Source organism: Megalops cyprinoides, chromosome 6 (assembly GCF_013368585.1).
Source record: "Megalops cyprinoides isolate fMegCyp1 chromosome 6, fMegCyp1.pri, whole genome shotgun sequence".
In the NCBI taxonomy this organism is placed as follows: domain Eukaryota; kingdom Metazoa; phylum Chordata; class Actinopteri; order Elopiformes; family Megalopidae; genus Megalops; species Megalops cyprinoides.
Genome location: NC_050588.1, coordinates 36,460,913 through 36,595,024, shown reverse-complemented (window position 1 = coordinate 36,595,024; position 134,112 = coordinate 36,460,913). Strand labels below are relative to the sequence as shown.

Below are 134,112 nucleotides of genomic sequence, written 5' to 3'. Positions count from 1 at the left end.
ATCACTTGTTTGGACAAAGGCATAGATTCTGCTTTAATGCCACATAGGTGTTTATAATAATTCACACTTCAGTGTCCACCAGCTATGTTTGTTTAGTGCTTTGTTTACTAGTTGTTAACTAGTTGTTTGTGGTTGCTTTTACTAGGGAAAGTTTTTGACTGCTTTGCTTTCTTTTCTTGAATAATTAAAAACACAGTTTTGACGTCCCAACATTCTAAGTGGATTTTGTATGAGAATGAAGCAACTACAGGACAATGGCGAGGCCTTTGTTTTACTCCTGTGATTCATGTCTGTGGCATTATATGTACCACTTCAGAGGAAAGGTCTTAGCTGATTACAATGTATGTCTATGGCTGTCTTTAAGAAAGCCATCTTTCCTACAAAGTTTTCTTTGATTATATTTACCGTAGAAATTTGATTGGAGGAATATTTTTTTGAAGTCACATGTTGGTCAGGATGACCAGTGAACTGTCATAGAGCCAACTCGATTAGACCATTCCACGCAAACAATTAGAATGTTCTACGCAAACACCGACTTGCAGTTGGTCATGGTGCTTATTGATCAGGTGAGAAAGTGTGGCCTGTGGTTTGAGAATGTCATTTTTTGACAGATTCATCTCGGCCATGGCTCCTAATCAGTGTGATTGAAACTGACTGCACACTGTCACAAACAGAAGAGGTCAATCTGGAAGACGCACACTAATCATATCAGATGGTGAGAACACAGCTTGATATATTTTTAATTGGCATGAAAGAAGGTCAATGGTCATGTTCATGACCATGGTCATGAACATTTTTTGTCGAAATTATTCATTTGTAAGAATTAAGACTATTTAAATCTGGATTTTTTTTTTTTTTAAAAAGGAGCAGATAAATGGGTTGTGAGTTTACCCCTCGCTCCATCTTAAATGGAAAAAATTTACATATCTCTCTTTTATTTTGAAATACATCTCAGCAACCTGTAAATTCTTTCCAGAAGATGCCTTCATTGTGTGTTGCTAGGTGATCGCAAGGACTCGGTACTGTAAGAGTTGAGGAGACTGCTGTTGTTAAGAAGGATGCTGCAAGCGTTTTCTTTTCTTCACTGTATCTGAGAAAGCTTTAGAGTCGTCCAGTCATATTTACTCCATGCTATGCTTTGATGAATCCATCCATAGTGTAGAAAGATCCAGTGGAGACGGTCTTCTATATATGCATAACTGATATGAGAGCTTTCGCATAGAGAATTTGTAAAACCGCACAAAGAGAATCCTTTATCAGATGAATAATCATAAAAAACACTAAGTAAATATAAATATAATATAATTTAATATAATTTAAGGCTGATTACCTTGATAGCTGAGTGTAAGAGATCTGTGAATAATATGAATATTACAGCATCTTGATGAACATAAATACATCTGCTGTCTTAGCAGAGGTGAGAAGACAGCCTTTGTAGTTTATTAGTGGAAAAATGCAATGTCATGAGGGTCCAGTAGATGGCAGACTTGCTATTTCAGAGCTGTGATTGAACTTATTTATGTGTGGAGTTTCATTCAGGTTGAGCAAGGTCCCACCCAAAACAATAGCTATGCGTACACTTCAGACATGCCTGTGCTTCAAGTTTGATCTGAGATGAAAATATACAATATATGGACTCTGAGTTTCCAGGTACTTTTTGTACAGATACGTAAAAATCTTGTTATTCTATGTTTCTATATAAATTAACACTGTTCTATCCAGTTCCATACAAAATAAATGGATGTAAGGTATGCTTTAAACACAAACGGGCAATATATTAACCCTTTCACTAACTCTATGCCTCTATAGGAGCCTGTCTCTCATAAAAAGACCCTCACTGTGCTACATGATCCTCATTTTAAATATTATGAATTCACCTTAATTGTCATTCTACATCCCAGAGTTCCTATAATCAGATGTAATCAAGAATTACAGGCCAATATCTAAACTCTCTTTCCTATTAAATAATCTGTAGAAAGTCACAGCTCAACATCTTGTGACTTTACCTAAACTCAGATATTGTATTTGAGGTCTTTCATTCAGGTCAGAAACCTGGTCCCAAAAAGCAGTAGGATTCAACTCCGGTGACTATAACGGTTAACTCACCCAACCTCAGTTTCTTCCTCCACAAACCTTAATACTGCATGCAACGTAAGGAGCATTACTGTGCATCATGTTATTGTATAAGTCTAAATTTTCTCCCTAAAGTACAGTCTTCAAATTAATTTAGCAGTTGATGTTACAAAGCATTGCATATTGTAGGCATGCATTGTCTATTTGTGATGAGTAAGCCTTTTTGAATGCCACTGTAGAACACCTCAATTAAGCACCTCCCATTTTCACAAGTGTGAAAGTTTTGGATGGAAAACACTCTCTGGCCTGTGTTTCTCTCAACTGTTTTGATATAATTTTATTACCTCTTACATTATCCAAAAGACTAATTTAATTCCCAAGAAGATTCAGGAGGGTAATTTTCAGAAAGCCCCTACACAGTTAACAAACGAGTCCCATCCAATAAGCATAAAAAAAACTGCTCACCACTTCCTTTCTGTGTCAGCTGTTGACAGCATCCCTCCTCCACCCCATCTCCCCCACTTTCTTTTCTTAGTTTATGATGTCCAAACTGGAGGTCAATAACCTCAGTCTGTGGTAAAGTGCAATCCCTCCTCTGGACTCCAAGCCAAAGAGCAGTATCCCTATACCCTAATCACCAGCAAAGTTTGCGTTTTCATTGTATGAAATGCATGTATTTTAATACGATTCCCAACTTTCACTGTGAGGGATACTTCACTTGCTTGTGCCTTGGGCCTTGGGCATTGCCTGCGTCTGGCCACAATTTAAAGTGCACCCTTATTTCAGGACACCATAGGCAGCATACTGGAGCAGGGAACTGCAGTAATACATGGCAGAGCGACCCCATTTGATGTGGATATTTGGATATTTCCGCCTTGCCCATAAATTGTCTCTATCAGTCTTCATTGGAAAGAGAATATTTCCTAAATTTCCTTCCTGCAGACCATTACTAAAATGGCTCTCTGTCATGAAGACAGAATGATGGGTTTCTTTGAGAGGACCACAGTGGCGTTTCGCAGGCATTCAGAAGGTGTTTAGCTCTGCTGGATTCAGGGTCCAATCACCTCATCCTCATGATGTGATGTGCGTGACCAAAATAGATATTCTCTCTTATGAAAAAAAAAAAAAAAAACACACAGTCATATTGCATACACAGGCTCCAAAGTTTCATATCATCAACAAGAGATGGGCTTACAGGAACAAATAAAACTGAGGGAATGGAGGAGGCTGTTTTCCATGCTAAACCATAATTGATCTTAATAAGTAATAATGGATGATTCATTTGCCGCCCGTGCATCATGATAATGAAAGCATAATTCAAGTGCTTTCTTAAATAGATCTACAAAATGACTAGACCGTAGGAGGGCAAGAAGGGAGGATTACATACACAGTCTCTGTCAGGATCCAAACAATCTTCCCTCAGTCGGCAGAGGAGTCAGAGGACTGGACATACAAACGGAAGGTTGCATATTTCAGTGTTTGGGTGGGGCAGTGTTATTGCAAAGTACTTCACCATTATTTAGAAAGTAAATATGTTGCTCTATAAATGGAAATTATGTAAGATGTACGTGTCCATGGGCAAGGGCATCTGTTGAGCAAAGATTTGACGGAATAATAATGGAGCAGTTCAGCAGTTAGACTGTTTGGTCCCAAAAGACATGAATCAAAAACATTTCCAGTTACAGAACATACCAAAATCCACATGATAGCACAAAGGGTTTATTAGATAAAAAATTGTTTGATTAATAAAAAAATAAGCAAACAAGCAAAGAGCTAGGAATGTTTCTGGTACAAATGCAGTCATATCACATAAACCAGTGTTCCCTAAATAATAAGAAGGAAAACAAGAAAGACATCATTTTGCCATGGGCAATAATTATTTTCTAGTTGTAAACTCTGTGGGACTACGATATAACACTGCTTTTATTTCACAAGCTTCCACAGAAGAGAAAGTAAACAAGTAGTTAGCATCTGTATACAGCACCAGCTGAATCAAAGTGCCTGTCCTGAGGGGATTTGCATGGACGTATCAGAATGTCCTATATAAACTCTCAACTGGCTCAGCGCTTGGTTAATGCACATTTTACTGCTACATTTCGGCAAATTATTCACTGCTTGCAAGCTGTTTAGCGTTTGCTGAAGATGCTTTTAAAATATTTATTTTCCACCGAGGATCAGAAGAGAAAACCCAATTAGTTTTAATTGTCTGGCAGGCAGCAGCTGCCGGGACGACACTCCGAACATGAGTGATCTGTGCGGATTCCTATAGAATATCTTCTCTAGTTTGAAGAAGAAAGGCATGGAAACACAGGGATGATGGCAGAGCAAGACTATGCTGAAATATTTACTTCTCTACTCGTTTGAAATGTCTGATTAGCTGCAGATGCTTTATGCATTGATAACTTGTGCATTATTGTTTTTTTTTTCAATATTAATCACAAAGGCCATCCAGCTTATGATGCGCTACACTGCAAACTTTAGGGTATTCTGCACAGAACATGCCGTGTGAGCCAAAAAACTGCCCTACTTTTTTTTATGGAGCATTAACTGAACGCCGTGGTGTTTATTCGAAAGTGATAGCCTCAGATTTGCATCCACATCCGACAGTTCTCAGAGAGACACTGCACTTTCGGGACGTGGAAATGCCCCAATGGCTGAATCCTGGCAGGGGGCTCTGGCATGGGGCACACACCTGCTTTAGAGGGAGAGCCATCAGGGGCCAGTTGATGTGGAATACTTTATTCCTCTCTGCTGCTTAATGCCTTGTTCCCGCTTAAGACACAGGTACAGAGGGGAGGGATGCATGTTTATTGAGGATATGAACAGACGGCCATCCTCTGCCAGCTCTCCCTTTGTTTTATAGCCTCAGCTACAGCACCCACTTGTTATCCAGGTCATCTCGGCCTTGTGATTTTATTCATATAAATCCTCTCATTTATTTAGTCTAATAAATATTGGGTTTTCTTGTTTTCGGCAGAGAAAGAAGAAGATGGTGTATATTTAGATATTTGGGTCCATTTTAATGAAAGAGATGACCTACAAAATAAAAAGAAACATGTCTTAGAACATAAAATAAGAGAGGATTAGGTTCACTCCAGATTTTGGGTTTACTTTTAACGAGCAGCGGTCCCACACAGCGGCTCTTTGCCTAGGGGGATGACCGCACAGGTTTTCGGCTTTCGGCAGGGCTTTCACTCAGCGGTGGAGGGAATTCTTTCATCTGCTGATCAGACGGAGAGGCTGAGCCATATTCACGCTGGTTTCCCTGGAGTATGTGAGTGGAAGCATTCCTTTCCACACTCTTTAAAATCTTCCTGTTGTGCTCACTCAATCACTGCCCTTATTCCAGGCAGGCTGATCATACTTGCCTATTTCATGCTATCCAACCGTATGAGACATGTAAGATCAAGTGCCTTGTTCAAGAGCACAGCGAACAGTCCTCTGCCCTGGGATTCAAACTTGCATCCCTGTGGTTAACTACTGTTAACGCTGTTACAAACGTGACAGTGTTACCTGCATTTTACATTAAACGCAATCGCATGTCATTAGTGGTCCAGTTAGATTTGCATTAGACACATTGAGGGGTATGGTTTTTCCATGTAATAAAAGCTTAATTGAGTCTCTAAGTGTCTGCTTTGCCGCATGGATTGACTCTCCATTTTCATGATTCAGTCTTTTCTTGAAAATTCATTTTACGCAGCACTGTCAGATATAACAACAGTTGATGCTTTCTAATTTTCAGATGTAGACAATAGGCAAAGGAGAGAGTAGCATTTAACATTAACAAAGCCATTTCTGGTGAAAAGAATCAAACAAAGGGTTGTGAATCATATAATTTCTCATTCCTGAACACTACCTCTATATAATTACAGCAGGAAATGATTTTTTTTTTTCTCTGAGGAGTGTTGTTCTGCCTGTGACTAAACATCTTCTGGTGACAGCTCCTACAGCTTCTTATTAAAATTCTGGAAATGGAAAGTGGACGCAGTGACAATAAAATCCATAACTTGAGTTGCCATGGGAATGCAATTTTTTTTCTGACAAAGAACAGATGTTTATAGTTCTGCGCTAACACGGCAAGTATTTGTCACAGATGCAATAATATTGTCTTAAACTGTAATGAAGTACTTCACAGTACAGAGGAATGGGGGTACTGAAGAGCAAATGTCTGGAGGAAGGGGTTTGTCAATGAGGTGCTGAACTGAAACATGACACACTTGAGGAGTAGCATGTTTGCAATTTGGGAGTACTTGTTTTCATATATTATATATATATATATATATATATATATATATATAAATGCACACAACACATACAAAATACTGTAAAAATAATTTCAAAAATAATAACACATTGACACACAACTCAGATGATTTAAACACTCTCTACTTTCTATAATACCTCAAAGAAGCATGCTGTGTCTGTCAACGGCTTACGCCGGCTGTAAATAAAAGCAGCGGCGTGCTTCGCAGTGCATAAATTACAAGACATTTCTCCTGTGTGCATTCATAAATCATATAGCTCTAACAAGTGCTTCAGCGCGAGGAAGCAGAAGCGGGGTATTCATCAGCGGGGGAACTATTCTCTCGAGTCCTTTAGGTCACAGCCAACTTTTCTGTAAATGTTGCTTGTAAACCCCACAGCGAGTGGTATTGCAGTAACCCCATTCCTCTGCCACCGGCACTGCAAAAAGAGAAACGGAAATCGCAAACATGTTTAATACAGCTCCGGTTTTCCAAAAATCCCCTGTTGTGTCTTTCGGGCTAATTAATAACATCCACAGAGGAGCGGTAATGCATTCCAGCCTCACGTCTGGCAAATGATCCTGCTCTTCGGTGCATACTCTCTATTCACTTCATTCACGGCTCCGCTTGTGACCAGCACTTTGCTGCTCTTGTGTGTGCACGCACAGCTAGACATGCAGGACACCTTAGCTCCTCCACCTGTGCATCTTGGTTACCTCCAGTTGCAATGCATCACATGAATTAGTTCAAAGTACCCATGAACTTCCCTCAGGGGTTAGGACAGCAGAATCACTGGCCATTTCACAACGCAGACTGAAGACCCACCTCTTCAGACTGCATCTCAGTTCCACCTCAACCCCTACCTCCTAACACCTGCTACTTGTATTACTTGCTGCTTATTTTATAGTGCGGTATCACGATATGTTATGGATACTGTGATGTAGCAACTATATGGTGTACTGTAGCGTATGTACTTGACCTCCCTTAGTTTCTAGGCTGTCAAATTTCAGGTTAGCACAGGTTAACCTGTGGTAGTGCTTGAACAGTGTTGTGCTCACACAACTTGCTCTGGCTAAAAGGGTCTGCTAAATGAATGTAATATAATGTAATGTAAAAGTCAACCTCACATCTCTTGTGATGGATATTGGACATGTTCTCATTTTTGGTTTGTGTTTACTAAACACAATCCTTTACAAAGACGCCTTCAGGTCATATCTGTACATTTGCCATGATATGGGCTAAACAGTGCTTTGTCTTGTATAAATTGATCTGATTTGTAATCCCAAAGGATGAAAGAAGTCGTGCTATTCACACTCAAAATATGCCTCTGATCACCTGCATGAAGAGCTCAACCCAGCAGGGCCCATGAGGTCTCAGGAAAAAAAAAAAAAGAAGTGGGGGGAAAAAGTAATATCGTCAGTGAAGAAAAATGTAATGAAATCACATTTTGGATTTATTTCCGAGAGGTCGTCGGGTTCCCCGTGCTGGAGTGATGCGCCGACATCTCCTCTCTCCAGTAGGGCCCCAGGACCTCCAATTCAGCGGCGAGACTGAGCCGTTAATGGCGTTACTCTTCAATAAAGCCGCGGTGCCTGTCGCTGTCATCTCATTTGCGGTGCATTACGGATGATTGGGAGCCAATAAAACAAATGAATTCCTGGATGTGTGGCAGCTCTTTGTCGCAGTTGGCCTGCATGATATACACACGGTGCTGCTGTAGCGGGTGTAGACTGCGTTGTGTTTTTGCATGATGTTACGTGGGTCAGCGAGTGAGCGAGTTTCAAAGTTCTTACTGCTCATCACTAACCCGTTATGGCCAGCATCATTACCAGTTGAGCTAAAGGAAATTTGCCCCTAACTCTGTCGGCAGCAACGCTAGCTAACCAAGTCTCAGGGAGTGACGTAACCGCTCTAATTGCTCGGCTACCTGCTAACCGCTACCCCACAGGGTTTAGGCGGGACTCACACGAGCTAACTGCTCGGCTACCTGCTAACCGCTACCCCACAGGGTTTAGGCGGGACTCACACGAGCTAACTGCTCGGCTACCTGCTACCCGCTACCCCACAGGCTTTACGCCGGGCTCACACGAGCTAACTGCTCGGCTACAAGCTACCCGCTACCCCACAGGCTTTACGCCGGGCTCACACGAGCTAACTGCTCGGCTATATGCTACCCGCTACCCCACAGGCTTTACGCCGGGCTCACATGAGCTAACTGCTCGGCTACCTGCTACCCGCTACCCCACAGGCTTTACGCCGGGCTCACACGAGTTACTCACTTCAGCTCTGCTACACTGCAGTGCGGGGCGGCAGTTTCCAAACATCAGCCCTGGAGATTTGGGGGGGCCTCTGTGAAGCTGGCAGAAGTAAGAGTCCAGTCAGCACAGGCGCACAGCTCAGCCTCACAGAGCAATCACTGGATGGGTTACATGCCTTACTAAGCATCAGGATATGAGCTTGGCTCTGTCAAATAGTGGTGCATTTTAGATGACGAACGACTCCTTATTTTCCCAAACCCAGACATCAGATCAATGAGGTTATGATGTGAACTGCCCGCAATGCTGATAGGGCTATTCTCTGTCATAATAGAGAAGGATCTTTTATATTAAGTCAGGGATGTAGCTGCTGCTTCCCAGGTTGACCACCAGATGGCCACATAACGTCCTGTGTTCTAGGTCTCATTTAGTTAATGTCTTTCACCTGTGTTAATTAGTTATTGATTACACCTGTCATTTAAGCCCTGCCCTTTGTTCATGTCTTTGCTCAGCTCAGTGGCCACGCCTAGTGTTTGTGTACTGTTTTGGTTCTCCCACACGTCCAATAAAGATAATCATTTTCTTTGAACCGAACCTCTTGTGTCCTGAGTCTCTGCATTTGGATTCTCTGTGCTCCTTTTCACGTCATGGTTCCATGGCTGCCATACATCACAACCAGAATTGGTTGCATTTTGGCATAATGCTGTCAAAATATGAAAAACAAATCATCTGTATCAAAAAATTACATGTGAAGATGAAAATAAGAGTATGATTGACAAACTATGCACTGCCCAGGTTGAATGCACAATCAATGTTCCTTGGTGTCCATAATCCTGAACATAAACACCATGGACAATGTGTTCAGGACAGGCTACATTTCAGCATTAAATGCATGAGTTAGTGGCACAGTGTCAAACGAAGAGATGCCCAAAGTAATTGCACTGCCAACACACAATGCTGTTTAAAATCTGAATATTCATTTCTTTGATGTAAACTGTGCTCCCTGCTTTCTTTTTAGACAAGATTTCCTTAGGATATTAACGAGCATCTAAAGAATACAATTCAAATTTATTTTTGACAGGTCTTCACAATATATTGACATACAGAATAATTGCCACTCACTCGCGCTTTTCTTCAAACAAAAATAAGAGATGAAATGATTTCTGATGTAGGGAAGGCTATAAGAAGAAAACACGGAAAAAATGAATAAACAACATGAAAAAGTAAGCCATGGGTAAATGTTTGATCAGTATGGGAACCCGTATCATTAGCGTTAAAAAAGTAATCATGTCCTTGAAGGCGACCCTTTTTACACAACGTTACACGTTTTCAGGTTTATCTTGCTCGCTAACTTCCATACAAAACAAAAATGGTGGTCATCAACCATATTAGCGAGACAGGATTATTGGCCGGGGTACTGGCAACGATGTAAGTTTCATTTGAACATTGGTTGATGGGGTTGGTTGGGGGAGACCAAAAACAGTAAATCATCTTTATGGTGACACTACGAATCAGTCTCAAAATAGAGGTAACCAAACCGATACGTTAATTCGGCGCGCTAAGCGTACTGATTCTCAAACTTTTTTGGTGGCGGACCACGTAACCGTTGGAAACTTTTACAGCAGTTCTGGAGATAAATTAACATCGGGACTATCTTACAGTTCAGATAAACTTTATTCAAAAAGATATCGTATACTTCACTTAAGTAGTAGAGCCAACTTTTTCCAAGTGAGAACGTAGGCTTACTTAGCTAAAGTATCTTTAGCTGTAGCTAGCAGAAAATTTATTAACTGGCATGTAGCTAGCGACTATCTTTATGGTTGTTGCAAAACACATCTCTAGCCATTTTGTACAATTTGTTGTAAATATTGCGTATTTATAATTGCTGTGTGCTGCATGTCATTAAAAGTTGTAGAAACACACACAACTAAGACGTAGCTAATGTTATATGTGGTGGTGCTTGGCGCATTCAAAATCCTTCGCAACATAACCAAGGAAGTCATTCCGTTAGATCTAGCTTATAACATACGGTATATGTAGTTATGTATCTTCCTACCTAGCAATTAGAATAGATGTGAAGATTTACTGAATTTCAGATTAGGCATTGTATGTTAAAATTGTGTTTCAAGCGGTGCAAATAACTAGTTCGTTAGCTAGCCAGCTACGTAGCTAATGATTTATGTAGGCTACCTGCCTTTATTGTTACACATAGCCACCTAGCTGGGGAGTTAAACTGCAGACCGTTTTGTCAGTATTAACTAACCAGTGTTATGCAGTGCTGTGCCCCTATCAAGTTGCCTGCTTTAGCAACCCATTAATGTAGCTTTTCTATATGAATATAGCCTATAAATAAACTCCACACGACTACTGTCTAAAGGCGATGAAAAATAGCCAAATAGACACATTACCTCTGAGACGTAAAAATAAACTATAGGCTACATAACTCGCAAAAACCATCCAGTCATAATTTCTAAGAGCTTTCAAATTGAAAAGAATTTTATTTAAAATGATCAATAAACGATTTCCAGAGATACCAAAGGTTGTCAGATACTGTAGTGTTGTAATGGCTCACTTCCATTAACCACTGTCAACAGCTTGATGGCCCCTTCAGACACGACTCCAAAACGTGAATCTAAAAAATCTTTCATTTTTTATCAATCAGATTATTTTTACATCTATATAATTAAATGTTATAGCACTTTAAAAAAAAAAAAAACAACTAAACTGATTCGGTGTGCTGAAAATAATGTTTTCCAGAGGGAATCAAAAAACCAGAAAACCCAGACCTAATTGGGAAAAACTGGAAAATTATTCCCTGACCCCAGGAAAACGCGGTCGAGATACTTCTGGAAAACAGTTGAAATGGAGCCAAAATGTGGGATGGTAGCCCATTCAGTTTAGTGAAGGACATGCATGAGTTCAGTACAGTGATTTATTAGTTTACTGGAAGGATAACTATGGTAGACTCAGGTAGGCCAGAGGGGGACCTTCCATCCAACAGTAGCCAGGGCAGGGGCAGGGACATCATGGGTGATCTGATGCAGTGATGGTCCAGGCATCTTGTCCACTGAGGCAGGGTAAACGCTGATCAACGGTGGGTGAGGCTGCAGGAATGCTTGTTGCTCAGACGGAACGAGGGACAGAGAGATAGGGAGGGAAAGGGTAGCAGTTAGCACACGTGAGTGAGGCAATTTGAGTGCAGACAATAGGCCGCTACATCAAGACCTAAACCTAGCCTAACTGTACCTGGAGCTACACATTTCAACCCCATCTCAACTATAACTGCAACAATACAGAAAGCAGATACAGCATTAAAACATTTCCACATTCAAATGCATCTGGACACAGATTATTGGAAACAGCCAGTTGCAGTATCAGTTATTTTTAAGGGGTCACTACTGCAATACATGTAAAGAGCTGCATAGGGAACTATGATTCACTAAATTCATTATTTTGATATACTTTCTCAAAATTATTATTTAGAGTAAGTGAAATTAACAAAATGTTTAACTAGTATAGTAATTTTTATCATAGTTTTGTCATAAAAAACACTTTTAATATTATTGTAATTTTGATTTATCATTAATGTGTGTGTATTAAGTACTAATTATGATAAAGTCATGTTTACTGTATGACATAGAAATGCCTTTCTCCATGTGAGAATTTGGCTGGCGATACCTTTTAAGACCTCCGACTACTTCACGAGTAATGCTCGGATTACCGCAAGCTAAAAGTACAGCACATTATTTTGAACACTAGAGGGCAATTGTTCTCAATCTCTCACACACTGTGTGTCACTCAATCTCTCATGCCACCGATGTAGCTTATTTCGCTGGACTTGAGTGCTGCTTTTGACACTACCGACCGTAGTATATTGATTCATGGCCTAGAAAAAGGGTTGGTCTCCCTGTTCTAAACTTGTTTTACACCTGCGTAACAGCCCGATTCTCTGTGCTGCAGGATGCTAAGTAGTGGACACATGCCTTTCTTTTTGGTTGCCGGGACTACTGTAATGCAGTTTTTACTGGGTCGCCAATGAAGGCCACCGACATTTGCAATTTGTCTAGAATACTGTTATTATACTGTTATATTAATATTTTTCAGCTTAGATCCTAAAATGCTGTGCTAGTTAGTACCCCAAAGGTATTGAGGTAGCTTTCTGTTTTTATGCAATGTTTTTTTGGCATTTTATTATGTTTTTTATTCTTTAATTTTATTTTATTCTTCATTTTATCTTCCTTTTATTCATGAAATATCTTTTGAAATATCTTTTAATTACTTAATCATGTTTTTTTTTTTTTTTTTTTACATTTTATTAGAACTGTATCATTTTATTTTTTTATATATATTTTGTAATTTTATCTTCCTTATATCCATCATTTCATGTTAAATATTATTTAATTTTAAATTGTTATGGTTGCATTTATTATGCATATATACATGTATTTTCCCTGTGTACTATTCTGTGCTGCCTACATTTTTTTATGTATTATTATTTGTTTTTATTTCTAAAGAGCTTTGAGATATGTTTGAAATAAAATATTATTATTCTTAAGAATGATTCTCTTCCTAATAATTTATTTAAATCTAAAACTATGTACAACTTAAGACCCTGACAGCTCCTGCACAGTAACTGCATGGGCCTTTACACGGTTACTGTCTGGGAAGGCACGTGGTGGTTTGGGGGTTTGGGGGGGGGGGGGGGTCGGGTTTAGGGGTCCCTGTGTGTCTCCGTGGAATTCTTGTCCTCTTCTCCCTCGCTCGTGGTCACCGCCGATCAGCAGGGTGGCTGCGACAGACACCAGCACAGAACCATACAGCACGTGAGACCGCCATCTCCGATAGGTGAGCTCTTACCTGTAGACGTAGAAGAGCAGGTATGTGCTCTTCTCCCTCAGCTGCAGCACGTTCTCCCGGGAGGACCTCCTGACCGTGCGGTCATCGAACGTCAGCCAGCTGTCTCCGTCCGCGCTGTCACTGACGTAATGACCTGTGCGGTTACAGACGTGTGAATCCATCTGAATCCATATCTGCCTGTGAATTCCTTATTTTTTGTATTATTTTGTCATTACACTGATATTAGTGCATGTATGTGTTTGAATATGTGTGTGGATGTATCTCTACGTGTCTTACCGCAAGTCGTGCTCTGGCCAAGGTGGGACAGGATGCTCTTAACTGTGTAACGACGGTCCTGTGGAGCAGAGCAAAACAGCTACAATCAGAAAGGGTACAGTTACACCCTCCCTTTCTTTTCTTTCCCACTCTCCCTCTCCTTTCCACTCTTTCTCCCTTCCTCTCTTTCTCTCTCTCCCTCTCCATCTCCTCACCTGAGCTCCTGTTTTCTCTCCCTGTCCCATACGGCCCTGATCTTGTACTGCTTCAGGGTAAAGCACAAAACATAATCAGGACTCGTCTCTTCACTTTGACTTACTTTTCACTTTTCCACTAGTCAGCTGTCCTGTCATGTTCTGAACATGACCTGCTTGATGCTCATTGGCTGTGCTATTTGTTTCACTGGTTGCTGCATTTCACCAGTATTTCATAAGCATGCTGGAACTGAAAGACTTATCGTTACCTGGAGGAGGGGCGGAGCCCTTCAAGCTGAGCTCAGTGGCCAGCTTTATCTGCTCCTCCTTGCTAAGGCCGTCTAGAGGTCCAATGCTGTCACTGTAGACAAAAAGGCAGGCAGTGACCAACACGGGGGAAGGAGGAGGGGTTGTCCTCAATTGGTTAGTGAATGGTGACAGTACCGTAGTTGTAGGGATGTGAATATTTGTGAGAACATGGGCAAAGGGTATAATTCATTTGTCTAGGTGTGTGTGTGTGTGTGCGAGCTGTTAAGCAAAGGCTCACCCTGCTGTTCTGTCCACCCCACATGGAGCCTCGATATTCTGCACACAGTGCAGATTTAGGGCAAGCTCCTGGGGGATTTGCGTTCTGTTTTCCAGCTTCCTTAAGTTCCAGCTGCTGTCAATGCTGAAACGTTTGAGCTGTATCACCAGTACGCTGTGCAGAAACATGAAAGTGAGTTTAGCACTAGTAACAAATGGCTCCACTCATAAGCGATGCTCTTATGCTGGATCTTTCAGACATGCTGAAAGTGAGGGGATGAGGTGGTGCTTACCGAGGGAGGGACAAGAGCTTCATACTGAGAGGCCTGTTGCCCAGGACACCTTTCGCAACGGCACTCCACCTGCGTCGGCTTTAGGGCACAAATCACAGCACAACATCAGCACATTGCTCAGAGGGAGTGGCCAGTGTAGAATGAACAAGTGAACGATGGTGCTAGCATACTGTGTGTGTGTGAAGGGGGGGCTGACCTTGAAATAGTGTCTCAGGCTGTCATGGAGTGTGCCCTGGGGCACTATGTCCAGGGACAGGTGGCTGTAGACTTCTGTCCTGAACACCTGTGCCCCACACCTGACGGAGACAGAGGGAGAACCACAGTGAAACATACATTAACACTTACAAAGCAAACACTGATAGTTTTACCTTACACAATGACATCAACTGAACAAGACCACAGCTAAGACGTGAGTAATACTGCACTCCAGTGGGGGGTGCTTACCTGCAGCAGGTTCTTGTAACCTGCAAGCGGAAATCAAAATTTGATTCCACAGGGCAGGCATGGGCATCCAGGGCACCTCTCCTCTTCAGGGACTCCCACTCTTCTTTCAGCTGGGACAGAAGCACACTTAAAAATTCGTGTGCATCCTGCAGGCCAAGAAATATAGATACCGTGAGGGATTGAGCACACGTTAGGCAGGGAGCAGTGAACTCATAGGGTGTGCGTGAGTGCATGTGCGTGTGTGTCTCATCTCCAACCTGCTGCTCGTCCCCGCTGAAATCTCCAAAGCCATTCGCCACAGCCATCTTGAAGGTCCTCAGCAGTTCTGCCTTGTGGTGCATATTAGCACTGGCCCTTGCTGAGTGCACATCTGAAAGAGACCTGCAGGGGGAGATAGAGGGACATCTCCATACTTAAAAAGGTGGCTCCCAAGCTCCGGCCTCCCAGCACCTGGCCTCCTGATCTCATCGATGAAATGGTGGAGGCCAAACAGACACTGCAGCGTTGCATTCATGTAGCAAGTGCTGCCGATGTTTGGCAACCTGTAGCAGAAAAGAAGACATGGATTTTAGTCTTCACTTCTTGAGTACTTTAGACTTCCATCTGAGGACAGAGTGGTCTTTATCTCTTTAACTTCTGCTGACATGGTCCGCACACTGATTTCATCAAAACCAGAAGTGAATTTGCCAAATGGGGATAAAATTCAAAACTCTGAGACAAGAATTGGAGGGTAAAGATGTGAAGTAGCTAACACTTAGTATTACACTTGTATTACAATTTCTCACACAACGCCTTAAGCTGTGAAAGAGATCTTCACATTCTTACCCCAACTGAGTGTCGTCCCTTCGACACCTGTTCCAGGCCTGGCCTCTGATAGCATCTGGGCGGTGCAGGGAACCAGATGTGCCGTGGTGAGAACTTGCTGGGACGTTTGGAGACTTTGGTGTCCTTTCTCTAGGGACGTCCCAGATGAATTCTCCAGCGATGGCTGTTGCTGATCTGTAACAGGGCAAAATCTCATTTTGAGTGATGGCAGCAACAGTTAAACTGCTCTCACACAGGTACATAGCCTCACATGTCTGCCTCTCTGTGTGCTCTTCAATTCTGATTACTGATAAAGTTCAGTTTTCTGTTGGAAAGTGTTACTAAGGATTACTATCTACAGCAATACAATTTAGATAACATGTACTGTGGAAAAGGTTAACCAATTACCTTTCCTTCGGCGCTGACTTCAGCGTGTTGGTGGTGAGAGTGGGAGATGGGGACACAGGGAGAGGGTTTTTGTGCCCAAGCGTTGTAGGCTGTGGGCTGCAGGGAGGGAGATGGTTTTGGGGGAATGGGTGTAGATGTATTAGAGGGCAGCTGGGTGGGGGTGGGTTTAGGGGGGAGGGGAGAGATTTTAGGCCATTGGGTGAGGTTAGGATTAGGGGGGAGGGAGGAAGGTTTAGGCCATTGGTTGGGGGTGGGTTTAGGGGGGAGGGGAGAAGGTTTAGGATGCAGGGGTTCAGAGGTCTGGTAGGGCTTGGGAGAGGGCTCAAAGGAGACCTCAGGAGAGGGCTCAGAGCAAGGCTTGGGAGAGGGTACACAGGGGGGCTTGGGAGAGGGTACACAGGAGGGCTCAGAGGAGGGTTCAAGGGGTACAGGTGGTGAGGTGGGAGCGGGTGGAGGGGGAGGGAGAGGGAGAGGGAGGGGACAGCGAGGGAAAAAGGGTGAGAGAGGGAGAAGGGGGTGGAGGAGAGGTCTGACAGAAATTTGATTTCTTCCTTTTTGACCTCTTTTTCTTCTTGCTTTCCTTGCCACCTTTGGCTTGAGCCTCAGAGGCAGAGGAAAGGGAGGAGGAGGGTGTCTGGGAGAGGGAATCAGAAGGGTTCGAGGACAGGGAGGGGGAGGGATCTGAAGCAAGGGGAGGAGTGGGACTGGACACAGGGAGGGTAGAGGGAGAGGGTGTGGGGCAGAGAGAAGGAATGGGAGAGGGAGAAGGTTCCGGAATGGGAGACGTAGAAGGTTCAGGAATGGGAGAGGTTGGAGGTTCAGGAATGGGAGAGGTAGGAGGTTCAGGTATTGAGGTGGAAGAGGGTGGAAGGATTGTGGAGGAGGAGGAGGGAGAGGGAGGGGACAGCAAGACAGAGGGAGAAAGGGTGAGAGAGGGAGAGTGGGATGGAAGAGAGGACAGCTTTGCTTTTGACCTCTTCTTCCTCTTACTCTCCTTTCCATCTTTGCCTCGAACTTCAGAGGCAGAGGAAAGGGAGCGGGCAAGGGACAGGGAGGGGGAGGGATTAGGAGCAATGGGAGCGGTGGGTCCTGACATGGGGAAGACGGAGAGGGAATAGGGAGCGATGGGGCAGAGAGACAGAGGGGATGACATGGTCAGGGAGGGAGAGGATCTGGAGGAGGGGGGAGGAGGGAGGAGAGAGAGATTGGGGAGGATATGAGGAGCAGGGTGGGAGAAGATGCGGGGAACAGGGGAGCGCATATAGGGCACACGAGCGGGGAGGGTGCAGAGAACGTGGAAAGACGTGCAAAGGGCACGCTGGGACAGGGTACAAAAAACACGAAAAGACAGAGTACAAACGACACGATCGGAGAGGGGGTACAGCACACGGGAGAAAGAAACAAGGACATGAATGGAGCTGTGGGAGAAACGGGGATGAGGGAGGGTGAAGGTGTAGGGGACAGGGTGGGGAAGGGTGTTGGCAGGAGTGAGGGGGAGGGCGTAGGGCACAGGGTGGGGAAGGGTGTTGGCAGCAGTGAGGGGGAGGGCGTAGGGCACAGGGTGAGGAAGGGTACAGCGAACAGCAACCGAGGCGTTCGCATGGGCCGGGAATGGTTTAGGAAGGGCGAATAGTGTAAGGTACAGGGAGCTGCTGAGAGCAAGGGCCAGGGACAGAGATGGCACTGGAGTTGAGGACGGGAATGGTACGCAGCCTTTAGTTATTAGGGTGCCTGCCATCTGCTCAGATACGCTCTGGTCCGCAGTGTCATTTGCAGGTGATGCCGTTTCCAAGGAGGAAATTGCCACGGAGATCGTGGGAGGAAGGGGAGTGTAGCATTCCATTGCTGGTGTGCCTTTCCTCAGTTCAGACACGCCATGGGTAGCAGTCTCATTTCCTGATGGGGAAGAAGTTGTAATAACGGAGGAGGTATTTGTCTCCGAGGTGCAGGATGGAGGAGGAGTACAGCTTTCCGTTGACGGCGAGTCAGACACGGGGTTTGCTGTCTCCTCTGCTGCTGGTGGAGACGCAGAGCCGTCCTTGGCCTTGCCTGTCTTTTTTCTCCACCATTTCAGCTTCCATTTCTTCTATCTTTTCTTTGTTTTTTCCTTTTCCTGCACCTCTTCATCATCTGAATGCTGTGCCTACAGTTTCAGAAAGCACACATGCCTTTATAGGTTCTTTATAATCTATTAAGCAATCAGTAAAAAAACAACAAGGATGATTAAATAGGGTTCAGCTATACATACATGTTTTGATATTATTAGATATTAAATTCATGTCAATTCAAACTATCAGAAATATTGAATTTGGTTTCAGATACTCCAAAAATGAGCTCCACACTCCTCTGCTTTAGCTCCAGACTGCTCCGAGCCCCCACAGGTAGCTAGTCGGTAAGCTCTACGATTTACTTGACAACCAGGTGTATAATAAAATCATAAAATGACGGCAGACAGATGTAACCTACCTTTTACACATTTTTAAGTGGATTAAAATAGCCTACCACTTTTGAAAATCATTTGCTAATTGTGTCTTTTTGGTAAATAATAAATACATTTTTTTTTTTTTCTTCAAAAATGGTGATTGCAGTTGGGATTATTTTAATGACTATAAAGACTACAGATCTAGAAACTACAGATGAGAAGAAAAAACAATAAGCGTATAGCAATAATAATGTCTTATTTATGGCTTAAAGGGTACAGAAATGTGTGTGTGTTCTGAGACACCTGGATATTATTCCCATAATTCATGTTGTGTAAGGTATGTATAGACGCCACAACTGTTGCTTGGCCTCACAACACAAGGCTATGGTTCTTTTTGTCTGCTTAAAAATATTAAAATTGAATAAATTCACTAATCTATTGAATTTATATTGGTGCCCTTTTTAAAAGAGTCATTAAGTCTTGCAGTCTAAGCATTGGTGGATTGCTATTTGATCAATAATCTATGTATGTGATTGATTCATTTATCAATTTAGCCCATCTACTAACCATTTGATTCCTTGATTAATTACTGCGTCAATTATTTGTTAAATGGTTTGATTTATAGATTCAACAAGTATCCTCCATCATAGAACTATGACTGCAAAATCATCCCCCATCTGTGTAAACTGCAATGACGTTTAAAATTGTCTAATCGGTTAAAAAAATCAATTAATAAACCTAATAATCAATCACAATGATTTTCCATTAGAACAGACAGTTCTGATTGTACTTAACCAGACAGCAGCACAAAAACAACTGCTTCAAACGCATTCTGGTAATTGATCACTTCGTAAATCGCTTTGGAAAAAAGCGTCTACCAAATGAATAAATGTAAATGTAAAATGTAATGATCGATAGACTCAGATAATCTCTCTGATAGTTACGCGACAATGATTACATTTGAGTTGGTAGCAGATAAATATATTTCTATAGGGTATTGTGGCGTCATATGTGACCTCACAATGCCACATAAACGTCAGTGATACTGAAATTTGGTTGAGAAGGCCCATTTGGTATTGTGATGGCAGACAATCGCGCACTCTCAGCCAATAAAACATAATTCTAATCACTAGTGTCGTGGCAGATATTCTACTATTGTATGGTAGACATGTCAGATATGAATATCTGTTGTGTGGTCCCTCATATTGTAAACGTTTGTGCACCGCCACAAACCTTTCAGAGCTAAAACTGTAACGGTATTTAAACCGGCATGACAGCACCCTTGTGAGCGTGCTAAATAGCTAAGGAGGGCTGTGCAACTTATCGAAACAATAATAGTACAATAGTACAGTAAATAGTACAACCTTACAAAAGATTTGGTTTTTATATCGCCAACAGGTAGCCCATCACATCCGCCTTAAACGCTTGTCTAATTTTCGCCAATGATAATTTATACAGGGTGGTGAAGCTTATTTTAGGGGTCTCTGCTTATTAACGTTATGACCATTTCTTACCTGGTACTCACTTCTGCCAGTGGAAAAGTTAATAAACCGTTGAAATTCAAAAACAAAAGAGCAGAAATTATGGTTCGGATATAACTCACAATACTGCAGCATCATAACCAAAGTTTCACCTTTCAGCAACTAAAATTCAGGCATATGGTCGATAGGGGTGGCTAGATCTAGTCCTTTCGTGATGGTTACGAAAACTAGAAATGATCGATTTTCTCCATAGAGCTAACCGGCAGTATAGCCAACCGTTATATATACCAGCCGTTACCTCAACCTTCCACTACATCGCCATCTTTGCCATATTTTTGCAACCGCAACAGCAAACTAGATAACGCGTTAGAGCTAGAGTCCGACAGTCAGAAATGAAGAGGTAAACGTCAAAGACAACTTCTGTTGATTGAGGTTCAGTCTAGCTAACCGCCTATTTAGCAATCCAGCTGCATTTCTTGGCACCTTGTTAACGTTATCAACATTACATTTTTACCACGTAATGTCTTTGTGTGTGTGTGTGTGTTTTAGCTGTACTTCGGTATTCCAACATACCTTTTGATGACAGGTACAATTTCTGGTTGTCTTTTTATATGCAATGGACACTATACAGCAAAACTCTGCCTCGTAACGTGAGAGCATTTTGTTAAAAGTGTCTCCATGACAACTTGAACTTTAACGTCTCGCTGATAAAATGAAGTGGATGTGCGGCCCCTGCCTACAGATTGCATCGATCGTTAATAACGTTGAAATTAGTTAATTAATAACGTCAAAGCCGTATATGGCTGCACTAGCTGGCATCAAACGTAAATACTTTGAGCGGGGTGGCGAACATGTATGGAACAATAACTCAATTTACTTACCAGAGTCGTTCACCGATTAATTACCTGCCAACACAAACTCTTATCGCTACAAGGGTACAATTTTTGACGGACCCCTTGCCGACTTTCTACTGACCCCAGGGGTCCAAGGATCTTAGTCTGAACTCTGACGAAAGTCAAAAGTGTATTTTAAAATGCATGCAAAATCAACCATGTATCGAGGGCTAGCTAACGTTAACTAGAAAATGTTTGGCGATGCATCATTAGTGGACCTCATTAGCCCCGTTAGCTAGCTTGCATAGATATCTAGCTAATTTAAACTAATTTGAACGTTAGCGTCGCTGCTCACTAGTTAACTGGAAAATTTTTAACTAACCAAAGTTACTAAATGGCTGGCTGGCTAGGTTACATGTATGGACATCAAGTGTCACTACGAAATGCACTTGAGGACGTTAATTAGCCTAAAAGTGGTATAGTGCTTTAGTGTTAGGTTGCAAACAATATATAGGTTGTCTATGTAGCCTAACACCTTTCTCTTTTCACTTAAAACCCTTTCGCACTTAACTAATTTTATGCTATGTTACGCGTGTTACGTTGCATGGTTCGTTATGTTTTCATTAGCGTTACTAAGCTTCTCATAGTTTTAAACTTTTAACCTACAGATTTTCTATATGTATTTTTTAAAATGTTTAATTGCCGTTTCCTCAAAGCTACAATTAGCTAGAATTTTTCCAATCTCGTGTTCTAATCGCACTGTTTTTAGCATACATGCTAAACGGCTAATCACACCGGTGTGACCGTACGCGCGAAAGGGTTATGGAGATCATCATATCCAACTCATAATCAGATTCAAAGCAAAGTGGCAGAACATTTCTACAAAGGCTACTGGGAAGTGGAGTCCAAGAATATCATGAGCTGGGAGAAGGAAAAGAAAACGAATTAAGTGCAAAACGGTCTTTGCATATGCTGTGTGGTCATACGGAGTAATATTGAAATTATGTGTTTACACGTATTTATTGAGGACTATTTATTGGGACTGCCAGGTTCGTTTTTTTTTTTTTTTTTTTGGTATAAGAAAACCACAAACCTGTAACTTGGATGGATGGCATACCTGCTGTCCCGATACAGTGACAATTTGTGAGGCACGCTATGATCTGAACTTATCACGCTCAAGAGATGCATACATAGATGACAGCAAAACATTTTGTTTTTTAAGATAGCTACATTTATTAACGGGAGTAAACAATCATCAATCATTAAACAATCATATTGTCAGTCATTTTAATTCAAATGTAAGTCTTAATATGAATTAAAACAACGAATACAAGCTCTGAGCGATACCTTAATTTTAACAGATAACGTTAATGATTTCAAATAAATAAGCAGGCAAATGGTAGCAGTACCGATGTGCGAAGTCACAGCTGCTAGAAAGAAACCTCAGGCGTATTTTGTGTCAGAATGTTTTTTGCTCATTTGTTTGCAACATCAAAGCTGTAGGAAAACATATTGCCCCCTTTGATAAACTGAGTTTAGATTAAGTGTTACAGTAGTTCAGGTTTACAGGAAGGACACAAACACAGAGCAAATCACAATTTTTTAAAATTGAGGAAAGCGCACGCACGTACACCTGTGACAGTTTGGTGAAATCTGGAGATTAAATTTCTTCCTCGAGATGAAAGTTTAATCAACAAAAATCTAAAAATCAGTGAGACCTGCTTGGGAAACATTTTTTACTAGGACAATAGGACTACGCTACGGTATGACGCATTTTAACTTCACTTAAGTAACCACACTGATTACGCAGCTCAAACACGTGCATGTTACCCGCTGTAAAATTACACTATACGTTTTGTAATACACAAGCTTCCTCAACACGTAAAATATTCCCCAATAATGCTCTTCATAAATTGTTTCAAAATATACATACCAAAGATATGGACTCTCCTTGTTGAATCCAAAACATTAGGGATTCTGGACCAGTAAAGACAGGTTATATCTAAGGTTAACACACAATATTTTCTTATCAATTGTAATATCAAAACCTCTGTAAACACAAAATCAATACAGTTCATGAGGCAAGGCATTCCTGACAGAAAAGGTCATAACTTTATTTTGATACTGTGCCAGCGTGATCACATTTTGTAGCTACTAAGCTATCTCTGCTGTTACTTTGTTGATATCAGTTTGAAGGATATTATACAGGATTACTTCAAATGCATACTTTTTACAGCTTGCATATTCTCTAACAATGTACATATATGCATCTTAACTGCCACAGTTTAATTCAAACACATGACTCTAAGGCCGAGAGTCCAGGACTCCAAACGCTCCAAACAACTGTTCCTTATTGGTGCACTCTCCTTCAGTAGCAATGAACGTGGCAACAATGACATACACTGTAATCATGCTATGCTATATTATTAAAAAACATATATTATAAGCCAGAGCGTACCAGATGTGCACTCTTTGACAGACCGCGGAATTTAAGGTACTGAGCTACAGTGGCATGTCATCTTTCACTGAATTCAGAGAAATCCATAAGTCCTACTGCAACACAACCATTTCACTAATAACATCAGCTCTTGTCTGGAGAGGGATTTTCTTTTTATCTGATTCGATTCAAGCAGTTTTAGGTTTGGGAATGCGTATGCATCCATCTGCAGAAGTGATTCATGCTCTTCTATTTTCAAACGAAAACAAACACATGAATTCAGCGCGTTGTCTTCGAGGCAGCCCGGAACGTTGTCACACATACTTAACGATGTCATTATAGCCTGGCACAGACGGAACGCAGACTGGGATCTCTGTGCTGTCCTCCCTGGCTTTCAGTGAGAGTGGCTGCTTATAGCTGTCAGTTGCCATTCATGATCCACCAGGAGGCTGGAAAAAAGAGATTTCATTAGGGTCTGACAGCTCATTCGCAAAGCCCTTCCTGTCTGGTGCTTAAGCCATGCCTTTAATGTCAGATTTTGTACCTGACCTTTGTACCTTGTGCTTCATGGTTTTATTATGTTAAGTTTCATAGGACCTCGTACAATCGATCAATGTCCAGTCCTGACAAGCCCTGCACACACAAGGTTCACCGTTGTAGTGTTGTCTGAATGTGTAAGCTGCCAATCACCCCTGATGTGGCTGAGACTGCTGCATTGGTGTGCCATATATGTATATATATATATATATATATATATATATATATATATATTTATTTTTTTTTTTTTTAATTAAAATTTTTAGTATCAGAAAATATAACCAGTTAATGAACTATACACAATTATCAGGGCTTGCAGGAAAAAAAAGAGATACAAATAAGCATGGGTTGCAAAAACATAAGCCATGAGCATACAGAAGAATCAGAACAGAGCACAGAAAATAAGATGCAGTAAAACAAAACTATTCTTTAGTAGACCATTCCTTCAGTTTGCTAGCTAGACACATTCAACAATAGTGTTCCAGGCCTTTATGATCCTGTTCGTTGCTTGCTCTATTTATTTTTGCTGTAGAGCATTCTAATAAAACCATACTTCTAATTTCAAAAAGCAATATTATTTCCATTGGTCGTGTACCATAGATTTCTATTGGTCTTGTACCATAGATTTTGATTGGTCGTGTACCATAGATTTTGAAAGATCACTGCCAGCCCTGTGTTTGCACTGTTCTGCTGCTGTGGAATCTGCATACAGAGGCCATGACAGTCCCTTTGCCCGGCCTTGTCACCCACCTGGAAGAAGCATGGTGGAGACCGCTTCCGGGTCCTCCAGCATGTCGATAATGCAGCGCTGGAAAGTCTTGCTGGCGTTGGACTGCAGGTAGCTGGGAACAGAGAAAGATGTTTGAGTCAGAGAACCCCGCCTGCTGGCATGCTGCATCTGAGATGACAACACTTCAAACGCTTTGGAAACGGTCTTCTTGCTCTGTGGTGTAGGGCTCCAAGGCTAGGATCCTGATTCAGACTCTGTTTAAGTAATAATTCAGTGGACTGAGAGAACAAAGTCAGAGGATAACTTTTTTTTTGTTTGCAGTATTTCATACAAATGGGTTCAAATGTAAAAACACAGGTGTCATAATTATTAATACATACATTCCCAAGTTCTACAAACCAGAACAAGTGTGTTGTAATTGCAGTTTTAGTGTACTTTTATTGTATCTTTACATACATTCATTAAGTCAAGCCCATTTCTGAGGTATTAGAAATGCACTCCTCGTCTCTGCCCCTCCTATGTAGGACTTATGTAAGGGTTTTTTTTTTTATTTTTATACAATAGTCAGTGAGAATACAGCAGCCGCAGGGACGTGCCGCAGACGAGAGGAGTGAAGCGTTAGAGGAGGGAGCGGAGCCATCTGCTCGATGGGAGAGGAGGAGGCCGTCTCATCTGCCGCCTGCTCCGAGCCAACGCAGCCCGAAACCCCAGATGCTCCTCACGCGGATTCCCCCCCCCCCCCCCAACCCACCTCATCCAGGAGAGCCGGTCCTGCCAGAACTCATGCATTATGAAGCAGCATCTCTCCGGAAGCTTCTGGATGGACACGCTGTGCGAAGACAGGGAGAGCCAGTTAGCCAACCTTCTGGCAGGCTCCATACGGAGCCTGATCAAAGATATTCTTTTTTTGTGATGCCAGTCAAGGCGGGGGTAATACCTCTCCTTATGGATGGAATGCAGACTGGTCATTCTTCAAGAGAGTCGCAATAACTTACTAAAATCTAATTGGCCGTTTAAGTTAAGTGGTGTAAAAGTTGGTAAAAGGGAGCAACAGTTCGACCATTACATAATGTACAAATAATTCATGGCACGTTATCACACATGCATGCAAAACATGAAAACTTGTGTAAATAGCTTTTGCATTGGAGATAAACTGCAGGTAAAGGGCTTTTTTTCTGCCATAGAGGAATGTACTTCTACAAGTGAGAAATGATTCAACTGTTTGCTATAAACTATGGATTTAGGGTTCTTCACTTCCAAACATACACCGTCACTTTCTGTGGATCATTGCCTGATTCAATCATAAATTGTTCCTTGGCATTAGAAAATGACAGTTACAAAAGTCTCTATCCCTAAAACAAAAGCGTATTCCTATTGAACATCTAATAATAACCAGCCTTCTGTAGTCTACTCTGTAAAATTCTTAATGAATCTAAAAATAAGTTCTGTAATTAGTGTTGTTGTGATACTTTTGTTTCTTTTTTGTCTGTTTCTCATTCTTCTGCTGTTTTCTTCATTAAAATTGCTGACCTACATTCTCCTGTTTTGCCTGCAAGGCCTTGCAGGGCGCCCTCCCCCAACCAGCGCATGAATAAGTTACATTTTTAATCCTGCGCTGTTCTTTCCACTGCATATTTCAAACTGAAACTACAGACACTAAACAGAAATACACTTGAGTCGTTCGTTTAAATAATTCTAACAATCCCTGCATGAGTTCCAGCTCTCCAGTGCTGCATAAGCGTTAGCCCTGTGTGTGGTCAGATTTTGAGGAGCAGCCACTTGGCAAGGAGGCAGTGACATAGTGCTGGTCAGTGCGAGTGGTTCCCGGAGGCTGACACAGCTCTGAAGCTGTCTGGCAGCGAGACCCACTGTAAATTGTCGCTCTGGTTTGTGGTGGAGTTGATGTATCTCTTCAGTGCTCGCTGGAACTCCTCGACGTCCTTCTCCCGCACCGACAGCTGTCTCTGGACCAGCAGGATGTTCTGTTGGCGACAGAACAGAGCCATGGATCCTTGCTGGCCACCCCCAGGGACTGTGATAAGGGCAGGGAGGATGAGCCAAGAGACAGCATTAAATGCAGTCTCGGGTGGAACACAGCATAGAGTTTGCCTCTTTTTTTTCATTTTGCTTTTTTAATTCAATCCTTTATTCAGGCAGGAAATCAACCCACCTTGTGCTTCAGGTCGAAATTAGATTTGCAGTTCCAAAACCTCCAGGACTATGGCCTTCAGAAGACTAGAATACTCTGTCCCTGTTGCTAAGCCTGCAGTTTCGGTATTGGGTACCGGTCATTGTAACGTGGGTAAGGAAATAAAGGACGGGAGATATGATGTGTGGGAAGGCAGTGCGAAATGGTCATGGCACAGACCACAGAGAAGAGGTCTGGGGACCAGATGGAACACTACTGTTGTGTGTTTGATCACAGTGCTGGATCTCAGCGTTCCACTATGAACACTGTGCATGAATCAGATAGGTGGAGAATCTGCAAAGCAAGTGCAGTATGTAGTGACAAAAAAATACCTTTTCAATTACAGTACCAGTCAAATGTTTGGACACACTGACTCACAGAAGGGTTTTTCTGAGGATTTTTACTAATTTCCACATTTTTAATAACAGTAAAGACATTAAAACTATGAAATAACACAAACGGAATTATGCAGTGACCAAAAAAGTGTTAAACAAATCAAAACTATCTTATATTTTAGATTTTTCAAAGTAGCAAAAACATAATTTTTTTTTTTTTGAAAAAAAATCATACATAGGCATCATCTTCACTATTTATATTTGCCTAAGAGACAAATTTCAAACACTTAAGCATAAATCTTTAGATCAAAATATCTTTAAATGCATGTTTTCCATTATTTTAATCAGGCGTGTCCAAACTTTTGACGGGCACTGTATGCCAAATCTGACAGCCAGGTTTAGCTCTCCACCCAAAGCTGGTCTTTCCCAGTGAGGTTTTGTGTTCTTTATTGAAATTGCATGCCACTTGAATTTCTGAAGAAAAACCAGAATGGAAAAAAGCATGTTTACATTTTAAACTGCACCAAGGAGTGATCTGTGACAACACCAATCTTGTGAGTGTTTGGTTTGATCTACTCAGCATTTATAAAGTACCCTCTACATCGACTTGGGATGTACTGCGTGCCCTAAAAAAAAAAAAAAAAAAAAAAGAAGCCAACCCCTTTCCTTTTCTTATTGATACATGTATTGCCATTTCCGGAGGACGTGAAAATAATTTCAAACTCTGATTAGATGTTCATCCCAAATTGCAATAAGGCAAAACTGCTGACCATTTTCCAGAGAACGGCCCCTGCTACTTGTTAAGTCTGCCCTGCAGATGGTGTATAACGAGCACTCGGAGAGCTCGGGCGGAGTAGCTACTGAACACACACACACACATACACACACTCACAGATTTGTACGTGCTGGCCAGGGTGTCCTCGTTGAGGGGTTCCAACTTCGGACTCTGAAAACGAGGGGGACACGAGTTCAGCGAAACAAGGAAATCTCTTTCCAAACATGAGCTGAAGAGCAGCCTCATGGGAAAACTGGCAGCAGAGGAGTATTAAGCCCTTCTAGCTTTAATATATTCCTCAGTTTCTGCAGGGATGGAATAAGAGGACATAATTAAAGTCTCATGGGAGTGACTGCATTTGCTTGTGGCTGGCAAACCACAGCTGTAATCACATTTGTACTGTACTAAAACAGCATTCGAGTCAAAACAAAACGTAATGGCTCATATTTCATTGTAATGCAAGTCCGCATGTAGGACTTTGACTAATTGTGCATCAAACAAAGAAAGCTTTTGCATATATTATGGGATGCTGCATGTTTGCCTTATGTTCTGAATGCAGTGATCAAGTCAGTTGTATTGACATCATGCGTGTATCTACACGTCCTGTGATTTCCCTTTTTCGTTTTGCTTTTTTGAATTTTCCATGAATGTGGTAATGATTCATCCAGCATTTCAGTCCACAGTTTTCTCAGGCAAAATTTGAAACGTCTTGGGTCCTGACATTGATTAACTGCAAGTGTCTACTGCCTGGTACCTGTGATCATTAATATGTATTAGTTAAAATATCATATTCGTATTATTATTGTGGGAAAAAAAGACCAAAATTACTGCTATCCTACATGCATTCTTTCCATAAAATAGCTGCTGAATTCTCCTTAGTAGTGTCCAATTCATTTTCATCACAACAGCAATGTAATTCAAAATTGAATTAATATGATTAAATTGAAGGTAACAGGAAAGTCATTAAGTCTCCCTCCCTCTCCCTGCCAGAATCAATGTTCAGTTTTGAAGTAAGGAACTTGCTCTCTTCAGATTGTGAATGAGATCAATGGCACTTTGTCTCTGTTTGTTGCTCTTTGCTTAATTGCAGAAAGTACTTAAGTTATTTTATCCCCTGAAGGGCAAGTACAAAAATCCACTTTGGAGCTGACACAATAACATATGGACGTGCCAACAAAATGAATAAACATGAAGATGAAATCTTCACCGGCACGGACATGTTTCCCCCTCAGTGTTTTAAATTTTATGGATTTATGAAAAACACTTTCATTTTTTTTTTTTTTTTAAACCTTGCCATAATCACACTTTTTTTTCATCAGTTTAACCTTGGTCAGTTTGTGTGCACGGGAGTGTGTGTGTGTGTGTATCTGTTCAGGCATTGGATAATTGGTTGATTTGGCTTATTAATCCCATTTAAGATGTTCTGAAAAAAGGATGGGAGGTTGTTAGAAGGTGGGAAGCAAGGCCAGAAAATGGAGTTTGTTAACAATAAAAATAAATATTTTAGAAGTTTTGATCCTTGTTTTAAACAGCTTTAGTTCTTGTGTCCACATTTATATCCCTTTTCCTCATGCCCGTTTACCTTGTATTTACTCATAAAAAATGCATCAATTGTACTATTTCCATCGCTGTGTTTATAAAGAGTACCCTTTCTATCTGAGAAGCCTCAGCTAGCCGTGTCATACAGAGCCCTTCTGTCATGACCAGTTTGTGTTTTCTCGATGACAGAGTGCATTTTAGTGTTTGGTGGGGGTAAAAGTGGGGTATCAGTTTTTGAATGTATGCTGCTCATCCACCTACCTGGCACTCCAGCTTGTCAATCAGCTGCTGGAGTCTGTTGATCTGGGAGTTCCAGTTGCTGTCAGGCTCCACAGTGACTCCTGATGGGGGGGGGGGGGGGGGGATTGGAATCGGTTTAGCACTGTGCTCCTGAGACGGCCCTCGCCTGCTCTCTCGGCCTGGGCACACACGCATCTTTCCCACAAAGAGCAGGACGGCTCAGCACCGAACATTTCAGGTGTCACTGAGATCAAAGGCTTTCAGACATTCCTGGGTTACTTTTGCACCATTTTATTATTATTATTATTGCAGCGATCATGATGGCATTTGCAGAGTGATGAAGCCTTTTGCGGTTTGGTTATTTGATGGATATTTTAATAAAGGGCAATCTCCCTGGAATAAGAATTATGCCCTACATTGCCCATTTTCAAATATCAATTCATGTGCATGCAAGACAAGGCTGGGGGGGCGGGTTGGGGGTCAGTGGTGGGGGGAATTAGAACGATGACCCCGTTTAACAGCACGCCGCTGTGGACTAACCGCATGTACCTGTGGCGGTGTGATTCCCAGCATGCATTGCTTTACCTGTGGTGAGCATGCCTGAGTAGGGGTCGGTGGGTGACAGGCACAGGTTCTTCTGGGTCCGACGGCCACACCTCCTGGTGCTCCTCAGCTCTGACAGCTCCTCGGCTTTCTTCATCTCCTTCCTACGGAACAAAAGGGGGGCCTGGCTGTATTCCCCTGCACCTAAACTTTACAGACCGAAACGAGCTGTCAGAGAACGCTGACCGGAAATCAAGCAGCTTTCAGGCAGCCTGACATTACCGCGTGGCGAACGGCAAAGACTTTTAAGGTCAGGGCCCCCTGAAGTGCAGCGGATCCTCCGGAGCCTGCAGGCAGAGACGGTGTATAATACCCAGGTTCTCACACTGTGTGTCTCTCTCTCTCTCTCTCTCGCAACAATGCAGGCACCGCGGTGTGCACAAATCTCCACCCGGGGGCAGGACAAAGACAGTGGCGCCCTCGGTCGACCTCTGACTCATACTGCAGACTCAGAGTTACCCTATTATGTGCACGAAAAGGTGGGCCGACACCCGCAGAGGGTGTCTCTGCGGTCCAGCTGCTGTGCGCCCTTGGCTGGGGGCAAAGAATTTATGCAGGGGCTGTGTTTTTGGATAGAGAGAAGGCAGCACAAATTCAGCAGTTGATAAAATTAGCAGAGGAAAAAAAAATGCATAAGAAGTGAAGAAATATAATACTTGCTGAAATTCACTACTCATTTTAAAAGGTAGATGGTGACACAATACAGAGGGGTGTGTGCCATTCTAAGGTAATTCATGCCTGTGTGAGGGATACTCTCTGAGCTGTGTGAGATCGTCTGTTTTCTTGCATTCTATGCAATTTCCTCTCATGAAACTTTCTAGAGATTCTCCTCAATGTCCCTTCCTAATTGAAAGTATTACACATCAAAGCAAACAAGGGAAGATATGAACTGGGATGGGATATAAATATAACTCCACAGATCAATTAACCACTACAGTTGAAGTTGGGAGTAATTGGCACCACGGAATTAAGCTGATGCTCGCGAGTTAACTCCCTCCAATCACGTCAATGTAACGCTTGACACTCACCTTCCTGGGCAGCTTTGCTCCTCCACGGCCTCTACAGCGCACTCTAGTGACACTTGCAGGGAGTGCAGCTGGCTGGAGGTCTCCCGCAGAATGAAGCGGGTCACAAACTGACCCAGCACAGAAGAGCTCTGGTACTCCTGACAACAGAAAGGGAAGGCGCAGGTGCTCTCAACAGTCCTGCAAGGCCGCAGCCGATGAATCCCGAGAAGACATTTGTCTCTCCCGCGTGACCTGTCTATCGACCTGCCCTGACGTCATCTCTCAGAGAGAGCTACATGACTAACACGATTCAGTTCTGTTCATTTTGCCACATGCTGAAAGAACTGAAAGAGCAAAACAAAGCCTCAAGACAGCTGAAAAAAATGGCATTATGTAATGGTTGTTTTTCTTATTCTTTTATTTGACTATCCTCTTTATCCATAGCCAGTAAATACTTTCTAATTTCTAAACTTCTAATACTTCAAATGTGGTTTAATTTTAAGAAGAAAATATGATATGAAGAAGTTGCTATTCATACATCATAAACCTGCTACTGGATCACTGACTGTTGAAAAACCTGACCATCTCCATATTGCTAATATAACCCCCAGCTTTGCACAATTCTTTAAAAAACACACACTTTCAGAGAATTGCTTTTACAGTCCTTTAACATTGTTCTTACTTTCATGAGACTTCTTACCCTTTTTCCTGTTTAAACTGGTTTTATTATTTCATTTCTTTCATTTTTTTGTTCAGACCATTTTAACTTCTTGTATTTATTTTAATCTCTTGTCTCTATAATTCACTTTTTGTTATTTTAATACCTCTTGAATTTTTTTTTTGTTGCTGTTGTTGTTTCATTTGTTTGTTGTTTCATGTGAAGCACTTTGTACTATTCTGCTGGAAAAGAGCTATCTCATAAAGGTTATTAGAATAATTATTATTACAAGGATACAATGCCCGCAGGCGGCAATAGGCTATCAGTGTGTGAGTATCATTTTGCTGTAAAATGAAAGCATTAATAACAAGATTTTCCCATGTTCACTTAAAAATTAAATTCAACACAAGCACAGTGGTGTCAACATGTATTCATGGAGGATGGCTCCATAGTAATCCCACTGAGAGTTCATTGTTTGTTGTACCATTATTTTCTACCATTACTGCAAACAACTCTAAATCTACCCTTCACTTGCCAGTGCTATTGTCTCCGTTTATGCCCCTTTCTATATCTGCTGTACTTTAAGGAGTTTCCCTGTCTCATTACAGACATTACATTTATGCATTTATTTTCATCAAAGTGCAGCATGGGTTATGATCTGGCATTGTCTAATCTGGTTACAGAGTCAGCAGTGTGGGTGAACTGAATAAGGCCCTACCATTGGAATTCAGGGAGAGCAGCCTGCTTGTGCTCCTCAAGAGGAAAGCTGTCTAATTCTGTTCTGCCCTCAGACAAATGACCGGTACCAAGGAGGCTGTTCATCGCTCCTAGCACCTCCACGCGAGTCTCTGAGCTTTCGACTGCAACTGCTTCCTGACATGCTGATGAAGATGAGAGACAGGAGAGTCTCGATGGGCATGAGAGTCCGCCCAAAATGAGCAGTAATGAAGGCAGGGGGAGAAACCCTGGACATTTAGGGGACACCGAGTTACCCCTCTGCCCCTTTCCCAGAGGATGTTACGAGGATTGAGGGCCCTGGACGGTGTCAGGGTTAGTTACCATCATTGCTTTCCTCAAAAGCAGTGTCCATCAGACAGAGCTCCCTGCACTGTGGCCACCCTCAGAGCTCGGTCAGGGTTGTTTGTATCACTCTGGCTCTTAGCGTCAGGGGAAGGTGAGCTTCAGAGCACTCAGTGCTTAAGGAGTAGCTCAGCGTGAGGACACCACTGCAGCTCCGCAGGGGCTCGCTGCATTCACTGTGGCAGGTACCGTACTGAGCTCCCAGGAAATGTGGAGAAAGTGAATTCTGACAATCTCGCAGTTGCTGTTGCTTTGGATTTTACGATCTAGGTACCCTTTAAAACAAAGCAGCCTCATTAACAAAGCACCCTCGTAAAGCGGCTCATGGACACGTAATGGACGTGAAGTGGGTCAGTAAGCGAGTTTTGAACCGATGTTGTTGCTGCTCAGTTAAACCCTTACAGCCAGTGTTGTTACCAGTTGAGCTAAAGGCAATTTGCCCCCAGCTCTATTGCCAACAACACAAGCTAATCAAGTATCAGGAAGTGATGTTACCACTAAAACCGCTCTGCTACCTGCTACCCTACTGGCTTTACGCGGGACTCCCACAAGCCACAAATTTCAGCTCTGTTACAGACACACTTCCAGTGTTCAACTGGGTTGACTAATGATCTATGTAAATGTAATATTATGCAATCTGTGTCATCTTCTTAAAATTCTTGGTACATCTGACTACACTGCTAACCTCCTCGCAAAAAGGCTTGGTGAATTTTGAGAAAATGTCACCCATATTTTAAATGCTAGCATTAATAATACTTATGAAAAAATGACTTATGAAGGTAATGAATAAAAAATATGATGAGCTTCAAACTGAATCACACCTGACACCTCACAAATGAGACAAATTACAGTCCTGTTCTATATGGCTGGAGTGGCCAACTCCAGTTATTGAGGGGTACAAGGGGTACAAACCTAACTGACCAAATTAAGTTCTTGTTTGAAGTTAATATGCATTCAAAGAATAAATGATCTGATGAAGTACTTCAGCCTGCAGGCCTCCAGACCCTTGAGTTCCCTCTATTATGGCCTAAGGTAAATACAAAAGTCAATGAAAAAAATAACTTTTTATTCATGCTAGAACACTAGTCTATATCAACAACTTGCAGGCAAACCACAACATGTTTACAATGCCTAATTATCTACTCTTGAAAGTTTAACAACAACTCATTACAAAGTCCATGCATAAAAAAAACTTAATATTCCTTCTTCTTGGCATGCACATACACACGCAAACACATTCTAATTAATTTTGGAAAATAGCTGTTAATGGCTAATTAACACATATGCTCAAATTTACAGGAAACGTTCTAATTTAAGGAAAATTAGAACACAGAGGGAGACCTCTGGACGGAGACCAAGTAGGCTAAGCAGGGACACTGCATGAAGTGGATTATCCACTGCATCTTACAAAACCTCCATTTTAATATCTTCTACATTCTACATACAATGGAAATTTCAGTGTTGCGTGTAGTGATGAAGGACAGGTGCTATACTCAGTTCTTTCAGACATGCAGTGGAGAACTGTAGCTAAAGCATACACTCTGAGAGCGAAAGTATCCTCATAATTAGGTTCCGCTGCGTGAATGTGTCTCTGAGGCAGCCTTCAAACATGAAGGCATGCTCTTCTTCTCCTCCTCATTCCTACATCTACATGCTTCAATGGCTTTGTGAGAGAGTTTGTCACCAAGAGGCAGTGCGTCATTAGACTAATGTTCTGATCATCAGGGATTAGTTCTTTTCAGTTTTACACATCCTTCCCTTTTCTCTAGGTTCGACATTTTATGCATAATGCACAGCCAATCATACTGTATATTGCATAATCAAACTTAGTGTCCTCCATATTTATTCATACCCCTGACTGATACCACTGGAATAGGAGAAAATGCATGCTTTAAAAGAAAAAAAAATGTATATACTGGATACTTTAAATATTGGATACTTTAATTGGATGCTCTCATTTTACAAAAATCTCGAAAATATGTACTTAATGTACTATACTATCTTGACAGTATCACACAGTGAGTATTCTCCTAATTAAATAAATGTAAACCAGAAAAACACAAATTTACACCAACATTCTCCTTACTGGAGATTCAATAAAATCGCTTGAGACTATACTGTGGCAGTCAAAGGCTTCCTGTTTCCCTGTTGTATGAAGGAAGGTGACACACAGAAGAAATTCATCGGTAGCATGTTTTTTTTATAGTCAAGGTCAGGGAGCTCTCTGAAGACAGCAGGCAAATGGTGATTAACCTCCACAAGTTGGAAGATGTCTAAGAAAATGAGAGAATTCACAATAAACTGAATCTCCCACTCCCTATTGTAGTAGCCATTGTCAAGGAGCATAAGGCTACTGGTACAGTGGTGACCCTGCTAGGAAAAAGACGCATATATTTTGCCACTATGGGATGTGAAACAACCAATTCGGGGTCCAAAGCATTCATCCAAATCTACAAAGAAATTATTAACTGAGCACGAAACAAATGTTACCTAACTATGTCAATCACCGGACCTCAATCCAACTGAACATCGGCTTGACCTCAGTGAAGCAGTTCACATAAAACAACCAAAAAAATGTGAAGGACCTGCAGTCCTATAAAGATATAATATTAATAGAAGCAGAACAAAAATATAAAATAAGTAGATTTTATAGCATATTTTTATTCCTGTGTAGTCAGGGGTATATGTAAACATGGAGGGCACTGTAATGTAAGAATGACCATGGCTACTGCAGCCAATAACACCTGAGGAGGGAGTCTGGCTGGAGCACCGGAGTGCATGCGGTTTCCATTAGGGCTCTCCTCTAAATCAAAGCCGTGCAGGCAGGGCTATCATTGGCTGGTGTCGCCAGGGGAGGAGAGCGATGCCGAGGGACAAGGCTGTGGAAGGACCTCCGCTGACCTTTCACGGGGAGGACACCCTCCCGGCTCCGGCTGGGGCCCTCGTGCTCCGCCCGCTCGTAAAGCCTGCAGCCACCATCCCTCTCCCAGCGGCCTCGTCAGCGGCCAGTGCTCCGAGCGGCACCGCACTCCCCGGCACGACGTGCTGCTCGTTAATTTAAGTCACTCACTGGCTCATCGCAGCTTTCTCGCTGCTTAAACCCGCGGTCTCGCGAAGCGTGTCGGATAACCCCCCCCCCCCCCCCCCCCCCCACCTGTGTCCACTCACAGTGCTAGCATAACCACAGGAGGGTGCCACGGTCAGGAGCGTCTGTGACACCTGTCAAACATGTGCGTATACGGCAGGGGGCGGAGGACTCAAAACAGCTGTCAGGACAGCAGATGTTTTAAGACAGCCGAGAGCATTAGCTTTACATACTGTTAGATGACAAACGGCTCAGAGGTCTCCAGGATGCAGCGGCAAGGGGCTTCAAACTGACAGAGACTGATAGGCAGACCTTTCTTCTTATCCCGGCGAGAATAAAGAGCAGAGCCTGCCTATTTTCAGCCTCAGCTAAAAAGGACTGCATCTGTCTGAGGTTTTTTTTTTTAGTCCAACTAGTCTGCAGGAACCATATAATTACATGATACATCAGCTAAATAATAATAATTATAATAATTCAACAGCATTGTTTCCTTCTGAGAATACCTACAGTTGGGCTCTGGAAATGATGAAAGACCTTACAGTAGAATTATAATTTTACATAAGTATCTTCCTCAGCTAGTATCTCACTGTAATGTGAGCATCAAACCCAAAGTCTGGCTGGACTTGTCAAGCACAAACACCATATATGGCCCTAACAAGGTCAATAAATGCCACATCCAACTAAGCACTTTTGCCAAGTTCATTTACATTAAATTATTACATTATTGGCATTTAGCAGATGATCTTATCCAGAATGACTTACACAGGTTACAATTTTATCCATTGATACAGCTGGACATTTACTGAGGAAATTCTGGGTTAAGTACCTTGCCCAAGGGTACAACAGCAGTGCCACAGCAGGGAAATCGAACCAGCAACATTTCGGTTATGAGCACTGCTCCTTACCACTGCACCACACTGCCACATTTTTTTTTTCATGAAATGCATAGTACCCTTAAAAATAATGCTTTGATGAGGAAAATCAGCTAAGGATTTAGTGACGTACCTCTTTAGTTTTGTCCATGGCCTTCAAGATGGCGATGTTCAGCTTCTCTAAAGCTGAGAGGACGCTGAGGTACTCGCCCAGGTGCTGAGAGAAGTAATCTGAGCAGGAGGAGGGGAGGATGGAAATTCATCATAAGCCTTGCTTTTGCATTTATCTACACCGAAAATTAAATATTGTTGTGCATAAAATGCAGTAATGAATGATCACCACTGCTTATTGTGATGGAGTGTTTTGCTTTCTGAGAAACTTAAAACATCTCTGTATTTAATACAGAGCATAACATTTTGACGTCTCACTACTGCAGTGCATCTGTGTCTTAAGACAGCTCCTTAATAAAAGAAAAAAGCAAAAAAAAAAAAAACTTGTCATATATCATCCAAAGATCTTAGCATCTGACTGAAATACTGGTTGGGCTTCAAGAACACAGAGGCACCGTGGGGAAATCATATTGCTAGGAGACAGGAGGAGTTTAGCATAATGTGATTCGATCTTGTAAAAATGCCATGTTTTAAAGTCTGACCCCAGAAATGAGATACTACACATATAAAATGCATTAAGGTGAGAATCAAAATAAGAACCTCGGGATTTTTTAAGTTTAAAATGTGCGGTTTTTCAACCGCTTCAGTTTCAGATGAAATTTCAGAAACACTGACAGCTAATGACTGGTGAAAAACAAAAATCACCATCTTTGTTACCTTCAATCAGTCCATTGACCACAGGGCACAAGTTTTCATTCAATGTTGATCACTGACAAACATGTTCGATATCAGGATTAATATTCAGGTCAGGATAATTTATGTTAAAGCACAGTGTTTTCACTTCATACCCCCAGTTTGATAATAGTTAATTAATGATGTCTTTAATTCCTTGAGTTTATAAAGGCCAGATGTGTGCTACACATTGCAATGACTTAGCAGAAAGAGTGCCTGTGAAATTAAACAGACCATTTAAAAGAATGTGTCTATTTAAGATCATGTAACTCATCTTCAACTCATTACAGTAGCATAGAAGAGGTACCTAGGTATAAGAAGTATATATTACCAGGTGGCCCATTTGAGGAACAACTACAATTATGTGTGATGAAGATACTATAACTGCATTAAAAATAATACTAACGTGATTTGATTACACTGCATTACAGACAAATGCTTTAGTATATTATATCACTGATTCCTTAGAGACTAAATAATAATTCCAATTAGGTAACAAATATAAACTCAATTAAACTTAATAGGACCTCATGTGGTTAATATTATCATTTATGCTTCACTGAAATTTCATTAGAATGCTTTAATCATGTAAGTACAGCTTGTGTTAGTTGTGTTTAGCTAATGTAAAGTAATACTTTCTAAATCCAGAAGTCTTTCAATGATTTGCAGATATCCTGCACACACAGAAATATGCTGAGGTAACTGAAACGCATCTGCATTTGCTGTTTGGACTTAGATGTTTGTCAGTGGAACGTTGTCTTGGGGGAAAGCAAACATTCATCGGTGCGCCAAGGATACGGTTGCCGTCGACGAAAAGTTGGGCACCACTCTAAGGTTAGCCCGTAGACAGAGGAACATAATGTGTGCTATGCTGTCATTTTCTTGGAAAGTTTGTCAGTATTGAGTAATGTCAGTAGGACAATTTTTTGGCCACTCTCCTTTTTATGATCATACTGTTCATGCCTGTCTGTCCCTGTGCGACTTACACCTTCCACTGAGCTAATATTCTATGTGATGCTGTGACGCTGCTCACCTTTCAAAGCCTCTACTAGGCATCATATAGACTCATATAGACTCAGACTCATCATTAACTACTACCATTGTTGTGTTTTTACTATACACAATCACAATATACTGAAATTCCACAATATTCTGTAAACTGCTCTGGATGAGGGTCTATGTTAATGGATGTGTATTGTTACTGGATGATTACACTGATTATAATTATGATTATGTAAACGATTATGATGTTGATGATGGTTCTTCTTTTGAATAGTAAAGAATTAAATTTTGGCTTAAAATAATAATAAAAAAAAATAAGTTGTATGATTATGACTTACCTGACAGTTTGTCTGTGTCGAGGTTGCTGAAGCAGGAAGGGAAGAGAGGAAACCAAAGGAAGATGAAAAAAGTTAATTGAATTCGAGGCAATTGGGAGCGTATGAGGTGTGTTCCTGGAAGGTGCTGAAAGGTTAAGGCATCACTGCAGGTCAGCTCAGAGTGTAATTGTCTCAAACAGTGGGATTCCAACTAGACTTCAGCAGGGGAAAATGGACAGGCCATATTGTGATGCCTGTGCTGATCAAGCCTCAGGGCATTGGATGCAGTCAGCAGCAGTGAGGTGATTACAGATGCATTAATCAGACATTCAAAGCGACATCAATATTCAATTAATGTGGAGATCTGAAAGACAGTCAGTCAAACTACATTGTCTCTTAATGTTCATTTCATCAACAAACAAAATGAAGTGTTAGCACAGAGATTGTGACTGATGTGAATAATATTTTGCAACCAGTGAATAACACCAATAATCCATTAAATTAGCATGTGGTGCTGTGCTGCAAAATACAGGTTGGAGCTTCCACCTATTACGGTAATTGAGTCCCTCTGTGAATAGCAAGTGCGGATTTCATAAATTACAAATGATGCGGAAACATGGGCTGCCTATTTGTCAATAATAAGTTGAGTTATGATTTTTAGAATGGTCATTATTTTTGAAAACATCAGTGATATTCCTCACTACAAGGTAGGGACTGAATTTTCGTACTGCCATTTTCAGTAAGCATCAGGGGGATGTGGGTAATTATAAATAAATTAAGAAAAAAATACCTACCAAATGCAGTGATGCACGGATATATTCAAACTGATTACAACTTTCATGACATCAAGGCTAAAGTGGCAACCCGTTGAAAATAAAACAAAAGCTTGCAGCCAACTCAAGTATTTGTCTCTCAAATATAACATACTTTATTAGGCACATTTCACATTTAGCACATGAGAAGAGGGAGGTTGTCTGTGCAGGAAATTAGTGGGGCGATAGGGCACCTGAGAAAGGTCACAGGTAACACAGGAGGTGGGTGGGCATCAGAGGAGAGGACGAGAACATCAATCTGTGCCCAGATTTTCAGTAAGCTTTGTAAGCTACTATGAATATTCTAAATTCCTTATTAGCCGTGAGTAACAATACTTCCTGTATCTTCAAAAAGAGTTCCTCCACTGAGGAGGAAGTGGTGCTGTGTCAACAGTAGGAAAAAATGTACCTCATAGCTCCTCATTACAAGTGTTTCCACAAGACACCTGGAGCAACAAAATCAATACTTGAATTGGGTTTTGCACTCTCTGCTAGCTCTGAATGTGGAACTTTAATGACAGAGGGGTAGGCTGAAGCCTTTCTGCAGAAGAAAAAACACAGGGGTCGCTTCTGCAGCTCAAAGATTAGATGCAACAGGACCAGGTGTTAGACACTTTCGCAACATCGAGCCCAGGGCAGGCTCTGATTCTTGCTGGAGTGAGCCTGAGGGAAATTCTACACAGGGAGACTGAGGACTGGGGATGGGTTCTGTGAAACTGAAGCACATGCTGGTGATGTTAATAACAACCAGTATGTACAATCAGTAAGTGACTTCGCCAGTGGCTCGTAAACTGGTCACAGATAATCTAAAAACCAATCCTATTTATCTTTTTCCAGCCCACCTTCATGTTTGGAATTTACATTACTTCAGAGGCATCTTCTAATTTTATGGGGCCTGTGACCTTGTAGTCTACTGTTACCCACTATGTTTATTCACACTTTAAATAATTAGGAACAAAAACCATCCTATTACTCATTATTAATGAACAATCTGATTTGCTCTAGGAAATGGTATTAATATTAAAGTATAAACAGAAGAAATTGACAGCTTTATGTATTCTCTTTCCAACCTTTTTTCTTTGATAGAATGTTTTTTGTAAGATTAAATATGTAGGGTGCTGTAGATAATGTCACCTTCAAAGCTGCCTCTACCCTGCAGATGTAGAGTGGATTGCCATGTTTACGGTTTTACATTTGAAATAAATTTGCATTCCATTATTGACTTTCAGATCATCGGGTCACCCACTTCTTCCACACGACCCACACTGTTCCTCAAGATCTTTTGTACATTAAGTGCAAAAACAGTATTCCATACTTCTAAGTTGAAGTGGCAGCGTCTGTTTTTTTTTTTCCTTCCCCCAAACACGGTGTTACACAAAACACACAGGAAGCTGGAACGGTGCAGAATGAGAACAGAAAGGTATATAAAAAATAAACAGGAAATCATGTTAATTTAACAGCTCTGAGGTGGTGGTGGTGGTGGTGGTGGTGATGGGGGGGGGGTGGGGGAGTGATGGTGAGGAGTACAGTGGTAGGTGTCTCTCTTTCTTCAAAAATTACCCATGAATGTTTTATGCGTGGGCTGTGTTCCAAGCCTCACATCTCCAGGAGGGTGGGAGAGTGTATTTAGAGGATATAAAATCCCCGGGAGACAATCAATGCCAGTGCGCCACGGTTTCCTGCGAAAACACAGAGACGCCTGGCCCATCTGCATCCCACATGTCTTCCTCCCCGTCGGCAAAGGCTTCCCGCTCTCCGTATGGGCCCTCTGCTTTGCTCGCTGAAGAAATCTCCAGGCTAATTGGCCAATTACACCAGCTTGGGCCTCCTTTGCAGGAGCAAATGTTTCACAGGTAGGCACAGCAGCTTGTCCTCCATGCAGTAAGAAAACACAGGTGTGTTCAGCTGAGCAGAGCTCCTCGAACATAGATCCACTGCGCCAACAGCATTACACCTACATATCTATGGCAACAGGTTCAGAGCGCAAATTAAGTTTAAAAACCAAGAATGAAGACTATGTTTGATAACTACCTGTTGCCAAAAAATTAACTTACTGCTCTTTAAAAATAGTACCGGCCAGATACATTTCATCATAAATCCTAAAGTTATTTAAATATAACTTTATATAGTTTCCAATATATTAATGTGTTTAACGAAACAAACAGAGAAATGCATATATTAATAATTCAAATGAGATGACCAATTTGTTCCTCCTTGACAAAGTAAATGAAAGAGTAATTTCTGCAGCTGCTGCATTTGCCTATTGGGGACACCTCAACAACCATAAAGGTCACGCACTTCTCCTTTCTGAACAGGTACCACTGATTTTTGAACTCCTCAGGACTCTGCTGCCATAACTGAAATTTATCTATAAGAACCAAGAGGGTTTGCTAAGCATTTATTCCTTCTCATAAGGGGCCAGGCTACGAGCACACAAAATAAAACTTGTTATTTAAAGGTCATGCACAATGCACCAGATCACGCAGTTGTAAAACTAAGTTAAAGTAGAACATGGGGATACACATATGTGTCTGACATATTTGCATCCAGAGAATCTGAGGCACTATCTGGAATTCCACTGTGAATGTTTGAGACATCAAACACATGCTGGATTAAAGAAACTAAGCAGTACTCTGTGGACACACTCAACCGAATTCCTACTTCAGGTTACAGAGGAGCCCGGGCTACATCCATCACATTCTGTGTAATGTTAGCAACCCGTATTTATGGAGTTACTGAGTGCATTAGTCTTTGACTGACCTGAGTTTCGTAAGATATACCCCCTTTAAAAGTGGCTTCTCCTGCTCCACAGAATTAGAGTTGTATAACGACTCTCTTAAGTACATAATAAAGTCGTCCAATCACAGTGTGAGGGGGAGGCTTCTCCTCTTACCTCTATAGCCCTTTGCCTGGCAGCTTAATGCTGGTTTGAAAGACAGCGGTGGTGGTGAAATTAAGAACGAAAAAGCAATGATCGCCGTAATTGGAATGCATGAATGGCCTCCCGTCTGTCAAGTCCTGCCCCAAGGTGGCATTCGTTACTGCTGACTGTAAAAATGTCCTTTTCTGGAGGGCAGTGTGGGCCTGATGGTCACTGCTGAGCCGTGTCAGCACATCTACGGCAGCCAATGTCTCCTCACCAATCCTAGCCTAAACTAGTGATGGAAGCACAGATTTAGTAACAGATAAATATAGATAGCAACTTAAGAAATAGTGGTGATAGTAGGAGATATATAGTAAATACAACATTTCAGTTGGTATGACATGTACACACATATATACCACGATCATTTTCACCAAAACAGATCCGTGCTGTCGGTGCTGTTGGAGGCAGCTGGCTATAAGTGCTGCATGGGAACAACACAGCCGCGTCTCCTGCCCGACAAGCAATTAGCACGTGCGGGTAAGAGGCGACGGTCGCTCTTGTTAGGGCATGGCCGGGCGTGTCGAGCCCTCCTCCGTCAGGCCCGGCCGTCCTGTCTCTGAGGGCCCGTCTTTAATTAGTTCTCACTCAGAGGCCGCTCTCTCGGCGCCGTCAACCAGCCTTTTCACTCCGGCTAATTGGATTCGACTCAAAAAACTTCCCGTGAGTGAAGATTAAAAGGGACCTTCTAGCGTGAGGGATGAACCGCAATAAATCTAATTTCTAAAGGTGAATTAAACAATTATGCAGAAAAATGTAATTTTCAAATGTGTATATGTAATATATATATATATATATATATATATATATACATATACATACATACATATACATATAATACAAGCACAGTCTGTATGTATGTATGTGTGAATGAGTGGATGAATGGATGTGGCCAGTTGAGTATAGTATGTTGTATATAGTAGTGTCATATATGTAGTATGTGCAATATGTATGACATTATGATAATGCATGCATTCTGTTATCTACAATGACTACAATAAATTGATTTTGACAACCAAAATGGAACGCACTTTATGTTAAATATTGATTTTTTCCCCATACACTCCAGATATATCCCAATCTGTGAGAATATCAGTAATGTGCAGAAAAAGCACTCACTTGGTCTGATGCCTGTCAATGGAGGAGAAAAGCCCCTGCAGTTCCTCTGTGCTGAGAATCCCATCAGCGAAATACATCTTGAACTCGTCAAAGGAGAGCTTTCCATCATCTGGAACAAAAACAGGACAAGATGGTGATGCCAGCGTTTTTGGAATGACGGTCACTGAAAGCCTTAACGACGCAGTTGCACCATTTAATTCAGCCTCCTGAAAGTAAAAGGAAATATACTGCTATACTCTGTATACCTCACTTTGAATTGCTGTCAGGGAATGACTTTAACCTATTCTCCTAACAAAGATCAACTTCCCTATAGTTTCTGTTCTTTTTTCAATGTCCAATGACACAATTAATATGTGTCTTTAAATAGGACATGAGGTAACAGGAACCAAGCAGACAGTAATCAAATAAGGAACAGCATTCATTTTCATAGGTTAAAATGCAACTGGCACATGAAATCTTGACACACACTTCTTAAATATTTCCGCGACTCTATTTGCAGTAGGCAGAATGCGGTTTTTTAAGTGATGCTTAGCGTGGAGCACAGGGAAAGACAATGTGGCTGTGTGTGGATGCGGGGCTGACGTGAGCTGGCCTGAATCATACTGGGCTTGAACTTGTTTGACAGTCCTGCGTGACTTGCGGCTGTGCAGGTGACAGACTGAGGAACGGAAAGAATTCAGTTCACTGCAAAGCCATGACTCCAATCTAGCATGCCCCTACTCCACCTCGCATTAATGTGGGAGCAGGCTTGGTCAAATTTTCAGATGCTTATTTGCAACAACAAGAGCTCTGGAGAACTAAGCACTTCCTGCTAGGTGGGCAATGCTTCACTCACGAATGCATGCACTATGAAACACAAGTCGACAGCGTATGACCCTTTGGCCCACTTTTTCTTCACTTACAGTGTTGATCAGGTTTCCAAATGATTCCATTGCCTTATTGAATAAAGTCTCCTTATTGGATGCGTATCATATATTAGTATTCCCCATACACACTTTTCTCAGTAGTTTCTGGTTTGGGGTCTATAAAAAAAAAAAAAATAATAAATAAATAAATAACTGTTGTCATGGAAACCGTTGCTGTAGGGGATGTTTTCTTTAAAGAGCCTTCAAAACTGACAGCCAAGAAGACCATGGGGTGACGTGGCTCATTCAACCGAAACACATTCTTCTCTCACATTCCCTTTCATATCCGTCTTTTCCAGTGCATACTGTGCTATTTGTTGTATGCTCCAATATCAGTGGCAATAAAAAGTGGCAAAAATATATCTCTTGACTTTATGACTTCATGTATTAAACATTTTACTTACAATCATGACATGGAACTTATTTGCTGTGGTTGCCAATGCAAAAACATTACATTTTCTTTATCTAAACCAGTACTTAATCTTTCCTTGGACTGAAACCTTGAAGGAAGTCATTACTTTCCAGTTGTAGGTGCACGGCACTCCAAGGACTTAGAGAGGTCACAGTAAATCATCCACATATTTGATTCTTACTGATAACAACTAACTGAGTCTATGACCCTTGGTCACTTGGATTTACATAGAGAAACGTTCTTCTTTAGATAAATTCTGCAGGCTGAAACTGTCCCTATCGACAAAGCAGACATATGCTTCATAAGAGGAATATATAGGTGGTATGAAATGATCTGACCCAGATCCGTTTTTGATACTTTTCACAGTTTTTCTTAGCGGTGTCACTGAGCAGAAGTAACGTAAGAGCTATGGGGAACAGTAGTGAACCAACATGGACCAGAGATGGACCCTGCCTTTTCAGTCCTCAGCACATTACATTACGTCTTTTTCATTTAGCAGACCCTCTTATCCAGAGCAACTTACATAGGTTACAATATTCACATGTTACCCATTTATACAGCTGGGTATTTACCGAGGCAACTGTGGGTACTTTGTGAGTACCCTGCCCATGTGTATAGTAGCAGCGAGGTGGGGGAATCGTGGGGAATCAAACCAGTAACCTTTTGGTTACAAGCCTTGCTTCTTATCTCTAAACTACACTGGTACAGTACACTGCGTATCTCACAGATACTCTACAATGGCTGCGATTTTTGCCGTAAGTCCACTGAGGGTCAGCAAGACCTGCAAGAGTAATGCTGTACTACCACGCAGGGCAGGCGAACACATAGCCCTAACTCCCCAGAGGGAAGAGGAAACCATTACCTTCCTGTGATTAAGCACAAGCTTAGCTGAATTAAGAGAGCCAGCATGACAGAGGGGAGGCAGCGGTGAAGTGACCTGGAGCGGAGATGGACCGCGCTCCGACAAGCCGAGGCTGTGGCTTAATAGGGTTTACTTCGGCTCTGCTTGGCAGGTATTTCAGACGGCGGCGACGCTCTGCGCAGCCAAATCGCAGAGTTCACAACCCTCGTCCAAACAACCTCTAGCTACCGCGGCAACCGCAGCCGGTGACCTCTCCCGGCATCCTGACTGAATTCCGCGCAATTAACAAAATAGACACCTGCTAGAAATTCCGCGCCGTATGCCGGGGTAATTACCTTAATTCTGCATTCGATTCAGTCCATGTGCAGACTTTATTACCATCTGTTTTGCTTTGTTTCATTTCACACCTCGTAACTGATCTGAATTTTAACCAGCTTCAGTCAAGCTCGGATTGGATCATATACCTACAGCCTCCTTCCCCATTAGCTGAACACAACTGACAGTGTGGCACAAATATTGCTGGCTCACTTGTACTATCCACGTTAAAAACACTATCACCTTCCCCTGAACTGTCTCCCTCCGGCAGGTGCTTCAGATCGCTACCCACCAAAACAGGCCTACACCGGAATAGCTTGCCCACATGCCATCACACTGTTGAACTGTTAAACTAACGACTCACAGTGCAATAGGTGTACGACTATAGCAGTACATACCCATAGCCTGCACTCAGGTACACTTTATCTCCTGCTTATTGTGCAAAAGCTGTTTATAACACAGTGCAATAGCTGTCTAAAACAAATTGCTGTACAGACCCACAGCCTGTACCTCTGTACACTTTAACTTATTGTGCATTAGCTGTTAAATTATTGTACAGTATCTGTTCATATTTATTGTTTATATACCTCATTCATTCCATCCTTACGCCATTCCATGTATGTGTCCTGCACTACTCTTGTTGTTTGTTGTTCCACTGCTGTTGGATGGTATTTGTTGTTGTCACTTTGTAAATCATTGCGTGAACGCACCGCAAGAGACACTGGAAACTGAGTCAAACTCCTTGTAGGTATAAGAGCATTCCTGGCCAATAAAGCCTGATTCCGATTCTGATTAATTGCATTGTTGTTGAGGCTTAGGCAGTTTTCAGTTGAAGGAGTGCCTATGTGGTCTGTGCTCTGAGAAACACACAAACCACCTGTACTGACAATGCATGCAAGAAAAGCTGCAACACAGTTGCGTAGATGTCTCCCTTGCCCAGAAAGACAACAACGTGTACATCTAATATACAGCATGTCCTGTTCGGCTGAGCCTAAGAGAGAGCTGTAAAACTCTGGAGGAACTGAAGAGATTATAGATTAGATTTTCTCTCAGTACACCTTACTATACATGACAACTGTGGCAGTGTAGCATAGGTAAGGAACAGGGCTTGTAACCAAAAGGTTGCTGGATAAATTCCTTGCTTAGGCACTACTGCTGTAGCCTTGGGCGTGGTACCTAACTCAGAATTGCCTCAGTAACTGTCCAGCTGTATAAATGGATAACATGTAAAAAATCGTTACCTATGTAAGTCGCTCTGGATAAGAGCACCTGCTAAATGACAGTAATGTAATGTAATGTAACGTAATGTAATATATGATGCTTCCACTTTAAATGCAGGGCACTGATTACTAAATAATTATCAATACTTGCAGAACTGAAGGGGTACAATTAACATAATTAATTTTGTTTTTTATCAATATACGTCTATGTTGTACAATAAACAGATTGAGCAATATTAGGTTTAGGACATTTCATAAAATATTTTGTTTACAGAGCGTGCAGTAAAGCTGTAACACAATAATAAAATGATGCTGGAATAATTTTGATATCACCTGACAAAAAATGCTTTCAGCGCTGAAATACATACACAGTTGAAGTTTAAAGTTTATCTTTATGATACAGGTGAATGGGCCCTGTTGCATATTACTCCTGCAATCTCCCTGTATCACAATGCCCTGTATCTCAAACCCAGTGAGCCAGTTAGCTGAAGCTTTCCACTGGATTTAACTGCTAAACATCGGATATGGCCATGTCACTCTTGCTCCTAGTCTTCCATCCCTGGTATGGAAGAAAAATTACACTTAAACTGATTCTGTCTCAGGTTGCCAGACTGATTTAAATTAGAATGATCAGAATGTTAACATTGAGAGCTGCTCTTGAGAATATAATTCAGAATACGGTTTGCAGGGAGAGAGGCTTCAGATGGAAGCTTTTTAAAGTTTCTGTGACAGAGACAGAGACAGAGTGTCACATACTGTATTCATGCAACAGAACATTATACCTGTCTTTTGGCTGTCGATCTGTGTTGATTAAGTAGCTGGTTGGTGCTCATTTTGTGGTCTGTGATCATTGATGAGAGAAGCTGAGGTGATGAAAAAGGTTTGCTTGCTTTTCAGTAGTTTATTTCACAGCAGATGTGCAGGTGAGGGATTATGGACAGGGTTGAAAGGATCATGAATTTGTTACCGAGTGCCTTCTCAAGGGTACTTTTCAGAGTCACAAAACAGTCAAAATGAAGACATGATTTTCTACACTTCCTGGTTAGGTACCCTCTTTTATGGACAAGTACGATTTTCCAGTTTCTTCTTTCTCTACTCTGAGAAACCATATCGTAATATAAATACTTTTAACGTATTCATACTGAATAAGAAATCGTTAGATTTTCAGAATGAATGAACTGTTACACAATTTGAGATATGTATCAGAACGATTATCTCTGCGGTAACTGCTGATTAATTAATATTATAACAGATTGAGCACTTTCTGCTCAACAGTATGATCACAACTTTATAAGAAACATGTTACCAGCAATGACAACCGTGCATGGCCTCACAGATTGTGAGAGAGGGGTCTGGTGGTTGGTTGGACTTGTTTTGGTGTAATATACCACAAAAGCTTTTGCACACAGTGAGACTTCCTGTCTTTTTACCCTCAAGAGAGGGAAAATATGGAATTTGGAACTGATTTTCCAGCTAGGAATTTTAAATCAGCAGGGGCTAGAGCTTGTCGACTATGGCAAGTTTATATAGGTGCCTTTCAGAGTCAACCAGCTCAATAAAAAGACAGTGGCCAACCCTGTCACCCGTGTGCACTGACCGTGTTAGGAAGAATAGATCGGCCGTCTGTGCCAGCCTTATGATAATTGCAAATGAAGTGAGATGAACTGAGGGCCTGCCCTTGGCAAACAGAGTGCAGCCAGGTCTCCTTGCTACAGTTCATCTCTGTTCTCAAAGAAGATCAGTACAACAGTCTTCCAGCCATAGCTGCTAAACATCAGCATAAGACAGTGGTGATTATTTCACTGGACACGGCTGCCATCGTCACATGACACTGATGCATGAATTTGCAGACAGTGGATGGAAAATACCACACACAGAAAAACAAATTATCAAGAAACGAAAATATAAAATGCAGATGGTGGGTAATTTTGTGAAATTCATGACTTGTTGATGTACACGTTCAAGGTTTGTTTACGCCTTGCCGACATGTTATTGTCCACGATGTCGATGTATGGTACCATTGATACTACAGGTTCTTGGGAGAGAATAAAACTCAGGAAAAGTGCATGGTTAGAAATGCAAAGCATTTCTTATTCTTATTCTCTGACGTAGGCACTCAGCATCTTCGAAATGAACACTTTTCCCTGGGGCTCATTTTCACATGCTGTCTTCTCGTAAAAGATCAAATCAATGTTCAATAATAAATACGCATGCACGCTGTATGATACATTTAAGGAAAACAGATTATTTTGCAGAGAATGTCAGTGGTTGCCCTTTAAGAAATCCAATTTACGCTAGAGCTGTTTCAAAACGCATTTGAAGAACAAACAGTCAACACTATGCCTCTGGCTAGATTGATAAAGAAGTGCTGAAAGGCTTAAATTGGGTCTGACTATAAAGGACTAATTGGACATGGCAGCAGTATGGTGTCGTGTTAAGAAGCAGGGATTGTAACTGAAAGGTTGCCGGTTTGATTCCTCACTGGGACACTGCTGCTGTACCTTTGGGCAAGGTATTTAGTCCAGAGTTGCCTTAGTATATATCCAGTTGTATGAATGGATAAAAACTGTAACCTATGTAAGTGACAATGATGTAACATACTGTATGGAATATTAACGGATTAATATAAATACTTTTAACATATCCATATTGAATTATAAATCATTGGATTTTCAGAATGAGAACTGTTTCACAATTTGAGATGTGTATCAGAATAATTATCTTAATTATATTTCAACAGAAATAGACAACCAATTATCAAATATGGATGCAAAGAGGCAGTAGTTTGTGTAATCCTAATCAATCCTATTGTTGAGTTAAGTACTTTACAGATAGAATTACGGCTTCTTTTTTATAATTATAATTATTGCTGTGCTTGTGAATATCATTAGTGTGATTACTTTTGGAGAACTCTTAACTGCTGCTATCATGATGACCAAAGAGCATCTGACTGCTCAGACTGGAGCATCTGACTGGAGTTTGTGCAAATGACCCAGTGAGGCCTGACCTACTGCAGCTGTTCCTCTGAAGGGGCTGTTGGCCTTCTGTGCCGTTCTGTGGCTGCTCACAGATGAGGAGCCAGGAGTGAAAACTGTCCTAGATTCAGTCCCACATCACACACTTTCTGAGATCAAGTGCCTCTGCCATGGTAAGCTCCCACCACAGCCTCCTCCAGGATCTCCAGGCTACTTCTGTGTCTGATTCTCTTGTCATTTTCATCCATAAAAAAGGAACTTCTCTCACAGTTTTGATATCAGCAGTGCTGTTGTTCCATGCCCTTAAATTGTGCAGGAAAGTATATTCCCCACGTGTGTAAGATTCCAAACACAAGAGCAGACACTCAGCACTCAAGGCTGAAAATACTTATATTTTTAGAGTGTGACATTCACTGCATTATCCCTATTTAAATGGTGATTGATTCAGAATACAACCTCGGCAATGCTGACAGCCTGTTTGCATTTTTTTTTTTTTACATTCAATCATATTTAAAAGTTGCACATAAAAAAGTTATAATTGGCTACTCTGAAGTGGTTAATGATTGTGTTTCTGTGTGATACCAAAAGAGCATTTGACTTCAAATATACACACAGGCACACACATACACAGGCACACACACAGACACACAGACACACACAAAATGAGGGGTACACTGTTACACTGTTAAAATGAAAGATCAAATCCATTTCAAAATTTACCATAAATGGTCCACTTTTTGGAAATGAACAGAAAATATAAACTTGTAATAAAAATGTAAAACTAGCTGCAGGTATGATTCTGTTATTCTCTCTGAAACCCCTCAGTGGGTTTATAAAAACATAGCATTTATAAAAGCCCTACCGGTGATGTAATATGACAGTAACTTTGAATGCGCATTAACCTTGAAACCAATGAATTCCAAGTCTCAAAAAAAAGTAGTATTCGTACTTATTTTGCCATGACCTACGACAGCAGAAAAACAATGAAACAGTTGAATGGCACTGTCTCTTTTGGCCTCTGTGTGGAGGAATGAGCTTCCTGTTTTGGGCAGAACCGCTGAAACAATGGCCATCTTTTGCCCCAGACTGAAGACCCACCTCTTCAGGCTCCACCTTAACCCCCCTACCCAAGCACAATCTTTTATCTCTCTTATGTGCAATTATACATGGGGAGGTATATTTCATAGTTTTATGTAACTGAGCATGTGGAGGTTTGCTTGCATGTGTGTCGCATGTGTTAGCATTATATTTGGAACAATGTCCTTGCGAACATATTGTTTTGCACTTGCATGTCAATCTAGGCTCTCCTTTGTGAGCTGAGCACTATGTTTAGCACCGACGCTTTTTCACACAATGACTCATGCGTCAGTGGTGGTGGTGTCCTGTCTGCACAACTTTTCATGCCACTTTATTAAACGCACTGGTTAAGTCGCTCTGGATAACAGCTTCTGCCAAATGACAATAATGTAATGTAATGCAATGCATTTTGTTCTGACACGGTGAGAGAGAATGGAGTGTGTGGTTATCCGATCATTTTTCATGCTTAGCCCAGAGTCAACAGTAGTCCTCAATGCATTAAGGTGTCTCTTTCAAGGAAAGCAATTCCTAAAGGTCCATTAGAAGCCTGGCTCTTGGCTGGAAAAAAAAAAAAAAACCCTGAAGCATCAATAATTAATTGGGCCCGTCACGCTGCGCTTCAAGCACAGAGACGAGAGACTGGCTCAGCCTCAAGAGCTCCCGTCAAATCTGCGCGCTCCTCTCTCCGCGACTGACTGGGAGCCAACGAGCGACAGCGGGCCCCTGGCCACCAAGAGCCTCCAGATTGCATCAACAGACGCAGGGAGAGAGGCCCCGACAGTCAAATGCCTCCGAGAAAACCTGTCAGCTGAAGGAGGAGGGGGGGGCGCCGCTTGCCTCCACTTATTTACACATATCATCACTGGCAAACTCGTGCCTCTCTTCCCCCACCCTCCCTCCTCTGTCTACGCACCTCGCGGTGGATACTCTCGGGCAGCTGGCCCCTTTACGTAAATGCCGATGTGTGGGCAGCACAGTGGCTGTTTAAGCACCCCAGCGCTCAACGGTAAACATCACCTCCTGAAAGGTGCTCATTAGCGGAGCACATTATCAATCATCAGCTGACAACGTCAGGTTATGCTAAGTAAACATAAAACCAGAATTCCTTCTTCTTGGCAGCGGTGGAAATAATCATATCTGTCAGGGTTATCACTTGATATTGTCCGTTATTAGTCACGGACTGTACCTGAGCGCATATGGCTCCTGGTCACGACCAGCCAGCCCAACGCAGCTGCTGAACATGGACGTTCCACACCGTTACTTCATCAACACAAAATTGGATGAATTTCTACTCAAAGTCTTTCAATGAACATTAAACATATTCTTAAGTCACAAATCATGCCCATTATGTTTGATGAATACATTTGACTTTTTCACACATCAATAATTTTTCAAATGAATCCATTCAATAACACATAGGGCATATTCATTGCGCACATTTCTGGGCACGGCTTCAATTCTCTGGCCCCTCTCAGTCATGCCAAATAGACTAAATGCTGCTGGTATCTCTACATGTCCATTTCATACACTGCCTCTAGATGAATACTCAAATGCATGCTCAAAGTCACAAGCCTTTTGGCTGAAAATCCTTGTGGCTGCAACCTCTGTGTGTGTTTAATTTTGAATTCATATGCAAAAAAACCCTTTACTTTCTCCATTCGAGGGCTAATTAACTTCCATGTCAAAGAATTTCATTTAATCTACCTCGTTTATATCAGTTGTTTCAGTTTAGTAGCTTCCATCCTAACTGTGCTACGCTTCCGGGGCAATTTGATTTCATAACCCCACACTGCTGGATGAGACCTTTAAAAATGCCAGCTCCATAGTGACAAATGAATACATTTCAAAACTGAATATAAAAAATGAAAAAGCTAAGCATAGTAAAAAAAAAAAAATTAAAAAAAAATGGAAGAGCATTCCGCTTAAAGTCTTAATCCTCAGAAGAAAAACACAAGGCCCGATGTTACAGCCCTTAAGCCCAAGAGGCCCTTAAGGGACAAGCTAACTGATTTCTGTGATGATATTTAAATTCAAATTGTGTCATATACAAACAAATACAAATGAAGGGAAGAAACAGCATGAACCACAAGCAGTTTTGGTCTCTTTAAGTCTTGACTCTGGCTTATTCCATGCTTTGTGTGCAATGATATAGATACGGATTTTAATAATACTGAATCTCACTATTGCCAAGACATTTGCTCCTGACCCACTAGAGTGGAGGAAACTGATATGTTTATTAAAATAATACACCGTCATATAGTGCTCATAAAATTGGGTCCATTTATTTTAATACATGTAGCCGTTTCAGTCCAAGAGCTGTAGTTATTCTATGAGGTTTGTGCTATAGCTTTACCAAATCAAGTCTGAGCTCTGACAGGAAACAACTTTCACAAAACTCCATATTACTGAATGAGTACCTCAAGGGCTGCTATGTTAATCCACACCTAATCCATGCAAATGCATGCAAACATTACAAGACTGGTGTTGTCAGTTATGTCCCTTATTAAAGCTGCAAAGCCACACAACTTCATAATTCACTGTACTGGCTTCCTTCTTATATCTGTAACTCAAACCAAGCCACAAAGCCAAACCAAAGCTTCTGTCACAAAAAAAAAAAAATCTGTATCAGTTTTAAGTGTTAACCAAGCCCTGTACCTACTAGCATTTAAAATTGTGCTATAGAGTATGGTATCAGTACTCTCACCAGTCACATTTGCACCAAGACACATACTGGAACATTACCTAGTTCAACAACCTTAACAAACACCCTTCCCTGATTTGGATTCTCTCTTAATGGAAATTAATTTAGGTAGCTGTTAGATGTCAAGACAGCCAAACATGATTTTTTTTAATAAGACTCAGTTCTGAACTGCACAAGTGGAACAGAATCTGAGCGAGGCTGCATTTTTTCATCACATCTGTTCTTTCTGTGTGGACAGCCACACCGCTTTCATGAATTCATCATCTTCTGTGACAGCATCTCAAGGGGGTTCTTGCACTACCCACTGGGAGGAATTTGACAGTTTTACTTTCAAATTGTGGCAAGTTAAGACAAAACATTGCACAGAAACAAACTGTTCTGTGTCTGCTTTTAAGACTTTTTGCTTTAATTTGCACATCCACAACTTTACTCACCGTTTTTGTCAGCACGGCGAAAAATCTGAAAGAAAGAGAGGGTTTCTTGATTAGAATAATGATAAAAAATTGTTCTCTTCAACAAAATATTACTGTGTGTTTACTATCAGGAATCTCTGAAACATTAAGCATGGGGTCTGTCTTTCTCAGATTATCTTCATTTGACATGATATCCCTAAATGTCCACAAAATATTTCTACTTTCCCATTCATACCTCCAAATCCTCAACACTACAGATAGGCCAGAAATTAGACTGGCTCTTGCTCAATTCTCAGCAGTTTTCCCGGGATACTGAAAAGTCATGGCAAATAAAGAGTACAGTATAATTGGGCTTACAGAGACCAAAACGCAGAAACAATGAAAATATATTCATGGGAAAATTGTTCAACTATCCATTTAGATTTCATAGCTCCTCGGTGCAAGGTAGAGGCTTTTGAACTCAGAGTGGACACAGTGCACTTAACTTGCCACAGGAGCTATGATTACTCAAACACAGAACATTGCTGAGAGCTGGATTCCTGGTGAGGTAGACCCTTAAAAAAGGCACTCTGCTTCAGCAGCAGGTTCAAATCAGTATTACATTATTTATTTACACAAGTGTTTTAGGTTATATTCACATTATTAAATATTACTTGTATAATGTCTATAATTTATTTGTAAATTATTACAAGAAGTAATACTCCCATTAATATATTTTGTGTGCACGTGTTTGTGTGTATGTTTGTTTGTGAATTTTGGTCATATTATCAGAACTGTTGGTTTGAACACTGCTTCTAAAATCTACAGTCTTTCAGGAAAGAACAACTATTTTTAAAGAAAGGCATTCTAACTGCACACCTTTTTTGTTACAATACTTACGTAATGCATGTTCATGAAAAAAGAGAGATAGACAGGTGACGTGTGTGTGTGTGTGTGTGTGTGTGTGTGTGTGTGTGCACGTGCACAAGACATAACATAATACAAAACAGACCTTTATAGTCAATACACTTTTATTTTCAGCACTCGTTTGGACGTTTGGCAAACAAGGCCTTGTGTGATGGATTCTCTGACTTCTGCACAGGGTTGAGTGATTGTTACTGCATCCAGTACTGTGCTCTGTGATTACTTTGGTACCTTGGAAAAACATCCTATTGTTAATGCTTGTGGATTGAAAAGCACTAAGACGGAATCCTTTTGTGTGTGTATGCGGATTTCAGACAGGCTATTTGACCCAGTCGTTGAAAAACCTTGAAAGGCTAACATTCAATGTAATGTCAAAGAGGTTTGTCCTTTCCTTGGAATAACCAATACTTTTACAGAACAGAACCGAAAAGTTTCAGACAGACCACGATACAGTTAGCCTGAACAAAAGCCTCAAATACTAACACAGCTTGCAGTGCTCATTAAGGTGGTCACAGACAAAGCCTCATGGAACATTCTTAATTGCATATATGAAGTAACAGCCTACTAATTATTGAAATCCATTAACATAGGTCTTTTTATTCCAGTGATCACTCAACAATAGAACTGTGGGGCAGCTCCACTAGGTATAACAATTCCAGCAAAAACGGAGCAACACAAAAGCCAGCTGGGTGTGCACTAATACCAGAAAAGGTCAGCAGGAAGGGTCTGGTCCAGACACTTAATATTTATCCAGTCAAATACTTATCTCTCAAGCCAGACTGGAGCTGCCCCCTCAGTCAGTAAATTGGTAGGCTTACTTGATGGTTACACGTCTTTGAAGCTAGTGGCAGATTGTCTTTTATGTTGGCGACGAATTGTGTTTAGTACAAGCTAGAACACACACTACTATCTTGGCCCCAGTTTAGCTCTTTTGATGGCCCTTTCAAAGTTGCCATGACGTTCTGCCTGGATTCTGGGGGAAAATTCAGTGCACGCATGTTTTAGATTGTGGTGGGACCAACTAATCCCCTTAAATGATCTGTTTGATGGTTCGACATTAACTATGATATATTATACTACATTATTGTCTTTTAGCAGACGCTCTTATCCAGAGCAACTTATATAGGTTACAATTTTTGCATGTTATCCATTTATACAGCTGGATATAATGTAGTATATTACTGAGGCAATTGTGGGTTATGTACCTTGCCCAAGGGTACTGCAGCAGGGCCCCAGCGGGGAATTGTACCAGCAACCTTTCGGTTACAAGCCTTGCTCCTCACCACTATACTACACTGCAGCCCCATATATACTGTATGTTTAAGACAGAATTCTTTATGTTCTGGCAACAAAGAGAGCACCACAATATCAGTGTTTCTCTCAAGATGTTTTTGTAGACCAGATAGCCGACACGGTGCATTGGTCCAAGGGTTTGGGCCCGGGCAAGACCAAGGAGGAAAGGAGGGCAATAAAATTTTGGAATTTTCAAATAAAATCATTGAATTTCAGGCCTGTCTGAGCTAGACAATTTAAATCAAGGCAGGCTGCAAATGGCATGGTGTTATGCCAAATGAGCTGTGCCACTTAACTGACAAACGACTCCAAGCAATAGGCTTTGCACCATCATTTCCATTTTGTGTTGCTTTACAGGCCCAACGGGGTGCCACTGAGGCCTGGGAGGACTGTCTGCATTTGCTGTGAGGGAACTGTCCATCGCTGCTACGAGAAGAAAAAAAGACAACACAGTTTTGAACCAATGTTGAGATGAATGCAGCGTGTAAATGATTTGCTTTTGATTATGCAGTGATAAGAACACACCAACGTACACCATTATCTTGACGTATGGAGCCAATTACATTGTCCCAAAGCCTAGCAGGTCGATATGGCCTGTCTTTATTATGTACAAAAACACAGTGACAGTTTAGCTGACCTGAAGCCACACCTACACCTAACAGTGTAATTTTAGTCTGATGGTACAAATGCAAATATGCAAGTTAAAGATGAGGTCTACAAAACGATCCATTGTTTTTTTTTTTATATTGTTAGCTTTTATATACTGTCTTTGACTAAAACATTGTTTTGAACATCTTTCTAAATTTCTGGATTCTATATATTGTAAGGGCACCAGCAAGGCCTCTCACACTTGTAGAGGTCACCACGACTTATCTGCAGAAAAACCGCAGAGCGGGGAGGTGGGTACGTCCTCCGATCAAAGGCAGCTTGCTTCCTTTAACGATCACTCTGACCACGCAAGAAATTCTCTCTCAGGGAAGTGCAAACATAGAACGTCAGTCACAGGCGATCAGAGGCATGACACAGCCTGTTCTCAGATAAAGCATCATTACAATGCGGTATCTAATCATTCTGCTGGGGGGGTTGGGGGGGGACGACATCTGTCTATGAGGCATTTTGCATGCAGGTCAGAGGACCCTTCACCACAATCAGTAGCCACCAGTACATTATGTACATCCCCACCTTTTCAATTTGGCTTCCTCGCTGGCTCACTCTTTCCCGGACCATTGCTGCTCATGGAGTATCTACCTCACTGACTGCAGACACATTGCAACTGACCACATACCTGCATTTTTTTTTTTAAAGATAAAAAACATAAGCCAAAATACAAATTCTAATACATTGGTCAGGGTATGAATGGACATGGACTTGCACTGGACATAGATGAAAAATAGGACAATTTGATTATAGAAAGCACCTGTCTTTATATATTTGTGATTTGTTTGGCCTGCCAAATTCCTTTTCTACTGGCCTGGCAGCACTTTGGGGAACAAAGCAGAGGCAATTAGCTTAGCTAAAGAGGGACTTTTTCATCAAAACCTTTGCAGAAAGTCTGCTGACAATAGGCTGACAGAGCAATAATGTACTTAATGCCAGATATTTACAGGATACAGTTCAAGGGTAACAAAAGAGGTGCATGATCTACCTCCCAAAACATGTTCAGCCACAGGAAAAAGGGAAGAATGCTCTCCATTTATTGTTATTTTCTCATGGAGAACTTATTGCCATTACAAAGTTAATCAGAAATCTCTTTAAATTAATACTTACACATTACTGACGGCATGTAGTTAGAGCATGTGGCTCTTTTATTTAATCATAACACAGCACACTTATATTAATGATTTGCAATGAATGAGAGATACAATTACTGTAAGAGCAGACAAAACTCAGCGGTTACAGCAGGTTGAAAATAGGGGGTGAATGGTGGAAAACACAACCCCTTACAATGTGAGTAGGATGGTAGCTGTCCAATATTGCATTCAGTAAACTTGTTTGCACAAAAACAAGCAATATAAAATAGCAAGATTAGCAAAATCTGGATAATTTACCAAGGCAGAGTACAATAACAGTCATTAAACCCAGAAAAGATAAGCACAACAGACACATTTTTAAATTTCATTTAAATATGAGGTGCTGGAGTGCTGTCCAATCAACATCAAAGCCAGCTGTGATTCCCTGGCAAAAGGGCCAGGGACAGGGAGCAATTGCTAAGTTTATATTTTAAATGGCAGGCACAGATTGTTCTATTTATGCCATCTGCTTTAGTCTTTAGTCCTCCCAAAGTCATTACGACATTTTCAGCCAGACACATTTGGCTCTGGGAATCAAATGGGCAAGCCTCTGCATGCATGCACACACACACACACACACACACACACGCACACGCACACGCACACGCACACACACGCACACAGACACAGACACACACAGACACACACATGCGCGCGCACACATGCGCACACACACATGCGCACACATACATGCGCACACATACATGCGCACACATACATGCGCACACATACATGCGCACACACAGACACACACACACACGCACGCACACACACACGCACACACACACACATACATGCATGCATGCACGCCTGTGTAAAAGCATGCGCGTGCACCCACACACGCACGCACACACACACATGCATGCACGCCTGTGTAAAAGCATGCGCGTGCACCCACACACACACACGCGCACACACACATGCACGCACACACACACACACACACACATTTCACTGGACTGCCAGCCTTGCCCTTCAGCTCCACAGCTGCAATGTGATGTCTCTCATTGTATTGCCATCCCATCCTCTGTGGCAGAAAATATCCTCCCCTTCTACAGTCAGATCATTAATGATGATGGCGGTGGGACTGTGGGTCAAGCCTCTGAAGTAAATGGCCTCCCCATCTCCAATGATCCTCCTGCTTGTCTCTGCCAAACTGTGTCAAGTGAGACTCATGATGACAAATGATACTTGTGTTTATCTATTGGTTGTATCTAATTTTTTTCCCCAGACATTTATCTGTTTTTCAATGATGGAATGGTGTTCTCATCATCCTTTTTAATCCACCTCACCCATAGCAGTATAAAGACTATTACCTTTCCTCATATGCCCACTAAAGGGAGTCCAAGCCAAATTAATTTTGAGCAAAATGAGCCAGTGGTAAGTATATATTTTCCTATGGCATATCCACAAAGTGCACAATTTTCTGCCCCATGCGAGGCCAGCAATCGGCTAAGGCATTGATATCTTTTGCTTTTCACTGTCACCAGTCTGTCAATAGTCCACATTGTAAAATAAAGAAGATTCACTGGATGTTGTGAATGCATACTACCCCGATCATCACTGTCATTGCTCACTTCAGGCACAGATGTCTCTTTGTTACTGGATTTAAAACAAATCCACAGAAACTATTCTCTATTAAGACTTAAATTCAACTGGCCAAGATAAGTCTCAGCTTTTTGAGTGAGTTTTCTTTCTATCAAAATATGTCATTTTCAATTTGTTTGCTTCACTAGAGTAGAAGCACCAAAACTGCACAATAACAAATTACTTCCAGGATAAATGCTTATTTTGTAATTGATTTCACACAAGTGATCACAGTAAGAACCCTTGGTCCCCGATTGTTTTTTTTTTTCCTTTTTTTTTTTTCCAATGTAATATTCATATCTACTACTACAGCTCATTCCGTTTGCTACAGCCAATTTGGAGATAATGCATCATTTACATCGCATATGAAAGGTCATTTCTGCTTCCCAGAGTGACTGTATTGTGATGTCACACTGGCAGGTGTTGAGACAGTGGGACACATGGGTCCTACTGACATAATTCTCTGTTAAAAGGACGGGCGGAGGGACTGAGGAAGGCCAGTGAACAGTGACAGGTTTAAAGAAAGCAGAAAAAGACTCTGTAATCCCATCCTGGTTTTCTTTTCTTTTGCAGCATCTGCAGGTTCTTGTGACATTCCAACGAGGAGAGCTAAACGAAAACGCTTTGGAAGGATCAGGTTTCCTGGCGAATTTAATAAAGCTGTCAAATTAGCTCTCCCTGTTAACCTGCATACGTGAAGGTAATAATCAGACAACACAGTGAGTGTACAGTAAATTGGGATCCTGTGACGCATTAATAGAATATAGTGATTCTGAATTATCCAGCATTATTTGCTACCCTCACATCAGTATATGGCAATTACAATCCAAATGTTTTCCATCCATCTCAGATGTTTTAACCAATGGGTCAGATATTCTCTCAAGCTGCAAGGTCGACCGCATACTTAAGGGAACTGAAATAACTATCATTTGTCTAAATCATCAAAAGCAAAATCATCAAAGCTAATGCGTCACCATACCTTCTTTTCAGTCAATCCACTATTGAATTCTGAGTGATTCACTGTGCTGTAAGAAATAAAACTAACTGGTTCTGGCTTGCTCTTCAAAGTCAGCTGGATCGTCTGGGAATCAGAGTCCCCTACACGCAAGGGCTGTGGGCTGAAACCACATTTGGGACACCACTGAGCCCTGACGCATAACACTTTACCCAAAAAGATCTAACTCCTGCTCAGAAAATGCATTCATGACATCTTTTGGATTTAGGGAACTGATTCAAAACATGAAATATACCCTGACTAGGAAAAAATTTAACTTGAATAATCCAATTTTTTTAGTGGAGTGTCTCATTGAGGTAATTTAATAACTGGTCAAAATAAATAGTTCATTTTCAAGGATACAATATAGAGTGGTGGCGACATAGATATTACACGTAAAAATGTCACGTATTTTATAGTACCTCTGAAGTCAATAAAAAAGATATACAGTAATGCTCTCCTGGAAACCAACAAGCTATGAAACATATGAAACTCCAGGTATTCATTCCAGAATAGCCTTGATATAGCCAGGATAATCACGTGTTTCTTTCTTTTTACAATAAATATTACAAAATATTATTTGAATTGTAATGGTATTATAACATAATATCATTACCAGCTAATGTGTCTTTGACAACATTATAACCCCAGAAGACATCTTCAAGTGCATTAATGCTAGAAGTCTCAAACTTTGTCAAAATATGTGTTGTATTATTTGCTCTTCATTACTTACAGGAATCATGTTAAATGGCCTAAAACTAAATTAATGTACACTAAATTAATACATAAATATCATGACTTTAAAGTGTAGCATAGCATGTAATAAACTAAGCACACAGGTCACCATAAACTTTGCATTATTCACCTTCCAGCAATACTTCTTTTAGTGGCAGATTAGAAGACACCCTTCTGCAGAGCAACTTGTAAACACAATTATGACAGTTCTCGAGTGATTCTGTTGTAGTGCCTCACTCAAGGATAAACCGGCAGTGTCTGATCTCGTGATTCAACATGCTACCACCTCTTTACATGTTAGGTTCTCTAACCAATTCTCCAGCCTGCTTCTGCTCATTTCATAACGAAAGCTTCTCAAAGAACTGCTAGACATGAAACACCTGCACCTGCATCCTCTGAGAGGAAAAAAGACCTAAATGATTCATGATGCCACAGAAGCAGGACAGGAAATCAAATGATTCTACCTGATACCACAAGACGCCTCCATGATTTACCCATGAAAATGAATGCACTGCAGTTTTATACTTCATGGGCATTCTTTGGCAGATATTGATTGAGATAACTGTGACTCCCCTGCCAGTAACAGTTATAAAAGCCCAACCAGCTTTCAACTCTAAACAAGAATGAGAGGGTACAGAAAAAACAGTTATAATACCTTATCCAGAGCGACTGCCACAGCTTAAATTGTTACAGCTGGATATTTACTGAGGCAATCCTAATTAAGGACCTTGCCCGAGAGTAGAACAGCAGTTCGCCACCTGGGACTCAAGCCACCAGCCTTTGGCTTAGAGGCCCTGCTGCTTACCACTATGCCATACTGCAGCCCTGAATTCAAAGTGATCTGAGCTGTCGAACTGAAGCTGCACTGTTATTCACTGAAGGAGTGTATGGGAAAACGTCATATCACAAATACAGTGCACACTGCACATGCTGCTTCTGACAGATAATACAGGTGACTCGAGGGTGTAAAGCATTGCACTCTTTGAATGGGTTTTGGTTTTTGACCAAACGCAAAATGACTCAGAAAGTTCTAGAAACGCAACAACCGCAACACAATTCGAAATTCCGTGATATAAGGAAAGCCTAGCCATTGACGCAAACGGTCCCAGACCCCAGCTCCTCGCTGTGGTCAGACACCTGGCTGATGATGAAAGCGGCTGCAGCTGCGCCCGCAGTGCTCCCAGAAGCCCCCACTGCTCCGGGCCCTAAGCTGGGAGCCGCTGCCTCCGGTCCCCCTGTAGAGGGGGCTTACTGTACTCCACCGTGCGGGGGAAACAGCTGCACCGCTCCCTGCCCTGCACGCCCCAGGAGGTGGATGACACTGCGCCGTACTGTACAACACAGCGGCAGAGTATAGAATATGCAAAGAATACCGAGGTGTCTTTAGCTGAGCCAAAGGTATCTAATGAACTGTCTCCTTTTGTGATTCATCCCTCTCAAAACTAGTGCTTTCAACATCCTCTTGCTGGGACGAGATTAATTCATTGGGACAAAATACATCTGCCATCATACACACCACACTATAAACACACTGCTTATGATTATTTGATTGATGATAAGTGTATTCACGCATTCACTTCAACGATAAAAAGCGCAGCAGAACAACATTTGTGTATCTCAGTCATAAGAGTGAGCATTGGTGTATGCAAGCATGTATGTCTTAAGAGAAATGTATGGTAGCACTTGGATAAGGACATTTACTTGCAGACAGTTAAAATACAAATTCTGCCTAATAGTTCAAAGATCACTGGTTCCGGCACACGAGGTTAAATTTTGGATGTTTAAGCTGGCGGTATTCTTTTTCTTTCGTTGCTGTGCTGAATTGCGATTTTACGATGGATCTACCAATTAATCTCACTGAGTGTTTGACTCAGCTTTCTTGAACCAGCTACGCTGTATGGAGAAAACGCTCCATGGCTAGCATTGGTAAGCAATAACTTAACGCTTACTGTAACTGCCTTTATGTCACCTGCGGCAGAAAAATAACAGTTTGGATTACTTACGTCCTGAAAAATTGAAAGTCCTTCGTCGGGGTTCTTCTGCAGTAGCTGCTGTTGTTGTTTGGAATACAGGTGCTGCTGTTTTGCAGACTGGAGACACATAGTAATCATCTCCGTGCATGCCATCATTTTTAGACGCGTTTTAAATGCGATTTACCTCACTTTTAAAAACTCCGAAAAGGCGTTCTAAAATGCGTGTGCTGTCAGGTTCAAAAGTTACAAGCAGGAGATCTTGAGGCTTGATCGCTCTCTGATGCTGAGACTCCGGCTCCAGCCTCAACGGTGACGCTCTGCGTTAAGGCAACTTTCCACGGTTAGTAACCCCACCCTCTCCAAATGTGATTGGCTGTCACCTCTCCGGAGCGTCTATCTGTGTTTAAGTAAGCGATATGTCAAGACCTTTTGATGCGCAGCACTCATTGCCTTTGTTTTCCACTTTGCAGTTTGCATAAAGAACGCGTTGTTTTAAATGTTTACCTTATTGCAGAAGCATCACTTGTCAGCTGGAACATTTTTTTCCAGTATTCGCATTTCATGTAAGAACAGATTTAGTTCAACGCTAGTATGCTGCATTTATAAACGCAAGGGTGAAAACGAGGAAAATATGCTAAAGTTATGAGCATGTGTATTTAACATGTCATTTATTGTTTTCCAATAACCAACGTAAGCATCGGATGCCCTAATGACTGATCGCTGTTAATGTATCTACAGCCCCACCTACCGGTTCACCTGCGCTCGAAAAGCTTCGAATTTTCTTACAAGGTGCATTTTTTTAACCACTGCGGAGTGAGACTTCCTAAGAGCGAGTCCTGTTAATGAAAATCTGATGAGTTTAGATGAGCTATTTAATACTTTGTAGCGTAATGCATTTGGGCTGATTCTGGGAAAAACACCCGCAATCTTTCCCCTTCCACTATAATCTCTGGCATGACAGGTGTGCACTTTTCAGTGTATACCCATGTCGTGTGGATAACAGCCCATAGTGATGACATCTCTTGGTTTCATTTGTCATGCGTGCATCTGATAACAGCACTTACCAAGAGCCGTTTAGCAGCCAATAGCGTGTTCCGTGAATTCCTAAAACGGTCATCTATACACTGTTCCCAGAATTTTTCCTTTGCCTTGAGTCCATTGACCATATTTGTATCTCTTTGGTTCGTTGGTCATGAAATATAAAGCTTGACCCCTCTTTTCTGACTGTTGCCTTTGTTCCCATTCTGCTAAATACATCCACAACCATTCTGAAACACGGAGCATGCTGCATCATTTGGTGGGTACATTTGTATGATTGGCACAACATTACAAAATAGAAAAGCATGTCGTGAATGAATACTCAGAACATTTAGCATACTGAAAATGTCTCCAGAGCTTTTACAAAATCCTTGGATTACTCTGACCCTGCTCTGCAGTTATTGGCATTGTATAACATTAGTGAGCTTACCTGTTTATATGAGAGAAGCTGTCATTCAGGCATCATACAAAGCTAGAATGACATAGTATATGAAACAAATGTAAGAGAAGCAACAGCAGCAATAACACAGGTACATTAATACCTGAATCTTTGCTTTGAATATCACAATTGCCTGAAATATACTTCAAAGTGAATTGAAATAATGGTAAGAAAATGAATAAATAAACCACAGGACAATGAAAGGCACACAAATAAATGAAAGAAACAGTGTACTTAGCAACAACATCAAAATAACCAAATTGTACCAGGTCACAGATCTACAAAAGCAACAGCAGTGTTTGCATGGTCTCAGACAATGTTACATAAGAACAACATTGACCTGCATCATATACTCAAACAGACTAAGGAACATTTGTAAAAGCTGCATTTGCTGGACTTTCAGGATTCTGGATGCTAGCTGTAGAACAGGCCCAAGCTCTGTGAACCACAGTTAGGTCTGCTCTGGTGTGTTGTAGTTGGCATTGAAAGGCGGTGCAAATTTTGACGATGACAGGTATTTCATTTCTCCTCTAGGGGGGTCAGCTGGAAAATGGAACATCTTTAGTGGCAACCTTCTGCACAACCTGAAGCAGTCCGCTGGCAGTCAGGCAGACCCATCAAGAGAGATGCAGTACTTCATGCAGAATTCTTTAAAGGCCTGGACCAGGATTACTGGTGGCCAACATGGAACTATATTTTTTATTCAAGACTAGAGGTGTAGCCCGGTGTTTTCAGGCGTATACAGCACGCAACGCAGAACGAGCACATGATTGGCCCTATAGATATGGATTGAGTGTAGGATTGGCCAAGGCTTTTCATGCTAAAGGCCTGGTCCAATCATACGTGACTGTAGGAAGTGTGAAAAAAGATGGTTACATTTAAAAGATAATATATCACATTTTTATGTCCGGATCTTGGTCAAGGGCTACGATTATGTCTTTGACACGTGAAATGATCGGAATAGTAACAATTTCGGTAGAAAAAAAAACACAGAAACCTTAAAATAATTAACATTCAATTCATAAGTGTGTCGATAGTGACAATATCGTGACTATATTTAAAGTCTTGGAAACGTCCACCATCTTTGCACGGACGCGTTCACGGCAAAGCCGTGGTACGCGCGCCCCACCTTTACGTGCTCCGTCACGTGACGAGGTTGCGAAGATGGTGGAAGTTTCTTCATTGGGCTGAACTGGAGTGTAAACCAAAACATACAGTGGTACTAGTTTTCCGGGGGGCGAGTGAGGCTTAACTTCTGCTGCCTTCGGGTACCGGTAAGTCGTCATCTTGGTACGTTGTCTGAAATGCTGTCTACTCCGATTTCTCTGCGTAAACCTGACTGTTGCCGTGCCTCCCTGTCGGTAGGTCTGGCCAGGTTGTAACTTGCTAGCTAGCCCGCTAGCTAGGCTGATGTCTGAACCAGTTGAGTCAGTCAGCGTTAACAGTAGCTACGTTAATATTTCCTAGCTAATGTTAAATTCTCCAGCTTTGCTACCCATGCCAACTACCTAGCGTGGTTTTACGCGCAAGTAGCTAAATTAGCTCACCGGGTGGATAAGGACATTGACTGTCATTGTCTAAAGACGTGTGGTGTTTTAAATATTTAGTTAACACAAAAAATGATTGCTAGCTAGCCTGTTAGGTAACTAAACGGCCTGTGCCGCAACTGTGACTAGTCAGCTAGCCGTTTAGACTAGACGGTTAACCTCCGCTAGCTAGCTAGTGTGTTGACAGTGGCCGTGGTCTATTTTCGGTCCTTTCGTGGTTAACAGCTAACTCGGATAACCAGCTGTTGACAGGTACAATCAGCCACAGTCAGACAATTAACCAGCTGGGTAGTATGATGATACACTGTTAAGTAGTCAGGTTTCTACCGTAGCTAATGTTAGTTTCTGACAGCCGAGTGGGCCACACTCTTTATAGCTAACCTGCTCCGTGGCTGAAATGCTAGCGCTCGGCAGCACAGCCATGTGATAGTTAGTTATATTAGTTGCTCAGCTACATTTGTGACTGCGGGGGCTAACCTACCTACGTTGGGTCAGAATGATATTCATAGCCGGCCCCGCCGACTAGATACTTTCCTCGCTAATAGTAATGTTTGCAGCTAATATTTGCTATCTACTCAGTCCAGAACAGTTTAAGGTACTTTATGGTGCAGCTGGGTAGCTCAGTGGGAGTAAAGTACTTTGGCCAGACGACTGGGTGATATAAGTTGATAAATATTTAAAGGGGCCATTTAAATAATATGGCAGCAGTGTGGTGTCGTGGCTCGTAACCGAAAGGTTGCTGGTTTGGCTCCTCACTGGGGTAACTGCTGTTGTACCCTTGGGCAGGGTACGTAACCCACAACTGCCTCAGCAAATAGCCAGCTGTATATATGGATACAGTTGTAACCTGTGAATGTCGCTCTGGGAAAAAAAGCGTCTGCTAAATGGCTGTAATGTAATGTAATGAGCGGAACTGATACGTTGACGAACGAGCTAGCTCGCTACAGTACCTGCTTTAGAATGGCCAAGAATGGGGCAAACTGTGATCTGGTTGTTGTGGCCACCTGTGGGCAGTGGCCTGATTTGAAAAAGTTACTCACAGATGCTCTTTATGATAAGTTTATGTGTAGTGAAGAGGACAGGTAAGTGGGATTCAGCCACGAATTGGACACGGAATCCTGCGTGCTAACTTGGTTGCACTTTGTGTTAATGGAACGTGACGTGTAAAGTATGAACATCCTCACTGCTGTGTGTATGCGTGTGTTATGGAGGGGGGTAATAATAAAAATACGTTTCCTAGTAACTAGCTAGGTATCTCAGACAACAACTGACGTCTGCTTGCCTTAAGGGAAAAAAACCGGTATAGTCACTCTGATGGTGAGTATCACTGCTCCACCTATGAGACTCCACCTGTCTCCCAGAAAAACTGAAAAGCACACTGAATTGCTTCCATCAGCATTTAATATAATATAAAACACTGGCTAATGGTATCGGCGGTTGCAAATATTTTCCATCGGCTCTCTTTGTTGATCCCAGACATACACATTTATGGTTAACAGTGAATCAATTAAGGGATCTTGATTGGAATTAGAAAATTAGAAATTAGAATTAAAAATTAATTTAATTGTGAACTCATTTAGTGTTAGTGTTATACAACTGGTGAAAATGGTCATATTTAGGTCAATAAATGGATTGCAGGTCTATCTTATGCAACGTGAGATAGTAATAACTTCAGAAAATGTTAGGTTTAATCTCAATCTCAACTAGTGTGTGTGTATGTGTGTGTGTGTGTGTGTGTGTGTGTATATATATATATATATATATATATATATATATATATATATATATATATATATATATATATATATATACACTTTTTTCATCCAAATAGTAACTGATCCATCCTGCTCTTCTTTATATCAGATAGCATTCATTGCAGCATGAAATTACCAACATTTGTACAACACAGAATTGAGCATTGTCGTTGTGTTTGTTATCCTCTCTTTTTTATAAAATAACATTTCCTGTTAATTCCAGCCGTGTTTTTGGAATTGCGGTTGCGCGATAGGCCCGTCTCACCACTGCAGTCCCTGCACTTCTGTGGCGGCGCAGCACGAGGAGAGTGGAGTTCTCCCTCGCATGTGCGCACCAGTGCGGCTGCTTACTCTGCTAGCCGCACAGCGTGCTGCGGGGAAGTGGGCGCCCATAGGAGGATCGACGCTGCTGACGCCATTACATTGCATTACTGTACGTTACATTACATTATTGTCATTTAGCAGGCGCTGTTATCCAGAGCAACTTAGATAGGGTGCAGTGGGCTATTTACTGAGGAAATTGTGTTAAGTACCTTGCCTAGGGGTACAGTAGCAAAGCCCCAGCAGGGATTTGAACCAGCAACCTCTTGGTTACAAGCCCTGTCCCTTACCTCTGTGCCACATAGCTAGTTGGCAGTGGCAGTGCCTCAGCGGGGGATCGAACTAGCAACCTTTGGGTTACGAGCCCTATGCTACACTGCCATCATCCGAGCAACTGGCATGAGTGAAACAAGTCGTGGGTGAGAGAGCTGAGAGAGCATTTCAAACCCTTGCTGTCCTGGCCTGTTGTAAGCAGAGAAAAGTCACTGGGGGATCCTGAGCATTGTCAGCAAGTGACATGGCTGGTTTCGAAGCCAGGCCGTCGGACTCTTTTACTCTAGAGTCAGGGATAAATTGTCCTCATTTCACCAGGTATCACTCAGTAGTTGCTGTTACTCTGATCCGTCATCAGGATTTAATTGACCATAATGCACATCATGTTCATTACTTTCACTGTGGTGCTGAAGCTTCAGACTGAGTGTGTGTGTGTGTGTGTGTGGTCAACAGTGGATAGAACAGAAATGTCTATACATGAACACCTGTCACATACATTTATAATTTTTTTTTCCACTTATTTGTCTAGCAGGTCGTTTCGTTTGGGGAGAAGAATAAATGTCAGGTCATTGTATCACTGCGGTATTTGCAGGTCTGGTAGGGGCTTTGACAGAATTGTCCAAACCGTGATGCTAGGCTTGAAATAGCACACGTAGCCATTGGTTTAATTATGTGCAGAAACCAGCGTATCAGAATCAGACTGAAAGACAGTTTGGTGGCTGTGGCAGGTTGGTCATACACTGAATTGGAACTGTTTCAGAGATGATTTGTGAGTAAATAAAAATGTGAGAGTAAAATGTGTTAGAGGATGAGGCAATGAAAGACAAAAGATCCTTCTCCCTGTTTGATGTTAATCTGTTCCCGTGTGTTGAAACATCATTGCCCTGCTAAGGACAGTGTCTCCTTTACCGTCAAACATCTGATTCTAAAGCCAATTTGTGTGTGAATTGTTACACATCTTTAAATGAGGTGGGCCTCACATGAACCCTTTAGGTCTGTTTTCACTACTTATTGTGTCTAAAGAATAAATGCTAATTCTGTCTGCAGAATTCACAGATGAGGACATAGAGGTGAGCAATATTGGAATGCCCAGGGAAATATTAGCCTATTTGTTTTTAAGATCAACGTGGACGTTTAAGATGGAAATGGAGACTGTGATGAACACACACTTTCAGAAGTCATTTACTTATCGCCTGCCTGCCAATGACTAAATTCTTACAGACACAATATTCTATTCCAGTATCCATATTTATATAAACTTCTATAAATTCAAGGGATTTAATACTACTTTCTGAAAAGTGCGTGAATCCTTCTGCTATTAGCAGATACGCCACAATGTTGACTGAGTCGTTGAACAGTGCGTCCCCCCCCCAACAAGCAGTGCCCAGGACATTTCTTGGCAGGCTTTGTGCTGCAGACGCAGTGATAAATTATTAACTTTGAAACAGACGAAGGGAAAGTTTATACAGCCTCACATGAGCAGGGAAAGGATGAGGAGAGAATCATATATTATGTTCAAACAGTAGAAGTCCAGAAAGGTTTTTGGCAAAGAGTATGATTTTTCATTTATAAATCAGAAGGGAAAGGCTTTGTGGCCTCTTCCTGGACAGATAAGGTGGCTTCAGCTCACAGTAAGGCATTAAAGATTCCCGTTGCTGTGATGGATTTCCATCATGGGGATTTTAGAAAAGTTTGTTCCTCAGATTGATATCCATCTACAGTAGTTCCAGGAGAATAATCTCACAAAGCTTAGGCCAATGTTGCCCCTAAACACGCTTTACAACTATAGCTGTTGATATCTGTGTTTGCCTTTCAGATTGATAAGGACAAAGAGCATAGATCAATGAATGAAAATGTCCTTACCTCAGATGTTAAATCAGAGGAGGATATTTTGTTACTATGGGCTAGACTTTGCTATAATGCCCTATGTGATCCCATTATCACCCCAAACGCTGTCAAAGAGAAAACATAAGTCCTCTACTCTTGGCCCCAGTTTGGCTTGGAGGAAACATGGCCGGTCCCAAGTATTGCTACTTTTCTGTGATATTATTTTTTACAGGTAAGCTAGCTAGCCACACTGATCGCTGGCAATCCAAAATGTCATGTTCGCCACAAAATATGTAAGGTAAAAATGATAAACTACAGGGTCAAGGTTTTTAAGAGAACAAGAAACATCAGATAGCTGCATGTCTTTGGAACAGAGCCTCTGTAGTCTGTGTGAGCTAAGTTGCTGCTGACCTACTGAGAGGATATGATTTGTATGCGAGTAACTTGCTTTTTTATACTCCTAAAGTGATTTTGCAAAAGAGAAGCCAAGAAAATGTCAGCAGGCATTATGCAGTGCATATACCAATGGGACTTGAAATGATCAGTTTACAGCAGGTATGTCTCCCATCCACAGCTGACCGAATTTGCGTTTGTTTCTTTGCCTGATATGAAATGTGCTCTGCAAACAGTCATTTGTGGTAATAAACCGGCCATTTGCTAGCGTGCAGCCAGAGATAACTGCCATTACAGAGGGCAAAGTGGTGAACAAGACGTCTCAGAATGATAGTCATTTTGACAGTCAGCGTTCCATTCATCAGTAGCACACATGAAATCCACATGAATAGCTATTGAGTTGTTTTTGACTTGCTGGGATGATTAGATGGGTCAGAATGGTTTCGTAGCGGTCCAAACGGGCCCGTGCAATACAGAACTTAATGGCCTTAGAACAGGCTGTGGGCCACCTTGCTCTTTGGAGCTTTGAGGGCGGGGAAGAGAATGGCTGTGTTTAACAGAACACGCTTGGGATCACTGTGGACTCTGGCCGCATCAGGCATAAGGAAACTCACAGCACCTACAGAGAATGCTACACACACTCTTGTAATTCTGTGGAGTAGGGCCGTGCAATGAATCTTAACTGGAAACCTCTTAGGATCACACTTTCTTAAATCTAAAAGGACCATTAAAAATAGTTTAATACCTAATGATTTGTTTTGGTAATTGAAATCAGTTTAGTGTTTTAATATATATTTAGTATCTCATAGGGAATTGCAGTAGTGTCTTGGTAGGGTAGACTTAAATGGTCAGTTTTACTGGATGCAGATCTACTGTGTCTCCAGCTTGTGTTGCCTAGTTGTATTGTAGCCCGATTGATTATTATTTTTTTAACAATTTTTTTTTTCACAGATAGCTTTAACATGTTTTTAATAGCTTTATTTGATATCTTCTCTAAATATTTGCTTTAGAAGCTTAATGATGACGCAGTGTTTTATAATGAAGGTTAAGATATATTTTTGCTTATGTTGAGCAGCCAAATAGCCTGTGTCACAGCTTTGGATAGTTATGCCTCCTTTTTCCAACTGAAAGCGCAGAAATCATCTCCAAACTGGGTTTTTCAGATATATGTGCTGCTCACCTGTATTCTGTATTTTTAAAATACATTACATTATTGGGATTTAGTAGATGGTCTTATCCAGAGCAACTTACATAGGTTACAGTTTTTTACAATGTTATCCATTTATACAGCTGGATATTTACTGAGCCAGTTGTGGGTTAAGTACCTTGCCCAAGGGTACAACAGCAGTGCCCCGGTGGGGAATTGAACAGGCAGGCTTTTAGTTACAAGGCCTGCTCCTTAACCACTATACTACACTGCTGCCCCCATAGCAGAAAGTTATTTTGGTGAAAAATATTTTTGAGCTTATTAAATTTAACTTTTCAAGACATGTAGGTTAAGTGTAAATTGGCCAAACTGCAAACTTCATGTACATGTAGGAAAGGCAGTTTCCCACTGGCATCGACTCCACAATAGTGCATCAGTATGACTTTTAAACTCTTGGCTATAATTAGGCTTTTTTATTATCCACATGTTTGGTGATTGAGGGGAATTGGGAACCATACAAGTCGTCAGAGCCAAAAGTCCTTCCCTGCAGACCTAGAAAGAAAAACTTTCCAGCTTCATTGCAACATGACATGAATGCATTTCTTATCTTCTTGTTTTAATCAGTAGCTTAACCTGAATGGTATTTGTGATTTTTTAAAATTACCATTGAATATTTCTTAGGGTTTTATTAACCTGATCCTGTAGATTGCTCTCACGTCTGAGGTCTGCTGTTGGGATGCATGTCTTTGAGCAGCTGACTGTGAACCAGTTTTTTTTTTTTTTTTTTTTAATTGTTTTTGTTGTGGAGGCACCCGTGCATTTCCATGGTATCGGTTCTCCTGACACGGTCATTTAAGGTCTCTGCCGTGCGGGATCCGATAAAGCCCATGTGGCAGAGTCTCTCGGCCTGGTGCTTTGTGGAAAAGCTCCTCTCCGGGTGTTAAAAGTGCAGCAGCTTTGGATCAATGAAACTGTTACAGTACATCATCTGTATTTCCACATCAGGGAGCACAGCTAGCACAGATACAGATATTTCAGTGTTTTCAGAGTGGGGGGGATTGGGTTTAGGTTTGTAGCATGCATCTGTTCTTGTTCTTGTTATATTCTGTTCTTGTTCTGTTCTGCTCAAAATTGTTCCTGCGTGAAAAAAAGATTCTGATGGCTGTTCTGACGTCAGCTGGTATTCGACGATAAAAGATGGCAAGACTCCGTGATATATTTTTAGGGATACACAGAAACTGGCATTCAAATTTGGCCAAATATTTTGCTGTCTAAAAAACTGACCTAAGTCCATGTGTCACATGCCTGAGCTGACTCATGTTGGTCCACATGTTGCAAATAGTGATCCACTGTCCCATGGGAATTATGTTGTGTTTGTTATTTTTAAGGTGTAAAAGCTGTCACAGTAGAATGGTAACACCGCTAAAACAACTTAAATGTGCAAATATGACACAGTATATGGAGGTGATGGTAAAGTGACCTGTACATTACGCAGTGTGAATTACACCATAACAGCAAAAAAGCAAAACGGTACACGTCATCGTTTTTTCTTAAAACACTCACGTCTAAGGCATTCTCTGGAGTTCTCTGGAAACCATTTATATTGCTTGTGCCCATTAAAGCAGTCGATTATAGCTGCAGTGATTCCACTGAATTGGCCACAGAAATGCTACAGAGCTCTTAGGCACAGAAGGAAAGCCGTGATGCTGGACTTGGCAGCAGTGGACTTTGGACGGCCCTGAGGTTAAAAAGATTCACGCAGCCATCAGCGAGATGACGGTAATTGCATGCAGCCTTATGCCTTGCTCTCAGCGGGCACGCTCAGGTGTTGGGAAACAGTGCCGTGTCAGCTCGGGCTCTTCGGAATCGTTTGCATTTCTTTGTTGAATTTCCACAGGTCCACCTGACCTCAGGTCTCCTCGAGCAGTGCCAGGGGTCAGCTGTAAACCACAGCATTGTGCTGTCAGCTGTCCCTCCCTCTTTCCCCTGTAAAGCCATAGTGTTGTGCTGCTGGTCGACTGCATAATTTTGCGCATTTCTGAGAAGTCACTGCTGCCGTTCTCCAGTTCACGTGTATTCTGCTGTAGATTTCAGCAGTGATAGCACATGTAATTAGCCCTTAAATGTAATTTGTCCATAATAAACCTGCTGTTTTAATATGTGAAAATATGCTTGTCTTAGGAAATTAAGTGTAGGCAGGTATCAAGATCAGTACTTAATTAGTGCTGAATGACAATTCCATAACTGAGAAATCATACCGCCCCAACATAGCAAGAATTCACCCAGAGTGTTGGTGTTAATGGTCTGCCTGCTGATCCTGGAGCCGGACATGTAGAATATGTGTAGAATAGAGTAGAACAGCTGCTGAAATCTGCAACTCCACCAAGATGTGAACGATTAGTGCATGCAGGTGAAGCAGTGCTGTGCATTCTCCTATGGTCGGGGAAGCTTCAGTCCTTACAGTGATGCTCTAGTGTTAATTAAAAGTGGCAAATATCAAATGCGTTTACCCGTTGCTCCCTGTTTTGTGATGTTTCTCACAGTGAGGCAAAGAAGGAAAGCCTCTCTGTGCTGCGCTGTTAATGTATGGGAGACGGGTGTCAAGGAGAGCATCCTGATTCAACAACCTCTGTTTCCGAGCAGGCCGCGCTCGACGGCGCTGAGCCAGAAATCTAAAATGCAACAGAATCCACAGCATCATCCACGTAACTGAACTGAGAAACAAAATCCTGTTGTTTTCTCTAGCGAAAAATAGCATTCCTGAGGAAGCCAGTGTCATTCTCCATCTGACAGATGAGCTGCATTAGAGCTGAGATGTGCTTTAAGAACATCCGGTGCACTGCAGTCTGGAATCAGCACAACTTCACACTCGTTTGATTGTGATTACAATCATAAATGTAAAGTTTTGCAGAACATGAAGCATATGATGGCGTTTGGTATAAAGATAAATCTCTTGTTCTGGATTCTGTATTTGTCTAAAGCCCGAAAATGTGGATCATCGCTAGTTTCATTATTGTGTTGTCCTGTTTGTAAAGTTGTAATGTCGGCATCTGTGCTGAATCTCATGTGATCTGCGTGTGTTTTTGTTGCAGGTTGACTGGCCAGCTTTACCATGGCCTGTAGTGCAGCCAAACCCAGTTCTTCCAGTGGCTACACCATGAAGGCCCAGCTTCAGATTATTGGTGGGTGTAAAAAAAAAAAACAAAAAAAAAAAAATTGGCTAGTTGTTATGGCTCCAGCTAAGCACTTTAAATTCTTGTGTTGACCCCGGAAGAAAGAATATGAATGAAAGGAGTCCATTAAATTGGCTGGTTTATTGTGCAACCCCTGATGGAACCAAGGAAGTGTCCTTCTCCTGTGGTCAGATCAACCCCCCCGACAATTTGAATGAACACTTCCCTCTCATAGGAACACGGAGGTGTCTGAGCTCTGTATCAGTGCATTGGGTGGGCTGATAGGTGAGCCACTCGTTTGGCTCAGACACTAATAATGTAATGTAATGGCAGCTTGACCTTGAGTTAAAATACTTTGGGTATTCTCCACATCCTGGCTGAGGAAGCTAAGACAGAAACGCCTTTCAAAAAGGGTGACAGACATTCTGACAGGTACAGAGCTTTCCATTATTCATGATCAGTCCTCAGGTTGATCTAATTTAATCATCCTGATTTCAACAATGTGTTCAGTGGATACTTCTGGGAGAACATGTCATTGTTACCTGCCATTTGTAATCCAAGAGGGTTTTGTCGTTGAAGTTTTATTTTGAAGGGCATGCTTTCTGAATGCTAACTTGGATTGCAAATCTTTCAAGCATTTCAGAATTTTATGAAATCATGATCTTGCGGAAGGTGTTTTCCCACCATTCATGGATTTACTAAAATGGCCTCATAAACTGCCAGATGGAAACTTTCAACAGATCTCAAGATTAGGATTATTCTGTTGAAAAGCACACCTGACAACTCATTCTATCAAGATACACCTGCCTTGCTAGTTCCTGTTCAATCAGAGGAGGTTTCTTTAAACATATATTTACATAGAAATGTAACATGATGCTGATGGATCACATTTGGATGGTAGAATACTTTGACACTTGCTCAGTGGGTACATAGATCCTTTAACCAAAGCGTTTTATGCATCTTTAAACACGATAAACAACAGTTGCAAATATGCTTTGTTTTACCTTACTACTTTGTTCATTGTAAGTATTTCCATAATCTATGCCTGCATTGATTCATATCAGCCTGCTGCAGGACAAGGGCGCATAGTGGTTCATGGCTGAATAACAACAAAAAAAAAGTCCAGGCCCAATGCTGGGGAAAAAAAAATGTGGCAAAATTCCTGTCTGTACTGGCAACAAACGCTAAAATGTTGATTTGACTCGCCCAGTGATACCCTGTTATATAAAACCTACCGAGCAAAACAGTTACTGTTGCTAAAAGTTAAACACACAATAAAATATTTTAACTGTTTCCTTTTTTGCATCTTGCATTTGGGGCAGGCATGGTGTATATGAAAAAAACGCAAACCTTTGCAACCACAAGTAACAGTAATTTTTCATGGTCTCATTTTCCTATGCCCTGCAGTGCTCTCAGCAAAACTGAAAGAGAGCAAAAAGAACTGGTTCGGGCCCAGTCCTTACGTGGAGGTTGCTGTTGACGGTCAGTCCAAGAAGACAGAGAAATGCAACAACACCCACAGTCCCAAATGGAAGCAGCCTCTCACAGTGTAAGTGGACTCGTGCCTCGTGTGGAATAAGGATCATAGGGCTTCCCTCAGACGTCTTTTGCGAAACTGTTCACCCGCCCCAGGTCCATTCCGTTCTTAATTTGGTCCCCAGTCCAGTCCCCCAGTCCCCATCCCTCTGAATCTTCAGTCTGAGCTGTTAAATTAGTGCTTAAACATCACTGACCTGTTTTTAATAAGGTGCTTCAGAGCGCCTGCACTGTGCTCTTTAAAAAGAGCAAAGGTGCCTCTGTGTTTAACTTGTGGGAGGTGTATTGTCCCATTGCTAGCTATCCCAGGTATTTCTGTCAATGAGTCTTTCATGTGTTGCTATTTTGAAATGAGAAAAGAAAAACCCTCTTTCACACCAGATCGAATTCCTGCATAATGCCTGCATTTTTTTACTGTTGAAGTGTGAATGGGTTACATGGTCAGAATGCTGCCATTTCAGCCACAGGAATTTTCTTTTTTGGGACCTAGTCATGACAGCATTAAAATCCTGTTTTTGGGGTGGTGTGAATGGAGTAGGAAAATGCTACCATTTGCATGCCTGGATGCCTGCAGGACAATGACCACATTTACATATATAGCCTCATGTTCTCTGTGGTATTGCTGTCAAGTTATTTTGACTCAAAACAGTTATTTGCAATGAGTGAAAATACTACAGAAAATTAAATTGAATACATGTTTTAAGGCAATATTAAACTGTGCTGGATACTTTGCTGAATTTTTAAAGTACACTGACTGGCAAATGTACACTCTGCAATAGCTGTTATTAATTATAACCTTGTCATACAGTTTGGAGAAGCATAACTGCATGGTCAGAGTAGTAAGTTCAAACCAATGACATAAGCAGACCCCGTGAAAGAATCGTGACAGACAGTGATGCAACTGAGTTGAAATCTGCGTGTAGCTTGGTATCATGACATCGGTGACTAATAGCAGCATGGCACTTCTGGTGTTTTGCCACTCTTGGTGTTGTGAAAGTGGCATGAGGTTTGGCATTGCAGCAGTTAGATTATGGGAAATGACTGTGGGTGGGGTAAGATTCGTGAAAAGAAGAGATTTAGCAATAGCTTTCCAGGAGTGACTTACTGTAACCATGACAGCAAGTGAGTGTCATTCCTTTTGTTCACTTTGTAGCCAGAGTAACTTGAAAGCCTCTGTCAGGCACAAGCCTCTGTGCTACTGCATGTAGAGGCCTAGCCCCTCCTTTACATTTACATTTACATTTATTCACTTGGCAGACGCTTTTATCCAAAGCGACTTACATAGGTTGCCGTTCTTTACAATGTTATCCATTTATACAGCTGGATATTTTACTGAGGCAATTGTGGGTTAAGTACCTTGCCCAAGGGTACAGCAGCAGTGTCCCAGCGGGGATCGAACCGGCAACCTTTTGGTTACGCGACTATGATTCACAATAATTAGCTATGTACTTCTCCCAAAGAAGCCATTGAGTTATTTTGTGAATATCTATTAAATATTGCTGAATTATGTTGCTGCTATTATTGTCTCTTTTCTAAAACCTGTTTTTTTTTTTCTTATCTCCTCAAATAGAATCGTCACGCCTTTTAGTAAGTTAATCTTCAGAGTGTGGAGCCACCAGACTTTGAAGGCAGACATTTTGCTAGGAATGGCCACGTTGGAAGTGAGCGAAATGCTGAAGTCCAATAACATGAAAAGTGAGTTTATTTCTTTTATTGCTTAATGGCTTCTTTGCATACATATGAGTACGATGTCTGTCTAAGGATGTGCATTGCAAAAGATGGTTTTGACTCTTCATTAGATTATCATTTGAAAAATGTGTAAGATTATCATTTTCTTAACAGTCCTGTCATTTACTTTTTTTGTTCATTGTTGCAGCAGGTGTCTGTCTATACTGTTAGAGAAAATGTCATTGGTTTTACAAACCATTTGAACAAAACAAACATCCTGAAATCTTGTGTCTTCAAAAAACGATGGAAGTAGCCAAATAATCATTTTTGTTCCCTTTTAAAGCGATCCAATTTTTTGAGTAGTTTTTTTTTTTCGGTGGTGTCTCTGCGTGTCTAACCTTATGTGCGGAAGTGTGTCTGTGTAACAATGGCCGCTGGCCCACCTCATAGCTCATTGCTTTGTCACCGCAGTGACCTAAAAGGCAAGCGAATGGGCTTACTCCACCAGCACAAAGAGTCCATTCAGAATTTCAAAACATGTGCCGGGCATGTGATCCAAACTACTTGGATCATTAAATCCTGCTCCCCAATATAGACAGAGAGGACAGACACAATGGGATAAAAACATCTGTAGCTCACGAACAATAATTTCCAATTAACTCTGTTCGTGTAAGTAGCTTTGGACGCGGTGTTGGGCAGGAAGAGTTGATTGCTCTTAATATGCCTGTGCTTTTTTTTTTTTTTTTGCAGTTCACATGCTGAATTCGGCCAAACAAGCTCTTGCATTTTTGCGTGTGTGTGTGTGTGTGTGTGTGTGTGTGTGTGTGTGTGTGTGCGTGTCCACCCCCGTTAGCGAGATCTGATCTTCATTTGTGGACTTGAAAAATGGAGCATGGGGATTTGTGGGCCTGATAGAGACCCAGTTCCCACGCAGACTTCCAGGGCCGGTTCCTTCCACCACTCAGCCCTAATCTCTGCCTCTCGTTTCAGTCTCCGAGGTCGTGCAGACCTTGCACCTCTGCAGCGAGCAGGACCAGAAGGACGTGGTGGGAGATTTGTCGGTCTGTCTGGATGGGATGCAAGTCGACCCGGAGATGTTTGCGTCTGCGGAAACGAGCAGCCTCTGTGAGTGGCCCTTCTGAGGCGGCCCTAAACGCACTTTACTATCTCATTCTGTTTAAAGGCAGCTGGTCTGAGAAATTTAGCGTCTGAGCAGTCACAATCGATTTTATGATATTGTATTTTATGTCTTCTAGTACATTAGCTTTTATCGTGGAAAAAAAATCTAAAGCGGGGAGGACATTGTCTTTCATCATCTAAATTGGATTTTTATCTCATTAGCTTTTGTGAAATGGCACGTTCTCCTCGTCAAGGCAGTGAGTGTGAGGTCACAGTCAATCAACGGACAATTTGTAGTCCGTTATTATAGTGAACTTTTGTTGACCTTCATTCAGTATTACTTCATTTGTGATTATTTCCTTGCTAATTTCCGCCCTGTAGTCAACAGAAAATTGTATTATTTGGTTGCCACTCTCATCATTACACTTCTCTTTGTTCACTTCTTGTACTGAAGCAGCCCGAAAAAACCATGATCGCTGTGCAGTCTTCTTGGCTGATGTTGTATTGTTGTTCCTGTACCACAGGTGCTATTCCAAATGGAGATTCAAGACCGAATAATGATCACGTTGCAAGGTATAAAAGTATTTTGTTCTTCAGAACCAAAATAATACAGTAATCAAGATTGGGACAGTTAATCTTTGTAGATTGTGTTGGAAAAATTCAAGTTGGAATGTGTGGTTTTATATTTTTCGATTTGTCAAAAATCTGAGAAATACATCATTAAGTCATGGAGTGAAGCAAGTTATGAATATTACTGCCTTTTTTGAGAGAGAGAGCGAGAGAGAGAGCAAGAGAGAGAGATTGTAATTTATCTGAGTGCATTTTATTTGATAATCATATAAAGTAGTAAGTAGTCATCTGCCAATGGTGAGTTCAGCAGCCAGGCAATATAGCTGTAAATTTGTCACAGTTTGTCCAGATGCCAGGTCCTGAGATCCTTACTTCGCTGTGTCATTTAAATTGCTCCTGCGTGAGGCTGAGTTGCGGAGTGGGTAACAATGGCTCGGTCTGTCATGCAGGACAAGCAGGGACACGTCCCCCTCCATTGACAGCCTCGAGGACATCGCCACACCCAATGGCCGCCGGACGGTGAACGGCACGGGGTCTCCCTCCCTTTCGGCAGGGGGCTCCAAGCCCCTGCGGCCGCCCAGACCATCTCGCCCGCCTCCGCCCACCCCTCGAAGACCCGCGTCCTCTCCAGGTGTGCCTCTGCTAAGGGCCGCTGGGAATCACAGCCTGCCCCGGTCGCTGATTCTCTGTCTCTGCCTGTCCTCGTATTGGTTCCACGTCAGGTCTTGGCCAATGTCTCATCCTTAAGGCATATGAGCTGTTTATTTCCTTGTAATTGTACGTGCTAATGGCGGATGGTTTGCTTATCAAGGTTCCTCACCGCCAGTGGTTTTTACTCTACCTTCCTGCCCGGCTTATCTTTTCAGTGTTTGCATAGTCTGAGTTTCCCCGCAGTCGCACCTCTGTCCCGAGTGTAGACGTCGTATCTCAGAGGTAGATGTGCTGCTGCATCCACCCTAAATGCTCTTATCCAACCCTGACGTGTCCGGCAGCTTCCTCCAACGGGTCGGTTCCGAGCGAGGGCAGCGACGGTGGGGGCTCTGAGGCCGCTCTGCGCACCTCCGCCCCCGCGGGCTCGGAGCCTGTCGGCAACTCGGTGGTGCAGGACCCCGGGCTGGCGGCGGGCGCCAGGCAGGTGCCCAGCGTCACCCCTGCCCCGTCCAGAATGGCCCCCATCGCTGCAGGCCCGCTGCCCCCTGGGTAAGTTTCCTTTCGGGTTTTAGCATTTACGTCGCATGCATGTCCCAGCGGAGACCACAAGAAGAAGATAGAGGAATACAGAGTGGAATAGAGGGCCGGGCAATGGCTTTGATCAACAGAAGTGAGATTAAGTTTGTTGACAAGTGTGATATGTGGTTGTTTTTTAGAAAATGGCAGGAAAAGGTAAAGTGCGGAGACGTCGAAGAATGTAAGTGGAGGGAAGATGGAGAGGGAGTGAGGGTTGGAAGAGCAGGAACTCTGGTCAACAGAAGCAGCTTGGAACTTGGAAAAGCTCACATATGGCAATCGTGTCCTTGAAGAACATTGAACATCTTTCAAGAGCTTTTTAGTATGGATTTATTCCGGTTTTACTGTTTCAGCCTAGCAACACAATTTTGTATGAATTCACTGTTCCCTACATTTAAAATAGCTTCTTTGTAGTTTTCAAGTCTTGAGTCAGTTGTGATGCCCCTGAACCAGTGGAATTCTTCAAGGTGTGTGTCATCCGGTGCCTACCTCTCTGCAGAACATTATATTCGGAGAATTGGAGCTGTGGCACTCCCAGAGATTACAGCCTATTCGGTGCTTTACGGAGTCTTCTTTTACACCTGGAAGTCCTTGACTTTGTATAGCGGCCGGATTAAATCATTACATGGACACGGCGGCCCTTTGCTGTCTCAGCATTGCCCACTGAGCCATGAGCCAGTGCATTTGCCCAGTAGAACTGTGCGGAATGGCAGAATTCCCTGCAGCAGATTAGGCTGTGTAGGAAGATACTGGCACTTTAGGAGGACTTGAACTTCATAGCATACAGCCAGTCTGCTCCCAAGTTACTGTTCTACTGTTGTCTGAAAATAGCGTTAGCCAGCTAACTTAGCTGTGGTTGCAAATTTAAGAGTATGACCAGTGCAGTGAGCTGGGTGTTGGAAGTTCTCAAAGTTGTTGGACGTAAATAAGTGGCAAGAGGTAAGTGCTTCAGCAACCAAATCAATCAAAGCGAGCTGTGCAGTCAGGCCTGTTGGCTGTGGAGCTTTCTCGCCTGGAATGTGAGCACGTCAGCTTTTGCAGCCTTGAGTAGGCACCTTTGAGGTCACAGTGTTCTTTGTCACACTAAAAACGTGCTTTGACATTTTGTGGAACAACCCCCCCCCCCCCCCCCCCACACCCCTTGTAAAGGTCTGGGAAACAAAGGCCTAGAAAAAGCGTGGAGCTTGGAAATGAGAAATGTTGTTGTACACTGAAGCAAAAGAACTCCTGTTTAGAAAGTTGTCATTTATTTTTGCATGGTCATCATTGCACTTATTCACACAGCCAGTTAGGTATTGATTTATTTCATAGTTTCACTGCAGGCCTGGCCTAGTTTCCCACTTCCACAACGTTTTGATCTCTGTGCCAAAATGTTTATGCTTTCTGCTGTGGAGATGTACTGTGCTTGTGGAGAGTTGCTGAGAATCTAGGGAACGTCTGTCTGCACGCAACAAGAATATTCATGAGCCGCCGGTGTGGTCACTGCTAGCTTTTCCACCAGAGATGCACCATTGTTCCAGTAATGGACAGTGCTGCTTCCTTCACAAGGGCTGCTATCCTCAGCAGTTTTCCTTCAGCAGTATAAAATGGTTTCTGCACAGTCATTTTGGAGCAGACTTATTTTACAGTTTCTCACTTTATCTGTTCATTTCTGTTAAATGTCTGTCATTGTCCATTATTAAATATGATTTCTAGAAGTATTTAATAGTTTTTTTTTTTAGTTGTGATTACAATATTGGTTGCACAAAACAACATCCATACAAATGAAGTTCCGTGGAAGAGCAGTGTGTATGTATAATTTGATTTGGAATGTGAATGTTAGCACATTTTAAATTGCTTGCAGGGATTACGCTTGCTGATTGGTTCATCAGTCTTTGTTTTTCCTTGGCTGTTTGAAGGTGGGAGCAGAGAGTGGACCAGAACGGCCGGTTGTATTTTGTGGATCACATTGAAAAGAGGACGACGTGGGATAGGCCAGAGCCTCTGCCTGCAGGGTAACACCTCTAATCCACTCCTCTTCCCTGATCCTACTCTAATTACACCCCGCCTCGGTTTTGGATTACTAACACCTGTCTTTCCCATAGAGTCAATTTCAGTCAGCTTGCGAAAATCGGCATTTCAGAGATTTCAGAGTTTTTCTAATAAATATACTTGATGTGAAGAGGAGGGTCTGTTACTCCCTAAGTGTTCCGTAAGAAGGAGGCTATCTATGGTATGAAGTACTGTGCTGTTATGTAATGCAACCGCACATGGAGCACCCGGGTTGCAGTCACAGGTACTTGAGGAATGCGGAAGGGTTTTCGTCTTCGGAGGGTCGCCCGAGGCTGAGTCCTGTGTCGGCTCTCTGCTACCTGTCCTGCAGGTGGGAGCGACGGGTCGACCCGATGGGCAGGGTCTACTACGTGGATCACATCACCAGGAGCACCACGTGGCAGCGGCCCACGATGGAGTCGGTGCGGAACTACGAGGAGTGGCAGCTCCAGCGCAGCCAGCTGCAGGGAGCCATGCAGCAGTTCAACCAGAGGTTCATCTACGGGGTAGGTGACCGCTCCGGTACAGGTGTTCATATAGGGGGTAGGTGACCGCTCCAGTACAGGTGTTCATATATGGGGGTAGGTGACCGTTCCAGTACAGGTGTTCATATATGGGGGTAAGTGACCGTTCCAATACAGGTGTTCATCTACGGGGTAGGTGACCGCTCCAGTACAGGTGTTCATATAGGGGGTAGGTGACCGTTCCAGTACAGGTGTTCATCTAGGGGGTAGGTGACCGCTCCAGTACAATTGTTCATATAGGGGGTAGGTGACCGCTCCAGTACAGGTGTTCATATAGGGGGTAGGTGACCGTTCCAGTACAGGTGTTCATATATGGGGGTAGGTGACCGCTCCAATACAGGTGTTCATATAGGGGGGTAGGTGACCGCTCCAGTACAGGTGTTCATATAGGGGGTAGGTGACCGCTCCAATACAGGTGTTCATATAGGGGGTAGGTGACCGTTCCAGTACAGGTGTTCATCTACGGGGTAGGTGACCGTTCCAGTACAATTGTTCATATAGGGGGTAGGTGACCGCTCCAGTACAGGTGTTCATATAGGGGGTAGGTGACCGTTCCAGTACAGGTGTTCATATATGGGGGTAGGTGACCGCTCCAATACAGGTGTTCATATATGGGGTAGGTGACCGCTCCAGTACAGGTGTTCATATAGGGGGTAGGTGACTGTCCCAGTACAGGTGTTCATTTACAGGGTAGGTGACCGCTCCAATACAGGTGTTCATATATGGGGTAGGTGACCGCTCCAGTACAGGTGTTCATATAGGGGGTAGGTGACTGTCCCAGTACAGGTGTTCATTTACAGGGTAGGTGACCATTCCAGTACAGGTGTTCATCTATGGGGTAGGTGACCGTTCCAGTACAATTGTTCATATAGGGGGTAGGTGACCGCTCCAGTACAGGTGTTCATATAGGGGGTAGGTGACCGCTCCAATACAGGTGTTCATATAGGGGGTAGGTGACCGTTCCAGTACAGGTGTTCATCTACGGGGTAGGTGACCGTTCCAGTACAATTGTTCATATAGGGGGTAGGTGACCGCTCCAGTACAGGTGTTCATATAGGGGGTAGGTGACCATTCCAGTACAGGTGTTCATATATGGGGTAGGTGACTGTCCCAATACAGGTGTTCATTTACAGGGTAGGTGACCATTCCAATACAGGTGTGCAATTATGGGGTAGGTGACCATTCTGATAAAGGTGTTCATATGTGGGGTAGGTGACCAAAGCTTTTGACCAAAGCTTCATATTTGTTCATATTTGGGGTCAGTGTTTGTTCAACCAAAGGTGCATTTGCAGGTTAGGTCACTGTTCACACAGAGATTTATTTTTGGGGTAGGAGACCATACTCAGGATGTTCATGTTTCAGGGATGGTTTCCAGCACTTACCTGTCCTGCCTATAATGATGTATGTTTCTGTCTCTGATCTAAGCTTCAAGATCAAGTTTCCGCTACACAGAATAAAGAATTTGATCCGCTGGGCCCTCTGCCACATGGATGGGGTAAGACCTCACACTTCCAACAGTCAAGAGCATTATAATAGGAGCACGTAACTTCTTTAGTATTATTCTTTAGTATTACCTTTTCAAATTATATGTGGGCCCATGAGTGGCTCAGTCACCAGGCCCAGGTTTGAAACCTTATTGTCTGCTGATAATGACAGGGAGCTCACAGTGGCAGGGCAAATTGGCTTCACCCTGTCAGGGATAGGGTATGTTTGCCAGGTCCCCGGCTCACCTGTGATTCATCAGGTGCCTGTGAGTTGCTTGTTGCTCGGATGATGTCAGTGGTGCCTGCTTCACTGTAGTGTAGACTTTGTGGAGGGTCGCATTCGCCTCAGTACTCCTGCACAAATGCAGAAGGTTAATCCCTGTCAGATGAGCCTAACGTACAATTGGCCATCCCAAAAGGTTGCATAAAAGGGGAAAAGCATTAAGAAAATAATGAAAGAAATTGAACATGTATGTAGCTGTTTTTTTTTTTTTTTTTTTTTACAAAGCAGCTTGAATACTGCTTGTTATCTTAAAGCTACAGTCAAAGCTTTCCTTCTGAGCCTACAGTCAGGGGTCAGTAATGGGGAAGGAGATCTTTTGAGGAATACATAGAGGAGTCAGTTTTGCATTGTTCTGAATCCTGATATCTGTATCTGATTTGTTTTAATAAAGAGAAAAGAACGGACACCAACGGTAGGGTGTACTTTGTGCACCACCCGACACGGACGACCCAGTGGGAGGACCCTCGCACTCAAGGGTGAGTATGTCATCAAAAGGAGACAAGCGCTCGGTGTTACATCACTCGAAAGGGACCACTGCATGTTGTAGCCACTGTTTCCATTTTTACCAAGTGTGATCAGATGGCCAATTTCACATGGGATGACATGAATCTGATGTATTTTCAGGGTGGTGTTTCCCCCACTCTAAACCCTAACCTTGGGCTATTCCTGGCCATGCAACTTTTACCTACAGCTGAGCTCTTAGTTAGATTTGATTGAGATCTTACTTCATGAGTGCCTGAGAGTTGCCGTATCCCAACAGATATCTGACTAAAATTGCGAAAGAAATGTGTATATTGATATGTCTTTGTGCTTGAGGAAAGGCATCCTCAAGTCAAAGTCAATAATAGAGATTGCTAAATGAGAAATGCTCTTGGTTCTCTATCTCATAGTCTTCTGAATGAGAAGCCACTGCCTGAAGGCTGGGAGATGAGGTTCACAGTGGATGGAATTCCCTACTTTGTGGATCATAACAGGAGAACCACGACGTACATCGACCCGCGAACCGGCAAATCTTCCCTGTGAGTCTTACGCTCCGTCTCCCGCTAATGTGGGACCGAATTGCACCCAGGTGTCAGCCATTACATTTTAACAGTCACTAACTGATTTGGATCTTAAGTTTAACATTACCTCTATCTTTGCAGAGTTACCATGTAAATATTTAATGCCAGCTCTGTTCTACCATCTGTAGATAAGTCTAGCCTCCCACTTCCTGCTAAAGTATGTAAATGTTATTCAGGAGAATACAAATGTGTCCTCGGTGGAAATGCATCTGGTGTTACAGGAATAACCTGTTTTTGTTGATTTGCATCTACCCCTCTGCCCCATTGCAAAATTTCTGTCAGCTCATATATGCTTCTCAAGAGCGTGAACATGTCAGTTGATGTTTACTGTACTTTTTGAATACCAGGGCACACAGGGACATTTACAATGTTTTACAGTACATACACATACATATTTCCGTTAGAATCTCTGTGTATTCACCTTGAGTAGAAGTACATATATAGCCAGAATTTAACTTTTCTAGGGAGCAAAAAATAAAGCAACAAGCATTAAAGATTTAGAATGATTGGGTGTGAGAAATACCAGCATACAGAAGGATTTGTAAAGGATGCTGAAATATGAGTCATAACCTCTCTGTGACTTCTATAAAACTCAGTATAATGGCTCTGATTGCCACCGTTTTCCTCTGTCACCCGCCTGAAGTGACAGCTAAAACAAGTACAGGATATCGGTCAGTGCTTTCTCAGTTGTGACTCACTCTTTTTTTTTTAACCTCACTTTAAGTGAAAATGGGCCCCAGATCACCTACGTCCGAGACTTCAAGGCCAAAGTACAGTACTTCAGGTTCTGGTGTCAGGTAAGTGTCGGCTTCTGAAATGGATGACCACGGGAATTTCCCTAGAGGCCCACTACCTGTGCTTACATTACAGTCAGTCCCTCTGCTGGCTCATCTAGCCTCTGGTGTTACAGAAAGGTTCCTCCGCTATAGTGCACAGTCCTGACACAGTTCGTTCTCATGTGTCATGAGAGGGGGGAAAATAAACTTGGTGTTTTTTACATATTTTTAGTGGCTTAATGTGTTTTTCCTGTAGCTTTTCGGCCAAAAGCTATTGATTTAGTGCCTGCGGAAATCAATACTCTGCTTTGGTTAGAATGTTACAGTGGTAATCGTTCAACAAAAATATAGGTTTTCTGTCAGGGCGGATTAGCCAAAAGTGGGCTCAAGGCTAAGGAAAAGCAGACCTTGTGCAGAACGCAGTGTCAATTTGCTCCTTAAGCTGATGGCGCTGCGCTAACAAGCACAAAAGAGTGAAGTATTGTGGCGTGAGTCAGGAGGCACAGTCATGTGTAAGGAATCCCAAACGTTGGGTTGCAGTGCTTCAGACGGGCCCTTCTGTGCTCTTCCTCTGTGTTTTACAGCAACTGTCCATGCCACAGCACATAAAGATCACAGTCAGTCGCAAAACCCTGTTCGAAGACTCTTTCCAGCAGGTGAGTGAACGCTGGCGAAGGGCATGCATTTTGAAACTGTACGGAAGATCTGTAAACGGTGCATTTTAGAATGCAGCTGCTTGTCTTTTTGAAAGTTTTCAGTTTGTGTAATTCTGACCTTGAAATATGACGAAAGAATGAAACTCTCCAGCTGGAGTTTTCATTTGTATTTTTGCCTCAGAGGGTTTTTGTGATTAATGTAAGATTTCAGCACATGGTTTCTGTTCTCAATGACAACTTTAGATAATGAGCTTCAGTCCGCAAGACCTGCGACGGCGGCTTTGGATCATCTTTCCAGGAGAGGAAGGCTTGGACTACGGAGGCGTGGCTAGGCAAGTGGTGCTGCTTTTACTCTCCACAGAGCTCTGGCGTGATGCTGACGACACCTTCAGTCAGATTCAGGCCCCTGTGCTGAGCTCGTTCTCTATACCACTTTGGAAGAAGCAGCCATTGGTTAAGGCTGAGGGCTGGGGTGGCAGTGTAGCAGAGTGGTAAGGAGCAGGACTCGTAACCTGAAAGGTTGTCGGTTTGACTCCCTGCCGGGGCACTGCTGCTGTACCCTTGGGCAAGGAACTTAACTCAGAACTGCCTCAGTAAATATCCAGCTGTACAAGTGCGTAACATGTAAAAATTGTAACCTGTGTGAATCGCTCTGGATAAGACAGTCTGCTGAATGCCAGTAATGTAATGTCAAGAATGAATAATCCACCACTCATTAAACTCATCACGTGGTTCCATTTCCAGTGTGTATGAGAGTAGGAGTATTAGATAGGTTATGTCTGAGACAGGTTTTTGGGTGGTGGTGAATATTACATGTGTGCATATGCACTCCGCAGGGAGTGGTTCTTCCTGCTCTCCCATGAGGTGCTGAACCCCATGTACTGCCTTTTTGAATATGCGGGGAAGGACAACTACTGTCTGCAGATCAACCCAGCCTCCTACATCAACCCCGACCACCTCAAGTACTTCAAGTTCATCGGCCGCTTCATTGCAATGGTGAGCCTTCTGTGACCGCTAAGAAACCGAGGCTGGGTGTTCCAGAACATTCTGTGCGAAATCGAAATCGACAGACCTGCTGGTCAGGTGATTCAAAGGGATCGTGACACTGTCTGTTCTGTCCGTTTCCAGGCGTTGTTCCATGGGAAGTTCATCGACACGGGGTTCTCGTTGCCTTTCTACAAACGCATCCTGAATAAGCCTTTGGCATTGAAAGATCTGGAATCCATCGACCCGGAATTCTACAACTCCCTCATCTGGATCAAGTGAGTACTCTTTTAATCAGCTGAAATTTTGTTCAGTGTAAATGCTTAAGCCGACAAATATTTCCAATCATGTGCACTTTATGCATGAGAGAATCCTTACAGTGGACGCTCTCACAGCAATGATTTTAGAAGTGGTTCCTCTTTAATGATGTTACTTTTTTAGGGAGAATAACATAGAGGAATGCGGTCTGGAGATGTACTTCTCTGTGGATAAAGAAATCCTGGGTGAAGTCACGACTCACGAGCTCAAACCAGATGGAAGCAATATCGTGGTTACGGAGGAAAATAAAGAGGAATATATCAGGTGGGCAATTACTCTGACAGGCGTTGCTTTTCATCGCAGTAGCAATTTTCGGAATAAAGGACTAGCCAAAATCGATTATGTCAGAGATTTTTTTTCCATTGTGTTTCACCTCTGCTCTGCTCTGTGCTTCAAATATCTTTTTTTCTTATGGATTTTTATATGAAAATTAGTGAATTTTGTTTGAGAAAAATGAGAAATGCATATTTTTTACATAAACTTGTCAAAGAAACAAGCAGTTGTTTACATAAAATTTTTAAGAGAAAAAAAAGACCCTTTCTGACAGGTGATGGAGACAGAGGGGTTTTGAGCTGCTGAAATGCTTTTTAACAGTGAGAGGTCCCTTTGTGTAACCCTGCTCTCCTGTGGTCTGTTATGCAGGCTCGTAGCTGAGTGGAGGCTCTCCAGGGGAGTTGAGGAACAGACTCAGGCTTTCTTTGAGGGCTTCAATGAAGTGCTTCCACAGCAATACTTGCAGTACTTTGACGCAAAAGAACTGGAGGTGAGACCACGATTCTTTTCTTCCCCTTTGTGATACTCCTAGAGGAACTGGAGCTGTGCCTTTTGTTTACGCCCGCATTTGCACAGGAGGTGCAGAAGCATATTCCCACTTGTTATTCTTGTCCCTGCATGGTGATTGAGTGGATGACTATATTTCAAACCCTCTGACAGGTGGTGCTTATGTGCAGTAGGAGAACACCTTAAGAAGAGATATGCTTTGCATTCTAGTCGTAAGGTTTGGAGGTGGCTGTGATGTGAGAGAGCAGAGGTTATGAGAGTCTGTGTGAGAAAGCCCATTACAGTGCAGCAGCGGATGAGTAGCACGGTGTACCGTTCCGTAGGTGATGCTGTGCGGGATGCAGGAGATAGACCTGGCAGACTGGCAGAGGAACACCATCTACCGGCACTACGCTCGCAGCAGCAAGCCGGTCCTCTGGTTCTGGCAGGTCGGTACCGAGCTGCATTTCGTACTAACAAAATCTACAACTCTAAGGGCCTTTTCACACCTAGTTTGAGTGTTTGGCGCAAATACATGTTAACCTAGTTTGGACCTACGTGATGAACCTTTGATGGTAACTTAATTGTAATAGGACACAAATTATGGCAATTAAACCAAGATCACAAGGGAGGGGTGGTCTAAGACCGCTGGGAATTTCATGCAGTTTCGGTCCATGAAAGCAAACGCATTCGGATTTAATTAGATACGAACCGACCAAAAAGAGGTTTCCTAACTGTGGGTATGATGCCTTCACTCCTGCTGCCCCATGCCTGTCAGATGTGGCTCTTCAGTTTGCCTTATAATGCACTGTGTCTTACACAGACAGACACAGCACGCTGTGTGTTGTTTTCTATTTTCTGTTAATTTGCTATACTATCAAATGAGCCAGAGCATGGGGTGTGCTGTGAGTGCGGTCTCCAGACTACCTGCTTCATCCTCCAGAGAACCTCCTCTGCGGGTGCGTGGCAAGCAGGACCAAAGTGCTGAAACCACCAGAGTCTGTGACGGTAGATCCTACCCGTCACACTGAACAAAAGGACCTCCATTAGTGAGCTGGAGTCATTTGAGCTTGATTGAATCTTCCTAATCTGAAATGTCAAAGTCAAACTTGGCTGAAAAAAGCAGCAGTTTTTGAATCAGTTTCAGGTGTGCCTAGAGTGAAAGAGCTCTAATGCCGAGCATTAGCCTAATGCTTACTGTTCGGTTACTGCCGTGACCGTTCATCATCGGACCTCCTCATCTCCTTAAGCACTTAAATGGCAGCTGTAAAGCAACACACAGCAGCAGGGAATGCAAAATGCGTAATCTCCTTCATTAACTAGTCTCACATGACACGCTCTTTTTACATGCTTTTCCCCCAACAGCAGCTCAGAGACCTTTCCCTGCCCCGTGTGTAAACCTTTCCTCCAACAGTAACACTGTTTGTTAATACTGCCTGATGTTATTTTCAGTTTAGCATCATTTCAGGGAGTACCAAACCAGCTCAGAAACGTTCCCCCACCCTATGTGTAAACATTCTCTCCGAAAGTAATGCTGTTCATTAACACTGATTGTTGTTTCGTTTTAGCGTTGTTTCAGAGAGCAGCAAACGAAAAGCACTGTCCATAGACGGTACTAAAAAAAAAGCGACATTCATTTATCAGTTTTTCTGTTTTAATCGTATTTGCTAATGGGTTCGCTGTGGCTCTGCAGCTCATTAAGGAAATGGACAATGAGAAGAGGATGCGGCTGCTGCAGTTCGTGACGGGCACCTGCCGCCTGCCCGTCGGGGGCTTCGCTGACCTGATGGGTAAGAGCTGGAGGGAGCTGTTCCTTCCGTAACCCGACACCCCGGACAGTGCAACGAATCAGCAGCACCGGTCTGCAGAGCTTCTCTCTCTGATTGGCTCGTTTTTTTTCCCCTGCAGGGAGCAACGGGCCTCAGAAGTTTTGCATTGAGAAAGTGGGTAAGGAGAACTGGCTGCCCAGAAGTCACACCTGGTAAGTTGCGCTGAATAAAATTATTGTACACCTTCCGGTGCCATGAGTTCAAACTATTAAAGTCCTTTTGTGTCAGAGTGCATACGATTTATCACTTGTCATTGAGCAGGGGTTCAGCAGAGTCCTGCTGTTGGGGGGATTTATTTGTTTCTGGGTTTCTGGCAGGAATTATCGGCAGTTGGCAGTGATTTTTTTTTTTTTTTTGGGCCAGTCTTTGTTTTGACATTTCCCTTTTACCTGTACATATTTTCACTCCAAATTGTTCCTTTTCTCCCCCATTGCTCGACACCAGCTTCAATCGATTGGATCTGCCGCCCTACCGAAGCTACGAGCAGCTGAAAGAGAAACTGATGTTTGCCATTGAGGAAACCGAAGGCTTTGGACAGGAGTGATGGGGAGCGGCCGCGCCCCCTCCTTTTCGTCCCCCGCAGCGGCTGTTTGTTCTTGGTTTGACCTTTTCTGTGTGTTCTCCACGTTGCGCTGACAGGGGCTTGTACACGCGGGCTGCTTGCAGACAGCTGTTGTCTGCAGCTGCGAGAGGTGAAACCTGGTCTCCTTGGTGATCAGGCCCACTCCCAAGACCAGGAGGCGCTTTCGCCGACCTGCCACTCCCCTGCCTGGTCTGCTACCATGGAAACCCGTCGGGATGGGGAGGATGGCAGACCTCCGCCTCCCACCTGTTCTGCTCCTCACCTGGCAGAGCTCCGGTACGCGGCAGACACCTGAGGGCTTTCGCCGAAGGCCCGTTACCTTACGTGCACACTGCAGAATCACTTCTGATCTTGACGTCGTGCATGATGTTAACCTGTGATCCCAAGAGCCTGAGAGGAGCACACCGTAATCTCCCAGTTCCCATCAGAGTGACCGCGCACAGACTGTACGATAATTACGAAGGTTGTCTTCTAGGCAAACGTGAATCAGAGGTGGTTTTGTGAGTAAACCATATATTGTTTTTACGACTAATTTAAAGTGGACTTTTTTTTTCCTCCTGGATCATCTGCAGCGTTTACCTCTTGCTGTTCTGTTTGAATCAGTGCCTAAACTTTTTCATTTCTAATAAGGATACAAAATATGTTCCACCTCTGTGTTTAAACACCGCTAATGTGTCTGTCTGTTTTTCATTGAATGTTTAAAGACAGATGTGACTATATTTTCATAGCCAGGTTTTATTCCTTCACTGTACTTCTCCAATTTGTCAGAGTTTTGGTCCCAACTCACTAACTAAATTGCAAGCAGCCTAATTAGTTCTGACCAAATTTTAACAGTGGAGCTGTTACTGAAGCAGCCACGATTACAGTTAACTGTTTAAACTGCAACCCTTTACTGTAACATCCTTTTATGTAGAAAAAGCACTTTAAAAGATAAAATCACCTGCTGTAAAGGAAGCCCCTTATGGGGATGCACACGCTCAGACAGCAAGTGTTAGGATGAAAGGCTGTTCTGCTCATAGTAAGATAACAGCAGGTTGTAAATGTGAGAGAATTAACCAGTGAAAATGGACAGGTTGGGTACTACAGTATAAATTCTGCCCACTAGTGAATTCTAACTTAAAACATTTAGTCCAATAGGTTTTAATGAACACGCCAAGCACACCTGCATACATCAGAATGAGTCTAATTTAAGTGTGTTTGTACTTCAACATTTTTATATTCATTTTAACACAGTTTGTTATAGGGATCTTGTAGCTTACCTTACATGATATTTAGCAGTGCAGGTAAACCTGCACCCTTGAGGTTTGTCCTAATTCAAGTTTTAGTCACAATTTAATACGTCTGTTAAGATGTAACATAAAACAAAAACAGCCAAACACGTTTTGCCCTATATTTTTTAGAACACGTTTGAAATAAACAGGTGCAAGAACAGTGACCCTAGTTTTATAGGGCCTGGTTGTGTTATTGCTGTGGTGTGTTTCCATGTTTGTCAAATACGAGTTTAGAATAGTGTATCTGGGCACTGCGGTATCTGCTCCGGGTAATGTTTCTTTTAACTGCTGTATTAAGAAAATAGCGGGAAGGTAAGAATTGAAAGTTGTTTGCAGAATCCCACATGCTCAGAACTGCCTGTTTGTGAAGTGAAATAACATGAGACATGATTTTAGTGAAAGGTGCCACAGTGGACTGCATCCCACCAAATGCAACGCTAGTAGATTTGGAGTCTGACAAGGCAATACTGTGAAAAAGCCTCTTTAGAGAGCCACTCATCCTGTAGGCCATGCATGTGTAAAATTTGGTCCTACCAGTAGACTTGTTACCTTTTCACATAGATTTGTTTGGCTTCCAATCTCTTGTATTCTCAGGCTTGTGTTCACTGGGGTCAGTCGTGTTATTTATTTTTTTTTTGTACTATTGGGAGTATCAGAAGCAAAATGTCCAGTTAATAGCTTATAACCTGTATAACTTGTACCCTCAGATAGCAAAGCCAAATCAACCAATGACTGTCAGGGAGAGAGGGGCAAATGGATTGTGTATGTGCTTGCCTGTGTGCATGCATGCGTGCACATTCTCACACATTTAATTCAGTAAACTAATGTGACTTGTGTGCCTCAGGCACAAAAAGCCTCCATCTAACCGTTGAAAGACATGACTTTTTTCTTGACAGTGATTTGTTGAGGCTGTTAAATTATTTTAACTGATTTGGTACATCTCAATGTAGGAATACAAACACGAACACATTTTCACATTATAAAACAGAACGACCTGAATGGTGTGCGGGCGTGCACGCACACCTGCAGGTGTGTACGTGTGGGTCTTTAAAACACTGGATTTGATAAAATATTCCCTCTTAAATTGTGTCTAATCTGAGTGAATGCCTGCTGGAGTTTTGAAAACCTGATGGTGATTAAATCCAGGCCCTGAAGAAATATATAATCGTATTAGTGGACACCAGCATTCATTTGTCATTTCATCTCTCCACAGCGATCCTTTATCTCTGGGCCGTGTCCTGCAAACTGCAATGGTTTCAGCTTTAGTTTTCCGTGTGGATTGATGCTGTGTCCTGCTCAGTCCTTACGTGCTACCAGGGCACATAATTGGTAGTATGTTTGTAGGCACACATTTGTCTTACCAGATAAGATACACTGTGTTATAATTTCCAAAAATTGCATTACCTCACTGTCCAATGATCATCTTAACAGAATTTGTTCTGCCACCTTTGTCCAAATAGGAAAGCACCTTGTAAGAAATGCAGGTGCACAGAAGAACCTTGTTGGCATATTTTATGAAATCCCAGGGAAATACATTATACATTAAATTATTTTGTTGCATCACAGATTATTCTCTTTGAGGCCACATGTTATTTGAAACTTAACACTAACTTCCCCTCTGTATATTAAATGAGTGCTGTAAATCATGTTAATAAGGAATTTGCTGTAATTCTTTTTTTTTTGTAACGTATCTAATCTTTTAGTAAATGAGGGTTAATGGTTTAAATGCTATTTAATTTTTTTTCTTTCTCTGTTTTATCTGTACAGAAAGAGAATTGGTGTAAAATGTTAATCCGTTTAGAGATTTAAGAAATAAAATATGAAGGTTACATTAATGTTCTCTCTGTTTTTATCTGAGTAAGTTCCGATTTGATTAGTCATCCACATGTCAGAGACTAGAATCATCAGGGATATCAAAGGTTCACAAAAAATGGGCTAGAGGAAAAAGCAGACCTCCAAAAATCAGTATAAGTGCCACCACTTTAGAATTCTTCACCAATGAATGCAGCTGTGAAACCTGATTTTGGGGGCAACCCAAAGTTTTAGGGAGGAGCTGACTGTCAACACTGACAAAAGATGCAGCTCAAGCTCATCCCCCCCCCACCTGTTCAATAGTGAGTCTGTCTGCATCTGCCCCCCAAAAAAACTCAGTCCATGACCACTGATACCTGGGTGCACAAAATTTGTCTACCTATAGGACGGCCTAGTTTTGTGGTTGTCTAGGCTCTCTGTCTGCCCCATTAAAAGCCCAGGGATATAAGTTTGGATATATAAAGGGCCAACAGTGCAGCACAGTGGAAGAAGGCTCATAACCGAAAGGCTGCTGGTTCAATTCCTCACTGCGGCACTACTGATGCTGTTCCCTTGGGCAAGGTACTTAACTTAGAGTTGCCTCAGTAAATATCTCGCTCTATAAATGGATAACATGCAAAAATTGTAACCCATGTAAGTTGCTCTGGATAAGAGCATCTGCTAAGTGACAATAAAAGTGTGAACCTGGCTGTAGCATTCATTCATTCCCTTTGGATAAGGAGGGACAACGCCATCCCAGAGCAGCAGTTTGCACACCATCTGAGGAATGTAGAGGCACTCATTGATTAAGACCTTTCTGTGTTTCGGTCACTTGAGGCCTTGTGTATTCAAACTCTGTGCTTATAGTCTACCCCTTTCGTGAGGCCCAGTTATTGAAAGAGGATTTCAGAGGTCATCTGTTGCATTCTGGTCATGTGATTCTGGGGTCAGAAACCTAATTCCCAATATGCCCTGAGACTCACAAGGAGATCCAGTAATCCTGATTAACTTCACAATCCCGTTTTCCTGTTTTCCCACTCTCCACGTCACCCCTTTATTGCCTATAGTGATTTTGTTCTACTGCTAGTTTGATCAAAACCAGTCCCTTCAATTTACAGTGTTGTCAATCTCTCTTAATTATGAATTTAGAAGATACGATTCCACAAAAATCTTACCTTTTTCCTATACCATTTCAGCCAGCAGCACCTTGATCATTGATGAAACATCATTAACTGGTTACCATAGATCTCACAGATTTGCAAGTATTTGTCTTAGATAGATCACACAAAATTAACAACTCTGGGAGGAGTTTAAAAAAAAAAAACTTATCCTATATATGTGGAGTTTGGACAGAATATAGTCCAGAGGCATTTCTTGTCAAAGTGCTGCAGTTCCCGAAATTCTTAAGTTTACTAATCTGCAGTGTTTCTGTCCAGATTTTGATCGCGATTCACCAAACTAAAAAGGCTAGTGGATAAATAGCACTACAGTCCTTATTGTAAAAGCTTTTGTTAAGCAGCTTTTTAAAAACAAACGTCCCAAGTCTTAACATTCTTCATTTGGTTGCAAACTAAAGGGACGTGTGGATATACTATCGTAAAAAAAACATAAATATCGTTGTTAATTTTTACCTTTCACCTTCTTCTGTTTAAAGCATCTTCAGGTTTCCCGGGAAAGAATTTGTGCATAGGCAACTACAACCAGCAGAGGACGTACGAAGGCTACTGGACATCCAAACCATGCAATTTACTGCTAGATTTTAGTAACTGTTGGATTTCGGTTATAAAATGAAATAGTCTTCTAAATTGCACGACCATATTAAGTTTCGCTGGTGTTCGTTGGTGTTTACCGTTTTGTAGAATTAACAGAACCCCCCAAATTTAAAGCAACTTTGCTGGCACACGTTCAGATGATTGTACTAGGAACCATATATTGTAAGGAAATTGTTCGAAACGATGGGAGATGTAAGATGAACCATCTTTATTCAAGTTGTGTTACATGAAAGGAGACCGCCGTAATTAACCTCCAACAATGGCTGGCTCAGAGCATTTAAAAACTCTTTTGTATACAATTAACAATTTGCTTCAACAAGAGAAGTACAAAGTGGCTCTTGCCGTTGTTAAAGGATTCAGAAATGGAGCCGTGTGAGTGTTGACATTTTGTATTACGTTCGCTATTTTTCGTATTCCACAGAAGGGTGAACTAGTCGCTTTTACAGGTAACTAACATTAGCAGCTAGGTTAGACAATCACAGAGTTGGACTAGGGTCATAGTATACAAACTACTAGCTTGATCCTGCTGACCTGTTATTATTATTATTGTTTTTTTTTATCTTAACACAAATTAGCTAGTAATCCATATAGAATCATGGTCGTTCAGATCAGTGATAGGACGCTGGTCGTACATACACAACAACTATGTTTTGTCACTGAACCCGAACAGTTTATGGTAACGTTACTGGTAATATGAACTAGTCACCATATCTCCAGTGGCATATCGTTAATGCAGAAGCGCGAGTTGCGTTGAATATGACATAACACTGGCAACCCACATTTGTAAAAACGGCTAGCTAGCCTTAATCGGGTATTCAACATAGGGAGAGCTGGAGTTTGTCACGGAGTGTCATGGAGTTCATTGCCTAGCTAGACAACTACATTCGAAAAATCGATGGTTGTTAAATGCTTTACTAATTTCGTTAAAACATACGGTGTAATCTAAACAGACGACATGTGGAGCGATCGTGGTCGCCTATTTGGATGTCAGGTAGCCTATGCCATCCGCCAAAAAACAAGTAATACAAGTATACACTACCCACAGCAAAAGACCACTGATACTTTGTCATTTGTCAAGATTTGTTTGCATGACATTCCAGCATTACAAGGCTGCATAAGGAAACTATTGCCCAGGTAAAATATGATTTAACGATGTGTTTACAACAATCACTGAAGAGTATTTTGATTGTGCCACCTCTCTTTAGATATGGAGCAAAGATAAGAGCGCCCCACGCCCTTGTGATGACGTTTCTGTTTAAAAGTGGGAGGTATGTTTTATTTATTTTTTTTAAACAATGTCTATGCTTGCCAATTTCTAATGCTAACATAAGGAAGAAACATAAATGTTTATCATTATTAAAATGTCATCAAATGCATGTGTGAAGTGACGGCATCAAAAAAAAAGATGATATTGTTTTCTCCTCACCTCCCGCTGTTTCCCAGCCTGAGAGACAAGCTGAAGGCCATCGCTCAGGCAACATACACCCACTCACGCAACCTGGCCTACTTTGTATTCACATACAAGGGGCTGCAGGCTTTGCAGGAAAGGATCCAGGGAAAGAGCCTCCAGTCACATTCCTTCCTTGCTGCTTGCATCGGAGGGTGGCTGGTGTTCGGCGACAACAACCACATCAACAGCCAGGTGAGAGCTCTGGTCACTAAACGATCACCCATTTCAAGACCTAAATCCTGACATATTTGAGAAGTAAATATACTTCCTCCTGCGCCTCAAAATGAATGTACCTGTTTTGAGTAAATCTTTTATACGTTTTCCTTGTCTCTGCAGATCAATATGTACTTGCTGTCTCGAATTCTGTTCGCCTTGTCCCGATTGGCTGTGGAAAAGGGCTACATCCCCCAGCCCAAGAGAGATCCCTTCCCTCTGTTTGCGACTCTGGTGTGGGGCATCGTCCTGTGGCTGTTTGAGTACCACCCCCACACCCTGCAGCCATCACTCCAGTCCTCCATGAACTATCTTTACCACGACAGCAACGTGTGGCACGACATCTCAGACTTTCTCATCTACAATAAGCCAAGGACTGGAGCCAAGTAAAGTAAAGCTATGGATAGTCCCATGCTCCTTATCTTGGAGCAGCTCTTTGGAAATTTAGCATGTGTATTCTAATCACACTAAATGCCGGCAATCATAGTGCTGTGAAGCCTGTTTGAAATGATTTTTTTTTTTGCCGAAAACAGATGGGAGTGCAGCTGAACTTTTCATTAAGAACATTCGTTACTCTTCGACATGCATGACCAGTTGGATACCCCAACATGCCAGATACGGTCTGCATGCAGAGTACCTTGAGCCCTCATAGGAAGTTTTAGCAGTTGGCTCAGAGATGCATTGATTAAACCGTTGCTCAACAAAAGAGAGAGGGTTAGAATCAGTGAGCCTCCAGAGATACGCTGCTGTACTGTCATATCAGCAACAAGGCGTGAATAGCAAGCACATCCTGAAAATACAACTTCTATAGCACTACCCATTTACTGGCACAATAGCAAACTACTGTTTTAATTAATGTGCGTCTATGTGTGAGCAGAACACAAATCCTTTATCATTGTCATTATTTTTATTATTATTCTGTTAAGACTGTGATTTATGTGTTTGGGTGCAGATAAAAACATGATTTGTACTTTTTCTAATTATATGGGTAGTTGTATCACCATCGTTCTTTTTGTCTAATTCTGGAGTTTGAGCAGGAATTGTGTTTGTTTTATGGGTGTTTTATTGTGTACCTCTCCCACCATGTCTTTGATGGCATTAACTTAAAGTCTGGCCAGAGTCATTGTTCAGGAGCATGGAAAAGTAATGTTCTCTTAATTTAATTTTGATGATCAACAGAAAAGCTGCGTCAGAGTGTTTCCTGAGGATGAATCTGAAGCAAAATGTTCAAATATGCCTTAAAAACTAGTGCAATAATCTGACTGAACTGTGTCTTGTACTCTGTGGTACTATGCCCTAGGTACTTATAATTCAGTTTGTGTTGAGCAGCCAGAGCGAATGTATGTACATACCATGTGACAAAATACCAGTCATTCAACTGAAGGGTAACCAAAATACATGAATCTGTTATCGGTCGCTGAAAATAGCATCTCTCCACCTTCTCTGGTGCATTTAATGACAAGCTGTACATTAACTGAACAGTGAGTGTCGCCATGATTGAACTAGACCCATGAAGTACAGGAACTGCAGCAGGTAGACATCACAACACTTTATTTTACCAGATTCAGGGGAGTTTATATAGGGCTTTGCATACATTTATAAAACTAAGGCGAAGTAAGCCCTTGTAATGTAAGTGTCTACATACTTGCTGAACTGCTGAGGGTAACAGAAACCTCTAGGTTTCAGCTGCTCCAGGAACTCAACAGAAGTGGCACCTTAACACAATAAATGAACTAACTAAAAATAAAATAGGATAACATAAAACGTGCTTGTTACCTTATGTATAATTTACAAAGTAACGTGAAAATTATAAATGCATAAACATTAAGTACATTTAGTACATTACGATCAAGTTGTGCTGCAAGCCTGCAAAATTCTAGATTTTGATATTTATTTACGACACAAATGTCTCGAACACAAATGTTCACATCTCGAATGCAAACATACACTTCAACGCAATTTCAAGGTGCCACGTGTTCCTATGGAAATAATCCATATACAATGAATCGATAGCTATTCAGTTGTGTGCGACTAGTTTCGTTGCCTTGTATTTGTAACTCGTACAATGCCTAATACACCACAGTACTCGCAATGACCCTCATTACCCTGTTGCTGTCAAAGAAGAGCAACATGACCTGCTAGGCGCCCGGCAGGGAAACTAGCTTCTCGTTTACTTCATGCACTCACATGTAATCACTACGCAAATTCTTCCGGCATGCCCTGACCAATGACGTATCTACGGCTACGTACGTTATTGGTCCTGCCTGGGTGTCGCACTGATTTGGGAACAGTTCAGTGGTTAGGAAAAAGGGGGAAGCACTGGGACTGAATCGAGCCAATCGGAAACCTGCAATTTCGTCATCCCAGCAGGAGAGTTTAACCAATCCATACGCGGGGATGCGACACGTGCAGCTTTCGCGGCAAAAAAGATTTGGCGCGTAAACTCCAGCTCCTTGTTCCGAACAGCTGGAAAAATGACAATAGCGGAACAACTAGCGAGCTGGCTAACTAGCTAGCCAGCCAACTTGCAGTGGCATTTTTGATCGGACATACGGCTCAGATGAAGAACAGCCTTCTGGAGATTTCTGGAGAAAAATTTGGGATCTGTAAACACAGCTAGCTAGCTATCTGTGTCTTTGGGCATACAAATGCAACTGAGGGGAGCACTAGTCTTTTATGCAGGAGTCAAAGCCATAGGAAATATTAGAACTGTCTCGGCTAACGTTAGCTTTGTTCTTAATTTGGAAAAGTAGCTGAGTACGCGACAAGGACGCTTGCTACGTATTGATGCTGCTGGTTAATTTGATTAGCAAACTAAAGTTAGCTGCCAGAAAGAAGAGAAGAACGAGAAAAGCCATGCAAAAGCAAAATAAAACTGAAAGGGATTGTGGCCGGATAGTTAGCTAGGCCTTTCCCGTGGGTGGGCGGAAGCAACCGGAGCAAGATAGCTAGCTAACAGTTTCTGACAGCATAGTTTGCAAGTAGACTAGCCAAATCTGGTCAATTTCCGTAGCCAACTGCTAGCGGTACATGGCCAGGTAAACTTAGGAAAGACAGCATATTTCTTAATCAGGCAACTGTTGTTAATCATGTTTTCTTAGCAGGCAGTTTGGTTAGCTAAATCTGTCGATGACAAGGTGAACAATAGTAACTAACTGCAGCTGCCTAGGTCATTACTGACTTTGAATATAGCAGACAGATAGATAACGTTATACACTACCTAGCTAGTGTAGAAAACAAAACTGGATTAGCTGTATTTCCTTTTACCGTGACAAGAGCAAGCTATCGGAACGGCCAACATGCTCAGAATCACAAACGTGAAGGAGGGAGGTAGTTATCAAATGAGGCGTTGGATTTTAGCATCACGGTATTAACGACGGCTGAAGTCTGACCAATTTTTGTGCAATGTCAGATACACTGATAAGTGGCCAGACCTCGGAGGATCTTTTGGTCGACTTTGAATCCCTTCTGAGCTCTGGAAGCATAGATCTCAACCAAGATCACCAAATCGTAATTATCTCCACTCCGGGTAATGTGGACATTGTCTCCGCCGCCCATGGCAGCAACGGGGAAATCCTGTTGTTCGCCACGCCGCAAGGCCCTGAACCCGTGGAAGAGCAGCAGAAACCGACTTTGGGGCGTCCACCGGTAATAACCCCCCTTCTCTGTAATCTGAGAGAAGATGTGGCATGGATTGTAGGGTGTGTTTTTCACAGCAGGGCCGTTGTGAACGATTGTGGGGAATTATTCATGTAGTATAGGTAAAGGACCCAGTACATAACGCATGCTGTAACTATTTTTGGAAGCACTGGGTGTGACCCACTAGCTTGCGTGTGCTTATGTAGTATCCGGGATGCATTAATTAATGGCTTAATGATCTTGTGTCTCTACCAGCTAACTTGTACCTCGTCTGGCCAACTATTGAAACTAGGTCATTCAGAACTTCTATTATTGTGACTCCGAGTATGGCTTGTGCTTGTGTTGTACTCTGCCTCACTTGTAAGCCACTTTGGATAAAGGCGTCTGCCAAACGAATAAATGTAATGTAAATGTAACGTAAACACTATTGTTAACACTATTATGAACATGTCTAAATTATATTTTTTTTGGCTTGGAGGGTCAGATCTATTGTGATGCATCTCTTCCTCTGGCTCATACATTAAGGTCTGTTTTTTTTTTTCCCCAACTGTGTGTCAGGTCAAAAGGAAGCTGAACTTGGACAGTGACCACCAGTACGTAAGCAGCTCTTGCCCAGGCCCTGGAGGAGAAACTGGTGGAGAGCCGTCAGTCTCACCAGCACAACCGAGAGGTACCTCTGCCTAGAGAAAAGAGCTGCCCATCATCTTCCCCGACTGTCTTCTGCCGTGGACCGAAAACTCATCTGCTCAAACTGCTGCGCCTCAGTTCAGCTAACCCCGAAGTCTGAACGTTCATACTGTATTCGCAAATACACTTGCTATATCCTCAGACTTCCTCTTGCGCCTACTATCGCACATAACAGAATGTGGTATGTTATATAATGACTCCTATTGTCGGATTGTGACACTTATAAATTAGTGTAATCTCTGTTTAGTCAAACCTTTTTGTATGCACTTTTGTGGGTTAGAGCATCTGCTAAATGAGTAAATGCAAGTCCACCAAAGAAAATCCCAGTCCCCTGTATCTGGGCATATGATTTCTGATGGAAATTATGATTGAGATCATGTCCCTGTGTAAATAATGGAAGTAATTCTTGTGAATGTTTATGTTGGGGTAAGACCACCAGTGTTTTTTTTATATAGAATATATACTTGATATTTTCACACCTCAAGCTGTTCTTTTAAAATAAAGTATACTGTCCATGTGTCCTCTTAATTTGTACAACAACACATTTAAAATAGTTTTTTGCAAAATAAGGAACATTACTCAAAAATGAACCCCAGGGAAATTGTGAGGTTGCACACAGGAGATGTGCACCAAATAATGGTCTTCTGTTTATGCCAAAATCTCATTCTGCATTTCTCATTTTTCTGCCTCATTGTACTCTACCATCACAGCCTTCCGTGTTTCTGATCCCGCTCTCTCGCCTCTCAGTTCTGAAGGCTGTGGAGAAGTCGCGCTATGACACATCACTGAACCTCACCACCAAGCGCTTCCTGGACCTCCTGGGAAGGTCTCCTGATGGGGTGGTGGACCTGAACTGGGCCTCCCAGGTCCTGAAGGTGCAGAAGCGCCGTATTTATGACATCACCAATGTCCTGGAGGGCATCCAGCTCGTCTCGAAGAAGTCCAAGAACCACATCCAATGGCTGTGAGTCTGAGCCGCCGGCCCCGCCCCACAAGTGCCAGTCAGCCCGATTGGCTCCACCCATTCTCGTTTGAACGACAAAAGATCACGCTGTCAGAAATTCATCAAAGAATCGTTTGATGCAAAATCTGACAAAGCCCAACCTGTTTGGATGGAACTGACAAACAGCGTTTCATCTGAATGAAAGCTCCTCATTCGTGGTCCTCTAGGGCTGCAGTGTCTGCTGGTGTTTTCTCTACCCAAGAATTTTAACTTCTTACTTCACAGACTTGTTGTCACTGAAGCAATTTTACACCTCTTCCTAGTTCTTGTTGCTGGTTTTAAGACAGCTGGATTGAGTATTAGTGGTTTCAACAGAGCATAAAGTTCTGCTTTTATATCTTTGTGGTTTGAAGACATTAGGCCGCAGTCCAGCGCTTAAGTGCTGGGTTGACATAATTATTGCTGCCTTAACTGAAGTACCGATTTTTTGGTTTGTTAACTAACCAAGCTTTGTCAGGGAGAACTGGAGAGCCTATTGGCTGAAGCCTTAAAGGAACAGGATTGGGCCTCTCCTCCATCCTGTTTTTTTACCTCCAGGGGCAGCGGTGTGGGCGGAGTTTCTGTGGTGCGCTACCAGAGTCTGCAGAAGGAGGTGCAGGACCTGGAGCAGGCTGAGAGGGAGCTGGACGACCTCATCGCCAAGTGCAACCTGCAGCTACGGCTCCTCACAGAGGACACCCAGAACAAGAAATATCCTTTTGCGTTTGGGGCTGAGACGTATCAGGGGTTTAAGGGTGCTTTCACATAGTCTGACCGCAGAGAAGCTTGCAAAAGAACTTTAAACCTCAAAAACCACTGTCTAGTAAGGTATAATGGTAAGGAGGAGGGCTTGTAACTGAATGGTCCTTGGTTCTTGCTAGGCCACTGCTGTTGTACCCTTGGACAAGGCACTTAGCCCACAATTGTCTTAGTAAATATTCAACCTTATAATGGATAAAATTGTAAATTGCTTCTGGTAAGAGAGCCTGCTAAATGACAATAATAATTTATAATATAGAAGGAAGTCCATGTTCTTTGCGGATACACTTCTACACTATTGTGACCTGACTTCCTTTTGCATTCACACAATGGATATGTGGAAACAGAAGTATCGTGAAAAAAATCACTTTGGGGGTGAGGTTTTACTCAAAACACCATAAAATGTTTAAACGCTAAAAATCCCTGCTAGACTCTGCTGTTATACAGCAGGATGGCTATCCTCAGGTCCAGCAGATAGTTTGCCATATGTGTGTGTGATGTTAAAAGGTGAAGAGCTGCAAGCACCTTTACCGTCTAAGAAAAACAAATGCATATAATCATAATAATAATAACAGCAACGGTAAGTAAGTGAATTAAGTCAGCTTTGAGCACTGAGTACAGTGTATCCCAGGGGTGTCCAAACCTCTCCTGGAGGGCCACTTGTCATGCATGTTTTAGATCTCTCCCTGCTCCAACACAGCTGATTCAAATGATCAATTTGTTACGAACTCCCGAAGCTACTGAATAACAAGCTGAAACATGCAGGACAAGTGGCCCTCCAGGAGAGGTTTGGACACCCCTGGTGTATCCTGTAGATAGAAGTATTACATGCAGCGCACCCTGCAGACGGTCCAGCTCACTAGGCATTTAATCGCTTCTGCACTTGCTTAGCTGTCTGTTGGCCCTTGATGACTCCCACGCTTTCTTACGTGATGTGCGAGGACCTGCAGAGCACAGTGGACCCGCCCGACCAGCTCGTCATGGTGATCCGGGCCCCTCCGCAGACCCAGATGCAGGTGCTGGACCCCTCCGAGGTAAGGGCCGGGACCGGTTCTGCTGGGTTATGAGGTCACAGGTGTATGTCTCTCTCTCTCCTCTCCGGCTAGCAGGTGAATCTGATTCAGGGTGGTGTTATTGGACCAGCATTACAACCAGAACAACGTAGCTTTTTGCCTAGGAATGGACAGTGTGGTTTTACACTTCAGCCGCTTAATCTGCATTGCTTTGGTGAATGTCAGGGTGTATACATAGATGGCAAAGTGCATAGGTCAGCCAGGGTTTTGTGATGTAATGACTAACATTTGAGCTTTGTACATGTATCCAGACTAATACGTTTCAATCAGCTGAGTAGTTTACGCCTTGATGTTTCTGTGTGACACCAGATGATTATAATCCTGCATGCAACAATCCTTTTTTTTTTACCACTGTGGCTTGCTTTATGGTTTGTTTTGTTATCAGGGTTACAAGATCTCTCTGAAAAGCACCCAGGGGCCGATTGAGGTCTTCCTCTGCCCAGAGGACAGCACTGGGACCTGCAGCCCTCTCACCGTCGACAGCCTGTCTAAAGCCGACAGCCAGACGTCACCCCCACGGTCTCCTCCGAGCGCCCTGGAGCAAGGTCAGTGCAGCCCAGACCCAGAAGTGACATCAGCGCTGCCTCCGGACAGTGAAGCCGGTGAGTTTAACTTCCTTGCCACATCATGCTTACAGAGGGCAGGACCTTTGGCTTGCTGTACTGTGAAGGAGTTAGTTTTTGTTTAATTGTTAAAATGTTAAATGTTTAAGGGCCCTTTGTCTTCAGACTGAATCATGCCTACCAATACCAGATCACATTTCATCAGTTACGTCCCAACCTGTTAATTGTTGCTGTCTGCCTGTTGTCATTGTAATTATCTGTGTGCATGCAAAGCAGCCATTGGTTAATTGGCCACACATGCTTAATCAAAGATACATTAAATACAGGTGTATGTGGCTGCTGCCAGAAGCACACCTTTGTAAGCAGCTGGTGACTGTAGTGCTTGTACCCAAGGCTGGGTTTCTTTGCTTTGTATTTTATTTATTTATTTTTTTTTGTAAGCTTGTACCTTCTGTTTTTGTGAGAAGCATCGACCAGCTTCATCACATGCGTCACTCTCACAGCAGCCTTGCAGGAACCCTGCCCTCACCTGTGCCGCGCTCTCTCTCCCTGCAGAGACGCTCTTCGAAAGAGACGCGTTCCCTAACCTGGAAGCCATGCCCCCCTTCGATTTTTCGCTGCTGGCATCTTCGGATTACCTGACGTCCGAGGACCTCTGCTCGCTCCCCATGGACAGCTTCATCAGCCTCTCCCCCCCTCACGAGCACGACTACCACTTCGGGCTGGAGGAGGGCGAGGGCATCAGTGAGCTCTTTGACTGTGAATTTGGAGACCTGGCTCCCCTTGACCTTTAAATTTTTTAATATTTCCTTTCAAGTCAGTGCTGCGCAGATTCGCCGATCGCTAAATCATATGGATGGGTCATATCTCACCAAGCCTTCTACTGTATGTTAGTCTATCCGCGTTCTGTCAAGATCGGTGAATGTGTGCCGTATCTGTGCAGTATTTGTCAGACATTAAGGCCAGAATGTGGCTGTTTGCTCTCAGGAGGAACCATTTCAGCAGCTGTAATGCATGGAAGCGTGGAAGTACCCATGATGAGAAAGTTGGTATTAGCTGCTGTTAAGGAATATTGCAATATCTGTGTAACCTTGCAGTGGTTTTAGCAGTATTGTATATCACTCCCCTCCCTCGCCACAGCCCACTTCTCCCCCTTCACTCTCGTAAATTACAAAATTCTAAGCATAATCTTTAGCTGCTTCATTTTGCGTTGTACTGAATATTTATGGTCTATCATTACTTCTAAAAGAAAAGAGAGAGAAGAGAATTTGCTCTATGCTACGCTGATAGTATAGAATCGTTATACATATGTATCCCAGTGCGAGTGAGTGAATTACATGGGACTGTAATTCTTCCAGAGTTTACCTGGCTTACCACTACATCTCTGAAGGGCCTGCCGCAGAAGCGGCAGCATACGGGCAGGAGCCAGTGAATCGGGGAGAGGAGGACAAATTGGTGTGGTAGAGACGCAACAACAAACGGTGCCCCTTAATGGCAAAAGTTGCGAGGGCGTTTCCGCATGTGTGTCGCTAGCAGTCCCTCATAGCGATCAGCACTGTTGGAGACACTGAAACCCTATTCCATTCGCAGTTTAAACTGAACGAAGCTGATGCTCGTCTTCCTGGTGGAGACTGGGTAGGAGTGGGTAGGGGAATGGATATGAAAAGGACAGTGCTCACAATGACAATTAGGTATTGTTGAAAATGAGTCAGTCAGGGTTCAACATTAAGCTTCTTACATGCCCGAATATGGCATATTTTATCTGTAATATAAAGTGCGTAATTGTTATAATTTTGATCACCTGTGTGTTTGCTTTTCGATTTGATCTCCCCGGGCAGAGATTAATTGGACTTGGGTTGTTGTGGCTTTCCAGGTTCTGTGTTCTGTGCATTGTACAAACCCTCCTTAATAATAATTTTAGTGATTTTTTTTTTTTTTTTATAAAAGGCACGTATACTGTTATCACTGCACTTGCCTCATCCTCCCAGTTGAAAGCTCATGTCAGGGACCCTTCAGGGCTGATGTCACTGCCCAGTCTGGCTTAGCTGCCTGCCCACGCGGCATCAGAATGTGTGCGAATTGTACCACAAATACGGTGCAGACTGTGCCTTTTATGAGAGAAAACGTAACGTTAGCCAGTATAGCTGGTTTGCTAGGTGTCCAGCCGGCTGTTCCGAGTTAGCTAAGGTAAGCTGGCTCAGTGTTAGCTAGCCAGCTAATTTACTGGTATTGGCGGTTACATTTGCTAGCTACGCAGTCATTGTGTCAGACTTTGCTGGTTATTTATGTTGTAAATTCAGAGCTGCAGAGCTGATGTCAGCAATAAATATATTGCAGCGTGACGCAAGCAGGTCTGGCGAGTCGGCCAAGCTGGATTTGGCAGTGGCGACTCTGTGTTAGCAGTATCTGCATGCCCAGACTCTGGCTGGACGTGAATCCAGGTTGGTTAAACTTTTCTTGCTGAAAGCCATTTTGTGCTATAGAAAGTGACTCGCTGTCTAGCTATAGTATACAGCTCAGCTGGTTACAGCCAGCCAGCCAGCTGTTCTAAGTCATTGGGCATTTGCACTTACCCAGTACATTTTTTTTATTTGCCCCAGGGAATTATGGGCTTTTTTTTTTTTTTTTGAAGTAAAGTACGTACCCCACTCTATCAACACTCTCAGCCCCCTCCTTCTGTATATAATATAGCAATATTATAATTGACATCACCTAGGCCTATAAAGTTTGTTGTCCGATTAATTTATTTGTATATTATAAATGTGATTTACTTTGTTTTCTTTGTTTGGAGATTAAAGCATCTGTCTCTTACAGTATATAATTGTGCGTGTGTGCGTGCACATGCATGTCTTTTATGGGAGAGCCTGATCTGTTGCATAATGCCAGACACCTGTTAGAAAACTGAAAGAGAAGGCTTTTGCTTGTAGTGTATTTTTCAGTTTAGCATTAGAAATAATCTCTGCTTAATGTCTGGGAAAAAAAAACATTTATTAAAATTGACAACATATCCCTGAATAGTATTTCATGGAGTAGTTCTGTGGAGGGTTTTCATGGGGATACACAGAAGAGCTGGAAAATGCAAGTTAGACATGAAGTTATGGGGATTGTGTAGACAAAAGGGGAAGTGGTTTTGTGATCAAGAGGGCAAAAATAATGGTAAAAAATGGTAAGAGAGAACATGAATCTGTTTATAGGACCATTATGGGCACATTTTTTAATAGTATGCATAGTAACAGGTTATAGCCAGGTTATAAGTGGGCAAAATCAATTATCGCATTTTTGTGGTTATGTTTACTTGATTTAAACCAGAAACTGACAGATTAGCAAAGCCATTCTCTGAGACAGTTTGTTGCTTCTGTTGTATGAAAATGGTTTTGGGCATGGAAATCAAATGCATCAACAGCTAATTCTTTTTCATAAGATGTTTTTGAAAGTAAATTGAGTTTTATGCCTGAGATTTGTATAAGAATTTGTGTAAGAATTGTATGTAGGCACTTTTTTGGCTGCAATCCACAATGTTTTCTCAAGAAGTAACTTGTCTTGCTAGTTTGTAGGTTTTAAACATTTCAGAATTATTTTTGAAGTATTCAGTGCCAAGATATATATTTTGCTTAAATATTTTCTTACAAATTTATTTTAATTGATAATTTTATTTTGGTTTTATTTATTAAGGATCTGGTTTTATTGATTTGTATGGGGGAGAAACCATAGATTTCACTATTGATGATATAATCTATTTTTGTAATCTTTTTCCTGGCTACCTGATGTTCATAAAAGTTGTAAGGATTTGATTTCTGGTTGTCATTTGAGTACAGATATCAGGTATGTAGTATGTTACTGTGTGCTGCTGTTTATGGAAATTATGCATTTCACACACATGCACAGTGTTGAGCATGGAAAGCTTCAAAGAAATGCTGTAAGTCTGCCACATACACAAGTAACATTTAGTTAAATTGACAAAAAGCATAACAAATGTGAAGCTAGAAAAAGTGTCAGTCCAATTTGCCATAAGATACAGGTGGTCTGTACCACTGAATAAACAGTTATTTTGGCAATGAGGGCACTCCCATTCAGCACCAAATGGCATGCTTCCCACAGTATTCACACTGAAGAGAAATGCTGTGTTAAAGGTACAGAAATGCTCATAAATAATAGTGACGCTAATAATAACCGAGTGAGAGTATCATTCAAACCGATAAGTGATGCAATACTGTAAGAAATGAGTCAAAATGAGCGAACTTGTATAGGGAAAGGCAGGGGAAAGGAAGGGTGTTTTGTAAGTACTTTGTTTAGCACTCCTGCTCCTGTGGCTGGCTTACTGGGTCTTTCTTTAAGGCACAGTGTTCACAGCTATCGTTAAGCATGTTGCTACCCACGGGTTCATAGTTGAATGTGAGGGGTAACACAGTGTCCACAAAGCATCATCATTTGTTACCAGTGGAATTTGTCCCATTTGGAGCTAAGTTTCTATCTAAATAAAAATTTAATCTTACCCCTTACGCTGGTCATTTCTGAAACCAGTGTGATTGATCGTGTAGCTAAAGTCACCCCTCACCTGACTGTAAGTTCAGTGCTTGCCTCGTTTCTTGTGGTTGCAGTGGAAACGGAGCGCTTGCACCCGCCGTATGCGGAACAAGCTGCTTCTGTGTAGGTTTCACAGCTGAACACAGACTTTAATCCACAGGAAGGTGAGATGATTACTGACACCCCTCTTCGAGATTGTTTCATGTGTCATACTTTTTCTACTGAAGGCACACCCTGGATGGAACCTAGTCCTCCCAACAAGAGGCCAAACCCAAAAATAATTTTAAAAATGTGGTAATGAAAATGTAACACTGCATTAAATTGATCATTTAAAACCTAACTGCAAAGTTTGCTTGTGGGGGAGGGGCAGGTGACCACCACATTACATTACTGTCATTTAACAGATGCCCTTATCCAGAGTGACTTATGTTATAGTTTTATCCATTTATACAGCTGGATATTTACTGAGGCAAATGTGGGTTAAGTACCTTGCCCAAGGGTGCAGCAGCAGTGCCCCAGTGGGGGGTTGAACTGGCAACCTTTTGGTTATAAGCCCTTTTTCTTACCGCTATGATGCCCATGGAGAGAGCAAAGGTGCAGCATGTTACCCATCTGTTTATTTCTATACTGAGCCTAAGTGTGGCATCACTGATTTGGATAGATTTTTAGATAGATTTCACAGATATGTTTTGTTTCCTTAAAGACAAAAAAAGTATCAGTATGTCTGGGGGACAAAGTACATCATATTAGAGAACAGGGAAGAAGTAAGTTACTGATACTCAATTAAACCAGTGTTTTGAGTTTGTAACATCCACAAGACCCCTAAAATAGTTATTCCTCAATCCTCAAACAGAAAATTTCCAGCTAAATGGACGGTAGTGTAACATAGTGGTAAGGAGCAGGACTTGTAACTGAGAGGTTGCTGTTTTGATCCCCCACTGGGGCACTGCTGCTGCACCCTTGGGTAAAGTACTCAACCCAAATTCGCCTCTGTAAATATCCAGCTGTATAAATGGATGTAAAAATTGTAGCCTGTGTCAATCACTCTGGATAACAGCATCTGCTAAATAATAATGTAATGTAAATGACTTCATAGCAATTAATTGCAGAGAGCCTTCATGACAGACCGGTATTCAGTTCACATTTGACATTACTTCAGTAGCCTTTCACCTGGTTCCTCACCGTGTTGCGAAATGATGCGTAGGATTAGCTTACTCTCATGTTGTGTAAACATCAAATTCTTTTGATGCCTCAGTGGTTATTAATGTAGTTTTCTCTGGCAGAAAGCTCTGTTTGACACAAATCACAATTCTTTACAAGAGTCTGCTATTTTATGGACTACAGCCAAGCTGTTGTTAGACCTCCTTGTTTTTGTAACAGGCCCTCAGTCTTCATATGAATTGCCTTTGCTGGCTTTCATGCCACTTGGTTTACATTATACTACATTCATTTAGCAGACACTGTTATCCAGAGTGACTTCCAACACAAGAAAACAGGAGTGTATGCATTCAAGTTGAATAAGCGACAGTGTCAGACCAGGATAACAACACTTCCAGACCAGTGAGTGTGAGCATAACGCTATTCAAGCACTATTCACCCCTAAGTTAACTTTGTTTTGTGGTGGTACTTGTCCCATCTCTCTGGCTGTGAGATATAAACCACAGCATGCGATTTGCATTTTCAGTGTAATGTTGACACCCTCTGTAAGCACTTCACACTACTTAATTATAATTAATTTGCATAACTCATTCTTTTGAAAAAGGGTAGTGCTTAATTGGCTCCCGCTCATCCTGGCCTTGGTATTTGTATACTGAGCCCAAAAACAGGTGTAGTCAATTCCTGTGGTAAGTGCACTTACGCAACTGGGCAGTACAGGAATTAAAACCAACACACACACGTGGAACTTACGTACAAGAGTTTACACGGCAAGTGCTGTCTCAGCATACTTGGGTGTCGACGCACCTTGATTTCCTAATCCTGAGTGGGTTGCCCTGGATAATGTCAGCAGGTCGAATCTGATTTCCCATGGTAACTGAGGGTGGGCGTGTAGGTTTCGCCTGACTGAACTGTCGGAGGTACGTTTTGTCCCAGAGGCTGTGTCCCTTGTACACACCCTCCTGGTCCCGCCTTTTTCCATGTGCACAGAATTTTCTGGCACTGTAATTCCAGGCTGTGTGCATGGCTGGGGCCCGTGTTTACATCCCTGGGACAAGATCCGTCTTGTTTCTAATGCTGGAACGGTGACGAACTTCACACTAAGTGAAAGGGCGCAATGTTGTCCCCAGGTAACCTGTGACAGAAGCTTGCATGCAACATGCCCAAATTCCCATCAACCCAGATATTGTTCTGAAATAGGTTCATCTGTTGTCGTGTGAAGAGCTTCAATAAAAATCAGTGAAATTAGTCTACAATATGGTTTCAGTATCCATGTGAAACGTAAGGATCATTCAATGACCAGAAGATGGATTCTTTGCAATATTTTCTTTCCCTCTGCTCCATTCCACCTGTTGTGAGACACTTTGGTAGTACAGCAATTGGCTATGACACAGTCGTCTCCCAGTTGCCCTGCAGTCTGTGGTTCCAAGGAAGAGGGGAGGTTGGATGTGGTTACAAACAGACACGCAAAGAGCGTTAATGTCATGTCATGTCTACGCAAAGACACACATGCCTGTTCCTAAGGCAATGTCCCATGATTCCTCGTCTGTCAGTGCCAAGTGAGTTCAGAACTGTACTTCGACATGCTTCTGTGTCCCTTCAGCCGAAACCTGTTTGCTGAGCCCCACCCCCGCCCTCTTTAGCAAACCATGCCCAACGCTGCAGAGTTTAAATAAGTGTGAGGAGGGAAAGCTAGCCTCAGTTCGCTCACAAGTTCTAGCTTCAGAACTTTTCAAAAGAAGACTGCAACACAAAATCCAACAGCTAATGGAAGGTGAGTATTTTTTTTAATTTTTCCTCATTAAAAATGTTGCACATCAACTACACTACTCTTTTTTATTTTTATTTTTTAAAATTATTTTAAATGTTAAATTAATGTATTATAACAATTGTGATTGAATAAAGTGAATATAGATACATAATTAAGGGATCAGCTGAGTTTTCAAGCTGTTTTCAGTAAAATGTAAAATTGTCAGTTTCAATGAACAACACAAATGGAAGATTAATATGCAATCATTTTCTTAAATTAAATATTTAAATAATCCACCCCCTTTATTCCAGTCCAAATACAGCAAGAATGATTTTTCTGAAAAACAGGGAAGGATATCGCTCTTAGAAGCTGTCATTTCACTCAGCCTCTGTGCTTTCTCTGAGTTTGTTTCTGTTTAAATTACCCACACTTTTGTATAGATTTTAGCCTCAAGTATGTGAACCTGGAGCTTTGGGCCAACCAGGAGAGCCACGAGACGCAGGGGCTGAGCTCCAAGCACCTGGTGGTGCGAAGAGGACAGCCGTTCAAGCTCACCCTGTTGTTCAAAGGCCGCCCCTTCAGCCCGTACACAGACAGCCTGATCTTCAGAGCCGTGCTAGGTACGTCTGCTTACTCAGGGTGCACAAGTAAACTTGTGGTAGGGCTTGAATGGTGTTACGCACACACTCACTGGTCTAGGAGTGTTGTTAACCTGGTCTGACGCTGTTGCTCATTTAACCTGAATGGATGCACTTCTGTTCTATTGCATTGGACGTTGCTCTGGATGAAAGCCATGAAATGGAATGTAATGTAATATAATTTAATGTAATGTAATGTAATGTAATCTTTAAGATTTCGGTTCACCGGTATGAGGAGACTGACCTGTCTGCTGTCTCTCTTTTTCTTTTTTCGCGCAGGTGACCTGTACGTGGAGTTCCCCGCCACCTTCTCGAAGCCACAGCACCATTCGCGCTGGAGCGCCGAGGTGCAGCCCGGGGAGAGCTATTCCCAGTCCGTGACGGTGCACATTTTCGCCCCGGCCCACTCCCCTGTGGGCTGCTACGACTTGCACCTGCACCTCCTGTCTCAGCCCTGGCAGCGAAGCTACAAGATCGGGGAATTTGTCCTGCTCTGCAACCCCTGGTGTCCCGGTAGGTTGTACTGTACATCAGGTTATTCCAAAGCTTAGCACAGTAGTGTCAGTGTATCAGTATTGAATAGTGTAGTCTAATCTAACTATATCTAAACCCTTGTTGTACAGTATATTATTTTAGATATAGTTAGATATGTATTTTATAAACATTTATATACCTGTCTCTGATCATAATCATATAGATCAGATATACATTTTGTAAATATTAATATACAGTATAATATAACACTTTTAAAATATATCTGATTTATACAATTAAGATGAGGGCTGGAAAGAAAGTCAGTGTATCTCCAGTGGACATCACTAATTTTTGCAAATTTAATTCCAATGGATCTTTGTTCTGTCAGGACTGCTAATGCCATCCCTGAATTGTGCCATTAATTTCAATGTTCCACTATTCATTTCAATGTTCCATTGGTCTTTGTCTTTCTCAACCCCTCCCCAACACCCCCACCCCCACCCCAGCCGATTCAGTGTACATTCAGAATGAAAGCCAGCGAGAAGAATATGTGAAAAATGACTTTGGGTTTTTGTACATGGGCACACCTAAGAACATGGCAGCAAGACCATGGGAATTTGGTCAGGTGAGTCAGAGGAGGCTTCTCTTAAAAGTTCTTTGAGAGTGTGAACTTGAATTCTTAAAGTGTTAATTTAATGAGGATTTAACAACATTTTGCCCTCAACGTTTTTACCTTTTACCTTAAATACAGTATGAAGAAGGGATCCTGGAGATCTGCCTGAACCTGCTGCAAGTCAGCCCACAGCACAGCAAGAATCGCAGGATGGACTACCTGTCCCGCTCAGACCCCGTGTATTTGAGTAGGGTGGTGTGTGCAATGGTGAGCAATCTGTCAGCAATGCAGGGAGTGGGGAGAGGCTTTCAGTGGGGCGAACCAAACATGTGATCAAAGAGTACAGAGAGGCTATGGGAATTCACATCAACAGTACTCTCTTCCATCATTTTTGAGTAGTATTGTTCTGTTCATGAAAACGTGGTCAGTATGCACTTGCTTACTTCAGTGAATGTTTGTTACATATTCTCAGCCGCTCCACTTGCTTTGATCACCCCAATGAATATTTTTTTCTTCTAATAGGCAATGCCACGTGTGTCCTTGAAAAAAAATTTATGTTAATTTTCAGCTCTGTGTGGGATTGTCAGGGTGGCTTTGCCTTGAATATGCAAGCAATAAGAAATGTTACTTGGTGTCATGCTTCCCATTTGATGTGCCGAGGGTTGAACATTTTGCGATTTATGTTGTGTCAGATCAACTGTGAGGATGACAGAGGCGTCCTGAAAGGGAACTGGAGCCAGGACTTCAGAAATGGCATTCCCCCCTCACAGTGGTCAGGAAGTGCTGACATTCTGAAGCTCTGGGCCGGATCCAACTACAGCCCGGTTAAATACGGCCAGTGCTGGGTCTTTGCTGCCATCATGTGCACGGGTATGGTTTCATGTCCTACGTCCATCACCCCTCTCATAAACCGAGACATGCAGTGATGTCTCTCTATTAGGACATGAGTAATGTGCAAGCTGTAAATTTCTAGAAAGCTTCCTTTAGAAATTATGGCCTGGTCAATATAACAGGGAAATTTATATTCAGTTGTGAGTAAGCAGTTTAAGCTTCTGTTACATCTCTTCTCTTATTCTTTCACCTTCTAGATTGTTTTTAACTACCACTTTTCTCGTGATGCAATAAATTAAAGAAGAATTTGCTGAATGTGATACTCAGAATTATAAAAGTGCATTAAACAGAAAACTTTATTAGAAAGGTTTCATTTCCACATAGCCAATACAGGAATATTTTTAACAATCATTTTCTGTTTTTTTTTTTTAATTTTTATTTTATTTCACAAGCAAACATGTAAACTAAAACTCTGATGACAATAAGGAAGTTTTCAGATTTTTTTATTCTGATTGTGTTTTGCAGTCATGAGGGTCCTTGGAATTCCCTCTCGGGTCGTCACCAACTTCAACTCTGCTCACGACACCAACGGCAACCTGGTCATCGAGGAGTTCTACGACGAGAAGGGAAAAAAACTACACATGAGCAGAGACAGCATTTGGTAATTATGCACTAACTGTGCTCTATAGCTGCTGGCTGAGAGGGAAATGGTTAGCATGGTCTACCGACTTGATTAAATGTGTCTTTTCTAAGAGATACACATTTTTTTTCCACACGTTGTAGGAATTTCCATGTGTGGGTTGAATGCTGGATGAGCCGACCTGACATAGGGTCTGCGTTCGACGGCTGGCAGGTGTTGGATCCAACCCCACAAGAAAGAAGTCGAGGTGAGAGTCTAAACCAGTGCAGAAGTAGCCAAAAAGACAGCTGTGTTTTGTAGCTATTTATTGTTGCCAGAGGTTTTACATCAACTAATTACATAATCATAATCATAACTCAAGTGCTTTTGTGCTGTATAGTCATATCGGGCATGTACATGCCTTCAGCATGTACGTTAGACGATGTGTTTGATCAAAACGAAGACCGATCACAGCAGCAACATGATGCCACAGTAGTCCAGCACTAACTTGACATTGGTTTTGCTATGAAGTCCAAATTCCATGGTTTAAATGAGCCTTCAGATTGAAGCCAGCCTCTTAGCGAATGGACTCCCTTGAATGGCAGGGCTTGCTGCTGCTCGGACAGGAAGTCCTATCAAGCCGAAATGTCCAGACAGGAAACTAACGATGACGTCTCTCCTCACACAGGGGTGTTCTGCTGTGGGCCGTCTCCCGTGAGAGGGATCAGGGACAGGCGTCTGGACGTGATTTACGACATACCCTTCGTCTATGCCGAGGTCAATGCCGACGTGTGCACGGTCATCGTGAAGGACGGGCAGGCCGTCAGTCGCACCGTGGACACGGAGAGAGTGGGATCACTGATCTGCACCAAGAGCCCGGGCTCCAACATGCCCCAGGATGTGACTAACGCGTACAAGCAGCCCAAAGGTAACACAAACAACTCAGTCAGTGTAAAGGAAATTAACAAGTTTATAAAAACCATCTGTGATTGATTTCATTTTTAAAAAGTCTCTGTTGCACTGCTTTTGAAATGGCCAATATATGAGCACAATATACAACCACACTAGGTTTTTTTTTTTTCTTCTCATAAAACACAGTCAATAACTCTGTGTTCTGTTTTTCCCCTATCACAGCTGTCATGTCACCATATGGGACAATGAATGGAAGTGAGTATTATTTAGTTTTTTTATTGTCTGAGTAGTTTTATGCCATTGTGTGGCCATGTTTTTTGGCCATAATAAACTCATATGTAAAAATTGTGAGTTTCAGTGTGCAGAGGTCCCAGTTACTTACATCATGTTAAAATGACTCTGGATGGAACATGAAAATATACATAAATGATAAGTCTTTGTGTTACAGAAGACAAAGCCATATCATAAATAAGCTCTGAAATAACTGTTAACCAGTGTTGACAATTGTAATTTAAAACCTCAATTTGACATTATTTATGATCCGTTTTTCTTTTTTTAGCTCCCAGATCGAGACGTTCGTTTGCTGGCCGAGGTAAGCGGTTCTCTCCCCCGTATTTAATCAGTAACTCTCCACTCATGCATTTCTTAACGCTGAAATGAGAGAAGTACCCGGTGGGTGTCTGGGGATTCGTTTTCATTCTCTTCACGCGTGTTTGCCTGTGCAGAAACTAAGCAGGGTCTGGCTGTTTCCCTGCGTCTCAACAACGTCCCGGTGGCCGGGGAGAACATCTCCTTCTCTGTCACTGTCAGTAACAAGGACAACGTCCCAAAAACTCTGAAGGAACATGTCAACGCCCAGGCCAAGGAGTACAACAGCAGCCCGCTGGAGACTTTCTGGGAGGATCACAATATTCTTCAGATTGCACCATATGAAGGTAACGTCACTGCCGCAATCAATCTTGCTGCTGCTTACTTGCTTAGTAGACAGGCTTTTCCAGACTCACGTATACAGTGACATTTTTTATATAGTGTCCGTGTGTAGAGGGGGAATTCAGATGCCTTACTCCAGTGAACAACACCAGTGTTCCTCCTGGCATTTGAACCTCTGGTTATAAGTCTAGTCCCATAACCACTATTCCCATATCCAGTGCTGATGTTATTTTGCCGTTTTGCCATCAGAGCTGTTGTGCTAGCACTGAAGACATTAAAAAATCAAACCCCATTCTCTGTTTAGACTTCATTTATGCTGGAGCATTTGAATAGGCTCAGTTTCTAACTTTTAACCTGCACATGGAAACAGTGCTGATCTGTGAGGACGCTCCTTGAAGTGCGAGATATGTCAAAGACAAGAAACGTAAGCTATACTGGGGGCAGCAGTGTAGCGTAGTGGTAAGGAGCACAGCTTATAACCGAAAGACTCCTGGTTCAATACCCCGCCAACACACTGCCATTGTGCCCTTGGGCAAGATACTTAACCTAGAATTGCCTCAGTAAACATCCAGCGATATATATGGATAACATGTAAAAACTGTAACCTACAGTATGTAAGCCACTCTGGATAAGAGTGTCTGCTGAATGCCATTAATGTAATGAAACGTAATGTAATTCAATGTGCGCCCACAGTTAAGATCATCCAGCACCAGATTCCTCACTCTGTCTATGAGCGTATGCTGATGGGGGACAACTTGGTGAACCTGGCCGTTGTCATGAAAGACGAGGCCACTCAAGAGCGAGTCCTGGCATCAGAGGAGTTCAACATCACCGAGCCAGAGATCTCCATTCAGGCAAGTGCCCTTACATCCCGGCCCGGCCATACATCATACAGCCACATTAAGAAAAACAACACCCACAGTAGAGGCAGTGACCCTAACCCTAACCCTAACCCGAACCTGTGGCAAATATTAAATTCTTTCTGTTAGCTGTTCTAGAGTACTGGGAGTTTATGCATTCTTTGAGGCTCATGCAGGTGGGCTGAGTATACTATGACTTCCTCCTTCCAGATTGCTAATGAAGACGACATCGTGGTGAACAAGGAGCACAGTGCCCTCGTCGTCTTCAGAAACCCCCTTCCCATGCCTGTGAGCGGCGTTCTGACGGTTATGGGCTCAGGTCTGCTGGATGGAAAAGTTCAGTCAAAGTAAGAGCAAGTTCAATCATCACTGCATTCTGTCTATCAGATGTTTTTTTTTTATTGGCTTCCTGTGAATGACCTCACAACTCACAGTATAGTACATGCTTTATGAGAACATTTTTCAGAGGCGGTGACTGTTTATCTTGGCTCTCTTAGGTCAGGTTTAAGCTATGCCAGAAATGTGGCTGAGGAACATTGTCTGACTTATGGCTGTCCCTACGCTCACTGTCCTGGGATGCTGTGGGTGACTACAGGATGATGTAAAGACAGACTGACGCATATTAGCGTCACCGCTTTCAAACAAAAGCAGTGTAGGGTATGTCACAATGTTACCCAGTAGAGGCTTCTAGAACTTCATCACCCCAGATTCAGTTTAACTGTTCTGAGTCAAGTTATGAGACAGGAATTTAGGAAAGTATTGTACTTTTTTGTTCATTATAAGTTCAGTGGTGCTGAAATTAACAGAAAAATTGCCAAGAAAAAAAAACTTGCCAGAATTAATTTAGTTAAGTAGAAAATACATTGCAGGTAATTTAAATTTGGGCCTTGGCTTACAGGATGTGCAGTTTTCATTTCGCACAGTTCGGTAATGAATGAGATTCATGGATTGAGGTTACTGTGCACTGAGGACCGTACTGCACCCCCCCCCCCCCATCCCACCCTTCATATGAGGTATCATGGATTACACTCAAATATTACTGTCCCGTTTTGTCTTTCAGGCTACACCTCCTGCAGCCAGGTGAAACCATGGAGAAAACAGTCGCTTTCACTCCAAAGATGGCTGGCACCAAGATGCTGCAGGCTAACCTGGTGCTCAGGAACAGTCCTGTCATCATAAGAGGCTTCAGGACTGTCACTGTAATGGCGGCTTAGCCACTGACCCCCGGCTGATCTGCTGTATACTGAAGGTCTGCTACAGTGGAGGGATGTCCGATCTTACCTCCACCATTCTGAAGGTGTGAATATGTGAATATTACATGCATTGAGCAGATGCTCTTATCATGAACAAAGTATTTCCATGAAATGTGGGGTGTGGCATTCCTCACAATGTATACTTTTGTTTCTTCATTATAATATGTTTTTTCATTTTATTTATTTTTGTTCTCTCTATTTATGTATTTATTGATGCGATGGAAGACGGCTTCAGGTTCATTTTAATATTTAAATTATTACTTTTTTAATGCTTCATTGCTGTTGAATGATGTTGTATGCCCTTTTTCCAAACAATGTGAACTAATAAAAGTCATATTCAAGAGACAAACATGAATAATTGACTTTTTTCCATTTTTTTAAATAGTTCCTTTGATTTTTCTGTGAAAAGCCATCTCCATCCAACAACATAGCTAAGTAGTGAGTTCCAGAGTACATATGAGTATAGAACTGTGAATGGGAGCCTTCACCTCTTCCTAGAAACTAAGTGATAATTGTGTGTCAATCATTTGTTAATTGGTCACATGTGTGTAATTAGTTTTGGGAGCCAGCCTATTGGCTAACAAGCCACACCTGATTAATTGAAGGCTGATTAATACAGGTGAGATCAGGAGGGAAGCTCACTTTGTCCCTGCTGTTGGTTTGTCTGGGCTGGTTTCTTTGTTTTTGTTTTGGATTTTAAAAATGTATTCTTTCTGTTAACATTTGCTCTTTTTGGCTTGTTTTATGGGAGAAGTGTCAGCCAGGCTGCTTCTCTACAAAAACATCTTCTCTTATGGTGTTTTTTCCTTTATTTTCTTCTTTATTCTTTCGGTCTCTTCCCCATTTCCATCCCTCTTATTTTCAGTCTATTAGGTTCCCAATTCGAGTAAAGTGGAGCAATTTGGGTTGCTTACTGTGCCCACATATAAATCGCACAGAAACAGGACAACCATACTTTACATTGTCCATTGAACAGTCTTTTTCATAGCTGAAGCCCACTGAGCACAATGTATTCGTTAACATTGGCTTGCATTCAGCATATATGTAACCTGTGTTTGCCTCAAACATGACTCATACACAGTACTAATCATATCTTGTGTTTTTTATACTGATGTTGTAAGCTTTGGCAAATACAAATTCAGACAATGTTTAATAGTCGTTAGCATAATTTTCTAGTGCCTGTAAAGTCAATCATTGTTTATAGAAATGTTACTTTTTCAGTTTTTGGTCTGCCAAATCACCTTTTGTGGTTTTAATTATTCAGAGAATCCATATTTGTACTAATAAAACGCAGACATACTAACTACCTGGCCCTTAAAATGATCAAGGCATTGTTGACAGTCTCTTCACAACTTACTTTGCCCGTAACTGTTAAAGTAAAGGTATTTTACAGACTTTCCTCTAGTGGGCAATATTGCACTTGTTAATAAACTAAAATCTTTGAAAGGATTGCACTGGAGCAATTGCAGGCAAGCTCTTTCAACACTGAAAACTGAGACTGGGTTTGCGGTCTTTCAGAAAAGTACCACAACGTGCATTTATTTTTCCCTGAGGGTGCTAGTGGAAGAGGTGGGTTTGTAACCTGGATGTGGGACGCTGTTGTTTTGTAAGGAACTTCATCAGAATTGTCTCAGGAATTTTCCACCTGTCTCACTGAATAATATGCAAAAATGTAAACTATGTAAGCCGCCCTGGGTGAGGACATGTGGACACACCCTGTCACTTCAGGTGAAAGTGTCTCACTCACTGCAATAATGTTGCAGCATAGCTTTCGCAATCATGCCATTGTTCCTATTCACCTGGAAGGATTTGTACTGTAAAACCCTTCATATCAAAACCAACAATGACTGGTAAAGAACTGATTTGAAAGCAGCAGCATTGTGACCTTTGTGCTTAGATTACTAATATCCAAGAACTAACGACTGCTCAACGAATAGGACGCACTTTGTGAATCTCATTACAAATAGCCGTTCGGGCGATTTACTGTGACAGGGTGAGGTCATGTCAGAATATACAAAACACAATGAAGACATAGCACCGGCAATGTTCCTTGTTCACAGCAAGAATGGAACCGATCCAAATCAACGTCTCTGTTGTCATGTTCACGGCTGTGGGCCATGGATGGAAAATAACAGTTCAGCCTGAGCCTTCTTGTGTTTACCAGAGAGTCTCTCAATCTTGGTCCTGGAGATCCACTATATGTAATGCTATTCTCTGACGTAGCTCTTGCTTAATTAGCTTTTGATGAACTGTTCATAATTGTTAAGAATTTAGTGAATATGTACCCCAGCAGCAAGTCAGACACTGGTATTTCAATTTAAGATAGCTGGTCAATGAATTATTCTAGGCCCTAGCACCTACTTGCATTAATCCTCATAAAACCTAAGGTTAAATCGTAATCTGTACAGTTTTATTTAAGCGGCACACATTAGCAGAAATACAATGAAAGAACACTTTCACTCTTATCTTTCTCTTAGCCCAGACACTCCTCTAACCATTCATTCCTTTCACAGACTCACAGCTGATACTGTGCGTATAATATAATGTCAAACCCTGATCAGTGTTAGTTTAAATCAGGCCTTGCTGATTAGGAGCTCTGTTGGAGTGAAAAACCATCATACAGGGTGGATCCTGAAGGCCAGGACTGGAATATGGTGGGATTGGAATTCAGCCAATCAACTGCTCCTTGCTGTGTGGGCCCAAACAAAACATGACCCACATGGCAAGGAGCAGTTGATTGGCATAGATGGAAAGATAGAGTGAAGGCAATATCATGATTTCAGTTGATCAGTGCCGGGTGATTGTCCTCCCCCCCCACTCATTCACTTCCTCTTGAACTTTGTAACACATGCAGATGTTGTAGAATGATTGTGTCAGTTGTGCTACAAATTCAGGTGTCTTGCTTACCTGCCATGTGTCTCTGCCATCTACACATCCAGTCACTTCCCTTGGCAGCAGTGACATAATAAGGTTAAACATTTCATGGATCAGAAAAGGGCCTAATAACCTCTTAGCCCAGTAGGGAATATAGCCCCAGAGACTGTTCATATGTATTGTATTCAATCAATGAAGCCCTTGCAGTTCATTTAATGTATTTTTGCTAATTACAAGGCAGGGATACTTTGGCTGCTTTCCTACACAATATGGAAATATTTTATATACTGGTCAAGAATGTTCACTGTACTGGGAAAAGTAAACAAAGCATCTAGCCTGAAAATCAAACTGTTTAGTAGCATGCCCACTGATATCCTGAGTACCTGCTGAAGCTACAGTAGCAAGCATTGTGTGCAGCTTTACATGGAACACAACCTTGACATCAATCACTGCAATGACTTAAAGCCATGCCTTCGTGATGCCATGACTTGTTGGAATCAATATCTGAAAAAAAAAACCTGACCCTCTTGTCCTACAAACCGCAGCCGCACCTGAATTATCACCCTGGGAATGAACAAGTCACCGCCAGCCGTGTAGTCAGAGCTGACACGCACCCGGCAGCCGAGGAGACAAACCCAGCAGCTGTCTTTTGAGGTTCACCCTGGAGACTCGCGAGATGCAAGACAGCGGGTTCACAGAAAGCCTGGGGGAGCGCGTCAGCGGCGCCGAACACAAGCGCTGCCCTGCGGCAACGTCGGCATGCCGTCAGTGATTTCCATGACATGGAATAACATCAGAGACGGGATGAGCGCCGGCGTGGTATTTAACTATGTAAATGTCCTCTCAGACCTCCGCCGACGGATAATTTGACAGCACGCCTGCTCTGTTCTTAGCGAATTCTGTCAATACGCAATTGACACCAATGTGTGCTTATGAGCAGTGCATATTAGAAAGGCATTTTTCATGATCTGTAAAGAGCCATTTATTCAGGTTGTGGTTTTATACTTCGGTGGCATTTTTCGTTTTTAGATTGGAAAAATAATATGGATAACTGCAAGGAAATGCGGTATGAGAGCGCACTTGATTTTAAAGGTTAAGTCATGCAAATACCAGCTGTCTGTAATATCCCTATCAAAATAACTTCATCCTGATTGTTGATGTCTGTTATTTGTCTATTTAATCACTGCAAAAAACCTGCCTTATTTTATTTCCTGTTAAAGGAACGTAATCTGCGCAAGCTCAAAATCAAGTTTTTAGAAATTCAGTGTGGTGCCTATAATGGGATGTTTAAACTGAATGCGGGGTGCGTAACAGAGAACAATAGTTTTTAATTACGGGCGGTATGAAGAAATCCATCAGATAGGGTCACAGCGCTTAAAAACGAGGTCATTGATATTAAAAATCACATGGACACAGGAAACGGAAAGTGTTTTTTTTTAACAATTATTATTGCGTGAACTTGTCTAAGATGAATGTCTGCACTGGGTGCGAGCACTGACAGACCCCACTCTGTTTGTGAAATGTCTGACGGTGTCAATTAATCGATACTGCTGAGAGGGCGCTATGTGCTTTCTTGCTCTGGAGAAAGAAGCGAGACCTTCTGGGGCGACTTGCCTTCCCTTCCACGGCCCCGGGTTATCGATTGCCGTTAATGGCATGCTAATGAACATAACGGCTCAATAAGGATTTGTGGATTCTCCTCGTTGTTCTTAAAATAATTCCCATTAGAGCCGAGAGACAATTCTTTTGGACTCGCAGAACTCAGTAACTAAGTGTGCCCACAGAAATTCATTAACTGGGAACTGGGCGATGGTTGCTAATGAACTCCAGCGCATACTTTTTAATTAAGGCTAGAATACCAGGGAGAGAGAGCGATGGGTATAGTGTCACTGATGACACGGGGGAAGACAGCCCCCTTTCTGAAGAGGAAAGAGTAATGAAAACTGAAGACGACGGGGGGTAAGAGGGCAGGGAAGGGCAAACCTCGACTGGGACTGACAGTCAGTTAACATTGCCATCCCCAGGGGGCAGTATTCAGTCATATTTTCCCTCGCCGCCGCCTAAGGCTTAGTGAGTGTGATCAGACCCCAGTCATGATGTAAACTGATCAAACATACAATTCACCAAATGCTCTCCTGTCTTCCTAATTACAGTGGCCGTATCTCTGTATGGGTTTATCGTTATATTTGAATCTCTTTGAGTCAGTATTTTTGTATATATTTGCAAGAATGATAATTATCAAAATCTCCTTAAATAAATGAGAATTTGAATCATATTACATTTAAAATGTCTTCAAAATCCCTCTGTTAACTAATTGACCAGAACTCTGTGTGTGTAATATGATATGTTCCAAATACATTTGATACATTTGATACATACATTTGCTCATTTTGGCTTGTTTTTGCCATTGAGACAGCAATATGGAATGTGGTTTTAAGAAAATATGGCAATAGAGAGCTTTTCAATATCAGTAGGCAATGAATCTTACTGTTCTTTTTTTCTTTTCTTTTCTTTCATGGTTTTAAGGGCCAGTTTCCATGACTGATGGGAAAATGCCTATGTATGAAGCTCAGTTCCAGAGACTGAGATTTCCAATCATACATGAAATGCAACAGTAATCTGTACAACAGCAGAAGACACATGCGTCAATCATCAATCGTTTATCTTTCCTCATCGTAACTTAAATGAGTAATATATAAGCACATTCATGTAGCACTGAAAATCCCCTTCATAAGATGACAAATCACTTTGATGCTGACAGAAGTGAAAAAAATAAGTGCGGCATTTCTGAAATTGGCCTGCTCAGGATGGGCGCAGTGGGGTACTCCAGTAATGAGGCCTTGTGCTCAGACTTTCAGTTCACATATAAAAGGCAGACTAACTTTGGAGGGTCCAGACAGTCCATTTGCTATGGGATGTGAATACTTTGCCATCAGTGGAACATCTTGAACTACCAACCTGACAACCAGTGCAGCCAAAAATGACAAATAGAGGTTCCCCACTGTACAAAATACTTGAAAATACATACTGCCATAGAGAGATATAAATGATTGGAGGCCTCTCTGGAACATGTCAATAAATGTATTCAGTCAAGTAGCCAAATATATAGACACACTGGGATTAGTTACCAAACAACAGGAAATTACAATGTTATGATAGAGTTATTTCTTTATTGGTTGACTTTTAGTATTAAATACAATTAGGTGAAATATTTCCACAGTAATTAAACATGCCATTAAAATATATGTGACAAAAGTGAGTCTTTATTTAAGCATGATTCTGTTGTCTGTCTTCCATGTATCATTGATGCTGCTAATTTAAAGTTTCATGTTAATAAGTTAAAAAACAACAACAACAATATTGCCAATTCAAAACAAAAGCTTTATATAATAGTAGCATGAAGTGGACAGAAAAGTGCTGCATCTGAAAACACAGTGTGAAGTCTGGACTTCATTCCAATGACGCACAAGCATTTGGACACAGGGAAACAGGTGGAAAAGTAAATAAAAATGGATGCAATTGATGTGATCCTCCCCATATAAAGTAACATTTTTTCAGAGGGAAAAGTAAACCTCTAAGTCAATTAGACAGAGGGAGAAGTATATGAGAGAGCCAGAGTGAGGTACACTACATTTTCTGAGCAGTTAATGCTATCCAGAGACTTACATGGCTTACTAATTTAACATGTTGCCCTTTTTTACTGGTTGGTATTTATTGATGAAATATGGGTTATGTACCTAACCTGGAGGAACACCAGCAGTGACCAACCTGGGAATCAAACCAGCAACCTTTAGGTTACGAGCACTGCTCCTTACAAACACAACACTCTCCTGCCTGCTTGATGTTTCGTTTGATGAAGACCGAGGGGCAGAGGCAAACAAAGCTCTACAGCCTTAACTCATTAATAGATTGCTGAAGCCAGCCTGCCAGGAATATCACAGCCTGAGCTCTGTCAAACCCTCAGCCTGACACGATGATGGAAGAACTGAAATTCCCCAGGGACAGAAATCAATACCAGGAGGGGTCACAGGGGAGGACCGTGCGAGGAGCACGTGCGGATTGTTTTCTGTGAACGGGACGGTGGTGCTGCGGAATGCTGAGGTCAATTAAATCAAAATAACGGGTTTGGACTCGAGGATTCCGTACCTGAGCAAACACCCCACACACACACGCACGCACACACACACACACACACACAGGTTTGGCATCGTGCTGGCAGGGGAGACTGACACCCAAGAGCATGTGGTAATCAGCCTGGACGGTAGCTGATTTTCAGACAAATTAAACGTCAGGGGGAAACGGCTAGCTTTGAAAAGCTGAGGCGATCATAAATTATTAACGGTTTCTTTTTTTTTTTCTTTCCTTTTTGGTTTCTGCTGAGCAATTTCACTGAGAGCGAGGGCTGATGTTTCTGAACCTTCAAAAATAAAAAGACGAGGCGGGGAAGGCTTGGCCTTTCTTTTTTTCACTTTTCAAGGCGGAAACTGATGTTCAAAAGCAGTGGCCACTTAACCCTTTACGGTTAACGCTCGACACCTCTGATGAGGTCTGAGTGAAATGCGTCATTCTCTCTGAACTGAGATCAGGTTTATTACAGCTTTGATACAATATTGCTAACATATGTGGTAAAAATGAACTGAAATCTATTTGTCAATTAAATGGTGACATTGCTATTTTATCGGTCACTTCACCAACTCATACAGCCTCAGTGTGGTCAGTGCTTAGTTGGTGCTCGGACATGACTGATCAGCTTTTCTCATTAGCTAGTCTACACTGCCTCAGGTTGTTGCAATTACTTAGATGAACTGCTCCGGTGAATAGCTAGATGATATGAGGAGTTTTTCGGCACAGTCCATTGTGTGTAGATTGATGGGTCTGGTCCAGGAAAGCTTGGTTGGCCATCAGTTGCCGTGTCTGCAGTGGTCTTTTCTAGGCACCGGGGGTAGGAGTCAGAGCTGGATGTTTCTGATGAACTCTCGGATTGAGTTCCATCTCAGTTTTGTGGTCTGATGCACTTTCTTCAAAAACACAATTTGGTGAGTTCAGTGATGACAAACGTACAAGAAAAATGAAGAGAGTCAACTTTATTGCAAAGAGGAAACAGTTGGGTTTATTTGTTAGTCAAAGTTAAGCATGAATACTCATTGAAATAAAATCTGCACTGCATACAGCGTATTAAGGTGCATAGTGTAAAGAATGAAATCTAAATGAATGAGACTGTTCCAGTGACATATTAAGTGAAAAGAAACACGTAGAGGCCTGATTATCTGCCTGATGCCCTTTGCACCCCCCTATAAGGTTAGATTTAATTTGGAGATACTGTCGAGTGACTTTGGTCTGGAGCGATGAAGCGTGCAGTTAAGGGTGAGTGCTGAAAAATGATTAAAACAAATGGTTACAAAGTCGTTACTATTCGGCGCCAGCCAACAGAAGGCCATCACGTGCCGCTGCAAGGCCTGCCACTGCTGCAACCTTCCTCTCGACCGTCATAAAACACAGCCTCCTGCATCTAATTCTGCGCTGACTCTACTGTCACGTTAAAGAGCAAAGGACCTCGTAAAGCAGAACTCTCCTCAGACCTGGCTTCGGCTGGATTAAACACCCAGCGCAGGGGTGATTATGGAGGCTAAAAGGGGGCATGCACCCTTCCACAGGGGGCAAACCAGCAGCTAAGCACAGCTGCACGTTGGATGTAGCACTGAAATGTGAAAACTATTGCCTATAAAAGCATCATCTACAATCACAGATGTTCTGTGGACACCCAAAGAACACGCTATGAATATAAAGTTTGGACAGCATGTAATCATACTGAATTTTAGTGAATAGTTTGAAACCGTGTGGTATTGTCACTTTATGCAATAAGGTGAAATAATACATGCATGCTGGCTCTCTGTGACTTTGCCAATGACATGCAGTGAAAAATAGTGAAAAATAGTGCATAGTGAAAAATACATACCCATTCAAAATGGTTTATAAAGCACTGAATGAAATCTGCAACTGTATAAAATATCCAAAGTGTCACTGTCCACTGGAGATAACCTAAATACAACTATTCCAGTCTGATCTAAAATAAAGTTTGGTGACAAATTTGTAGCTGACAGAGCTCAATAGAACAGGGACATCTTGTCGGTTTCCATATCCCTGCTGCTTAATTCCCGTGTATGAGAACTGATTTAGTTTTAATTATTAGCACAGCAGAATGTCTCACCAACTTTGGCCGCTGACCTTTTTAAACTGCACCATTTTTCTGAGAATTTGACCTCCTCTAGAGCTAGCACCTATCCCCACTATCACTATGGCAAGGTTCAGCCCTCAGGCTTTGATTTAACAGGGATGCCTCATAAGCTAGTTTGTGTGGCAACGTATTTTCTCTTCTACACACTAGCCAAAGTGACACATGTCTGGGGCTGCTCCTTCTAGTCACACTCACTGAGACAGTTGTGGGTACCTTGGCCAAGGATACAGCTGTAATGCCCCAGCAGGGAATCAAACCAGCAAGCTTTTGGTTGCAAGTCCTGCTCCTTACCACTATGCTACACTGCCTACTGATATGCAGGGAACAGTCTGGACTTTTTCAGCTTACTGTCCTTTGGCTGCACTGCACAGAGGGCATCTCTTGCCTCTCAACTGCGCACACCTGCTTCAGAGAGGGTCCTGGAGTGACAGGGGTGAGCTCAGCTGGTTCTGCAGGGTTCAATTTCAGCTAACAAAACCACCACTCTATATCAGTTACCCCAAAATTGAAAGTAAAACAACAGATTGGAACATCATCATTTCCCTCCAAGGGCCTCACTTTTGGCACATTAGTAATTTGGTATGTTCACTGGTGCTGGAATTACAGTGGTGCCAAAACAAATATGAAGAACCTCAAAGATATCTAGCCTCTGGACTATGGAAGTCTGGAAGTCTCTGGAAGTCAAAGTCTAACAGTTCCCAAACACATCAAATGCTGATTTTGATCTTTTAAAACTGACACACAGTTGTGTGTGTGTTCTGAGAAAGCTTGTGGTTGTATTAAGTTTCTCATTCATGCCAATAATTTCTCGCAGATGAACACTAATTGCATATTTTTTTTTCTTTGTGAGAAAATAATCTTTGCTTCATATTTCTGCTTCCCATATGGTGCTGTTATTGCCTACTCAAACACAATTCCACGTCAACTGATCACTGCTGATATGTTCGAAATTTGATCAAAAATAGGACAGCTTGAGGGTTTACTTGTGAAAATCAAACAAGCTCACTTTGCTTTGAATACACCAACAAACAAAACTACAATCATGCTTCAGTCTGCTGTATTAACTTGAAGCATAAGTCGTAGTAGGTAGGATACAGAGATAATTATCCATTGTCTTTAAAAAGCTGTTGAGACTGATGAAATGAACATAGTAAATCATTGCTTTCTCTCCAGTAAACATGAAACAGTTTACTATAGCTCTCATATAACCGTCCAGAGACGTTTTATTTGAGTTGACTAAACTCTTTTGTTCAAAGTGTGCGGTTTTTAATAGACGAAAATGCACTTTAATATTTAATAGACAGAATATGTATTTTCAAAATTGCTGGTTGATAGCTTACATTGATAACATTGGCTACATTAAACCACTTTAATAACTAGCCATGATCTGTAATGTAATGATTAAAGGACATTCCTGAATAGTTGTTTGCACAGTATAACTTTGAAATCAAAACTGAATTCATGGAGTGAACTGAAAAAAGCACCACACGTGTGAAATTGAATTTAACTTTCTAAGTGAATTAATTAATTTGGAGGAACTGGATCAGAAAAAAACATAATTAACAAGGCTTGTTCAATTAATAACCTAATTATGACAGTGAGTAATTCATTTTCATGAATCGGGATAACTATTCTATTAGAATGTAAGTATTAGATTATCATAGATAAGCACATGTATTTAATGGCTGAAACAAATTTGTTGGCTGATCGTAAGATGAATGCCTATGCGTGAAATACGCAGAACAATGAGGTGAAATGTAATTCCTGTTTCACAGATTTGAGTCCAGCATGGATACCTTCAACCATACCACTGTTCCAGATGGAAATCTTATCAGGATCTGATAGATGAGAATTAAAACTTTTAAAGATCTCATTTGTAACACTTGATCTTATTAGTTTGGAGTACTGCTGCGTCTGCTGGCTTCCCTGAGAGGTACAGACGTCACAGAAGTCAGACTCACAGAAACACAAAGGTTGTTTGACTCGATAAATATGAGGAATATGGGAACCTGCCAGCAACAGTACATTTAGGGAGCCGTTTCATTGTGATCTATGTCTGAATTCTGATATTTTAATATAGACAGGGGGAGATAGGGGATAGATAGGAGTAAGGAGCAGGGCTTGTAACCGAGAGGTTGCTGGTTCGATTCTGCTGCTGCTGCACCCCTGGGTAAGGTACTTGCCTTAGGAAATATCTAGGTCTTCATGGATAGCATGTAAAAACTGTAACTTGTGCAAGTCAGTCAAGATAAGAGTGTCTGCTGAATGACAATAATGTAGTGCAATGTAGATAGATTTTGAATTGGCACCGTGAGTGAATTTGCACATGAAGACTTCTTTGGCCTTTATGATTTTACATTACATTACATGAATGCGTTGTATTTAATGTTTAAAAATCGAGGCTCTGAGACCCTTAAAGGAATAGTTGCGATCAATATTACGGTACCTCTTGTTAAACTGTGCCACTACTTCAATGCCCTGTCAGGAAGACATTTATATGAAGGCACCACTTTGTTACCTTGGAATTAGAGGCTTCATTTTTGCCATGGCAACAGAGTACTTTGTGTCCTTTCAGACTA

General features: G+C 42.1%; 5 protein-coding genes and 1 long non-coding RNA gene across 7 annotated transcripts; 4 read left to right on the top strand and 2 right to left on the bottom strand.

Moving 5' to 3' along the window:
* Positions 1 to 13,885: 13,885 nt before the first annotated feature.
* Positions 13,886 to 15,230, bottom strand: LOC118778661. Its single transcript, XR_005005010.1, has 5 exons — positions 15,141 to 15,230; positions 14,893 to 14,992; positions 14,697 to 14,774; positions 14,426 to 14,578; positions 13,886 to 14,239 (listed from the first exon to the last, which is right to left on the bottom strand). It is a non-coding gene; the product is annotated as an uncharacterized LOC118778661 (long non-coding RNA).
* A 7,103-nt stretch (positions 15,231 to 22,333) lies between these two features.
* Positions 22,334 to 64,648, bottom strand: LOC118779947 (N-terminal EF-hand calcium-binding protein 1-like). 2 transcript variants are annotated; one of them, XM_036532298.1, is made up of 13 exons: positions 64,376 to 64,648; positions 55,092 to 55,116; positions 44,191 to 44,299; positions 39,358 to 39,383; positions 37,308 to 37,405; positions 31,501 to 31,637; positions 30,455 to 30,621; positions 29,891 to 29,970; positions 28,208 to 28,261; positions 26,662 to 26,774; positions 25,544 to 25,621; positions 24,813 to 24,904; positions 22,334 to 23,974 (listed from the first exon to the last, which is right to left on the bottom strand). In XM_036532298.1, exons 1-13 carry the CDS (start codon positions 64,499 to 64,501, stop codon positions 23,946 to 23,948), a joined length of 1,134 nt encoding a protein of 377 aa, XP_036388191.1. In that variant the 5' UTR covers positions 64,502 to 64,648; the 3' UTR covers positions 22,334 to 23,945. The 2 variants fall into 2 exon arrangements, with proteins under 2 accessions (XP_036388191.1, XP_036388192.1); XM_036532299.1 differs by having other exon boundaries at positions 30,455 to 30,576.
* A 2,331-nt stretch (positions 64,649 to 66,979) lies between these two features.
* Positions 66,980 to 96,564, top strand: LOC118779043 (E3 ubiquitin-protein ligase Itchy-like). Its single transcript, XM_036530900.1, has 24 exons — positions 66,980 to 67,096; positions 76,177 to 76,266; positions 77,665 to 77,806; positions 79,364 to 79,488; positions 80,452 to 80,586; positions 81,105 to 81,153; positions 81,600 to 81,781; positions 82,143 to 82,350; positions 84,276 to 84,371; positions 84,740 to 84,914; positions 86,358 to 86,427; positions 87,091 to 87,175; positions 87,590 to 87,718; positions 88,485 to 88,557; positions 89,121 to 89,192; positions 89,436 to 89,524; positions 90,029 to 90,188; positions 90,321 to 90,454; positions 90,618 to 90,758; positions 91,137 to 91,257; positions 91,598 to 91,702; positions 92,947 to 93,043; positions 93,162 to 93,234; positions 93,527 to 96,564. Exons 2-24 carry the CDS (start codon positions 76,197 to 76,199, stop codon positions 93,624 to 93,626), a joined length of 2,631 nt encoding a protein of 876 aa, XP_036386793.1. The 5' UTR covers positions 66,980 to 67,096; positions 76,177 to 76,196; the 3' UTR covers positions 93,627 to 96,564.
* Positions 96,565 to 98,721: 2,157 nt separating this feature from the next.
* Positions 98,722 to 101,491, top strand: pxmp4 (peroxisomal membrane protein 4). The gene is made up of 4 exons (XM_036532081.1): positions 98,722 to 98,871; positions 99,705 to 99,767; positions 99,943 to 100,141; positions 100,286 to 101,491. The coding sequence occupies exons 1-4, from the start codon at positions 98,759 to 98,761 to the stop codon at positions 100,550 to 100,552; spliced, it is 642 nt and encodes a 213-aa protein (XP_036387974.1). The 5' UTR covers positions 98,722 to 98,758; the 3' UTR covers positions 100,553 to 101,491.
* Positions 101,492 to 102,543: 1,052 nt separating this feature from the next.
* Positions 102,544 to 109,013, top strand: LOC118779660 (transcription factor E2F1-like). The gene is made up of 7 exons (XM_036531840.1): positions 102,544 to 103,810; positions 104,360 to 104,471; positions 105,236 to 105,452; positions 106,029 to 106,181; positions 107,149 to 107,263; positions 107,688 to 107,904; positions 108,421 to 109,013. The coding sequence occupies exons 1-7, from the start codon at positions 103,568 to 103,570 to the stop codon at positions 108,657 to 108,659; spliced, it is 1,296 nt and encodes a 431-aa protein (XP_036387733.1). The 5' UTR covers positions 102,544 to 103,567; the 3' UTR covers positions 108,660 to 109,013.
* A 6,234-nt stretch (positions 109,014 to 115,247) lies between these two features.
* tgm5l (transglutaminase 5, like) lies at positions 115,248 to 122,590 on the top strand. Its single transcript, XM_036530268.1, has 15 exons — positions 115,248 to 115,318; positions 115,735 to 115,914; positions 116,212 to 116,445; positions 116,913 to 117,031; positions 117,158 to 117,286; positions 117,712 to 117,889; positions 118,376 to 118,511; positions 118,634 to 118,737; positions 119,158 to 119,397; positions 119,604 to 119,636; positions 119,941 to 119,973; positions 120,107 to 120,316; positions 121,005 to 121,165; positions 121,382 to 121,518; positions 122,232 to 122,590. Exons 1-15 carry the CDS (start codon positions 115,312 to 115,314, stop codon positions 122,383 to 122,385), a joined length of 2,055 nt encoding a protein of 684 aa, XP_036386161.1. The 5' UTR covers positions 115,248 to 115,311; the 3' UTR covers positions 122,386 to 122,590.
* The last annotated feature ends 11,522 nt before the right edge of the window (positions 122,591 to 134,112 follow it).

What these genes read in the sequence shown, in the direction of transcription:
- LOC118779043 (XM_036530900.1), top strand. Translation starts at nt 76,197, where the DNA reads ATGGCCTGTAGTGCAGCCAAACCCAGTTCTTCCAGTGGCTACACCATG. An exon ending in GGCCCAGCTTCAGATTATTG is followed by an intron (nt 76,267 to 77,664) that starts GTGGGTGTAAAA and finishes TATGCCCTGCAG; the next exon opens with TGCTCTCAGCAAAACTGAAA. An exon ending in TGGAAGCAGCCTCTCACAGT is followed by an intron (nt 77,807 to 79,363) that starts GTAAGTGGACTC and finishes CTCCTCAAATAG; the next exon opens with AATCGTCACGCCTTTTAGTA.
- LOC118779660 (XM_036531840.1), top strand. Translation starts at nt 103,568, where the DNA reads ATGTCAGATACACTGATAAGTGGCCAGACCTCGGAGGATCTTTTGGTC. An exon ending in CTCACCAGCACAACCGAGAG is followed by an intron (nt 104,472 to 105,235) that starts GTACCTCTGCCT and finishes CTCGCCTCTCAG; the next exon opens with TTCTGAAGGCTGTGGAGAAG. An exon ending in AGGTGCTGGACCCCTCCGAG is followed by an intron (nt 107,264 to 107,687) that starts GTAAGGGCCGGG and finishes TTTTGTTATCAG; the next exon opens with GGTTACAAGATCTCTCTGAA.
- pxmp4 (XM_036532081.1), top strand. Translation starts at nt 98,759, where the DNA reads ATGGCTGGCTCAGAGCATTTAAAAACTCTTTTGTATACAATTAACAAT. An exon ending in GGATTCAGAAATGGAGCCGT is followed by an intron (nt 98,872 to 99,704) that starts GTGAGTGTTGAC and finishes ACCTCTCTTTAG; the next exon opens with ATATGGAGCAAAGATAAGAG. An exon ending in TTTCTGTTTAAAAGTGGGAG is followed by an intron (nt 99,768 to 99,942) that starts GTATGTTTTATT and finishes GCTGTTTCCCAG; the next exon opens with CCTGAGAGACAAGCTGAAGG.
- LOC118779947 (XM_036532298.1), bottom strand. Translation starts at nt 64,501, where the DNA reads ATGATGGCATGCACGGAGATGATTACTATGTGTCTCCAGTCTGCAAAA. An exon ending in CGACACAGACAAACTGTCAG is followed by an intron (nt 37,406 to 39,357) that starts GTAAGTCATAAT and finishes CCTCCTGCTCAG; the next exon opens with ATTACTTCTCTCAGCACCTG. An exon ending in TGGCCAGCACGTACAAATCT is followed by an intron (nt 26,775 to 28,207) that starts GTGAGTGTGTGT and finishes TGTCGCCAACAG; the next exon opens with AACATCCTGCTGGTCCAGAG.
- tgm5l (XM_036530268.1), top strand. An exon ending in ATGAGCAGAGACAGCATTTG is followed by an intron (nt 118,512 to 118,633) that starts GTAATTATGCAC and finishes CACACGTTGTAG; the next exon opens with GAATTTCCATGTGTGGGTTG. An exon ending in CCCACAAGAAAGAAGTCGAG is followed by an intron (nt 118,738 to 119,157) that starts GTGAGAGTCTAA and finishes CTCCTCACACAG; the next exon opens with GGGTGTTCTGCTGTGGGCCG.